This window comes from Scomber scombrus, chromosome 9 (assembly GCF_963691925.1).
Source record: "Scomber scombrus chromosome 9, fScoSco1.1, whole genome shotgun sequence".
Classification (NCBI taxonomy): domain Eukaryota; kingdom Metazoa; phylum Chordata; class Actinopteri; order Scombriformes; family Scombridae; genus Scomber; species Scomber scombrus.
This window is the reverse complement of record NC_084978.1, coordinates 5,454,051-5,598,229: the sequence shown is the minus strand read 5'-3', so window position 1 is coordinate 5,598,229 and position 144,179 is coordinate 5,454,051. Positions and strand designations below refer to the sequence as shown.

General features: G+C 37.8%; 9 protein-coding genes across 11 annotated transcripts in view; 4 read left to right on the top strand and 5 right to left on the bottom strand.

Annotated features, from left to right (window-relative positions):
• Positions 1 to 7,994: 7,994 nt before the first annotated feature.
• Positions 7,995 to 18,041, bottom strand: leprotl1 (leptin receptor overlapping transcript like 1). Of its 2 annotated transcripts, XM_062425543.1 has the most exons (5): positions 17,969 to 18,041; positions 16,968 to 17,043; positions 14,304 to 14,490; positions 11,199 to 11,311; positions 7,995 to 8,322 (listed from the first exon to the last, which is right to left on the bottom strand). In XM_062425543.1, the coding sequence occupies exons 1-5, from the start codon at positions 17,982 to 17,984 to the stop codon at positions 8,262 to 8,264; spliced, it is 453 nt and encodes a 150-aa protein (XP_062281527.1). In that variant the 5' UTR covers positions 17,985 to 18,041; the 3' UTR covers positions 7,995 to 8,261. The 2 variants fall into 2 exon arrangements, with proteins under 2 accessions (XP_062281527.1, XP_062281528.1); XM_062425544.1 differs by lacking the exon at positions 7,995 to 8,322 and having other exon boundaries at positions 10,539 to 11,311.
• A 1,357-nt stretch (positions 18,042 to 19,398) lies between these two features.
• On the top strand, positions 19,399 to 29,328 carry srp72 (signal recognition particle 72). Its single transcript, XM_062425931.1, has 19 exons — positions 19,399 to 19,518; positions 20,721 to 20,841; positions 21,242 to 21,362; positions 22,391 to 22,534; positions 22,652 to 22,763; positions 22,861 to 22,892; positions 23,293 to 23,417; positions 23,538 to 23,595; positions 23,761 to 23,892; positions 23,988 to 24,116; positions 24,570 to 24,642; positions 25,081 to 25,145; positions 25,305 to 25,400; positions 25,809 to 25,912; positions 26,270 to 26,347; positions 26,835 to 26,972; positions 27,095 to 27,135; positions 27,302 to 27,461; positions 28,295 to 29,328. Exons 1-19 carry the CDS (start codon positions 19,419 to 19,421, stop codon positions 28,473 to 28,475), a joined length of 2,010 nt encoding a protein of 669 aa, XP_062281915.1. The 5' UTR covers positions 19,399 to 19,418; the 3' UTR covers positions 28,476 to 29,328.
• A 1,046-nt stretch (positions 29,329 to 30,374) lies between these two features.
• LOC133986382 (snRNA-activating protein complex subunit 1-like) lies at positions 30,375 to 31,406 on the top strand. Its single transcript, XM_062426204.1, has one exon. The coding sequence runs from the start codon at positions 30,375 to 30,377 to the stop codon at positions 31,404 to 31,406; it is 1,032 nt and encodes a 343-aa protein (XP_062282188.1).
• Positions 31,407 to 32,723: 1,317 nt separating this feature from the next.
• On the top strand, positions 32,724 to 41,158 carry arl9 (ADP-ribosylation factor-like 9). Its single transcript, XM_062425502.1, has 4 exons — positions 32,724 to 33,106; positions 36,202 to 36,379; positions 37,240 to 37,415; positions 39,297 to 41,158. The coding sequence occupies exons 1-4, from the start codon at positions 32,855 to 32,857 to the stop codon at positions 39,471 to 39,473; spliced, it is 783 nt and encodes a 260-aa protein (XP_062281486.1). The 5' UTR covers positions 32,724 to 32,854; the 3' UTR covers positions 39,474 to 41,158.
• A 20,594-nt stretch (positions 41,159 to 61,752) lies between these two features.
• hopx (HOP homeobox) lies at positions 61,753 to 69,414 on the bottom strand. The gene is made up of 2 exons (XM_062426042.1): positions 69,070 to 69,414; positions 61,753 to 62,130 (listed from the first exon to the last, which is right to left on the bottom strand). The coding sequence occupies exons 1-2, from the start codon at positions 69,217 to 69,219 to the stop codon at positions 62,053 to 62,055; spliced, it is 228 nt and encodes a 75-aa protein (XP_062282026.1). The 5' UTR covers positions 69,220 to 69,414; the 3' UTR covers positions 61,753 to 62,052.
• A 21,106-nt stretch (positions 69,415 to 90,520) lies between these two features.
• On the bottom strand, positions 90,521 to 120,548 carry sec24b (SEC24 homolog B, COPII coat complex component). 2 transcript variants are annotated; one of them, XM_062425758.1, is made up of 24 exons: positions 120,327 to 120,548; positions 118,640 to 119,323; positions 117,377 to 117,538; positions 115,372 to 115,506; positions 109,374 to 109,457; positions 108,794 to 108,957; positions 107,815 to 107,999; positions 107,034 to 107,136; positions 105,143 to 105,269; positions 104,862 to 104,971; positions 104,424 to 104,536; positions 104,172 to 104,290; positions 103,306 to 103,361; positions 102,786 to 102,992; positions 100,729 to 100,852; positions 100,388 to 100,546; positions 99,958 to 100,131; positions 99,023 to 99,133; positions 97,496 to 97,668; positions 96,455 to 96,592; positions 96,242 to 96,346; positions 95,645 to 95,737; positions 94,777 to 94,880; positions 90,521 to 91,690 (listed from the first exon to the last, which is right to left on the bottom strand). In XM_062425758.1, the coding sequence occupies exons 1-24, from the start codon at positions 120,379 to 120,381 to the stop codon at positions 91,576 to 91,578; spliced, it is 3,600 nt and encodes a 1,199-aa protein (XP_062281742.1). In that variant the 5' UTR covers positions 120,382 to 120,548; the 3' UTR covers positions 90,521 to 91,575. The 2 variants fall into 2 exon arrangements, with proteins under 2 accessions (XP_062281742.1, XP_062281743.1); XM_062425759.1 differs by lacking the exon at positions 115,372 to 115,506.
• A 1,444-nt stretch (positions 120,549 to 121,992) lies between these two features.
• Positions 121,993 to 127,103, bottom strand: LOC133985908 (thiosulfate sulfurtransferase/rhodanese-like domain-containing protein 2). The gene is made up of 9 exons (XM_062425650.1): positions 126,827 to 127,103; positions 125,497 to 125,786; positions 125,284 to 125,392; positions 124,930 to 125,049; positions 124,495 to 124,600; positions 123,532 to 123,647; positions 123,084 to 123,242; positions 122,807 to 122,945; positions 121,993 to 122,701 (listed from the first exon to the last, which is right to left on the bottom strand). Exons 1-9 carry the CDS (start codon positions 126,956 to 126,958, stop codon positions 122,466 to 122,468), a joined length of 1,407 nt encoding a protein of 468 aa, XP_062281634.1. The 5' UTR covers positions 126,959 to 127,103; the 3' UTR covers positions 121,993 to 122,465.
• Positions 127,104 to 127,218: 115 nt separating this feature from the next.
• On the top strand, positions 127,219 to 139,205 carry LOC133985778 (nuclear cap-binding protein subunit 1). Its single transcript, XM_062425485.1, has 23 exons — positions 127,219 to 127,366; positions 128,817 to 128,905; positions 129,408 to 129,508; positions 129,597 to 129,753; positions 129,880 to 129,987; positions 130,091 to 130,212; positions 130,463 to 130,532; positions 131,368 to 131,583; positions 131,732 to 131,829; positions 131,949 to 132,012; positions 132,120 to 132,230; positions 133,223 to 133,287; positions 133,380 to 133,442; positions 133,561 to 133,635; positions 134,564 to 134,667; positions 135,438 to 135,560; positions 136,306 to 136,408; positions 137,006 to 137,099; positions 137,244 to 137,347; positions 137,436 to 137,553; positions 137,653 to 137,793; positions 137,909 to 138,022; positions 138,546 to 139,205. The coding sequence occupies exons 1-23, from the start codon at positions 127,333 to 127,335 to the stop codon at positions 138,657 to 138,659; spliced, it is 2,388 nt and encodes a 795-aa protein (XP_062281469.1). The 5' UTR covers positions 127,219 to 127,332; the 3' UTR covers positions 138,660 to 139,205.
• Positions 139,206 to 142,456: 3,251 nt separating this feature from the next.
• Positions 142,457 to 144,179, bottom strand: part of slc49a3 (solute carrier family 49 member 3) — a 249,080-nt gene continuing 247,357 nt past the window's right edge. The window contains exons 9-11 of the mRNA XM_062425767.1: positions 143,612 to 143,769; positions 142,848 to 142,951; positions 142,457 to 142,725 (exon numbers count right to left, since the gene is read on the bottom strand). Of these exons, the coding sequence (XP_062281751.1) occupies positions 142,559 to 142,725; positions 142,848 to 142,951; positions 143,612 to 143,769 (429 nt within the window). The 3' untranslated portion in view covers positions 142,457 to 142,558. The remainder of the gene's footprint in view (positions 142,726 to 142,847; positions 142,952 to 143,611; positions 143,770 to 144,179) is intronic.

Genomic DNA, 144,179 nt, shown 5'->3' with positions numbered 1-144,179 from the left:
TTTGAGATGAAGGTTTCATCTGTGGGTTTACAGAGCAGCTGGTGACAGCTTCACTTGGCTTCACATTGCTGGAGATGGTAATCACTTAAATGTTTCTTTTTCTATTCTGTGGCCCTTATCTGGCCCTAATGTCCATTTCTTCCTACATTTTTTTCAGTTTTAACAGCTGGGTCGAACATGAAGGAATTTGTTTAAAATGAACCATCAACAATTTCAACATGGCTAAGAACAACAAGCAGTATGACAAGTTACCAGAAACATTTTTTCAGGTATTTCCTCCACAGCTCTGAGCAGTGACAGGTCCTCATCTGCTAAAGCACACTAAGCAGTCATCACCACTAATCAACACTAAAACTGTGAAAAACCAACTACACTTTACTTCTTTAAAACTGTGTTGAAATATGATTAACTTTCTAGAAAAAAATCAGATTTACTTAAGTCAAATGTCTTAATACAATATAGATAATGTTAGATCTGCAATAATTAGATGATTTATCGATTAATGGATCGAGAGAAAATCATTTTAGTCATTTTTTTTAAGTGTTCAAGCTTCTCACATACAAGAATTTTCAGCGTCTTTTCACAATATATGAAATTAAATATCTAGTTTTGCAGTATTGGCCAGATAAAACATGCACTTTAATGACATTCCTTTGGGCTCCGAGAAGTTGGAGATGGTAAATATGTTTGATTGTTTTGGTCCTCAGCTGTTTCTGTCTGAATTAGTCTGTGCCCTGTTTGAAACTCCTTCCCGCAGAGGAGATTACTGCTACTCTTACCTGCTCAGCTCCACCTGGAGGCTCTCTGTAACCACAGCTCTGTAATGAGCCTCAGCATGCAGCTCTGCCTGGAGGTTTTTTGCCACTGCAGTTCTGTGTTGGGCCTCAGCGTGCAGCTCCTCCACCAGGCTCTCCATCTTCACCTCAGAGCTCTGCAGACACAGCAGCTCTGACCTGACCTGCCGCAGCAGCTCCACATCACGTAAGTTCTCCTCTGCCAGCATGACCACGCGCTGCTGCAACAAATCCACCAGGTCCTGCAGGGAGATACACATGGAGATACTAGCACATGCAGACACACTTCCTCACCTAGTAGAGGTACTAAGCATATATATACTGTACATTTAAGTAATCAATACTGTATATTTTGCTGCATTAATTATTTTGTGACTTAGATTGTTCAGCTTTCACTTATATTTCATGCTTGTACTGTATACATCAACTATTTCATGGCATGCATTCATTCTTTTCTAGCTTTTCTGCAGTAGCTTCATGTTGCACAGATGTAGGTACTCAAATATGGAAAAACATACATATGGTACGTATGAACTATGCATCTAAGAATGCAACTCAGCACTTTCTGCACTTTTAAGAAAAAATGTCACGCTGGAAATGACGTTATTGTAACATCTTGTACAGACTGCACAAGTGATATAAAGAGGTTTTGGCAAGCCCAAACCTGACACTGTATGTGAATGGAAAAGTGATGAGTCGTGCAAATCTCTGACAAATACAGCTTAGTTTCTAGGAGAGCTGCTAATTTGTTACTGTGCAGCTTGCAAGTAAAGAACATGTGAAACTGTTGAATAAAATGTTTCATTTCTAAATGACTGAAAATAATCTCAATTTGAAAATGGCCTTCACATATGATCCGCTATTAAAATCATTAGTAACATAACCAAGAGATCTTAGATTTTGTATTATAATAAATGAGATCCGAAAGAAAACAAAAAAGCTATTTCTGTCACACAAAACTGATTTTGTTCTGAGTTTTCTCTAGTGTTTTCTCTTTTTTTTAAATAAATTACTGGATCCAGACGGTGACCTCTAAAAAGTATTGAAACTAAACAGCCACAAAAAGAAATAAAATCCCCGCTCATAATAGACATACTGTACCTGCAACCTTTTGCAAAGAGCCAAAAACTCCAAAAGGTTGGTAAAAACTACTGCCAAAATCTCTGCACTTACACTGTTAACACTGGCGCTTACTTGTGGTTTAATTCCAGTGTAATTACAGTAATTGCAGCATAGGTGGCCCACTGGTACAGTCATGGTTTTGCATTCAAATTACGGGATTATAATGAGGTTAAACACTTCAGGGTTAAATCACAGAAATTTTAAAAATCACCCTGACCTGGCTTAGTTTCAGGTAAGCATTTTCTAACAAGAGTCTAACTGCCACACCAACATTTTGAGGTTGAAATAGAGCCGTGTGTTGTTTTCGAAATCATAATTAAGTGAACCCACAGAGGATTATTGACTATCTTAACTCTGCAGGTCTAGGGAGATTGTGCCTTTTAGTTCAAAGCTTTGGTTTTATGCCGCATTTAATTTATGGCTAGATTTCAGAGCTCTCACCAGCCTTGTTTTTTTTTTTTTTTTTTTACAGCAGCATGCAGATGTTTAAGCAAAACAAACCCAGAAATCCCCACTATACACTACATGCAGCATTTAACATAACAGCACTTAGAAACGAGCATTTGCTGGTGAAGAAAGTGAAACATCTGATGTTAGTAATCTAATGTATTTAACGCTAAAGAGACAGATATTTTTCGAATTGGTGGAGACAAAACGGTGAAAATTGAACTTAAATGGTGGTTATTCCCCCAGATGGCTAAAAAAGTAGCTTTAAGTTACAGTAATATTGTAGCCCAAATCAGCCACATTAGCCTGTAGGGGAGGGAGGCCTTAACCTTCACGCACTGTTCGTATTCTGACCCGTCACAGTACTTCTGCATAATTAGTCTCTTATAACAAACTTATGAACCACAAATCAATCATAAAGACCTCATCAGTCACAGATAAACATAATTAATCCTTAATGAAGCTTTCAGAGAACAGAAAGAGTTTATTTTATGAGAAAAAACGGTATAAAAAAATATTTAAAACGGTCCAATGTTACATCAAAGAGGAAAACAAAACTATAATAATTATATTAAATGTGGAGAATGAACATTTTTGAATGATCATTTTTGAAATTTTGGATAGATATGGGTCGAACACGCTACAAAAATGTTGTTAACATTTTTTTTTTACAGCTCTGATTGACTCACTGATCTGAACAGTATGTAAGGGTTAAATAGACATGAGCTAAAATGGCCTGTTTTAGATAGAGGCTGAACTGAAGGGCTGCATAAAGGATTAGTATAAGATAAACAAGGAGTAAATCATTCAAAGTAGAGTCACAGATTAAAAATATAGACCTGGAAACGTATCTGATTTTTCACTTTTAATATAATTACCTAAAATATAACAATAACTCAATGGCTCCACTAACTTTATCACAGCCAGCTTTATATTTTTATATTTTTGGGTTCACCTGTTGCTGGTGGATTCTGTTGAGGAGTTGGTCCTGCTTCATCTTGAGCTCTATGTTGGTCTGCTCCTGGTGGAAGAGTCGAGCCGTCATGGCCTCCAGTTCATTGTGCAGCTTCTTCTCCCTCTCATTGGACAACAGAAACTCCCTTTCGAGCATCGCTGCAGCCACAGAAAGAGCACAGTACTCAGACTACTGAAGTAGAGCTGTAGATGCTCTTTATTAAAGTGGAAGATCTGCTATGTGTGCTCAAGATAAGGTATAAGATATTTTTTTAATGTAGGGTTACAAGTTGCTGAGTTTTCTGGCATTCAGGAATTATCCCTCCTTCACCTCCTTCACCTCCTTCACTGTACTGGTTATGGGTCTCTTCTTCTACACTTTGTCTTTTTTTCTCCTTATCGCCTGTTAATTACATTTTATAAGTAAGATGTCGTAAACCAGTGATTTCTAGTTAAAATTTTGAATCCTGTGTGGCACATGTGCACAACTTTGATTTGAGTTAACCTTTCTGGCATTTATGTTTATTACTTTAACTTAAATGTTGACATTCATTTGATATACTTTAACTCTGCTGTTGTGAGTTTCGTGTTTTAGTGACATATTGGCATAAAATTCATTTTACTTCAGCTTATTTTTATCACTGTCAGGTCATTACTTGAAATTGCTATAGGCTCCACTATAGGCTCACCTGCAAAGTAATTGATACTGGAACATTTGAAGTCATTCTTAAGTTATGCACATCCACGTCTTTACATACAGAGATACTTTAATGTGTTCAAACATGTTTTAGAGGTATAGGAGACTATATAACTACTGGTTTTGCATAGAAGAATTGGTTGTAAATACCTAAAGCAGTAAAATACAAGAGTTGCAAAATGGCACAGGGCTTCATTTTTCTGTTACCTGTTTGATTTGTGAGAGGCTTAGACTTGATTCAAACTACAAACCAAAACAAGCGTTCCTCAAAGCCAAAGATGAAACTGTTAAGAAGCAGAATTCCTCTCAGGCCGTATCACAGTCAGATCAACCTTCAGGAGATCTCACTGACGATTTATGTCATGCCAACGGGAAACTGCTAGAATCATTTCGACAATGTAAAATGCTAACGGATTTTTGAAGAGTCAATAAAGGAGAGAATTGTAGTTGGTCTTTTGCTCTAGACACTGTAATATACAAAAATAATGAGTAAATATTTTATATATGGTAAAATAACCAGCATGCCTGTCTTTACTACTGCATCTCTTCACAGGACAAAGTATGCAGAAGTCCATTAGAATAGAAAGAAGTGCAATGACAAAATCATCATGGTCCACTTCGTATTGCACTTTTCTTATAATTTCATACTATAAATGTGCAGTCTGAATCAAATCAGACTCACTTAGTGCACTTTTGATAATATCGCATTGTAATTTTGTTCGTTATTTCCTCATTAATCATTAATACAGACAAGAACACACACTTTTACAGTTTATAAGGCACAGTTTCACTCTCAAGTCATGACCTTTGAAACTTGAAGTTTTACAATCTACTGCATGCAAATATCTGATAAAGGATTGTCAACACGTTTTTCTCTATTTTGAGGAAGCATGAACTGTCAGTTATTGTTTTCCCTGCAAGTGATTCATTTTATGACATAAAACTAAACATTAACTTCATACATAAAAACAAACCCAGGGAATAGCGAGAAGCATTGAGTTTTAGTTACGTCGATACTATGTGTGGGTTAAATGACACATCATATTATATTTCATTACACTGACACTACGTAATATCTTGTCTCTAACTTGTCACTTTGGATTATCATTAGTTATTAAAACAGTGTAACTGAGTCGTGGGTGTTTCCTAATTCAACTTTACAAATGACTTACTCAAATGCATTTAATAAATATATAAAGATGTTAAGATGCTTTTGCACATCAGCATGAAAAAATACAGAGAGAATAATATCAGTTAACACGAGACTGAAACAGTAGTGCAGCTCTACAATGTAAATGTGTAACTTCAGTCATAAAGATTAAAGTCTTGACCTCCATGGTTTACCTTTGTCATGTGCCAGACGGTTGCATTTGGCGGTCAGATACTGGATCTGACTGTAGTCTTCTTCCCGGTGCACTTGGAAAAACCTCCTCATGCTCATCTGTGTTTGAAGTGTTGCTGCTGCTGCTGCTGCTGCTCTCTTTCTCTCAGTCTAAAACTTCCTCCACTTTCCCATGATCCTTAGAGCAGGACAGGTGTGTCTCCCGTATGGTCAGATAGGACATACAGCGTGCACGGCTGCTGCTGCAATGTTTAACCCCCACCCTCCCCATCCCCCCTTTTCTGTCTGTGTTGAGGAAGACTTGTATCTTGAGCGCACCTTTACAGAGGGCAAGTTTAAGCATTAATCTGAGCTGCTGTTTTCATAACACTGAGGCGAGGCATGCTGCGGGTGTGTGTGTGTGAGTGTGTGTTCAGGCTTGATGTGTTTTGTTGCCATTTGGCCCAATATAAAAAGGATAATAGCTACTTGTTTCGTGCACAAATTAAAGGTTGCATCTGATGTTATATGCAAATAAAGTTAGAAAATGTTCCCCTCGAAGCAATAAGAGCTGCAAGACAGAGCTCTAATATGCAGGTCGGGCATGTTGTGTCTAGCACGCTGGTATCTTAATAGCAGCACCCTCGGGTTAATACTTTTATACTATGTGATTGCATGTGACATTTAATAGAGGAAAATACCAATGGCAGGTAATAAGATATTGTAATTTGTGTAAGTATTGTGTATCAGCTTTTTATATGCACAATATGTAGTTTGAGACTGGTTGAAGAAAACAGGGCAGTTTCTGGACATCTACTGTTACACCTGAGGGGATTTTTTTTATTATATTGTGACAATGTTCTGTGTGCAGGACTCCTCGGCTTCTCCCTGCAGGATCCTGGTTGGGTGGGGGGGTCGGGTCATCAAGGAGATTCAGCTCACCTGGACTGATTAACTGCCCTCTCTCCCCTGACTTTTGTTGTTTAGTCTTTAGTTTAATTCTCCTTTAATTATGTACAATAATCTTTTTTTTAGCTACAACTTCTGTGTAGTCTGACCTGATTTGCCCAACCTTGACCCAGGATTTTCTTTTGTGTGAAGCACTTTGGATCAACTGTGTTGGGTTTAAAGTGCTGTATAAATAAAGTTGAAGGTTGAAAGTTGAAGGGTTTAGATAGACATCTAAACCTCAATTTAATCCACAGTAGCCCTGTAGAGGTGTGGCTCACCTATCAATCACCAAAATGGGTGCAAACCAACCGCTCTGCACGTATCATCATCATTTGCTGGCGGTCATATAATTAATGATGTGACAGCGAGTGTCAGCCTGCTTTCTCTTCTTAGGTTCTTAGTGCATTGTGAGTAGCAGATCTTTTAATGCACAGATTGTGCAGATGTCAATGTGTCAAACTTTTAAATGTGGAGATGGCATCTTAAGTTAATGACTAAAGATATCTATCTTCCTCTCTGGTGCCCTTCCAGCTGATGGCAACTTCAAAACTTAATCCTACTTTTGCTCATTTCTCATGATACAGTGCTTACATTTACTGAAAGAAGTCTCATTCATGTAACCCATGACTCTGTTATTTTTCTGTTATTAATAGTTATAAATCGAGAAGATTGTGCAGCCTTGGTGGATGTATGGGAGTGTTTTGCAGTCCTACATGTTTATTTACTCACTTAATAACTCTTGACTTTGTGAATAAATTTGTCACAGAGCTTCCTCTGACAATAGGTCAGATTTGAAAAGCTCCTGACCCGAGTTACCTTTAAAATATTCCCACTCTTGCAGGCGTTACTGCAGGTTTCTATAAAGGTGAAGCTGATCACTCACTTTTCACTCTTTCAAACTTTATTTACTGAGCTCAAAAGTGTTAAGCTGATGAAAAGTGTCAAACACAGCCATGAACAGTTCATGGCACTTTGCACGCTGCTGTGATGTGTTTGCGATCATATTTCCTGCCAGCAGAGGGAGACAAACCAAAAGTATTCGCCTTTTGGGAAAACCTTCATTCATTACTTTCAACTACTTAAGTTATTAGTTTAATTGTGCTATTATATATTAGTTTTTAATGTAAAGGTGATTTCCAGTCCAGTTATTTTCATCTTTTTAACCCCTAATAAGCAATCCTCCAATAAAATAAAACCTTTTCTTTAAAAACCTGTGAATTAGGTTTTCTAAATTATTTGGTTTAAAATAATGAGGTGTTGATTGTCCTTTTTATTCCTCCTGTGTTATATTTAGTGATCGTTTTGAGTTCTGTTTCATGTTTGGTCGCTTGCAGTAGAAATATTCAGACCTGTTTACCTTTAGCACACTTAATAGTGCTAAACATAAAATTCAAAATGGATTAAATGCACATTTAATGTACTTTAAATTAATTCTAAAACCTAATCAAGAGTGTAAAAGGTGAAGGGGTCTGACTATGCAAAATAATATGTATCTAAAATGAAAATATCCACTAAATTGGTGATGTCACTACATGTGTATCAAGTTCACCAACCTTCAATAAGTTTATGTATAAAACTCGTCACACTCGACATGATGAGATGTTGATGAAGACCAACTGACAGGAAAACATCAGATAAACTAACTTCCTGTGATAGTTTCGTAAACCAGAGGCATCGGTAGTCATTCAAAGGAGAGGATGTTCAAAAATGGCGTTTATTTAAAAAAAACAAAAACAAACAAAAAAAGAAAAAGAAAAAAACCCACCATGCTGACTTCTGCCTCTTGAACACATAAAAGTTGTAGATAGAAAATGGCATTGGACATTTGACATGAAGCATTCTATAAAATAAATAAATACAACATCCTCTCAGATCTGTGAGAAAGAAAAAAAAAAGACAAAAAAAAAAAAGTAACATCTCTCTTAAAACAGAAACGCAGAGGAGAACCCATCTCACAGCTACACACCAGATACTGTCACATTGGGGAGGAAGGTGGTGGTGAGGAGTAGGAGGGTGGTGAAGGTGATAAGATCGGACTATGAAACAGAAAGTCAGAAAACATTTCACAAGTTTAGCTTCAAATCCATACAGACGTTCACACAATATGGAGTTACCCTGCTTGTCATACAATAGACAGGCTTACAGATCACCACCAGTGGCTATATCTACTGTTACTAGCATGTTCAGATAGATTCAAAGTGGTGTTACACAATAAGAATAATAATAAGTATAATAATAATAATATGCAAAACATTATGTCAGTAGTTTTGAACAGTAGCTTGCTTATTAAATATGTTTTGTTTCTCTTTTTTTTTAACTGAGACTTAAAAAGCTGCCATCATCATGGTGCTTTTAATACAATCAATGCTTTCACTGAGGCTGTGATCTCTGGAAGAGTCAGTTCACAGATAAATGAGACGATGTGTAGAGCAACAACCCAGATGTTAGTAAAAAAAGATTTTAGCCGTGGGTTCCCTCATCAGATTTGAGGCTAAAGGAAAAGTTCAAATCAATCATAATACATGTAATCAAGAGCTGCAACGATTCGTTTTTAGCTATTAAATTAATCGCTAACTATTTTTCATTTGGGGCCTTTTTTTAATCAAATTTCAAAATGTCCTAATTCTCTGATTCCAGCTTCTCAAATGTGAATATTTTCTGGTTTCTTTTGTCCTTTGTGGCAGTAAACTGAATATCTTTGGATTGTGGATTGTTAGTCGGGGACAAAACAATGTTTAAGGAAGTAATTTTGTGCTTTTGGCGACATTTTACAGACCAAACAACTGTGCAAAGCTTAATCGATGGTATAAGATTAATGGTAAGAGGTTTTGACCATAATGTGGTTGAGTGTTTGAAAGAGTGATGTTTCCTTCTCAGATTTTTCTTATTTGTGGAGTTTTTAAGAGGTCTGAGGGTGTAAAAGTATTCATTATTTCATTTTCTGTGACAAATATCAGATTAAAATCACCTGCTGACCCTTCAAATGTCTTTAAGGACTCCTTGGACATCACTGCTTTAAAGTATTGGAAATTTACTGTGTGGAAACCCATTGTTGGAAGTGAATTCTGGGTTGGCCTATGATCATTATTCATGAAATGATTGGGGCAAAAAAACAAATTACAATAGAAAAATCACAATGTTCATCTTCCAGAGAGCACATGTTCAAACTGAACCTTCCACAGAAAAAAAATAAAATAATCAACATCGCAACAAAGGAAAACGCTCACATCCTCCACTCAACACACCAGTGCAGCGACCAGGCAGCAGATGCTTAATTCCTTGTTTAGCTACAGCTAATGCAGTTTAACACGACAGCAGCAGGACTGGGGAGAGCTGCACCTGACTCTACTGCAGGCCCATCTCATCCCAGAGCTGCTACAACAAAACCAACCTATGATTTCCTTCACGTAGTCCGGATATAAACTGTAATATTTTTTAAATCCTGGAAATGCTGGTGTGAAGAAATGCGACGGCGTGTGGGCCAAAACGTTGGACCGACTGTGCTTCTAGAGAGAGAGAGAAAATGTAACACTAATACTGAGAGTAATCGCTGGATTCTTTTACTTGGAAGGGGTCACATTTAAAAGCTTAAGTGCTGTTAGTGTCTGAGCAGGCCTTGGTTATATATAAGTAGCCCAGGTCTTAGCTTGGCCGCATTTCCAACAAGGCTGCTTGTCCTCAAAGGCTAATCCTACGCTAGCTGGCGTCTACTGCAGGCTTTTCATGCTTTCTTGACCCTGACCAGGCGAGGCTAACCCCACGCTTACAGTGAGGTAAGAGCTATCGTATGCACACACAGACAGAAAGAAGAAGAAGAGGAGAACACGGTGAATAAGCAGCCTGCATCCGGCTGTCACCTGAGAAATCACAGAGTCAGTTTAATTTGATCTCTTGCGGTGACGGTCAGGATGTTTAGAGTGAAACCTCTCCTGCAGGATTCAGCGCTCGCATGCCGATCCTGAAAAACGTCTACTTGTTTTGTGGTGATGAGAAACGGAAAAGACGAAAAAATATGATTTAAATCCTATGTAACAGAGTTTTAAATATGTGTGTGTATGTGTGTGTGTGTGTGTGTGTGGGGGGGGGGGGGGGGGGGGGGTGGCAGTAACAGCCCGACTCTTTCATATATACACACACACTGATAATTTAGACTGGTTCACAGCTTACGCATTGTAACACTAAACAAGCAGAAAGCGGATAAAAATCTGCATTCATCAGCTGAATTTTCACCTTTTTCTGTGACATAAAAAATCACACCATTTCTGTCTTTGTGACAAATCCAGAACAGCTGTTTCTCATCGTGAGCGGTGAAATCTGAGCTCATATTGTGCAGATTTTTCAATCAGTTTCCTGCTTATTTACACTTGACACAGCAGCACTTAGGCCGGAAATGGGACACCCATCTGTGATCTTACATAGAAGGGAAAAAAAGATAATTTTCTCTCTTTTCAGAGTAAATGGAGAAAGAAGGACGTCAGACAAACCCTGACATCGTCCTTTTTGGTTCAGATTAAATCTTGTTAGACATTCAATTGGATTTTTTTTTACAGATAACACACGAGCAGATTTCATCCTGACAGTGGGCACACAGATGGGAGAAAACTCACAACATAAAAGTCGAGAGAGTAACAGTTAAAATGAGGAAGAATCCAACTGAAAGTCAGCATGTTCCTTCCATCGTGTGTCAGTTCAGTATAATGCAGGCGGTAAAAAAAAAAAAAAGACAAAAAGAAACAAAAAGTATTGCACTGGTTTGGTGTGAGTCTATGGATGGGAGGTCATCATATAAATAACAACAACAAGAACCAAACAGTAATACCAATAATAATAATAATTATAATTATAATAATAATAATCGTAACCCTAATAAAAACAGTTCAGACTAAGGTCCCACTCCCTCTGCTGCTTTTACCACTGCTGCCAACTGAAGTCGTCGTTGGATCCGAAGACGAGGAAGAAGCCCAGGATAGTCCCGAAGATGACTACGTTACCCGTTAGCACGAGCGCGCACGCCCCCCAGGCGATCTGTGAACCAAGCGCATCAATAATTCAGGTTAACAAATGCTGCACAGTGGAATATTGAGGCCAAGATCTAGCGGGTGTCAACAGTTTCCACAGTTTGTGTATTGAGGACACGCGGCAGGAAGAGACTCAAACAGCAGCTGTCAGACAAATGAGGAACAAATGCTGCAGTTAGTGCATCTGTCTGCTCCTCTCAAGGGTAGAAAAACACTTATTTATACAAGTTTAGAATTATTTTGCTGATTATTTCTTTATTTCTGTATCATTTGTCAGATTATCTTCTGCTGGACTTTTAAGTGCATCTGTTGGAGAGGCAGCACTTTTAAAGTGGGACATTTCAAGCTTTTTGTATTTTTCTGTCATTTTGATGCTGTTATAATGTCAGAGGTCCATTTTAAAAGTTACAAAACCTGAGGTGAATGATTTATTATTTTTTCTCCCTTATTATTCATTTATTTTACTCTATTTTATCTTATTTATTAGTTTTATGTTGTTATGTAACTAATGAGTTGTTTGCTGTGGCCACAACTGACATGAGATGAGGGGAGGGATAGTGGGATTCACGCTGGTGTTTTCTTTCCCTCTAATGCAGATGCTGTGATGTAATGTAAAGTTGATATACTTTTCTGTACTGTCTGCAAAAACTGAATAAAAAAACTTGAGGTGAATGTAAATAAAAATACCAAATAAGAAGTGCTGCAGTTTGTACATCTCTCTGCTCCTCTTAAGGATAGAAAAACACATATTTAAAATAAGTTTATGATTATTTTGCTGATTATTTCTTATAATGGCTTTGAATGTTAGATTAGCTGAATTCCATTTTCAAGATTTCCTTCATTTTCATTTTTTCATGATGCACTTCCATACATAAGAAAACAAAATATTGATTCCCTTCAAAGACAAAAAAGAAAAAAAATGTCTAAATCTTCCTAAATGAATGGACCTGAATAAAAGTTTTCAGGTTTTAATGATTTAAAATAGTCATAATTGAACAAACATTCACCTCAGATTATCTGCTGCTGGACTTTTGACTGTTTCTACAGCAAGAGTTACACCTGTTGGAGAGGCAATGTGAAGCCTCTGGAACCAAAATCCTCAATTAAGCTCCTTTAAAGGGGGACATATGAAGCTTTTTGTGTTTTCTGTCATTCATATACTGTTATAATGTCAGATGTCTATGATAAACATTGTGAAAGTTACAAAACTTGAGGTGAATGTATATAAAAATGCTTCCTGTAAGAAGAAAGCACTACAAATGCTACATTTACAGTGTTTGTTTTTTTTACTTTCTCTACAAGATGATGTCAGCTGGTCAATGCGTGTCTATAAAGAGCCGTCTGTAATTTGTTGGAGGGTTTTCATATTGTCCATTCTCATATTTTGGATCAGATTTTGGCTCAATCCTGTACGGATGTATCGGAGACATTTCTGTTTCATGTAAGAAAAAGCTTTCTGAAGCCAACCAATCAGAGCAGAACGGGCTCATCAGGAGGGGAGGAGACAGGAGCTCAACTGATGCTTCATAAAGGCTCATTATAAGATAAATAAAGTGTTTTCTGGGCTGTAAATAATGCAAATATATTCCACTAGAGGCCCACATTAAAATTACAGACCTGGAAATGTGCATCATACACCCCCTTTAAACTATTTTGGCAATATTGACACATTATCACCTTGTAATGTTATTATGGTAAGTATATTAGCAAATAGTAACTTAATTACACATCCAGCAGATACAGAGCAACATCTGACAACTCTTCAGGTAAATATCTGAGTATAAAGTTAATAAATGCTCCACTATGATCACCAGCCAGTCTCTATCTTTCTCTGCCCGTTTGATGCTGAAGGTAGTGAGAGTAGCAGATTTATCAGAGGAGGACATGAGGTTGATAAGAGACCTTTTATAGTTAAGTTGTTAAAGAACAAATCAATGAACCGAAGATCCTAAAAACTCTCCATAGAGCTGGAGGAGAGGAGCAGAGGAGGAGAGGAGGAGACGTGGGTGAAAATCATCAGTGGGTTTATCATTGTACTGAAAACCTTTCACATCACACAGAGTGCAGCTTAAATTACACCTGACTATTTGTCAAATGCTCTTATATTTTTGCAACACTAGCTTCAGATACTGTCCTATAATTAATTTAGATTCATTGTATTACTAACAAAATGAAAAAAAAAAATTCTACCTTGAATTAATAGAAAGATTTAAACTAAATATGAATTATGTCTGTGTTTAGATAGAAACTAAATTTCATTCACATTTATCTTGGAAAGATATGGAAAACTTAGTAAATGGGAAAAATGGGTACCAATTTTTTTAAATGTTTTTTATGATAATTTAAGGTAGATTTTACATACACAAATCGAAATAGTCTGACTCAAAAACCCTGTTTTAATTTGATTTGTTGTTGAAATGAAGCATATAGCAGCTTAATTCAACATGTAAAAAAACAACAACAAAAAACCTTTTAACAAATATATATATTTATTTATTAACAAAAAAAGTATAACCATTTTATTTGAACTTTGAAAGGATTTTAAAATGAATGGACTTTCTTTTTTCTTTTGTATGACAGTTGTGTACCTCTGTTATAAATTATTATTATTTTACATGAAAGTTGTGTCCCTCCTTGTTGTAAATAAAGAAAGCTTATTTAAAAAAAAGATGATAATCTAGATTCTGGTGAATGCAGGATGTTTGGGTGGGACACGAGAAGAAGAGAGACAGTTAGAAATGGGTGTGATCGACCAGAACAAACAGAAAGTGAAACACTTATTTTTAGATGTGTTGAGATGAAACATGACAGTTTAAAAAAGGTGTGTGTGTGCTGGTTTTAATGTATGTAAGCTTTCTAACAGCAATGGAGGTGGATGAAGTGAGATTTGCAGTAAATGTATGATACAGCTTGTAAAAAAAAACACCTGTCTTGTTTCATTATGTTTTCACACTTGAAGCATCACTTTCTCCCTGCAGTAAGAAGCTACTGTGACTTACTACGTCGGCTCTTGCGAAGACGATGGGCAGGCCGAAGGCTGAAATGACGATGCCCGTCGTCAGGAAGATGGCCAGCTCTTTGCAGGCATTACTGGCCGAGTCTGTGTCGTCGACCACCCTCCGCGAGATGCAGTACGGGATGGGAGAGAGGATGTAGAAGAAGAGGAGGAACAAAGGCCAGTATTTGCTGCAGAGAGAGAGAGAGACAGAGACATAGAGAGAGAGAGACAGAGAGAGAGAGAGACAGAGAGACAGAGACATAGAGAGAGAGAGACAGATGTAAGGGATATGTTCCCTCATGCTGGGAGGATGAAAGGATGCAGTCGAGGGAATTCAAGGACGAAGGAATCATTAATGCTCTATCTTCCAGGTGTGTTTTTATTTTTGGGTCAGTGACAAATAAGGGTTGGCAAGATGAGCAATTCAAAAATATCTTAAAACATTGTCGTAAAAGCAGCATCAGGTTTGTTCAAATGTACATTCTGTATTTTTGTTGGTTTTATATAATTTAAAATGACATTTGCATCATTTTTTAACCAAAAGTAAAACTGAATGCTCCTGAAAATGTCAAATGGTGTAACCACAAAATAATGATAAATATTAAACATTTTTAATTTTAGACTATACATTCTACTGGACATTAAATTGGTCTTAATAACAACTTTAACCAATAATAAAAAATGTAAGATGTAACAACTTAAGAAGACTTAGATATGTTTTAAAAATATTCAAGATAAACTAACTATAATAAATATTAAATGAACTACTTTCTAAATCACCTCAAATATATGTTTTGACGATTTCTTGACACTTACTGGCAACATTTATACATTTGTGATGAGCTTAAAATCAACCAATAATATCAGTCAGGCTCTGCTATTATCTAGCACTCATTGATTTTCTCTTCCGCTACTTTCTGCTCATCTTTTTAGTGCCATGATAACATCTGAAGGTAAAATAAGATTAGAGTACAAGAACCGGATCTTATGTTCAATCAACTTTAAAGTGCAGAGATGACCAGGCTGTCTTTTAAAGCAGTCTCGTGGACACATTTGAATACCTCCTCTATATTAGATCCCAATTCTCCTTCATTAGAACATTACAGATACAAGACTGAAGGTGTGTCCTGCTTCACTCCCTGATCTGGTATTCCTGTATTGAAGAGGGTGCACGTGTCCCAAATCTGGTTTTGAGTTCAGCTGACATCGTGTTTAAATGGTGAATATTGCAAATCGGTGTGTGGCGCTGTCTTTTGATTCAGTCTCTCTAAATTAGATCCCAATATATCACATATGCTTTTATACCACAAAAAAAATTACCCTGAGAGATAGAAAATGGGTCCTGCTTCACTATCTGATCTAGTAGTCCTGTATTTACGATGGTGTATGTGCACAAATCTAGTTTTGATCTTCATTATCTCAGTTGATATTGTGTTTAAATGGTGCATATTGTACCGTAAGTAACGATGTGTATTTCAAATTAGCACACTACAAATTACCATAAAATAAACGTGGGGCAATGCAAGATGAGGAACAACTGGAGGACATAAGGACAAAAGAGAAGAGTACTGAAATGTAATATCCAGTAAGATGCAAAAACAGTCTTTGGCTCTTTTATGGTGGCACCTAGACATTCCTCTGTGTTAATATGTGCTTAAATAAAGAAAAATTGCATTCATTTTCATGTTTTTATTCAAAATCAAACTCAAATGCGATTGGGACAGTCAGCATATGAGCTTTTTCCTGGTTTGGTTAAACATTGTGAAAAACAGGAAGATGAATATCATGATTGCTCTGTATGTTCATATAAAACAGCATTTTCGAAACAACTTTAACCACATTTTGTTGCATATTTTGCTATTATTTACTTATCTTTGACACTAAGAACCACAAAGAAGCCATGTCACATCAACCACCCAATTGTATCTTCCTGTTTCATGTTGTATTTCTGTAATTGATCCTATTATGTACACACAAGATCTAATGCATGTCTGCACATTCTGGCAGAGGGATCCCTCCTCTGTTGCTCTTCTTGAGGTTTGCTCCATTTTTTCCCCCATTAAAAAGAAAAAAATCCTGTATTTAAGTGGGTGCATGTGTCCAAATCTAGTTTTGATCTTCACTATTTCAACTGATATTGTGTTTCCATGGTGCATATTGCAAATTAGCTCAGCACAAATTGCCACAAAATAAGCGTGGGGCCATGCAATATTATGAATCCATTATAATTGTATCATCCTGTTCCATATTGTATTTCTGTAATTTATCCTTCTTGGTCTATTATGTGCACACAAGCTCTAGTGCATGTCTGCCCATCCTCCTCTGTGGCTCTTCTTGAGGTTTCTTCCATTTTTTTCCCTGTTAAAAGGTTTTTTAAGGGAGTTTTTCCCTTATTCACCACCTGAGGATAATTTGTGATTTGTGATATTGAGCTGTACAAATAAAATAGACTTGACTTTGATTGCAGGTCAGTATTAAAGAGACCCAGCAGCTCATTTTTTACCCAAGAAGCCCCAAAATAAATGAATCCAGTCATGCATTCACGCCCGAATTTAGAGCTGTAAACCTGTGATGGGATCACCTCAGGTACACCAGAGTGCCAAGTGTGATCACTTCACTCACACACACACAGAGGATGGTGTGGTGATGATGGTGGTTTACTTACTCATACACAGGGAGGGCACATCCTAGCATGAGGAACATGAGGCCGATTGCCCCTCCGAAAGACAAGCTGATGAGAGCTGCAAGAGAGACAGAAGAGAGGGGAGGATCAGCATGGACCACTGTGTGTGTGTGTGTGTGTGTGTGTGTGTGTGTGTGTGTGTGTGTGTGTGTGTGTGTGTGTGTGTGTAAGTATGTTTATGTGTGTGTGTGTGTGTGTGTGTGTGTGTGTGTGTGTGTGTGTGTGTGAGTGTGTCTGTCTGTGTTTGTGTGAGTGTATGTGTGTGTGTGTATCCAGAGCCCCTAAACAATGTGATCATAGCAGCAGCAGCAGCGTGTGTGTGCGTGTGTGTATGTATGTATGTATGTATGTGTGTGTGCGTGTGTGTATGTGTGTGTGTGTGTGTGTGTGCGTGTGTGTGTGTGTGTGTGTGTGTGTGTGTGCGTGTGTGTGGGCCCCTGACTATTGTGGCTACCATGTGATGAATCAGCTGATTTCACGTGTTAACATTAACAGTTTACATTAGCAAACTAAGCCTCGCTGTACTATTACTTTAAAGGGCTTATTTTAAGTGCAGTCATCAAAGTGGGCAGCTCAGTTTCAACCATCACAACATCTCAATTAGCTGCTGTGTAATAAGTCAAGTTAAGCTGCAGCTAGCATTATTATATAAATATATATTACCGCTTACTATGGCGTTATAAAGCTACAGAAAAGGGAGTGTCATTAAATACAGCATCATAACACACATATTCATGCCTACAGTGAACTACCAGATTAACACCAGTGTGTATTTAATTGGGGGTTTAGCTTTTTGGAGCTAATGCTAACAGTGTTGGCCCTGTGCGGCTCCACTTCTTCATCCTTAGCTAGCTGATGATGATGATGATAATGATGATGATAAACGCATCCATCACATATTACCCCGATTATATTTTAATAGTGTCGCGATTTTTTTATTTTGGTTGCTTAAAAGAAGGATATTAAAAGTTCAATTCGCTTACCTTTAATCCCGGCCATTTCTGCTGGACAGCAGCTCGAAACACAGCTATGGTGAATGACAACAGCCCCCCTCCTAACCTGCCTGCTCTGCTGCCTTCACGGGGCCAGAAGAAAAATAGGAAATATACAATATATACTCAGCCACCACTTCTTTAGGTACCAGTACACATTTCCCCCATTGTGGCACTAAAAGGCAAGGCAAGGCAGCTTTTTTTATATAGCGCATTTCATACCCAGGGGAAACTAAATGTGCTTTCCATAAAACAAACATTTAACAGTAAGAATTGGAAACAAAAAACATAAAAACATGCAATTTGAAAAATAAAAATAAAACCCAATAATAGTAAAAACATGGAAACATTAAAACATACAATTAAAAACAAAATCCCCCCACTAATAATAATAATAAAAAAATAAAACAAATAAAGGAATATCTTATCTTATCTTATCTTATCTTATCTTATCTTATCTTATCTTATCTTATAAATATAGAATTAATTCTTCCATCGGTTGATTTGGGGTTTAATCTTTAAATATTTACATCTATAAATAGTTTTAAGCTACTTCTGCATGAATGAGTGTGTCCAGGCCCAGTGGCGATTTTAGACCCTTTTTGAGGGTGGCACCCCTAAATTTGATCTCAGCACCCCTAAAAATAAATAAAAAATTGATTGTATTTTTCTTTTTCTAAAAATTATTTTATACAACTACAGATGGGACAAACACTTTTATGCTACAGGTTCAAATGGTTTTATTTTAACGGGTTTAATGTACTTTCGATAGTTCTGTCATTAATATATACTCTTTCCCTCAGGGTTCATTAACTAACTTGTCTGTGATTGTTTATTCTGAACCAATTTTATTAAACACTATAGCAGACTACTCAACTATGTATTAATATTTCTTGTTGTAATTTACGTTATCCAGTGAAATGAGTAATTTAGCAGCGGTTTGAATACTTGCAGGGTATTGTATGTCATATCCTCATTAGGAGCTGAGCCCCCTTAAAGGTCTGATCCTAGAATCGCCCGTGTTCGCCCCTCTCATGTATGTTAATGGAGTGGACAAAATATTAGGAATTCCCTTTCAATATAATGCACCCTAGTACACCATGACTATCTCTAATAAGCATTTTGGACAAACTCTCTGGTAAACTCATATTTATTGTAAAATATATCGAATGGCTGCGATTGTACAACTTAACAGGTGAGCCGTGAATGCATCATTCATTTGGCTGCGTCATCTCCGTCAACCGTCCAGAGAAAACTAAATATCTCCAAAATATTAACTTTTTATTAAATTTAAAAACGATATTTCAGTTTATAAGTAGTCTTCAGTTAATCTATAACAATTTATAACCTCACATTTAATTAATATTATTTTATTTTTTATGTTTGAACCGGGTGTTACGTATAGTCTACTTCCGCCGAGCTCAGCGACCATCCAGCGAAGATGGCGAGCGGTGGAGGCTCCGTGGCTTCGCTGTGGACCGAAGTGAACCGCTGTGGGCAGAATGGAGACTACACAAGAGCCCTGAAAGCTCTGACTAAAAGTAGGTGGTCATACATGTAGTCGAGGTTTCTCCTAAATGAAGCCAGAGTCTGTGTTGTTTCTCGTGGCTCACTGGGCCAGCTGTTAGCATGTGGCTAGGCTAACAGCAGCTGGTCAGCTTCTTGTCACATCTCTAAAAACACCATGTTTGCTTTGTTTTCTCAACTAATGAACATGACGGTGTCCTTTAGGGATTAGGCTATACATCCATCAGATTTCTGGATTTTTTATTTGATGAAATTAGCGTAATTTTGTCCTAAAAACATGCTGTCGTTTCTTGATTAGTGACGTGTCCCTAGCCTGTCAGCTGTGGTGGAAGTAATCAGATTACTGCAGTAAAAGTACCAATACAGCAATTACAAGTAAAAGATATGCACTATAGTAAAAGTAATATATAAGTATTATGAGTGATGTAGTTAAAGTATTAGAGCAGCATGTTACTGTTGTAGCTGCTGGAGGTGGGGCTAGTTTACACTACTTTATATACAGTTAGCTAGTTTAGTCCAGTAGGTCCCAACCTAGGGGTCGGGGCCCCTCCAAAGGGTCAGCAGATAAATGTGAGGGGTGGTGAGATGATTAATGGGAGAGGAAAGAAGAAAAAACTCATCATTTGAACATTTGTTGAAATGAAACCATAAACCAATTAAACCACCAGGAGTTTAAAGAGGATGGATGGATGGAGTTTAAAGAGAAAAATCACTATTTGGTGGAGCTGTTAACAACTCTTAAACATCTCAAATGTGAGCCCGACTACACACTGCTTTTTGTAAGATGTCAAAAGACAAAAAGGTTGGAAACCACTGGCTTCATGTTTAACAATGTGTAGTATTTTAAAAGCTTGTTATATTATCCATTGTGTCAAATTTTCATCTGAAAAGTAACTAAAGCTGACATCTGACATATAAATGAAAGTACAGTATTTCTCTCTGAAATGTAATGGAGTGAAAGTATGAAGTAGCATAACATGGAAATACTCAATCAAAGTACAAGTACCTCAAAATTGTACTTAAGTTCAGCACTTTAATAAATATACTTAGTTACTTTCCACGCTGGCTTTCAGACTGCTGCTACAAAGTCTATGAAAGTGTTTAATTGCTTTTTATCCGTCTTTTGAATGTCCCCATTTTCAGTCCACAGTATTTCAGCAGCTGGTTGAAGCCTTATGTTGCATCACTAATGAGTTTTTCTCCTCTTCTGTTGCAGTTCTTCATGAAAACAGGGACGATGTGACGGCCCTTAACTGTAAAATAGTTTGCCTTGTTCAGAATGGCAGCTTCAAAGAGGCGCTGAATGTCATGAACACCCACTCGAAATTACTCAGCGGGTAAGCTGTGTTTCACCTGTGCTCGCTTTCTTGTTATTAAAGGATAAGTTCGCAATTTTGAACACTGAAATAGGTTTTTAATCCTTATTTAGATATTAAAATGTATTTAAAAGTGTGTCTGTAGATAAGTTGACGCTTCAGCTATCTACACTACTCAAATAAAGTAGATATCCAGTAGCTCGAATTTGTAAAATGTCCCCAACGATAACTTGATCATCAAAATAGTTGCACTGTTGATCAATTAATTAACTCATTATTTTGCACTTTACTGAACTCTTTTAGTCAAACTAGATCAAAACTGTGTACATCTCCTCCAGTTCTCACGCTCTACACACTGAATGAACTAATTATTTTTCTACATGCCTCGTTGACGTTGTTTTCTTCTCCTCTTCTTCCTCAGTGAGGTTGTGTTCGAGAAGGCGTACTGCGAGTACCGACTGAACAGAGTGGAAAGTTCCCTGAAGACCATAGAAGCTGCTCCTGAGCAGACGGACAAGCTGAAGGAGCTCTACGGTCAAGTGGTGAGGCTGATTGACGAGTAACCATCCATACAGTCTGGTCACGGATTATAGTGGTGTTACGCGTCATTTTACTTGTTTAGTTAAGTTTAATTTAGTTTATTTTGGTCACATGAACTCAAAACACACAGGTACAAACAAACAAACAAAGCAAACAATCACATTTCCCTTTTCCGCGTCCTTCATCTCCACCATATCTGTTGACAAGCCAGAAGGGGGAAAAAATTAATAAATAAATAATGCAAACATTCTCCGGCTGAATACAGAAACATTTGGCTAAAACTGAGAAGCTTGCTATCTTTGCATTTTTAATGACTAATAAAAAAATAAAGAGGAGAGATGAAAAGTTCAGTGAGACTCGATAACATCAGACTTTAACAAATCTAAGGAACCAGCTTTCAGAACCCCAATCTACATATTTATACTATAATTACCATCAGTTAAGAGGCTCTTGTAGACATTAAGTGAATACAGAAACCAGCTGCACTTTTCATCTTAGACAGCTCATTAAAACTGAGAAGCTTATTGAATGACTAATGTAAAAAAGGGTTGGTGTTAAAAGCAAATGCTTTAGCCTACACCTTTTCTGTCAGAAACTTATTTATAATGGAGATGAAAGACAAGGAACAAAGATATATCATTATTTACTTCATTTATAAATGTGTATTTGACTTAAATGAACGAAATAAACTAAACTAAATTACCTTTTCATTTTTAATTGCTAATAAAAAAGAAAGAGGACAGATTATCATCAGACTAAAACAAATCTAAGTGTTTTTCTGACCAGGAGCCAGCTTTCAGAACCCCAATCTACATATTTATACTATAATTACCATCAGTTAAGAGGTTCTTGTAGACAGTACTGTAGTATTGGCCATTTATCCAATAGTTGGATTACACTACTTAGACCAAATAGCATCAGCCAAACACTACTTCCTTTGACTCTCAACAAGAAACTTTCTAATAATTGAAGCTAATGGAGTTTATTTCCTGTTCTTTAACTGACTGGGTTTATCTCTTTTTCTGTGCAGTTGTACAGACTGGAGCGGTATGATGAGTGCAGGTCTGTCTACACGGATCTGATCAGGAACTCCCAGGATGAGTATGAGGAGGAGAGGAAAACCAACCTGGCTGCTGTGGTGGCTGCGATGAGTCAGTGGGAGGAGGGGCCGCTGGTAAACATCCCTCTATGAAAATAACAGTTTGAGCTTTTGTGTTTTAGTCATTAAACTATGGCTCCTAGAGAGAAACTTGTCACTGTGTTTGATGTGTTTTTATTTTCCTCTCTGCAGGAGGATTTGGGTCTTCCTGAGTCGACATACGAGCTGTGCTACAACTCTGCCTGCGCTCTGATTGGTCAGGGACAGCTTACAGAGGCTTTGAATAAACTACGACAAGCAGAAGGTCAGTCTCTGTCTACTTTTCCTGTGAGGTGTCTTATTTATTTGTCCATTTTTGCTTTGATATTAACTGATTGTTTGTTTTTTGTTTGTTTTTTTAGAGCTTTGCAGGATTTCACTGTCAGACGATTCTGTGAGTTTTTCTACTTTTTAAAACATGTTCATGTGTGTATTTGTTTGACCAGAGGGCCAAAATTAAAATATTCAGCAAAATAAGCAGTAAGTCATCATATTCGAGAACCTGGAACTATCAAATCCCTGGCATTTCTATTCAAATATGTACATTTTCTTACAGTCAACTAAATCAATTAATCAGCTCGTCATTAGGACAAAGATGAGAATGGATGAGGAAGTAACAGTGATTTTACAAGAACAATACATTAATCGTGTAGTTCAATTATTGATGATGATGATGATGATGATAGAATAGACGAAGCAATACTCCTGCATGTCTTAATTGTCCCATATTAAGATCTCCTGGCTTTTTAACTTTTCCAGGATAATCACTGTCATTGCTGGTTTGTTTCTTGCAGGATGTATCCGAGGAGGACATCGAGTCAGAGTTAGCAGTCATCCATTCTCAGATGGCGTACGTCATGCAGCTTCAGGGTCGCACAGACGAGGCCCTGCAGCTCTACAACCAGGTCATCAAGCTCAAGTGAGTTTAACAGGAATTCTACAGTATAAACAAGTTGTATTTAGGAATATTTCAAGTATGTCAACCATTCATGTGTCAAATAGATCTTCCATAATGAGCTCTAATCTGATTTGATTTTAGGCCTTCAGATGTGGGGCTGCTCGCTGTGACCGCCAACAATATCATTACAATAAACAAGGTGAGTAGATGAGAAGCTTACATACTACAATAAATAAAAGTGATAACTCAATAAACCTCAGATTAGCTCACTTCCAACAAAACGCTGTCATTCCTAAAATCCTTTATAGTTATAATTGGAAAGTGTATCTTATGTTTTCTAAAATGTCTCTGTTTGTTCTCGCAGGACCAAAATGTGTTCGACTCGAAGAAAAAGGTGAAGCTGACGAACGCCGAAGGTGTCGAATACAAGCTGGCGAGGAAGCAGCTGCAGGCCATCGACTTCAACAAAGCTCTGCTGGCCATGTACACTAACCAGGTCTGTGACAGAGACAGCTGGAGGGAGAGTTTTCAGTATTTTAAGTGTCATTATGGGTCGTGACTTATCCATGGATCTCTTTCTGCCGTCTACAGGCTGACCAGTGCAGGAAACTGTCATCCAGTCTTCAGTCCCAGAACCCGGGTCACCCGCGACCGGTCCTGATCCAGGTCGCCCAGCTGTCCAGAGAGAAGCAGCACAGCAAGGCCATCGAGCTGCTGCAGGTAGAAACACTGACTGACTCTCATCCTGTTAAACATGAGTCAACGTTTGATGTCCTTTTAATCATTCCTGTGGACTGTCAGGCATTAAGCAAAAGTGCAACAGATTCTACAGCCATGCTAGCAGCTCTGTGAGGCTCAGAGGTGCTTTGAGCTAAATGCTTACAGTGACAATGTTAATATAGTGAAGTTAAGAAGGTATAACACAGCTAAAGAACAAAGTGCAGCTAACAAATGCGCCAAGATTCAGATTCAGATTCAGATGATCGTTTCATCCTGGTGGACTAGATTATCTGTATCATATTTAATGGCAATCCATCCAATAATTTTTGAGAAATTTCAGTCTGGACCTTAAGTGGTTGGTTCCTAAGAGCCATTGCTAAAAAAAAAAAACCCGTAAAACTCAGTTCTGTATTTTCAAAAACATGCTAATTGCTTTTATCTTTGTTTTTTCAGCAATTCTCAGATCAGCATCCAGAGAGCGCGTCAGGCATCAAACTTACAATGGCACAACTCTATTTAGTACAAGGTACAGTCATGTTTTCACATAAATATTATGGTTTGTTATGGTTTCATGTATCCACAAAAACACCTGCAAATTCATCTTTTTTTCTTTTTTTTTTTTTTACCTGTTTCTTGGCTCAGGAAATCTGACATGTTTGATTTTAAAGCTTCATAGACCAAAAAATCTCAACTACTGTTTTTCCCTTTCTAAAAACCTTTTTCACATCATCATCAGATTGTTTAAGAATCAAGAGATGTTACTTCTAATTGTACAGTCTGACATTTTTGTACAAAACTATCGCTTAGACTGATTTGTTCCTCAGCAACAAGCTTTGATTTTGGATGGTTTTGTTGTAATAAGTTAAGTTGTATTATGGGCACAACGTCTTCTTTTGTTTTATGATAATCTGAGTTTTTTTTTGTGCAAACTTTTAATCACAATGAACTTGATTTTGGTCGTCAGGTCACGTAACAAAAGCTTGTGACGTCCTGAAGTCCATCGAAGAGTTCAAGTACAAATCGGGGATGGTAAGTCTGAAATGATCATAATAATATAACCCTTACTGTCTCTTTTAGTGATGAATGGTTGGTTATTTCTTTAGTGCTAATTTACTTCTCTGTTATCTGTGTAAAATCAACTGTCACCTTTTACACCATCACACCTAAACTGTGTTACTTTCTCTGCAGATTTCTGCTCTGGTAACGATGTACTCCCACGAAGAAGACATCGACAGCGCCATCGACATTTTCAAACAAGCTATTGAACACTACCAGTCTGAACAGGTTTGTGTCTCGTGTTTTTCACCTCAGAGCAGATGTGTGAAGCTGGATATCAGCGATAATGAAGTGGCATTATCTCTTTATTTAGAGCAACTGAAACAATACACCAGATTACACACATATAAATATATCTTCTATTAATGCCTCTAATTTAATTTAATTTAATTATTTTTATCAATTTGGGACCCATAGACATGCTATTATGGGGAAATAACACAGCAGTGGATTCTTAACAGAGAGATTATAAAACAAAGATGGAGAATATTTAGAAATGAATCCTGTAGAGCGTAGTTAAATATGTGCATACATCAATCATCTAACACGAGCCAACATATGCACACATTTCTGCTACCTGATCATGTTTCATTGATTAACGGCTTTTTTTTCTTCTTCCTCCTCTTCCTCCTCCAGCCTGGATCTGCTGCACACTTGGCTCTTGTACGAGAAGCTGCCAATTTCAAATTGAAGTATGGACGGAAAAAAGAAGCCATTACTGACTTGGAGCAGCTTTGGAAGTGAGTTACAGCCGTCTGCTTCAACATGTGTGAATTATTTCAGGGGGGGGGAGAAAAAACACGTGTTCTCCATAGAGGTTGAATTTCACAGATGTTGCTGCTGCTTTTTGTTCAGTCAGGTAGCCAGCATGATGTCAGCTAGCTTAAATATTTATCAAGACTTATAGCAGCTTGATGAACAACATTACAAAGTGTTAACAGAACAGAAAATTACAAGAGGAGAAAAAGAAACTTGAGGCAAAGCATTTATTCATTTACATATTTAAACTGTATTTTTGTTAGTGTGTATGTGTGCAAATGGTCAGTTTCTACTTTTACATCAATGACAGTGATTTTATTTATTTTTTCTTACAACAGGCAAAACACCAACGACATCCACACACTGGCACAACTCATCTCAGCGTATTCTCTGGTGGACACGGACAAAGCCAAATCGTATCCTTACACCTAATGTGAAATGTTTGAATTGGAAAACACTAGAAAGGAGTATTTTATGAATAGATCAATCAGTGCAGTGTTTCAGTCATTTTTAAAGCTCTGATTATAGCTTCTCGGATGTGAGGATTTGTTACTTTGTTACTTAGTTACTTACTACTCTCTTTGATATATAATTATCTTAAAGCTTTAAAGTGATAAAACAAGGGATATGAAGATGACACCAATCCATTTTCCCCTTTTCTTAAATAATATTATTATTAATTAATATATTAACCTTATTTCTTACATGCAATAAACTCTTATAATAACAACATGGCATTCCTTACAATAATAATGCATAATGCTCATAAAAGATGAGCAGGGTTAGGTCACTTTGATATCTTAAGACGTGTGATTGTGCAAAACAAGTACATTTTAAATGCCAATGTAGAAATTGTAATGCACATGTATTAAACAGTATAAATTCCTGAGCGTTCCTCTCCAGCCTCAGCAAGCACCTACCATCCCCAGACAAGATGGCTTTCAACGTAGACGTGGACGAGCTTGAGAACTCCCACGGAGCCACATACGTCAGGAAAAAGGCTGCAAAGGTCCCAGGAGAAAACCTTCCCAAAGAACAAGGGTAAACCTCAGAGAACGTGTTAATTCAAATCCAGTTTGTTGTTTTTTCACTGAAGAGAAACCAGGTTAAACTTTCACCTCATTCATGCCTGTGTCTGTTTTTTTGTTTTTGTTTGTTTACAGCCAAGGTGATCTCAAAATGAAGAAGAAGAAGAAAAAGAAAGGTATGCTATTATTTTACCTGTGAATCAAATACTGAGATATCGTCCACTTGTTGGGAAGAAAATGGCATTCACCGTCACGAAATGTTATCAGGAATGAAGTAAAAACAAGTTCTGAGTGTCTTGAAGTCTTTATTCATAGTGATTCCCCCTGATTGTCTTTTCTTAGGCAAATTACCCAAGAACTGCGACCTCGGGGCGACCCCTGACCTCGAGAGGTGGATGCCTATGAGAGAGCGTACCTACTACAGAGGCAAGAAGAAGGGAAAGAAGAAGGAGCAAATAGGAAAAGGAACACAGGGAGCTACGGCGGGAGCTTCAGCCGAGCTGTGAGTAAACTCCCATGTGTTTGTCACCTGCGAGGAAAAACTGTCTGGGTGTAATTTCCTCTGTTGTTGAAACGGAGTAATTAACTGGCAGAAAACAAACCTGCCAGACTGTCCTTCTGTTTCTCTGCCAGTGAATCCTCAGTGGAGATCTGCAGCTGCTGTGCTGCAGAAACAACTCGTGTGTTGTTTTAGCCAAAATGAAAATCAGTCTCACCTAAAGGAGAGAATTACTGTCAGACTTCCTTCAACTCAACCTTCAGCTTATTAATTAAAGTAAAAAATAATCAGCAGTTGAAACTATAATGAAACTAATCAGTAGTTGCAGTCCTAAATGCCTTCAAATTGAGCTCCATTTAAAAAAATGTGGTGATGACATGATTGGTTAAATTACAAGAAAAAAGACAAAAAGCGTTTGTTAGTTCCAGTTTCTGCAGTTTTGGAGATAATTTGCTTTGTATATGTTTAAAAATGTAAATAAAATAAGTAAAAATAAACAATTAAGTAAAGAAGTAAAATAAAAGATGAAGTTTAATAGAAGCTGGACTCCCTTTAAGGTTTTAGATTATTAGTCAGACAAATCAAGCTACTTAAATTGAATTAAAAATGTAAGTTATTGTGAGGGACATTTGTTTGAAATTTTATGAACTTAATGATAATAAAAACATTCAAATACAAATTTAATTTCACAATTAAAAGTAAAAACCTCACTTTAGCACATTTCAACTTGTATTAGAGTTAAATTATTCATTTCAGGTGTGAAATTTTCCCAAAATTAACAAATGTCCCAGAGAACGAACCCATTCTGATTTATTTTGTCTTTGTCTCTGTTCCAGTGACGCCAGTAAGACAGCCAGTAGCCCCCCTACCTCCCCCAGACCAGGGTCTGCAGCCGGCACGTCCACAGCCGCCCCGAGCAACGTCGTCCCCCCACGACAGCAGAAACCTGCCGCCTCGGGGGCCACGCGCAAGAAGGCACCACAGAAGAAGAAGAAGGGAGGCAAAGGAGGCTGGTAGTCCAGAGAGGAAGAGAACGAGACATCACCGAGAAAATCATACGCTTCTCAGTTTCTGCTCTTCTACACTTTTTTTTCTTTTTAAGAGTACAGAAGAGAAAATGAAATGGTCCAAAATCTCAGCAGGATGGTCTTTTTTTTTTTTTCTTTCTTTCTTTTTTTAAAGGGTAGTTCAACTGAAATTAACTTTGTCGTTGCTTTGCAGAAAACAGATGTGTCCTGAAGTGTTTCTGTTTTACTTTTTTGTGGAGTCGTGGCCTTTTTTTTAAAGGTCATCTTGAAAAAAAAGAACAAAAAGAAAAGCTTTGCTAAATGTTTTCATTAAAAAGCTCCAATGAAAGGAAGAATGTTTGTTTTCTGTGCTGCCTCCCGGTGTTCTCGGGTTTATGTTATATTTGCCAAATGTGTATTTTTAAAAATGCATTTTGCAAATTTACATCCAGTGAAATGTTATAAAAGATTTTTTGGATGAGTCAAGTTTCCTGGCGCCAAACCATTTTAACGAAGCCGCTTCTTTTCATTGAATAATTAAGAAGTTGAACTTATCGTCATTTTTAAGGGTTGCCCTCATCTTGATACTGTTCATTTATTTCTGTGTAAATCATGTTTAAGGACCTTCAGGATATTTTAGGAACACATTTGTTACATTTTGCAAGGTAACGTGAAGTTCAGTTGTGTCAGAACTGTCCACAAATATTTCTTTTGGTTGAAAGTCCATGATGTCGTACTCTTGAGTGCATCATGTGTCTTTAATTGCAATGATGCAATGTTAAATTATATGTATTTTTGAACCCCTGTGTTGGTCTAAATTCAAGTAGAAGAACTTGAAGTGTTAATAAAATCTTGACACACGACTCTTATGTTTGTTACAGTGTTTGATTCTTAATTTAAACGTTTCTGTGGAGAAGAGAGAATAATTATGTTTAGATTACACTTTAGTATAAAAACCCTTCAAACACTTCACTGCAGCTGCTCCATTTTACCATTTCAGAGTCTGTGAAGAAAATGAAAAGACATGGATTATTTTGGCATGAATCTTGCCAAGTGCAGGCACTATTTAAGTTTTTTGTGTTTTCTTTTAAACAAAACTTTATGAAGAAGCTTATAGCAATTATAATTCTGTAAAAGCAACAAAAAAATGTAATTAGGAATTTGTCATACAAGCTAAATGAAAGCATGAACTAATAACTGATAATGGAAAAAACTGCTGTTGCACATATTATTTTTGACAAGGATGTTACTTTTTAATCAATAAGAGGGGAAAAAAACTTCTAAATGAGCCACATTTTGCTTAAAAGCCACATTTTCATCTAATGTCTCTGGCCAAATGTTTTTTTTAAAAAGCAACTAGAAATTTTAATATCCTATAAAATTCATGGTACACAACATACTACAAAGCAATTACTCATCACAATACACTAACATGACAATACACAATAAAACAGGTCTATAAAACAACACAAATAGACAAACTGCAACTAAATCTAACATGGCCAAGTATCATAATTATAATTTACAACAATTCATTCTAAGTAAGCATAATATTTTGTTATGCAAGAACTAATGTTAGTCAGACATTATGCTGTTCTTCATAATTTGTTATAGCGTGAATTATGAGCTATAGTATACATATAGTTTCTAGATTAGCAATAAACAGTGTTAAATTCATGTCATGTCCTGTTTTTAGTTCATTATGTGCAGCATATAGGATTTATGATGAGTCAGACAAAAAAAATATAGTTCAAAGTGTTGATTGGTTATTTGTCGTGATTGAGCCCGCCCATGTAATTTGCCAAAAGCATCCTCACCTGCTGCGATTCTGTCCAGAGCTCCCTCAGACTTCTAACAAGCAAGTTAAGAGTGATCATCTTGAAATTTGAAGGTCTGTTTTGTGGACAGGATGCCTTGTTTACCACCTATTTACTCAGATGTCTTCTTTCAGCCTCTGACAGAAGATGTGGAGGAACTCCTGGCTCGCTTCCAGCAATCTGACTCTGTGAGATATGAGGAGTTTACGGCTATCTGGAGGCAGATGGGCTTCTCGGACGTCTTCAGAGGCATCACCAACACGAGCGAAATGAGGAGATTTTGCAGAGTAGCGATGACCACGGCTGTGAAGTACTTCATGCCACCGTACAGCTACCAGATTCGAGTGGGAGGCTTGTATTTGATTTTTGGTTTTTACAACACTCAACTGGCTATACCACCTGTGACGATGATACTGGCTCTCAAGGACTGGGGTGAAGTGCAGAAGTTTTTCACAGACTCTGTGGACTTTGGGCACCAGGATGTGGTTTACATATATCAGAAACTTGTTTCAAGCAAGGCCATAAGCTACACCGCAATGCCATTTATCCTCACCTTCCAGAAGCAGAGGAAACCGAAGCAGGAGCCTGTGTGTGCAGAGTTTATCGAAAGGAGCACAGTGGTGCAGGACTTCCTCTCTGAGGAGATCCTGGAGGAGCTGGCCAACCTCCAGAGCCAATATGAGAAGATGAAGGAGACCACCGAGGGGGTCGGCTGCCAGATCACCATGACGCAACAAAACTTTGCAGGCCAAGTGAGAGACTGCATGTCAGAGTTCGTCACTTGGCAGCAGAAGACTTTCTCACAAGATAACAAGGATGATGATGATGAGGATGATGATGAGGAGAGGTCAGCTGAGGTTGAGTCCAGCAGCAGAGCCAGACTCCTGTCCTCCATCAAGAAGAAGAGCTATGGCAACTTCCAGGAGGCGTCCAAATCCAGGAGGCACAGGCAGGGCGTGACGGTGGACTCCTCCAGTTCAGGACCAGAGCAGGTTGGAGAGACGGCCACTCAGGTTGGGGGGCGCAAGAGACCACCTTCACTGAGGGCTCGGACCTGGGAGAGCCTCGGGAAGATTCAGGAGGAGAGTAAAGTCCGGCTTTGGCTCCTGACCGCACCCGAGTAGGATAGCGTGCCGACGAAGAGGAACAACCAGGGGGCTCCCACCAAGCCATGATGGGAGGGAGGAAGAGGCACTCCAAGAAACTGATGAGTGTTCACTTATGTGTCTGTTCAGTTGTTGTATTCATTTTTAATTTGTTAATAAATGTATTAAATGTCTCTTATCCATTTTTTCACTAAGGCTGCCTTTAAAAGACTGGACCTCCTTGTCTTTCATCAGGCTACTACTAATATTACTAATTATAATAATGATGATAATGAACTTTTCAAAATCCAGGTTACAAATTGGTTCACAAAACATCAAAATACACAAATCATAAAATAATTGCATTACAATAGAGAACAAAAACAATTTAATCAGTAAAAAAACATTTCAGTGTAGGAAAAAAGCAAGAATAGACAAACCTTGTTTAAAGGAGATTTTAAAAAAGCAGTCCAGGGAAGATTAAAACTCAAATGAAATCAGTAAAGGCTCTCTAATAAATGAATAAATGAACTAGCTTTACCAAAGATTTAAATAGATCAATCTGCACAGAAACGAACAACCTAAACCTGTGTGAATCAAATAATATCCCATCAATTCAGTCCAAATCTGTAAAGTAGGGGCCACTAGGGGTCACTTTCAACACTGTTCTGTTTTTTATTTTCATTCATTCATTATTTATATATATATTTCTTAGTGAATCAGTCTGGCATTATGTTCATTCATGTACTTAATAAGAAAAAATAAATAAGGACATAAATATATAACATATTTTCATTCATGATTTATATAATATATTTTTTATTATTTCTTTATTTTTATTTGATTTAATTTCATAATGTTAGTGAACCCCTCTGGCAACATCTTCATTCCTGTACTCAATAAAGACAAAATAAGTAAATAAATAAATAAATACATAAACATAAACCTGCTTTTTAAAAATAGATTAGTTTACTCAACTCAACTCAACTCAACTCAACTTTATTTATAAAGCACTTTTTTTTTTTAAACATCTGAAACAAGGTGCTGTACACAAATAAATAAAACAACACAGGAACATAAAACAATTAACAAGAAATAAATACTAAAATAATTGTTTATTGTTTTTAAAACTAATCAAAAACAATAAAACAATAACTAAAAACAAACCATAAAACACTAAAACAGGAGCAGCATTTAAATTTATTTAATAAAAAGATTATTTTAATGAGTAATTTAAGGGGTAATTTATTGAGTAATGGCGCCCTCTGGTGGTCAGACTGAACACCACATAAACACAAACCCGCCCGGAAACATCGCAGTGAGAAGTTCCTGCTGAGCTTCCTGTCTGCTTGTTAATCCACTTGTTGAAGAGGAGAGAAGGAGGACAAGCAGTAGGGTTTAATAACTAACTTAAACCTGTCACTAAAACTCGGATAATGGCAGAAACCTTTAGGTAAAAAAAAAAAGAAGCCTAATTTAGTTGCAGGATGACAGATGAGATGAGCAGCATGTCTGCGCTGAAGGAAGCTGGCGTCTTTGTTGCCTCCGTCGTTCTTGCGGGCGGAGTTGCGTATGTTATCTGGAAGTTGGCGTCCTCCTCCGGGAAGCAGAATAAGGAGAGGAAGGAGAAGAAGAAAGAGGTTAAAAGTTGCAAAAAGGAAAGAGGCGTAAAGGAGGAAGAGGGGGAGAAGGCTGTGGAGGAGCCTGTTGTTGCAGCTGCTGCACAGAAAGCAACAGAGGTAAAAACATGAACTACACATCAACACACTTGCATGGAAACTGTTGATATGTGTGGTATAATGTTGTATAATAAACCTCTATATAGGGTAGATTATTCTGACTTGTTTACCTTATTTACATATGAATCCAACACATTATATCAACACTTGGTTTGGCAACAATGGTTTCAGAATTTGTAGGTTTTGTAATGTGGGACACTATTTTTTAGGCTTAGAAATACTTTGATTTATGCAAAGCAGCCTCATCTGAAATGTGCATACCCATATTTGGTCATTTAATTTAGTAGGCCGACAGTTTTTAAGGTTAAAAAACTAGTAGGCTGTAGGTACACGTGTAATTTTTAAACAATACAATTCACACAGTACACTGGCTAGTTATATTTAAAATAATTGAATAGAAAAAGAGATTAATGTACTGAAGCTTAGTTGTCCCATATTACCCTAATCCACTTTATCTCAAATGCAATGAAATCAGACACCAATCTCTAACATTAAACTCACTAATCTTGTATGTAAAGGCTTGTACACTCCTTTATTTTCTTGCAGGCAGTGTGTATGTAAGGTGACATATCTACAAGCAGTCTGTTCTTTTACTTGCAATACCTTTTATTTAAGAGATATAGACACATGTTGCTCCTTAGATCGTCATCAGGTAAAGCCGAGGAATAAAAACCAGCTCAGGTGAGGCCAGTCAGGGATCAGGTTAGGTCATCAGTCGCACATCATGGTGATAAAATTAACCCTTACATACTATTCAGGGTTAAATTTGACCCATTTTTCTACATTCAAGAGCTTTAAAAACAACCTATACATATTTGTGCTAGGTGGACTTTGACTTATATGTTTATGTTTATAACAAAAAACGTCACAAATCAGCATTCAAACATGGTGCTGTGTACTTTATATTCTATCAGATGTTCTCCTGGAGCATAAAATATTGATTGTAAATGTCTTTTTTCCATAAATAAATAGAATAAACTCTTCATTAAGGATTAATCAAACATTTATTAATGACTGACGGGGAATTTTATGGATATAAATTAGTGCAGAGACTAATGATGAGTCAGCATATGAACAGTATGTAAGAGTTAGAGGATAAACAGGTACAGGTCTGAATGCTTGACTCCTACAATGAGGGGCTCTGTTATGCATTATGCTGCCATGGTTTGAGTCACTGCAAATATATAGAAATGAGTTTCTTTATCCTGTAACTACATATTTCTTTCCTGATGGTAGTGGTCTCTTCTAGGATGATAATGCCCCCATCCAAAAAGCACGAGTGGTCACTGAATGGTTTAAAAATGATGTGAATCACATGTTTTGGCCTCCACTGTCATCACATCTCACCCCAATTTAACACCTGTGGGAGATTTTGGAAGAATGGTGTTTGGTGTTCCAGTAGCGTTCGGAGATTTGTACGATTGATGCCAAGGTGCACTTAAAGCTGATCTGGGAACACGTGTTGGCTTACGAAGACATTACATGTGGGGGTTTTCCTTTAGTTTGTCACCTGTCTGTATTTAACCTGTTATGAGGCACAACACACATTTAAAGATGGACATTCAACAATCTGTAATGGACAGCAACCACATCAGTTTACACTTAATAATGGGCTATAATTAAAGTTAAAATCATCTCTTCCATAATAATAATAAACATAGCACAAAAAGTAAGGAAATTTGTGTTTGGTGGAGTATTTCTTTGTTGTAACAATGCTTCTTGGCAATAAATCTTATAGCGTTGGAAAGCCTGTTTATTTCCCTTTTAAATGGTTTCACATTTATAAGGAACGTGCATATGTGAGATGAGTAGCAGAGCAAATATGTGGATTGCGCCCATGAAAAATGTGTCAAATTTTCTCTGCCAATGCCAGCCTGTCACTTCCTCCTCATGCTGGTCACCTGACTGATCACACTCTGCTGTGCGATGGCATCCCATTCTTCAACCAGCATTTGTCGCAAGTCAGCCAACGTGGTTGTGTTATGTGTTAGTCACTCTGGCACAAACAGCATGCCCCAAACTGATCCCACAAGTGTTCAATGGGGTTGAGGTCAGGATTGCTGGCAGGCAGTTCCATCATCTCCACTCCCAAATTCTGGAGGTAGTCTCTGATAACCCCCCCCCCCCCCCCCCCCCCCCCCCCCCTGTTGTCATCTTGGAGGACAGAGTTCGGTCCCAGACTGTGGAGATATGGGATTGCCACTGGTTGCAGATTCTCATCTCCATATCTCTCTTTGCATTGAAATTGCCTCCAATGATGACAAGCCTTGTTTTTCCAGTGAGGGAGACGCCGCCCCAAACCATCACACTGCCTCCACCGAAGAAGGCAGACAAGATTTGACTAATATTTCATGGGCGCAACCCACATACTCAAGCTCTGCTGCTCATCCTACAAATGCACGTTCCTTACAAATGTGGCTCCTTTTAAAAGGAAAATAAACAGGCTTTCCATCAGTATAAGATTTATTGCCAAGAAGCATTGTTACAACAAAGAAATACTCCACCAAACACACATTTCCTTACTTTTTGTGCTATGTTTACAGGCTAATGGTAAATATAAGGAGAACTACATCATGATTTTTACTGTTTAGGCTGTAACCATTTAAATAGCCACATTAAGTCATATAATAAGAGATCTGTAGCAGCGTATGGACTGAAAACATCATGGTGGACTCTCTTTCCTCTGTTTGCAGCCTTAGTTGAATTAATATTGTTAATTTATGTTTGTTTTAAGTCTTTATTCATTGTTGTCAGATAAACAGTCCAAAAGCCAAAGATATTAAAGTTACAGTGATCTAATAAAGGGGGGAAAAACAGCACATGATGACATTTGAGAGGCTGGAAGAAGAAAAATGATTGTGCTGATAATTGGCATAAACAATTAATTGATTATTATGATTATTGCTGATAACATTTCTGTCAATCAACTAATCAATGAACCATTTGTTTCAGCTCTACAGAGTACAAAACTTTTCTATTCAATACTTTTAGATATTGCTTATATTAATAGTTATTTAGTCAAAGGTTTTGTGCTGTGCTTCATGTTGAGGCAGCCCTTATCTAATGTGTTCTGGTCCGTGTGTCTCGTGCTGCAGTCCAGACCTGCGGGGTCGGCTGGGACCCAGGTTCTGGTTCTGGGTCTGAATGGAGCCGGTAAAACCAGCCTGCTGCACTGTTTCTCCACCGGCTGTCTGGACGAGGACATGGAGCCGACGCAGGGCTTCAACGCCGTCTCCATCAACAGAGAGGACATGCACATCGAGTTCCTGGAGAGTGAGTTCAATGATTTCACTCTTTTATTTAACATGTGACAAAATATTTACAACCAGTTCAGTGACGTTGGAGTTAAATGATATATTCAGTTTATTAATCATTAGAGCCCGACCAATATATATCGGCCTGTCACAGACATATTGGTGTCAGTGTTTATTTCATCAGATATGTGCCGATTTTTTTAAAATAAAGTTTAATATATATATATATACACATAATAAATTCCCAGTGAAGTTTACTTTTTAAGAGCACTGATGTCGTTTTATAAAAAAATATGTTTATTCTTAAACTGTTAAATATCCATGGCCTTCATTAAATATCTTTTTTCACAAGTGTTTGATAACCACATTTAAAAAGAGATGTCTTTATGTACATATCCTGTATATATGAGATTATCAGCCGATTTATGGATATTATAATTTTCTGACTCCCTATTATCGGTTCTAGGTTCAGTCTGCCTCTATTAGTCATCCAAGACAAAGGAAAGCAGAAAATCTCTGTACAAGAAAGCTTGAACCAGATAAACGACTCAGAAACTATTAATACATTATTATAATAGTTGTTGATTAAGGTTTTTTGTCAATTAACAAAAAGATTAACTACATATCCCATAAACCTTTATTCATGTTGTTCAGTGGATCTCTTGCTGTAAAGTTATCCAGCAGATTTTCGGCAAACTTCATCAGATTTACTCATTGTTACTCACCATTTATTGACAGTAAACATACTTTGTTATTATGTCACAAACTACTGATTCATTGTAGAGTCAAATAATCAGGATTTTTAATGCAATTTTAAAAGCTTTATAATCTAGAAACAATTACAGCTGGAAATCCGTAAAAACTGTTTCTGTCTGTTAGTTGGAGGTAAAGAGGAGCTGCGGCCGTACTGGCAGAGATACATGTCCAAAGCTCTCCTGCTCGTGTTCGTGGTGGACTCCTCCAACCCGGAGCTCTTCCCTGTCGCTAAGCAGCATTTACATGAGCTGCTGGCGTCACATCCCAGCCTGCCTTTAATGGTTCTGGCCAACAAACAGGTGAGCATGACAGCAGAAACACTCCAGACTGTTCTCAACAAAAGCCTGAAGGAGCTTCTGGTCCTCCAGTTTATAATTAGAGACTTTACAATTAAAGCTCAGATGGGATTTTGTTGTTCAATTCAGAATTTTGTATCACTTCAAAACTGATTAACAAGTACTGTTCACCTCACAGTTATTACAAGGAGTTTCTCTTTTTACTACAAAACAAGAAAAGTACAGTACAGTTGCATACAAACTGAACACATAATGTCATTTATTTAGTATAATTTAATGTTATTTGTAGTAAAAGCAGCTCTAATATTTCAGTTATGATCATTAAAAAAGGATCCTGAGTTGTTAATGATGTGATTAATGATACTTGCACACAGTTGATTAAAACTCACCTTAAAGTCCTGCAGTAATATACATAATACAGAGCTGTGTAAAGGTTTTAACTTATATTGTATTTTTGCACAATTTGTCCTGCTACAAAGGGTTCTCAAAATCAATTATTTGTATTTTATGTAATCCAGTTTAGTCCTACAAATAAATACACATATTTGGTATGAAGGTGTGTGTACATCTCTTGTCTTCAAAACTTAAATGTGTCTTAAATGTCTTTTTTTTGCTCAGATCGTATTGTTACAAGTTTTAAAAACACAAATTACATTCAACGTTGGGTTTTTTTAATCCAATCTTTTAATCCAAGGATCCAAAAGCTGATAATCATGTAAGTCTCTCAGTGGAGCTCTGAGGTATCTGCAGGTCTTAAAGTATCAACAAGCGTTTAATTCAGTTTCCCCCCCAAATAAATACACTTTAAGAAGGTATTAAAAAGTATTTTAATGTACAAAGGTCTCTCAAAGGCTTTTCTTGTCTGCCATAAAGTAACATTAGTAATAACTTTTTTGTACCTTGTTGTTGGCTGTCAGGAGACATTGAGACATTATACATCTACATATAAAGCTATATCAACAATCTATAAATATGTAAACTACAAGTGACACTGGTACGACTGTGCTGCGATCTATAGGAACTCATCTTTGAAATGAAAAAAACAACAACAAACAAACCTGAAATTAACTTAAATGTCTATTTTGTAATCGGCTGTAAGTTTCCCCATGTGGGACTAATAAAGGAATATCTTATATTATCTTACCTTATCTTATCTTATCTTATCTTATCTTATCTTATCTTATCTTATATTATCTTATATTATCTTATCTTATCTTATCTTACCTTATCTTATCTTATCTTATCTTATCTTATCTCATCTTATCTTATATTATCTTATACAACCATCAATTTTCTGCCACATATCTTGGTCCAGCTCATGTGGACTGATTACAGCTGGAAAATACTGACAAAAATGTCACAAATTCACGTATTTTATTGTACTTATTGGTTTTACGTATGACTGTGAAAATGGTATTTAATAAGATAAGATAAGATATAATATAAGACATTCCTTTATTAGTCCCACATGGGGAAATTTACAATGTTGCAGCAGCAGGTGGACAGTAAACAATAGAAGAGCATCAATAAGAAAGAATAAAGAACAATAAATAATAAGTACACAAGCAATAAAAACAAACTTATATTCAATTTAATGATCACTGTAGAAAATCCTGGAATTTAGTTTGTTTTAAGGTTTCAAATTCAGACAACTGAGCAGCTTCTTTACAGTCTAAGTTTCATTTGAAGGATAAAAGAAAAATGAAGCTTTATTTACATTATGGGAAAATACAAAGAGGTTAGTTTCATTTAAGTTTTCAGAAGCAAAAGATAAACTCCTGTCAAAGTGTCCATGGCCTGATTTTTGGGTGAAATTATAAGATGATAAATTGTTTTAAGGTTCATTTCCACCCATGTGTCCTCGTGTTTGTCTCGTGTTTCCAGGATCTTCCAGGAGCTTGTGGCATCACGGACCTCCACGACTCCCTGTCCCTGTCCGAGGTCGGAGACCGCAGGTTGTTCCTCATCGGCACACACGTGAAGAAGGGAGAGGCGGAGCTGAGCTCAGGAGTTCAGGACGCTCGGGACATGATCCTCCAGACGGCTTCTGACGGCAAATAAAACCATCGGCCTCACGTTAAATATTCAGCCTGGTGGTGTTTCTCACTTAAATCCTGCATGTTAGATAACATTTAATAACATTTAATTCATTTGGCTCGTTGCACTATTCCCCCTTTTACTCTGTTTTCACTACAGCAGTCCGGCTGAACATTTAAAACTACTGTTTTTCTCTCTCTAATATTTAACAGACGGGATTATAAAACTACTTCTCTGAACTTTAAACTGTAAAATATCATCGACTCTAAGCTCCTGTTTCTCCATCATGTGACAGTACAGGCTTCTTTACGTTTGATCTTCTCTTAGAAACTCATTTTTATTTAAATCTGTGGCCTTCAGGACGTTCTAACCAAATTTTAATGCTCACTTTTAACTTCACCAAAGATTTTTTTTTGTGTCCCGGCTGCAGGGGACGAGTCAAAATGTACTTTACAGTAAAAGTAACTGATGTCTGTTGCTATGTTACTGCTCCTAATATCATGTAGCGCTGCAGATGATGATAAACAAGAAACTTTAGGAGCGGATAAGGTCGGAGCTGCCTACAAGCTGTCAGATGGTACAAAAATCACTGTAGATTTACTTCAGGCTGCAGAGTTAACATCATAGAAATTCATATTTTCTGAGTTTAACTGTCTTGTGACATTGGAAGCACAAATATTTACGTAAAAGCATCGTTTTATAGTACAGACACCTCAAGATAAACACTCAACAATCTGTACTTAGCAAGATTTTAATGAGAAAATGTAAATTCGAGTTTAAACTGATGCTCTCATACCAGCTTAATAAACATCTGTTAGATTTTAAACTGTTCTTATTTTATCTCTGCTCGCAGGAAGTTACCACTTAAAACGTCAAAAAGCAAAATCTTAAAGACATTTCTGTGCTGCGTTCAGGTTACAGATGGTACGTTACACAGTTCATGAGCATTTAAATGTGTCATTTTCTTTTCCAAACAGTGACCTCTTTCTGCCATTTGGGGCCGCCAACATGCAAACTTGGAGAGTGCAGCTTTAATAAAAAAGAAACTAGCAGGCACCTGTTGACAAGCAAGAAGCACAAATGAATTATAACAGTAAGCTGAAACTACTTAAGGTCTATTGAGATGAGTTTATTGAGATGGACACAGTGGTGAAGCTGAAAGTGGTTTACTAGAATAATCATTTGGGGGTTTTTTTGTACTTAAATCATTGATGAGACACTTAGTTACTAAACCTGAACACTACTTTCTTGCTTCAGGACCGTTACCGTTGGTTACAGCTTAAAAAACATTATAACGTTCATGAGTTCATTGTTACATGTTTTATCTTTATCTTATTAAAAGGTTACTGAGTTTATCTTTAAAGGGAATATAACCCACATGTGTATTAGTTTAATGAGTGACGTCACCATGCAGAGACTGTGCTGCTGTTACTTTTGTCTTAATACAGTTCGATTTGGTGAAATCTGTTTAATACTTCTTTCTGCACTGTGGTGATGAAGCTGAACTACACATTGTCAAGATGTACAAAGGTGAAATTGTACCGTTTTTTGGAGGAATGTAAAAGATTTCAGACTGCATATTTTTCTTTAAATTTTATCCCAAAAAATTCGTACAGTAGTTTTATTTCAACACCAAAACATATCCGACATACAGTGTTGTGTGAACAGATTGTGCACGGATTGTTATACAGGTTTTTTTTCACATTTAAATAAAGTGTTTTCAGTATATTTATTGTTTTGTTTTCATTTTAATAAGATTTTAACTCTCAAATACTGCTCATATCCTGCACCCTCGTAGTCTGTTCTGGGTGAATTTTTTTGACCTGGTCTAAGAATCACCTCTAATAAAAAGTGTCTATACCAAATTTTGAACCACAGATCTGTTTAGAAAGGATCAAAAGTCGATCTGACTGATCAATACATGTGATTAAACCTTGATTAATGTTTCAGAGAGCAGAGAGAGTGTATTACTTAGGTTTTACACCACTCATTTTGGGAGAAAAAACTGCTACTATCACACAATATCATGTCCTATTTTACCTAAGATATGAAATATAACAATAGCAATGATGACTTAAATGTATTTTATTGATAGTGAAAATGACAAGAACTTTATGGAACCGTGGGGTTTATTGTATAACCATTAGAGCCATCAGTCTTCATTGCTACATCATAAAAAGAAATCCTCATAACTACTATCTTATTAAAACTATGAACTATTCATTTAACAAAAAGCCATGTCAATAGATACGGGTCACCTTTACAAAAGTATAACATTTTACAATATTTTCATTTTTATATATTTTAGGGCACTTTAGGAAGAGTTGTCAAATTTCAGAGTAAAGGGACAACATGTGGGTTGTTTTTAAAGCTGTCAAATGTCAAAATGGGTTGACACAAACAGTATGTAATGGTTAAACTGGTGACCTTCCTCAAACAGGACAGTTTCTTTATCCATCAGGACTCCATGCAGCGCCACATTTACAGGAATATCACTAATAATAACATCTTATCTGAGAGTGCAGACTTGACCCCTCACGCGAGGAAAAAAAAAAGCCTCGTCCTAACCAAACTCCTGACATTTACTCTGTCGTCACCATCAGAGCACATTTATATTTGGAATCTGATCTCCATAAATACAGCAGCAGCAGCAGCAGCAGCAGCCGCCCTCAAGCCGCTGACCTCAACGTATCACTTTCCCTCTAAAACATCCTGCAATCGGAAGTCTTGAGACAGCAAGATGGATGGAGTGACCACACACTGACTCCAGTTTCAAGTCCGAGTCCTCAGGTGTTGGGAGTAGGTTGCTAAGGACTCCCTGGTCCATGGCAACAGCAGGAGATTAGTTTGACACCATCAACGGGGGCGGGCGAGCCGACACATCCAGCTCACTGCTGCAAGTTGAGATGTTGACTGGAAAACAAGGTAAATGTGAGAATTGTCATGTGCAACAGAGTCTTTTAATCATTTATAGTGTAATATTTTCAGTTTCATGTCTTTTTCTTGTTTATTCTTGCAGGGATTCAGCCCAGATTTGGTCCATCAAACAGGTAAAGTCATGTCATTTTTATATATATATATATATATATATTTGTTTTTCAGATGCAACCACTGTCAAGCATTTAAGTCATATTATATGTGTTTATTCATTTTTTACTAGTGTATTATTGCTGTAGTGTGCATGTACTTTAATATAGTACTGTATATTCTATTTATTATACATATATTAATAGATTAAAGTACATGTTTACATACACAGTGTTAGATATAGCTTAGTTATTGTTAGATGCTTCATAAAAGTATAAGATCATAGTTTAGTTAAAGTTTAAATCTGATATAACGTGTTGGAGACTTATATATCAAATATCATCAGCTGGCTTTCCATCTGTTTTTCTTTCTTCTGTAGGTTATGTAAGTGACTTGTAAGTAAGCCCATGTAGGCGGAGCACTTTTTGAGTGTATGACAGACAAATAGTGTTGTAATACTAGATTTCAGTATTTCCTCTTCTTTCTTTTGCACACACATATTTGCACAGTTCCCAACCAGGGATACTTGTGTTGTACCACAGTGAGTACTTAAACAGTTTTTATCAGGTATGTAGAAAGCTAAACCAACTAAACCAAAATGCCTGAATAGAAACTGTGATTTTATTAAATATATATCATCAAATTTGTGTTAAAGAGGAAAAATGAACTGTCTAACAGGATCACAGATTGGTGTGATCACTGCCATGTTACAACTGGGTGAAAACTAGTTAAGGGAGACGTTGAGATAGCTGAAAGTAATACATACATGGTTGAAAGAGATAGATAAAAGTTATGGATGAATGAATATATTCAGAAAATGACAGGTGGTGATAAAGCTCGTCTGATAGAGTTGAGACAGTATGCAACGTCAAACTGTATAAAATCAGCTCTGTATTTGCCCTTTACTGCGGTGCAAGTGTTGATATTCACTTACATTATTTTTGTAGACTTCCTTGAGGGTTTGCTGTGGAATAAAGACAAAATTGTTTTTTTTAAAAGCCTCAAAATCTAAGCTAAGAAAAAGTAAAAATGTATCTTGGCTGCATCGCTGCAAAATGAAAAACCACAGTAATGAAAATGGACGACATACAGATGAATTTTGACAGTGTGCAGTGTCTCTGATTAGTGGCCACGATGAGGTTTAAAGTTTGAAAACCAGATTTTTTCCCCCCCTGAAGAATAATATTAGATTTTTCAGAAAGTCAGAAACCCTGGACTGAGAGATCAGATGTTCTCTGGCCACAAAGTCCAATAAATAAACCTAAATAAACACACATATTTAATCCTGATTTGTGTTTTCTGTGAATGTTTGTGTCTTTTTGGCAGAATCTTGGAGCTATCGCAGCATAAATCCTCAAAAACAGTTTGGGCCACGACTCCTTGGTGAGTATCTTTTAACTAAAATGTAATTTTTCTTACATCACTATAAACAAACAACTTATTTTTTGTAATACCACAATAAATATAACGTACCAGAAGCTACAAACGGCCTGTGTTCATTTATAGTCAGTAAATATGTTTCAGCAACTTCTTATCCAGCTGTTATTATGAGATTGCATGTTTGCTCATTGATCGAGTGTGAAAAGGCTTCCCAAGAATCCAGGAGCCTTTGTGGTCAGTGTTTCCTTCCTTTAGGGTAATTTCTCTAAATTGGATAATTAAAGGCAGATGTTTGGCACGCTCTGAACGTTTGGCTAAACAGGAAAAACAATGGAAAAATGAAACAGAGGTCAATTTTGAATGAAACTATCAATCTTTCATTTTATTGTAATTGCCCACTTATAAGAAAATATTTATTCTGCTTCTATGCTAACTTTTTCGCCCCTCGTTAGCTCCTTTATTTGAAACTTTTTCATCCTGTTTTTTTGTATTATTGACCAGTGAGAAGCTGAGATGGGGCAACCGGGAGCCAATATGGCCCGTGTCCGCTTCAGCGCTCAGAGCCGTTCCAAGTGCAAGAATCCAATACCTGGCCACACACAAAAGAGACTTCTCAGCAAGGGAGGACCACTGGAGGTAACTGTAGCCCGTCTGCACCCAGAACATTATTGATGACTCTATCAAAAAGGCATGAGAGAGGAGAAAGAGAGAGAGAGAGAGAAAGAGAGAGAGATAAAGAGCTGTTTGTGTTGATGCTGCAGAGCGCCGTATACAAGCTTTTTATGTTGTTGCTGCATCAACATATCAATATATTAATGGAGAAGTTTGCAGAACTGAAGCGTAATGACTTTTGAAGCCTTTCCCATCTGATGCCCTTTTGGTACAGACTTGATTTAGGAAATGCAAACTTAAATAAAGTGATGTGTGGGATTGATGCCAGCTGCATCCTGAGCAGAGAGGTAGAGGATCCCCCGAGAGCTGTCAGGCTCAATTAGTTCTAGAAATGATAAGATGTGATGGTAGTTATCAGCTCTCCAAGGCTTTTATATGTATTGATATTGTCTGTTGTTGTCTCTCTCCTCCTCCTCAGCTGTCAGATTTAAAGCACAGGAACATGACAGTTTAATTCAATCAAGACGCCCCCACACAGGAAGTGCAGCTCCCAGAACTAATAATGCTTAAATGTAATTGAAGATGACGGCAATCATCAATTGAGTCATGAATTTAGATTTTTATTAATGTATTTGAAGGTCTATTATATCTGATAGTTAGACTGCTGCTCCACATCACTCTGCAGTCAAGACGTCTTGTCCTGTTTGTCCTTTTTTTATCTGATTATCTGGAATAAATATATTGTACAAAAACACTGTCTGGCCTTTAAACACAAAATCTAATCTTTAAACACAAAATCAGATATCACAATATCACACCTCAGGATCAGGATCGGGGCAGATGGTGCTTTAATTTAATGAGCCTGCAGCTGCTGGTCAGCTTCAATTAATCTACTGATTATTTTTCTGATTAATCTGCAGATTATTTTCTTGATTAATATGTCAATCTTTTGTTTTTTCAACATGTTAGTGGAGAAAAACAGCTGTCGAAATGTTACGTCTTCATTGTGTGTTTGTTTTAATCGTGCAAAACCTAAAGATGATCAATTTGTAGTGAAATAAAATACAGAGATGAGAAAATGCTCATATATGAAGAGTTAGAACCAAAGAATATATGATGATTTAGCTTGAAAAAGTATTGAGTATTTGTTGTGTAATTGATTGACTTATAGTTTTGGATCAAATTTCACATTTGCTTTTTTTTACCTTGGCATGGATAATATTAAAAAAGTTAGTTTCGTGGTTCTGATAGATCATAAAATTCAGTCATGAACTGTTTGTTTCATTTAGCTGAGACAGTCGGGTGAATTATGGGAACTGTAGGCCAAAAAAAGACTGATTAATGTTATGTGGTGAAATTCTTGTGTTGAAGCAATTAGACTTTTAATCAATAAGTATGTTGACAGAAAGTTAATGAAGGAAAAGGTTGTCCATATTTTATAATACTGTGAATTGATCGTCACCTTGTGGTTTGCATTTTCTGACATTTTATTAACTGAACACAAAATCACTTAACTGGAAAAAAAAAATAGATTGATTAATATAATATATGATATAAAAACATAATTGGTTGCAGTCTCATATTTAAGCGGGTATATTTATTCACTGTTCATGTCACTCAGCAAGTCAGATAATACCAGAAAATTGTAGAGCGAGACGAAACACGTATTAGGCACGGTGATATTGCAATAACCAAATCTCACATGATCTCATCTCATTTGTTTTAGTAATGATATTATATTGATATACACACTGTATCACCCAATTTTCAACTGATATCAGCACTTTATATCAAAGTCCTGGTTAAGTGTCATTATAGTTTAAGATGTTAGTCTATATTTATGTCATCAAATCCCTTAAAAAGACCAAAATCAACGATGTGTCAGATCATCTCTGAAATACTTTCCAGCTTTCCCAAAACTGTTTGGTTCCTACTGAAAATGTAAATCTTTAAAAATGGTTCCCAAATACATAGTTTCATTTCAAAAAAGCATCAATTCATAGTTGACAATATGAAAAATGTAGAATAACAAAAATCTAAATTAACATTTTAATATTTAAATCTCTTAGAAAACAACAAGTCAAAATAAAGCTGACATCAGGGAGCGTTTAACCTCAGTGTCAGTCTACAGTCTCAGCTAATTGTTTAACAAAGTTTGACTGTTTTCATGAATGCAGATGATTTTCCACTTTTACCTGCGTCATCAGCCGTGCACTGACACTTATCCATTGTTCTGCAGCCCCCTCCTCCCCTCATCCCTCCTCTTCTCCCCCTCTCCCCTCCCTCTGGTTCGAGACGTTCTTTTGTTCCAGACACACAGCGCGGCATTTAATGGATGTGGTAATAGCTTCCATTTTCCTGCAGGAAAGAGCAGGAGGAGGAGGAGGAGGGGAGCTTCTTCAGGAAGAACCAGCGTCCTTCCTCCAAGGCGTCCCAATACAAACACATTGTCCGCTTGTCAACACCCAAAACCAGCAACCACAGCTCCCAGGAAGCAGGGTAAAAGCCTCATTACACATCAAACCAGTAAAGTGAGGTCAAAAAAATATGGACTATTAGTGTTGAGATGCTCAATTCTCAAACAGCCCCAGTATAACCAGATGTACTCAGTTATGTTGGCGGCAGATGAGCCACACAAGCCTCCAATATGGCCTCCAGAAAACCCTCCCAGTAAACTTTTTATGTTTAAATTCCTGGGTTACATATAAAAAAAAAACACATTTTAGCAGCTATACTGTAAGCAAAACCTTAACTTTTTAACCAGATTTTCACAATTTTAAGCTTTAAAGTCAGGAATTTACCAAATCAATGCTTACTGGGAGAGTTTTTACATGAGTTAACAAACTGTCTGGTGGTCATATTGGAGGTTTTAGATCTTCTGCAAACAGCTGCTTGACTTTAAAACATGTGGCTTAAACACTCCCAACATAACTCAGTAGATATGGTTCATCTAATGACTTAGATGAAAGATTTATAATGAGATTTAGATCGTTAACTATCATTTGGGAGTATTGTTTTAGACACTTTTCACACCAGCTAACTAGACAAACTGGTGCTGAATTGATTAGTTTATCAGTCAATTGCCCAAAAAACCCACTTAAAGCAGCTTTAATCAATATTTCTGTAATAAAAATGGATCAAATGCCTGTATATAATGTCAAATTGGTTGCTCATAGTGATGAATCCACTCTGCTGTTCTCCCTCAGCTCTATGGAGCATTTTAGCATCTTTCAGGTCATTTAGCTCTTGGTTTTATTGACAGCGACTGGTTCACTGTTACTACTCATATTAGTTTTCTAAAAATCCTCTTTTACCTGCTCAGCACCAAACAGCCAAAGTTAGCAGTTAGCTGGTGAATATAGAGATGCATTATGCAGGTAAAGGGCCTGATATTTCCCTCAGGAGACCAAAGCAGACTGAATATTGGTCAAGTGGCCAGAAATATGACTTCAAATAAACATTAATGATGCTGTAAATCTGCTTTATGTGTAAATAAGCAACTGTTTGCTTGCAGGTTATATGGTTATATGAACTTAAAAGATGATAATATGACAGTGTTTACAGGTCGTTTCCACTGCCCCCAAGTGGTCAAATAATCAGTTACTGCAGGTTTAACTAGTTTTATACATCAGGGTTTTTTTTAAGGGGTCGTGGGATAAATGTGAAGCGGTCACAAGATGATTAAATTAACAGGAAAGAATAAAAAGTTGGGTTCCTGTTACACAAAATAAGTAATTAAATGTTAGTGATAGTACAGTATATAGACCAGAACCACAACAGACTCTTTTTAAGTATCTGTTTTAGAGATTATTTCCTCATCCAGCTCCTCTGCAGACCTCAGTGCCACCAGTTGTGGTATGTCGGCAGATTTATGACTCCAAGACTCAGCAGCCTTAATTCTCCCTCGAGGGGTCCGCATACAAACCGAAGTCTAGAGTTAAATTGCAGCAGAATATAACATATCATAATGATAAATATGAGAAGGCCAAGCTGAGGCTGAGGTCCAACACTAACGTCTCCACGCTGCACGAGGAAGCCAGCGTTTGGACATCTGTTATTTCAGTGTCAGACTGTGGGATAGCGAGAAGCGCAGACAATAGGGCTCATTGTCCAAAGTTCAGCACCCCTGGGACACTCACAGACAGCCACGGAAGTCTTTTTATACATCCTGACCACAGCAGCAGAACATGAAGTTGGGCATGCAGGAGAAACTGAGCCAGGATTGTTACATTCAGAATTTAATACACAAAATAGATGTTTGCTTTTGTAATTATAAAGACTGCTCTGGTTAATCGCTGCTCTAATTCTCTGTGTGAGAAATAATAGTCACAGACAGCCAAAATGTAATCCTCTCATCGTGTTGCGCCACCAGAACAAAAATACAAACCAGACAAAACACAAGGCAGCGTGACCCACATGGCAGAAAATAATCTGATATTTTTGTGGAAAAGTGCCTCTTGCAGCCGTAAACATATTTGAAATGTGACTTAATTTTTGTTGAAGAGGTAATAAAATGCATCTTCTTCAACTGACAAGAACAAGAGTACAAACTCTCTGATTAGATATATTGTGTTCATTGTATTGTCATCTCTTGGAAAGGCCACATGTCATTTTGTTGTTCATCTTGAATTCTTGTTTTTGTTATTTTTCTAATGTCAAATTCACTTCATTCATGCATTTTATAGAAATAAGTGACAATGCTTGGTAAAGCTGCAGCAATCAGTCGTTTAGTATATTATTCTATTGACAGAAAATCAATTGAATATGCCCAAAAATGAGCTGGTAAATGAGCTTCTCAAATGTGATGATTTGATGATTTTCTGTCATATATGACAACAAACTGAATATATTTGGGTGTCTGGCTGTTGGTCGTATAAAACAAGACATTTGAAGATGTTGCCTTGGGCTCTAACAAATAATTACAACGATTTTATAGACAGAATGATTAATGGAGAAAGTAATGAAAATAATCTTTAGTTGTAGCCTCAGTGCTGTGAAAAGTTTGTGCTTACTTCTATAACTTTGGTTTTTAAAGCAAAAAAGCCCAAAAATGAGCTAGTTGCTGCATCTCAAAATGTGATGATTTGACGATTTTCTGTCATAGATGATGATAAACCGAATATCTTTGGGTTTTGGGCCGTTGGTCGTACAAAACAAGACATTTGAAGATGTTGCCTTGGGCTCTAAGAAAATAATTACGGGCATATGATACATACAGAATGATTAATGGAGAAAGTAATGAAAATAATCTTTAATTGTAGTCTCAGTGCTGTGAAAGGTTCATGCTTGTTTCTATAATTTCTCTTTGGTTAAGAAATCTAAAAGTTTCCATGAGAATCAACTGACATTTCAGCTCTTTTGGTGAACTCTGTTCATTTAAGAAAATTCCTCGCAGTTTAAAACAAAGGGCTTTTTCAGATGTTTATTTGTTGCAGCATATTTACAGGGTTTCTCTCTGTCTGTCCCACAGGCCTCCTCACATGCCTCAGTGTGAGAATAACTGTCCTATTTGGCACGTTGATCCTAGAGTGAAAACTGCTGTGATCACGCCGCGACTGCTGCAGCTATCCAACCCCAAACTGAACCATCCAGACTTCCAGAGCAACAGAGAGGTAAAGATCCTCAAATATTTAAACTTTTAAAAGAACAAATCCACACAGTGCACGAAAGCGATCAATCACACAGAAAAAACTCACGCAATCCAATGTTGTCTGGCTAAAATGTTAATGAAGCACAGTTTGCTTTAATTAAAGGACCATTGTGTAAGATTTAGGGGGATCATAATGGCAGAAATGAAAGAAGTATGTTTTAACTAGTGTGTAATCACCTCAATATAAGAATCGTTGTGTTTTCGTTACCTTAGAATGAACCTTTATATTTACATAGAGAGCAGCTCCTCTTCCACGGAGCCCACCCTGCTGCACCACCATGTTTCAACATTAGCCCACAATGGAAAACCAAACACTGGCTCTAAAGAAGGTCTTTCACATTTTTGGTGAGTGTTGCGCCACCGTAGGTTCTCTTATGGCGCTTTTCCACTATACAGTTCCAGCACGACTCGACTCGGCTCGACGCAGCTTTTTTTGCGTTTCCACTAGGAATAGTACCTGGTACCTTGTGCTTTTTTAGTACCTGCTCTGCCGAGGTTCCAAGCGGGCCGAGCCGATACTAAATGTGACGTCAACAGTCTGCCGGCGACTGATTGGTCAGAAGAGTTGTCACTGGAAGAGTCATTAGCCGTCCCACATAAGAATCAAACCCAACATTTTTAATACGGCTCAATTTTCTTGCTTTGTGTGTGACAAAAAGCCACATACAGCAGCAAGTACACCATCGCCTCCATGTCCTCCATTGTTTATGTGTTTGTGTCGCGTATAAAACGAAGTCACGGCAGTTTCGTGCAGCCGTGCTATGACGACCCCGCCCACGTTGAGTAGGTACTTTTTTGTAATGGAAAAGGTCTGTCCTGGAACCGTACCGAGTCGAGTCGTGCTGGAACTGTATAGTGGAAAAGCGCCACTACAGACCTACACACTTGAAAGGGGAGAGGAGGAGCATTCAGTTGATTGCAATCTGCAGCCTCACCACTAGATGTCTCTAAATCCTACACACTGGTCCTTTAAATAGAGTTGAATATCAATGTTTGTTTTGTTATCTCACGCAGCTACTTTTCCCACAAATGATTTACACTATAACATTTTTTGACATAATATGCCTTTGGAGTGTTTGTTTCGGATCGGCCACTGCCATTGAATTTTCTAACTTTGTCACATTTGTATAGATTTTTTGTGTAAATTAATTGTCTATATGTATTTGTGTTTGAAAACTCACTTGACTCATATTGTCCAAATTAAGTGTAATTATAATTAAGTATACAGTTTTATACCATTTTGGGACTTAAACATCAAAAATAATGTACACTTTGAATCAGAGCTGCAACGATTAGACCGACAGAAAATATATCTGCAACAAATCATATAATCAAATGATCATTTATGCAATTACTTATCCAAAAATGACAAATATGTACTGGTTCCAGCTTCCCAAATGTGAAAATGTTCTAGTTTTTACACTCCTCTTTGATGATAGATGTGTTATCTTTGGGCTTATCTTTTGGACTGTTGGTCGGACAAATCAATTAAATTTCAAATACTCCATTCGGCACACAAGGTGCAATGTTAGGAGAGTGAGTTCGCAAACAAATATACGTATAAAGTTCATTCACACACACACAAAGACGATTTAAAAATACAAAAGTGACAATGTTAGAAAGACTTAACCTCTGAGAACCAACATTTTTTCACAATTTGGTCACATTTTACAGACCTATAGAGAAAATCATCAGTAGATTAATAGATAATGAAAATAACTGTTAGTTGCAACACTTCTTGTGATTGCTGACATATGTGATTGTTGTTTTTACACATCACACAAAAAAACAAATCAGATCTTCCAATGCTACTTTTGGGATGGTTCACTCCATTCTTCAAATAATAACTGAGAGTCTAGTTTAAGTCGTTCGTGACAGCAAGTGTGGATGAAATCTGAAATTCCTTCATCTCTTTGCACTACAGAGCGCTGCGTCGATCGTTCACTTCGCTACCAGAACAACTCAAATCTCTCAGCGACTGTCTCAGCTGTCACTGCCCCGACTAAAGGAGAGCAACGTCTGCTCCGAGCTCGGACGCCCAGAAGAATCCATCTGGAGCGTAAGAACACCTACTGGCATTTAAAACTCTGAAGATTTTTTAGTGATGCCACTTAAATAACATTATAAAACCAAAATGAAGTTATTACATTCTTTAAATATTGCAATTCAAAATCGGAGAGCAAAACACTGTATGCTCGCCATCACGCAATCAATTCAGATATTTTCCAGCTGTTGGAACGAGCTCGATCATGAACTGCAGAATTGTTTTCACATGATGAATAGTTCCTTCAATTAAATGTGAATTTTTTCCAATCATCTTCAGCCAAATGACTATTTGATGCGTCCTCTGCTTGCACGCAACATTTTTATTGGCCGTCTTTCTTTGTGATCTGTTGTTCTTCAGCACAGTTTGATTTTGGCTCTTTGTGTTGATTAATACCTCACATAAGACATGGCAGAAGACCCTTTGCCTTAACAGCAGCAGAGTGTGTAATATGATCTTAAAAGCTGCTGTTTTCTTTGACATTTTGTCTTCACTATTCACTATTAAATCTATAGTGGGCACTCCAGATCTGAACTAAACCTCTTTAAAAACCTTCTTTTTGTCAACAGGTTTCGAGGGCAGCGAGGAGAACCACAGCGAGCGATCGCATTGAGGTTTTGGCGACACCGAAGCAGCTTCCCAAAGACTACATTCCTCCACGAGAACCAGAGTGGAACCGAAGAAATGTCGCTTTGATCTGAACATCCCCTCATCAACACCACAGCCAAGTCAGTGCTCATCCAGTTTCTGCCTTTTATCATGAAAATTCAGCCAAAACCAGCATAATATGAAGCAGATGATGTAATGGTAAAAATACAAATTCAACCCCAAAACTTCAGATCTGAAATCATCTACAATCTATTTCGATGTGGGCAGTAAAATACATGCAAATTAGGTGGTGCAGTGGTTAGCACTGTCGCCTCACAGCAAAAAGGTTTTGGCTTCGCACCTGCCAACTGGGGCCAAAAACATCTATGTTAGTTTTAAGCTTAAGTGGTGACTTTAAATTGAATGTAGGTGAGAATGTGAGTGTGAATGGTCTCTATACTCTATGTTAACCGTGTGGTAACCTGTCCAGGTGTACTCCGCCTCTCGCTTAATGTCAGCTGAGATTGGCTTCAACCCCCCAAACGGCCATGTAGAGCAGGGTGTCAAACATACAATCGAGGGCTCCATTGTGGTCCATTGGATAACTTTGCAATGTATGGAAAGTAGCTCAAATACTTAATTAAAACACTCTGCTATTCACAGTCAAGGTTTCTGATCTTCCCGTGGATGTCCAGCTTGAGATGACCGACTTGCATTGTGATTCAGATCCGAAGGACAGATTTGTTTCATTGGGCTGGGTCTCTCACCAGGGTAACTCTAAACTGACAGACCTGTCTGCAAACATTTTGTGCATGTTTGGGACGACTTATCTTTGTGAATAAGCTTTTTCTGTGATGATTGCATGCATATTAAACTGTGTGCCAGATTCACACTGAGACACTGTTGAAATTGAGCTCATTTGTCTTAAGACATCTCAGGCTGTTCATCTGTTTTGTAAATGGATGTTTTATTATAGTAAAGTTATATGTTATTATACAATGGTTTTACTGGTCTGGCCCACTTGAGATCAAATTGAGCTGAATGTGGCCCTTGAACTAAAATGAGTTTGAACCCCTGATCTAGAGGATAAGTGGTAAAGCAGATGATCATTTGTGTGCTTTAATAAGACAAGCTTTCAACATGTCTAAAGTCTTTCATACATAATGATTTTCAAGTTATTTTGAGCTAATAATTGTAATAAAGCTTTTCACTGCTCTAAAAAAAAATCCCATCATTTTCAATACTGCAATTAAGCGACCTAAAGGGAAGAACTGTACATACAAAAACACCAGAATTTAGTAACACCATCTAAACACCACGAAAAGAATAAAATAAGTTATTGTAAGCCATGAAAATGATGAAATCCCTACATTGTTAGAAAGCCAAGATAAAGGATTATTCAAGGGTTCAATGCCTTTATATTCTGACTCAGTTTGAATAATCTGGAAGGAAAATATGAGCGAAAACAAACCTGAATGTCTGTTTCCTCACAGTTCTGCTGGCTCGTCCGTTGATATCTTTACCACGTGTACGAAACCTTGAAGAGTTTTGGATTTTGATGTCACGACCGATGAAAGATGACTCGTTTAAATCTCTGATATTTTGGCATAATCAGAGTAGCGCGAGTGAGTAATGTTAGAAACAAAAACATGCTTTGTGTCTGCTATCTCCGCTGCTTTCGTCTGAGCCTCAGTGTGATATAGTGTTGATCCACATGGGCTTTCCTGTGCAGTTGCATTGATTCTGCAGTTATATCATAACCATGTGTGTGTGAATCTTTGCACACTGGTAAGGTCAAATGCATTCAGTGTGTATTTTAGACTTTAAATAGTTAATACTGCCTTTTTTTGTCAAATTCAGCACATGCACTCTCCATCTCTCTTTGAAGTTGTCGTCTCAGTTTCTGGGTTGCGACAGATGTGTTTACCATGAACATTTAGTCTCTCTTAAAATGAAAAAAAGGTGTCACTTCAGGTCACTGTATGCATTCATGTGCAGTCTGAGCGTGAGAAAACGATCAAAGGCTCTCAAAAGCTGCTTTTTCTACTCTTAAGAGGTCACGACATCAAACCACAGTTTAGTTACAAAAGGGCGCTGGTGCTTTAATTTGGAGTGTAATCCCATTTACACCATCAATACATAAGAAGTGTTCGGAGGTGGAGGCCCTCTGCTGTAATCTGATCGGAGTCTTGCAGGCGGTGGCGTCCAGTTTGGAGTTTAGATCAGTGCAGCGTTTGTGGCCCGGCCAGACATCAAAGGAGATTGGACACGCGACCCGCTGAGAGGATAATCTGGGATTAGCTTGTTTCGATCGTGACCTGGGACCGTGAGGTAGAGAGGATGAGGAAGAGGAGGAGGAGGAGATGGGGAGAACATGGACACGAAAAAAATGTAAATAGACAAAAACACAAGCAAAGCAGAAAATTTGGAGTCAAAAGTTAAAAAGTTGTTGGAACTTGTTTGAAAAGCATGTTTGTGTGTGTGTGTGTGTGTGTGTGTGTGTGTGTGTGTGTGTGTGTGTGTGTGTGTGTGTGTGTGTGTGTGTGTGTGTGTGTGTGTGTGTGTGTGTGTGTGTGTGTGTGTGTGTGTAACAGAAATGGTGAATGCATTTATCCTTTCTTGGAAGTTTTCAGAGATTTAATGAATATTTCAAACTTCACACTGCTCACATTGACTTTCCTGTCTTTTGCTGCCACATTCCTACATTTCTTCTTTCGCGGGTGTTCCAGGAAAGAGTCACTCATCGTATTCCCATTGTTTTGTCCACCTGCACAGAAAGTAAGAGACAATCCTCCTAAATGCACTTTTTTCAGGGCTGTTAAATGTGAGGATGTGCAACTTTTTTTTTTTAAATAATTGTACATTGAATGTAATTTTCTGCTATTTTCTGTCTTTTTATAGACTTTAAATAAATGATTTATGGATAAATTAAGGTTCAAGGCTCAGTTTTGTTTGTTTTGTTCTTACAGTCAATACAGGATTGCACAATGAAATGCAATTGAATCCCTCTCCATGCTGCACACACAGAAAATGCATTAATATTTTCAGTTAGAAGAGAATAAAACATCAACAAACAACTCAAATAAGTAATAAAAAACCGGGGAAAAAACATGAATATACAATTATAATTCCACTTTTTTAATAAATTGAATGTCAAATTGAGCTCTGGGAAACTGTGATGAACATTTTCTGCTATTTTCTGCTATTTAATATACTTAAAATAAACTATTTTTGGACAGATTAAGGTTCATGGTTCGGTTTTGTCATTATACAATACAGGACTGCACAATGAAATGCAACTGAATACATTGAAAATGCATTCATATTTTCAATTAGAAGAGAATAAAACAATAAAATAGATCAAAGTATATTAAAGTAGCACTAAAAGAAGGAATAAAAAAGGGGGGAAAACTTATATTTACAAGGAATATACAGTTACATGTAGGTATATACTAAAAACACCCACATATAGACTATATGCACCAAACTTGTTGTAATAATACATGCAAAATACATATAATATGCAAATTATAGTGTAAAAAAATGGCTTGTATGTTGCTGCTACAGTGTGGATTTTCTTTAAAGTTTCGATATCATCTAGTCATCCATCAAGTACTTTATTTATTTTAAGAAGAGTACACTTTGCACTCTGTGGTTAAGTTTACCGTCTCGTTGCTCTCCCTGTGTTTTTGCATCACTCGTCATTTGTCACATGTGTCTTGTGCCAACACCCTCACACAGGATGTTGTGTGCAGTCGGCCCACACGCTCTGCTGAACGGAGGAAGCAGTCAAATAAAGACATGCTGATGGCATCATCCTGCACTGCTGGATAAAGTTACAATCACTCATCTATCATTGATTATATTTAGCAGAATGTGGATATATAAACCAGGGTTGTTGTCGCTCGCCCTGATTTACACTGAGTGATGTCCGAACTGAGACCTGCTGTCACGAATATGATTGCACGTTAGGAGCTGAATCCACACACTAATGATCCGGTTTTATCTGTAGCTTAATTGTTCGTGTGCACGGTGCAACACACTGCACACAGCCGCGTCAGGGTGGAGTTACAGGAACTCTCCTCCAAACAAAAAATCCCTTGGTAAATATTCCCTCAGCAGAGAAGAAACTGGCACCAGGACAGCTCAGTCTGATGCTCCTGTGGTTTTTGGACTAAAACCAGTTGGACCAATAAATCTGCTGGACTTCACTCCGAAAAAGCTCACCATTTTACTTAATTAACCACCATTTATGCTGTGTAAGATGAGGTAAAAGCAGAACATCCATATGGCTTCACTTTCGCTCATGTAAATGGTCTAAGGGGCAGGGAGAACAGTTGGGTGAGAAATGTGGAAATACAAAGTGTCGACTTTTCAAGAGGAAGAAAAAGCAGTTTAAAATTTGTTTGATTCATAGAGGGACGTGGTTGTAGCACATTTGGAGTTGGTGAAAGGGGAGAATTGCCCCAAAAGTTGTACAAAAATGACAAAAACAGTCACAGGTACACAAACTAAAAGATAACAAACCACAGAGGAAGACTTTGTGAGAGTTCAGGAAACTAAAATAGATCTTTTTTTGTCTCGGTGTTTGAAAAAGTGATAATCAGATGGTCCGATCAGCGTCACACTGAGTGGAACACAAAGTCAGGTTGCAGAAAGAGATGCAAACTGAGCCTGGCAGCCTCTAAACGACAGATTCCTCACAGCTCCGCAGAGTCCTCTTAGCAACAAACAAAACCGGACTCCATTCAAATTCTGCACACACGCTGATGTCGAACCATCACACGCTCACATCGTCCTTTCAGCAGGATTGACTCATCGCCAGGGGGAACTCCTCTCTGTCAAACATGATCCGAGCCCAGAGAGCGGAAACATTTGTCAGGACTGTTTGACCTCTGACCTTTTACCTCCTCATTGTCGATTGACTGTAATATTAGTAATAAAATCTCCACTGTTGGTTTACTTTACTTTTGTATAGGTGCGACAAATGTTTGTCCATTGAAGCTGTTCTGGTGGAGACTGATGGCTCTAATGGTTATACAATAAACCCCACAGTTTCAGAAAGTTCATCTCATTTTCACTTTCAATAAAATAAATTTAAATCATTATTGCTATGTTATATTTTCATGTCTTAGGTGGAACATACTGTGAGGGTGTCAAATATGAACAGTATGTAAGGGTTAAATATACATTTTCTATTTTTTCCACAGCATAAACTAATCAAATGAATGTTAAAAAGTCATTTAATTCACTCACTACAGAGACCTAAAGAAAAGGTCAGAGCTCTGAGAGATACAAAAATCAACAGAACTTGTCTCATGAGGAGAAAACATGCAAACATCTCACTTTTTTATTTATAGTCCAATATTACAAAATTGCCGCCTCAGGGGAGGTTTACAATCTGTTCACCATATGAAATCTTCTATCCTTAAACCCTCAATTTGAATGAGGAAACCACCACCTAAAAAAAAGAAAGAAATCTGATGTCCTCTCACAAGACAGACAGGAATGCAAATTCAGATATGTGTGCAGAATAGACAAAGATAGAAAAATTACAGTGTGGAATATGAAGAACATGATCGGGAGGTTCCTGTTTGGTGGAATGAGATACCAAACTCGACTTGGTCAGCAGAAAACCCTTCTGTCTGCAAAAACTTATACTCAAAGTAAAACCTTTCTTTCTTTAAAAGAAAAAAGCCTTGTGTGACTCGTTTAAAGTGGAGAGCTTCTCCTTGATCTGCTGTGGCCTGGATTGTACCTCCTTCATATGTTGCTTGGGACAAAATAATCTGCCAAATATAAAAACGCGTAGTGTAAAAGTGTTAAATTCCTCAGTGTAAAAATGATAGCACTCCTCCTTCATAGTTTAAACTGTAACAGGGAATGTCATCAAAACCTACAATGACTTAAGGATGTTTTTTTAATATGAGGCAGGATGTAACCCTCATGCTGCAGCAGATAGATAAACAGGTTTATGATCATTTTAATGCTTAAAAAAAAAAAGCAGAAATAGGCGGGCCTGGGATATAATATGTTTTTTCAGCAGGGGCTTGAGCAACTGTGTGTGTGTGTGTGTGTGTGTGTGTGTGTGTGTGTGTGTGTGTGTGTGTGTGTGTGTGTGTGTGTGTGTGTGCGTGCGTGCGTGTGTGTGTGTGTGTGTGTGTGTGTGTGTGTGTGTGTGTGTGTGTGTGTGGCGTGTACACTATAAACAAATATGCTTGTTTTTTTTAATGGGTGTGACTTTTTTTCACACTCATCTGAGTAGAGAAAAACAGACTATATATGTGTGTGTGTGTGTGTGTGTGTGTGTGTGTGTGTGTGTGTGTGTGTGTGTGTGTGTGTGTGTATGTGTGTGTGTGTGTGTGTGTGTGTATGTGTGTGTGTGTGTGTGTGTGTGTGCTGTATTTAGGATCAGATGTCCTTTGAAGCATTTACAGGCGACTAAATTCCTCTAAAGTGAGGATTTTGTAGAGTTGAAGTTAAGATTAGGATTAAGATTAAAGTTAAAGTAAAGTTAAGTAAGTGGATGATCTCACATTGAATCAGCAGCATTGTGTTCATACTTTGTGTGTGTGTGTATTCAGCTGATGCCAACATAAACAGTGTCACAACAGCCTGTAAAAAGCAGCAGTGTGTTTTATGAGCGGTGGAGCTACCTGTTGGGTCAGTGTTGGTTTCAGTCGAGCTCGTTGTGCAGATAGTTTCCCACGATCAGAGCGGTTTTTTTCACTCTCGGCTTTTTGGCAGGAAACCCCATCCTCTCTGTGTTTCTCCCACCTTCTTCAGTCTCCTCACACACACACACACACACACACACACACACACACACACACACACACACACACACACACACACAGTCTTACCTCTGTCACTTCTGGGGTATTTATATAGACTTTCATTCATTTACTGGAGACTTACTCTAACCCTAACAATGACCACTGCGTCAAAATTCAGCGTTTTACTCATTCAGGGCGGCTTTTGACCCCAATTGCACAAAATGTCCCCAATCAACTGGTGTTATGCCTAGTTTGGGTCCCCAAAAGTGGCTTAAGTCATACACACACACACACACACATACACACACATACACACACGCATTTCTTCTCCGTCCTGTAAAAATAACCAAGTGTATCTTTTCACTCTCTTTTCGCTGCACTTTTTCATCCCGGTTATGTGATTTCAATCTTATCTGCAGACGACATTCAAACGTCTTTAATCATCCTGTAAATGTCTTTTTCAGAGTAGCAGAATCTGGTCAAACACAGCAGCTTTCTCCTCAGTCTCTCACCTTATTAGAAATATTAATGTTATTTAAATATATATGCAAAAAGTTCAAAATATGCTGTGATTAAAAAACAATTTTCCCTCAACACCTTTCTCCTGTTTGTTTGTGGCACTTTATTTCAAGCCTTTTTCTTCATCCAGACAATATTAATCTTTAAAAATATAGTCAGTAGTTTCAGTTTTTAAAAAAGAGGCTCCTAAAACAGCTGGGCACTGTAGTTTAAACTTTACTCAAAACAGGAGGAAATGATCTATTTTCAGTGGCGGATTTATACACATTTGTTGCTTTACTGAGTATTTCCGGCAACAGGACAGTGTGCGTAGTAATTAACTGTGTGTGTGTGTGTGTGTGTGTGTGTGTGTGTGTGTGTGTGTGTGTGTGTGTGTGTGTGTGTGTGTGTGTGTGTGTGTGTGTGTGTGTGTGTGTGTGTGTTGAGTTTGGCTCATTGATGTGTTTATAATAGTTTTGGAGATATCAGGCTTTGGCTAATAGAAAAACAACAACTTGTTAATAGGATTAATTAAATTGTGTTTTGGGTATTTTAATGGGATTTGTCGACAATAAGCATTATGTAGAATAACAACAGCTTTATCCTTTAAAGTGGGCCTCACGCACTCTTTTTGATGGTGGGATCACATCCTTTATTACAGAGCTCAGTCACGGGAGTATGAGGGACAATGGAATGACATCACCTGTTATTTGTTTCGCCCATGATGCCATTCAAGCTCAGTCGGCTCACATGTCCAAACCCCCCCGTCCCCCTCCTCCCCTGCCCGTCCTCCTCCCTGTTCACTGGAAATGTTCCAGATTCGTGACTATCGGTCCCTGGATAGCAGCAGCTGATTCCAGCAGCATCTATTGTAATCCAAGCGCTTCCTTACATCTTTTATAGTCCCGTGAACGAGCTCGGTGTTCAGCTCCGCTCCCTGCTGACATGCGTACATGTAAACAAAGAGCCTGAAAACAAAAGAACACTGTCCTCAATAGCCCTCCTGCTCTATCTGACCTTCATCCCACCATGGTATGGTTCAGTGACAAATAAGGGTCGGCAAGATGAGTTATTCAAAAATATATTTTTAAAAATAGTTTTAAAAGCAGCATCAGGTTTGTTAAAATGTACATTTTGTATTTTTTGTTGGTTTTATATAATTTGAAATGATATTTGCACCATTTTTTTACCAAAAGTAAGACTGAATGCTCCTGAAAATGTCAAATGGTATTTTATCCACCTACAGTGTACTTATACAAATAATGACTTTATTTAAAAAAAAAAAAAAAAATGTGAATGGTTCCTGATTGACATGATTCCAGATTAAATGTAATATGTAGAACAATTGTATTCCATTACCTTTATTTAATATAAAAAGTTATAATGTAAGATCATGCCAAACTAGTTGATATGGTGTTTTATTGAGAATTTACTGTTTTTAAGCAAGTTGAATTTTTTTGGTACAAAGTTTTTATGGTTACACCACTTACACAACACATTTTTGCCATAATCCTCTAATATATTCTCTCAAAATGGATTAAAAACTGAAATTTTATGCTGGGTCCACAAAAAAACAATTTGTGAAAGTTATTCATACGTTTATTTTCACATTTTAACCCTTTAAATTTTACTAAACCACATGGACACAAATAAACCTCATATAACCCGGCATCCTCAATGAATTTGGACCTCCCCAACACGCAGCCTTCAAAAGCACACTTGAGTCAGTTTAACTTATAATAACAATATGTTTATTTTGTATGTAAACATGGTGGTTATATTGGCAACAGCACACAAACACCTTCACATTCCCGTAAGTTAAAATAGCTTCATAGATACAAAAAAAAAAAAAAAATGAGAGAGAGAGAGATGACAGATGGAGAGAGGGAAGTGTACGAGGAAGAGGTGGGGGGAGTCAGTTCATCCAGGAGAAACAGGGTCAGCACAGAGCTCCATCCAGGCATCGAGGAAGAGGAGGAGGAGGGGGGGGGGGAGGGGAGGGGGGGGACGCTGTGGTCTCCGAAAGTCTCAATCCAACACAGAGCCCAGTTGAGCTGGAAGGCCCTCCTTCTCTCTCCACTGTGCGTTACGTAGCTTGAACCATTTCTGGAGGAGACAAACACACACAAAAAGAAAGAGACAAACACATAGGAGGAAGGCGTTAATAGCAGATAACAGGACGTTTTGTTCAGGCACACGTGTCATTTTGGCACAAACTGCTTGCAGAACCAGAAATGTGAGAGCGATGCGATGAGGTAACTGGTCCTGCTGACGGAAAACAGTCGTGACATTAATATTCCTGTGAAACTACACAGGTGGAGTTCTTGTATTGTAAGTAAAGGTTCTGTAAACAAAGTACTGTGTTCTCCAAATGCATTGTTACCACTGGTATTATCCTCGGGCCACTGGGTACATTTACAACCACACAAACTCAACTGTCTATAGGACTGGAAACAGGTCAACCTAATGGTGTCTTTTCAGAGGTGGAAGAAATATTGAGATCTTTTAAAAGTAGAAATACAGAAAAGAAAAAAATACTCAATAACAAGTAAAAGTCCTGCATTCAAAATCTGAAGTAAAACAACATACTTTTAACTGGTACTATATATTATATTAGAGTACTGATTAATTTATGTGCATATAAGCAGCATTTTAAAGCTGTCGAGGTAGAGCTGTATGTATAATACTGTTTATATTGTTATCTTATATATATATAACAATGCTATTCATTTTATAAAGTGATGATATGCTTCATGTGTAAAATATTGATATGAAAAGTAGCTGATAACTGCAGCTGTAAAATAAATGTTGCAGAGTAAAACATGCAATATTTTGTTCTAAAATGTAGTGGAGCATTTAGCATAAAATGGAAATAGTAAAGTACAACTACCTAAAATTTGTATTTGTAGTACAGTTGTATATTATGAGCAATATCAAGACCTGCAAAATGTTTTTACTGGTGTCTTTTAGCGTCACTCTTGAGGTCATTTGAGCCTCTTTATGCTTCTGAACTTGTTAATATTTCTACAAATTTGTATTTTCACTTGATTACAAAGCCTGACGCCTTTCTGGTTAAAGGAATAGTTTGGGTAGTTTGGCTTTTTTAGCTTACTTGCCGAGACTGACGTGACAAGATATTGATATAAAGGAGCTTGACCCTTTCTGTCTGTAAACCTCACACACCAACACATCTCATTTGTTTAATATACGGAAATGTAAACATCATTTTAGATTTTCAGGGAGATACAAGTTCCAGCTAAATATAGAACAGATTTCCTGGTTTTAATTGTTCCCTAAATCCCACAATTTCCTCCCAATTTCAAAACAGAAACAGCAAAACTCAGGAGTCTATTAACCGTGTCCATGGCAACATATTATACTAAGCTAACAAGCCACATGTTACACAAGGCCGTAGCCAGGATTTTTCAAATACCGAGGTCAAAAATAAGACCACAATTTATATAACTGTTCAATTTAATCCATGATGTATTTACATTGCTTTCTTGCTGTGCATTTCTCAGTCATGGTCATTCATGTGGTCCAGTTCTTTCTTATCATTTCCAATTTTGCAACTTAAATCAACTCCTATTTCAGTATTCTACAACTTCCATGGTTGTATATTTAAAAATTATAACTGCAAAATATTAGTTTCTTTGTTTGTTCTTAAAATGTGGAATGAAGCACGGCCTGCTGGGAAATGGAGAAAAGGGGTTATCCAATGAATGAACAGTTTGCAAAATCGGGTCAAGTCCAATTCACAAATGTAGACAACATATTTCTGGCGATTTCAAGGTTTCACTCCACCGCTGGCTATAGCCGGATACTTTCGTTTTGACATGGCAGCGGAATCTTCAAGTACGTGTCACATGACGGTCCGTTGATGCAAGGATAATTGTCTCGTTGGCTATTTTCACTTCCACAATTAAACGAAACTTCAAGAAAAAAATACCGAGGACATGACCTCGGTGTCCTCAATGGTAGCTACGGCCATGATGTTACACACTAAACATATCGCTGAGCTGTTTAACATGACTAAAAATAGCCTGTGAACAGCTCCTGACTGTACATGCTACCAACACATTTACTATTTTGAATATCACTGAATATGATCATTTGTATAAAATGTATCTTGTTAGCTTTCTGACAAGCTATCATTAGCCTTTATTGCACATACAGTTGCATTTTTAAAGGCTACCATTAGCATTACTGTTATTAGCTGCTATTTTGAGTGTGTATCGTGTGCTTTACGTCATAGAAATGATTGTGAGGCAGGTAGATTAACTTTATCTAAAACTTTAAGATTGGACAGTTTAATGTTAAATTATGAAATGGTTATTGATGTTGGACTTTTCTACAATCTTCAAAAATTTACAATTTTATGCAACCTTGATTGTTGGACTTAAATGTGAATCAATTTCATTAGAGATTCAGATATATAACGTCTCTTTAGAGTTGTGTTATTGTATCTGCAACGAGATCATCAATGCACAAAATCCCCAAAACATAAAAACTTTGATTAAATGAGAGTCATAAACTGGACTCTTAACTTCCATCTTTATAATCACACTACAGTCACATTGTGTGGTGCATGTAAATGTGGCCACTGACTCATAAAGGCACAGCAGTGACCCTGAGGCTAACTCATATCAGGGAAACCACAGAGGACTAATGTTTCCATCCAGCTAACAGAGAATGCTCTTACTGACTCTGCCTGTTTCTCCCGTCTGCTGAGCCAGTTTACTGTCACGGTGAAACTCGACTGCGGCACACACCCGTGAACTGCAGCATCACTGTTTTTTGCGGTTGTCAAGGGATTCACAACAACGCTGACATCATCTTGATAACACCGAGGGGAAGGGGGGGAAAGGGAGGGATTTTGGGACGGCGGCCTTCAGACATGAGACCGTCACTCGCTGGGCCATGCGCCCTGGCAGGAAGGACACACTTCCCACATCTTGTACTGAAAACACATGAGATTCCCATTTGGAGTCGTCTGGGTTTTTTGGTGAAAAATGCAGAGACTGTGCTCTGAACTTGGCTTCTCATGCAAACATGCTGTTTTTATTTGTGCACTGTGTTTTGGGATTTCAGATTTATTAAAGACACTTCTACAATGCAGGATATTAAAGCTGCTATATCGAAATTTCCTCCACTAATGAAATCTAATCTGGAAAAATGGAAATTTTTCTCTTCCAGCTATTGAATCGAATCACTTTCGTACTTTCTTCTGTTTCTTGTTCTTTGTTAAAATTCAAAAGATCTTTGACTTTTCTTTCACAGATGCCATTTCTGCACAATAATGGTGGGATTCATAATCCTGCTGAACCATACAATGGCGCTTGTGTAACTTTTCCTGGTTGACAAACGCTATTACATAACCGACTAACTTCATGGCGTTGACTGCAGCACTGAAAAAACAAATAAAAACGCTCTGTGAAAGGAGCTCAAACATGCCGCGCGGAGGCTCAAGCACGTTGTTAATGTTGTTAATGTGAAACGGGGAGTGGTAGCCGGGGGTGTGCACGTTTCTTTCTTTTTGAGTTAAACCTTTTCTCCAATGAGAGCTTTGTTAAGAAAATCCAAAACACTTGAAGACAGGAGGGGCGGCAGGAAGAGGAGGAATAAAAAAAAAAGAAAAAAAAGCTTAAAAGTGAAGTTGAGTCTTTTGATGAGAGGCCAGACCTTTACCTCACCCTGCCTGCCTGGACCAGGCTTCCCCTAACACGTCGCCCCGGTTTCTTCAACCTTTTGTATACTATGAAAAGAAACAGTTAGTCACCGACACCGGACGAATGTCAGGGAGCAGCAGAGTGGAGTTTTAGTCATACAAACACTTCTCATAGCTTCACTGGAGGAAGAAACACTACTCTGAAGTAGCATATTGCAGTTTTATAAGTCTTCATAATCTTTTAATAGGATTGTGTTGCTATCAAACAGTGAAATAAGCCCAATTTTATATGATACACAGCAGTGAGTGGCACTTTAAAGGGCAGGTTGAAGAAATAAATGTGTCCTTTTTGACAAGAGTTTACCCGATAACTAACATGCAATTACAACACTGTCTTTGATTGCACCTAATATCATAAATTAAGCAAATTATACCATTAAGGTTTCTTTATATAAGTAAAACTCCAGCTTTAAAGAGGCTGCAGCTGCACTTAGAGAAATTTGACATCTGACAGGAACATTTTCTCCTGATGAGATCGGTGAGACATTTTTTTTGTCATGCCTGTGTAACCGCAGCACTGGGAAATCTGGAGGAACCAGTTCATGGAGTCAAAAATGGAAAAACCAGTGCAGACGATTGCATCTGACGTACACCGGTTATTGATTAGTGGAATGTTTGGGCTGTAAAAGCTGTCTATTAAAAAGGACACGTGCTCGCTGTGTCTCTATCGACCTCAAGCTACCTTCTCTCTCCGCCACACAAACAAGAGCAGATATTTGCCTATGAAACGAGCCGCCTGTTGCGTCAACTCAAATGACAAAATTTACATATGGGGCTTTAACTCCTGCTTTAGTGCAGCTCAACAAATGCTCGTGTTGTTTCCCTGCCAAATCCTAAATATGAACGACAACCTTTTTCTCTTTTACAGCCCAAAAAGAAATGAACAGAAATACTTTTTACAGTGTTGTATCTATCAGAGGAATGCCTCTGGAGGTGCCTGCTGCATAACTTTAGTGCACTTTTAACATGTTGGCTGTTAACAACGCTCTGAAGCTTCACATCTGGCTCCTGATGTGACAGTTTCACAGATCTTACAGTAGGCTAAAGACATTCCTTAGATAGACAGATGGTGGGAGTGTTCACACGCAGGAATGGGAGGGAGTGATGATTGAATACCTTAATGATAATGTGATGTTTTCTCTTTAATTTTTTGTCAGTTTTTCTTACTTTAATCACTGACTTTATAACAGCAGGCTTTAATCATCTGGTAGCTTTTCTTTTTTTTTTCCTGCTGCAGAGGAAGTGATGTGTTTTCTTTTTTTAGATTGATGTCGATAATGAGGTTATTTATAAGCTATAACTCAGGATTCCCCTCTTCCTACAAGGAAATACTGAATAAAAGCAGATCAAGAGGTCTGGTGGTTTTCCCCTCAAACTTAATGAGTTTCTGGAAAGCAAGTAATTGGACTTTGAGTTAAAACTATGTTGCAAAAACTGCTGTTACCAGGATCAAAAGGAAACTAGTGTTACATTATTTTCTCAAGTCTTTGGGCTCTAAAATGTTAAAAAATGATTTTTTGTGTGTTGTTTTATCTGTAAAAAAGCACAAAAATATTCATGTAAGGCAACAAAATGTAGACATCTTTCACATATGAGAAGCTGGAAGCAGAATAAGTTTGAGAGTTTCGCTTGAATGAAATGGTTGTTTGTCCAGATCATTTAATTTGTGTCAGCTCTCAATTAAGCAGCACAAAAACGTGCAGCTATGACGACCCGCAGCACCAGCTCATCAACTCTGTCATCATTAACAAATAAATCCAAACAACAATGACATCATCGTCCCGGCCTCGCTGTTGGACTGACAGACGAAATCTCCTCATCGTCATCTCTGTAATTTCTTAAGTCAACCTCAACAAATGAATCACTGTATCCGTCCCCGGGGTCGAAAAGGCGGCAGGAAACTCGAGTCTGACATGACTTCATCAGGAAAAATAACCTGAAGCACGACTGACGATCAATGGAGCGCTGCAGCCAAAGTGACTCGTGTTTATTTGCACTCAGATGAGGATTATTTCATCAGACTGTGACGTTTTGAACAGAAACATTAGCACTGGCATCACCAATAACACACTGACGCCGTCCCCAAACCTGCTCGACTGAAACTCAGTGGAGCTGCACCTCATTTGTCTCCTGTTTGGCTTTTTAGATTAACTCGTTTCCGCTGACAAATCTTCATCGATTTGTCTCCCTGTTGGCCACAACATGGATATTCCCTCAGCAGTCACCTGACTGAGATACTGACAGAGATACTGACAGCACTCATGATTTGTACTGTAAACTTTCTTGACACTAAGTTGTGCTTGTGATACCATGAAGTCAAGTTTCCTAAATCTATAGGTATCTTGTTTTTATTGTGAGGGCTGATTTCAGTAAAACCTCTGAAAACTGGACAAATGCTGTAGTAATTAAGTCCAGTTTTATCATATTGCACACCCAAGTACTTCTGTGTGACATAATACTTGTGCTCAACTTTACTAAAGAATAAAAACTTGTACTTTTCTGCTTATTTGCTCATTACTTTGCAGATTAAGATAGGCAATTTTACCGTAATTTACTGTAATTTCCAAATGACTGTGTGCACAAGGAGTCAGTAAGCATCAGCAGACCAGTCACAAAATGAAAACCTCATGCTTACAAAATCGCACATTTATTATTACACAACAATTTAACACACTGAAAGGCTCTTTCTTCATAATGAAAGGACTAATTCAACTCTTTTGGAATCTAATACAGGGGAAAGCGAAAGTTTGAATGCAGGACTTTTACTCATACTGGAGGGTTTTTTTTGGGGGGTTTGTTTGTTTTACATTATGACATTAGTACATGCTACAACTGGTAACATCGTCTATTCCTGGTTGTATTTAAAACATAAAAACACAGTTTATTTGTGGAATTTGTCACTTTTTTAAATCATAAACTGAATGAAATGCACCTAAATGAAATAAATGATACTGCACAAACATGATTACAGGAGGATAAAAGGAGCATTACTGGGAATCTATAGATAAAAATACCATAATCTATGATAATTAGAGTGCTAAAATCATACAGAAATCACAGCTAATTGGAAAAATAATCTTACTATAAAGCATCAGACATGGATATAGTCTCAACAGGGATATGACAGTGATCTATAGCAGATAATCTTGTTTAAACAGCCTCATAATTTCTAGAAAAGCTTCATATAATTCGCTCAGATCAGCCTAAAACATCACTCATCCAGCTTATAACCACATCAAACTAGACGTGCAAACTTTATAGAAAATCTTCCACAAGTTTTTAGGTGAAAGGTTATTAAACAAAAAGTCATTACTCACTTGTGTCTCCTGCTCTGACAGCCCGCACTCCGCAGCGATCAGCATGAGCGTCGTTTCATCCGGATGCTTGCTGACTTTGTTGAAATTCTCCTCCAGCACTTTCATCTGATAGTCCGACAGTTTCATACACGCCATCGCTGTAGAAGTCATATTCCTTGCTGTCCACTCCACTGAAAGGAAAAGTTGGGATGGAGAAAAAAGGAAGAAAAAAAAAAGAAATAGGTAGTTGAACTTCAGTCCTTGAATTGGAGCTCCCGCGCGCTCTGCTGAGATGTTCACTGACAGCTCTCTGCTAGTGAGGGAGTGTATGTATGAGTGTGTGTGCCTGTATGTGTGTGTTTGAGTGAGCGTGTGTGTGTGTGGAGGCTTTACTACTGTCAACAGAAATACGTCACGAGGCCAGTCCCACCAGCAGAGCCCTCCCCCCAAAACACAGCTGAAGGAGGAGGAGGAGGAGGAACAGTGACATCCAGTGACTCAGTTTTTAAAGGAACATTATGACTTTTTTTTTAATAATAGGATGATGAGTTATAATTAGGTTGAAGGTAACTATGCTGATCAGTAGGGCTATGACAAGGCAATATCATAAAGATTAGTCATTATACTGGAAACCTACTGAGGTAGTTATAGTTAGATTTTTTTTTAAAGAAGTAGGTTAATCGATAAGAGACGATAAGGAAAGGAAGGAAAACAACAATATAAAAGCCTGTAAAGGTTTTATGAGATTTTACTGATTATATACTGAACTTCAGCCATGGTTGGACAGAAATTAGACAATCCTGTTTGAAAATTATTTCAGTACATGTTCATGTTCATGTCTGTGTCCTCAATTGAAGCAAGTTTAAAAACTGGACTGTTATTTACATGGAATTAGATTTACTATTAATTTAGGCTTTAATAGCTTTGAAAGGGCTACCAGGTGATTTTATATTGAAACCCACATTTTTGGGAAACACACCTATAATTAGGATATTGGCTTTCTTGTTAAGAGTTATGAGAAAAGATCATGACCACTGTTGGCTTCAGTTTTTGAAGGATATTGGTGGCGATATTCTACATTTTTCCCGCTCAGCCCCGTAGACTTTACATTGTGATGATGTAACGTATTTTTATTTTGCTTTTCTGGGCTCGAGGAAAGTTTTACAAATATAAAACCTCCATGGCTTGATCTTGTCTGCAGTTTGAGGTGTCCACAATTTTACAGCGACACTTTTAAAAATGCTAGTCTATAGGGAAAATGCTTTTTTCGCAATACCGCAAATGACCACTAGGAAAAACTAGCTGGAAGGCTGAGCCGCAGCGCCCAATCAGATCTTATAACTCTACTGTTGTTTTCCCGTTGACCACGCAAACTTTGTCCTTCTGGTTTGACCGTTTATGAAGCATAAAGTATAAATTATCACACATTTCTGTGTTTCTGTGCTGACTTTTTTAGCCAACTTCATTCCAACTTATTACCTAAGGTTTTACACATATTTTTTGGAAATTATGGTCAATAGGCCTAATTTACAGATAATATACCTCATTTTTGAGTTAACACCTATTATCCTCCTGGGTTAAAATTGACCTGAGGGACAACAGGAGGAATAATATACTCAGGGTACTACTATTCACTTTCTTTCTGGGAGGTAGAAGATCATATACTTTTAGCGTCATGTGTGTCGCCATCAACTTTTTAAGACTTCTCTTTTAAAACACTACATCTGGAAACATTAAAACATCAGCCACAGACAGTGTTTTCAACCAACTCATGCAGTTAGCCTGAAGCGTTCATGTCCCAGCAGGAATATAATTAAAATATTAAGGTTAAGATTTTTCAGGCGGGGTTTAATTCCCACATTTATATCCCAGTTTAATCTGTTTATGTTCATAAATCTTATCCACCCTCATTACTGAACATGTTGACTGACTTGCGCAGAACACAATGCTCTGGGTGGTATTTGTTCAAGCAGGACTCCAGAAGATAAGACACTCTTTCCAAATCATACAGCCCCTCCACTCTCTGACTTACACACACACACACACACACACACACACATACGCCCTTATGCAGTTTTCACTATGCTGTGCTGCTATGAGTGAAATATTTACAAGACTCACTCACTTTGATCTAGCAGATACTGACTTTTAGAAACATCCTGACCAAGCATGTTGAATTTAACATGGTAGAAAACAGTAAATATGGGCTCCAAACACACAAACACACAGCTCCTTTTGATGCTATCTTTGGATTTATGATTAGACCCGTAATTATGTGGTACAACTCTCACTGAAAAAAGCTTCAGGGACTGCAAAACTTGCTCTGCGACTTCCTCTCGCAGAGGATTTGGTGCCTAATAATATCTCACTTATACAAATCTATATAATCGTCTCACCTGTGGCACAAACAAGCTGCAACAAGACTAAACATATGTTAATGTTTAGAGTCTTTAAACATCTTTTAATGCAGTCATGTGTGCAGGATTTGTTCACTGTTTATTGTTGATTTGAGTGTGTACGTCATGCTTTAAACTGTCTTATTTCAAGTTGACCAGGTTTGAATTCGCGTGGCACAAAAACATAAGGCTCTGTTCTCTTCAGCAGGACCGCTGTGCACTTTGTTTATTGTGAAAACGTAATCTGAACCAAGTCGAGGAAATGACCCCAAAAATGCAAAGTTTTATGGGTAGAAGGAGACGGATGTTGATATGCGATAGCCAGCAGCTCCTCGGGCATTAGGAACACTTGAGAGGAATGAAATGAAGTAAATGAAGCCAACTCTTTGTCCGTCCCAGCTGGGTTTTTAAAAAAAAGAAAAGAAGACACAAAGATGAAGGCTGCAGGGCCTGGAAGTGGACCTCTAACCTCAGTCTGGTTTGATTGTGAATTAAACGTTTGCTTTTACACCTGAAGTTTTGATACAGACCAAAAATAAAAATGTTAACATTAGATTTTTGGTCATTTTTTTATTAGCTGTAAACATCAAAACATTCTTTTGATTCAATTTTGTGTTTATTTATATTCTCTGTGGTCAAAAGGCTCATGATGTAATGATTGATTATGGGCGATATTTGTCAAGACTGTAACCTGACCTTGTTTATCGTAACAATGAACGCTAATACAAAAGGCTGGATATCGGTACTTGATACCTTTTTAAGGTTGACTGAAATAAATCTATACCAAGTAGTATCGAAACGTCTCCCGTCAAACGATACCTGCAATCGATGCTTTTTGCACCCAGAGCTAGAAAATATGACTATTTGTACGGACTTGCTTACAGCCAATCAACACAAGCATTCTCGATTTAATGCGACATGTGATTGGTCGACTGCCACAGCAGCTACAACCCGTCTGTGGTGGTCAAGTCGTGGTGAGTTTGAGTTAGCGTGCTTAGCAGTTCAGCAGCCAACATGCCACCTAAACGCTCTAAAGTGTGTCTACACTACACGCCTGTTACACAGGATAAAAGACAGAGCACTAAATGTGTAATGGGTATTGAATAGTACTCAATTGGTATCGGTATCACTTTAAGGGTACTTGGATCGGTACTGGTATCGTAATTTTTTAAAACAATACTCAGCCCTACTAATACATATAGCTTATATGACAGTTTATGATGAGCTGATTAATTCAAGCTACAGCATAATGTCTTATTCTGCTTTCATGTCATTTTGGTGATATCATAATTAAGATTTTCCGACTTCTCGCTATCATTCACATCAACATCCAAGTTGTAGGATATTTGTCACTTGTCGCTTAATAATACAGAAGTACTTGAAACCAATCGAATATGGACACCTCAAATCAGGCAAAGACTGACATTCAATGTAGTTAAACCAAATATTTTGATGTATATGATGTTTTAATGTCAGCACACAGTGTTTAAACTGTATTTAAACAACTACAAACATACTGATGACGTTAACGTTTGCAAGTTATTAACATGGGAAACTCTCCCATCTCTAACATCTTTCCCACGTTTTGCTTTCAAACCACATCCGAGCTCGACTGACTGTTTCCAAAGTTCATGTTTTAACCACACCAAACAGATTATTAGTGGTTAACATTTGAGCATATTTTCCTAACAGACAGGTGGAAATGTAGAGCTCCTGTGGATTTTATCACTAGATCTAAAAATGTTGTTACTGTGCTGAAAAGTAGCGCCAATATTTCATCTCACACTACACAGAAATGTGGTCAGAGTCCTCTTTGAAAGCACAATGTAGCGTTGTTGATTATTACCTCATTTAATGACGCAGCATATGGAGACTGTGCTGATAACAAGCTGTCAGTTTATGATCAACAAACAAATAGAGTTCTGTGGAAAACCGTGAAACAGCTGCTGTCAGAGCTGATTGGCTGCGGCCCGCTCATATAGATCATATTCAATGATAAGAGACGTAAATCCTGTCAGGATTGTCCAAAGTTCACCTCAGCGTGTGACTATCAATGTGATAGTCACACATAACAGCTTTGATGTTTTTGTCAGTGATAAAAAGCAACAGTGTTTGTACAAGTATCGCACGTATAACTTTCTCGTATTGTTAACTAGATGTAACTGTTCCAGGCATTAAGCAAGACTACCTGAAGCTACACAAAAGGTTTTTAACCCTTTAATGCATTAATTAAATATAGTGAAAAAAGGTTTTAACCTCATTTTCCCCCCATCAAATTACATTATAATAACATAAATCAGCTGATTTACAACCAAAAGAGTTACTGTAGATGTGGTTGTGTACAGGATGACGCATTAGTGTCTACTGTGGTGGCTGAAGTGCAACTATGCCATCAAAATCCATGCATAATTATATATTAGAAGACAGATGTTGAATAGCAGTTTACTGTAGTGACCAGTATGTGTGAAAGGGTTAAAAGTAAAGAAAGTCGATATGTATGTTAATGGGCAAAGTCACAGTTTTAAAGTCTATCCTAAAACATTACTCAGGTACCCAAATGAACATTGACTCATTTTTCTTGCATTAATCATTCCTCCTGTTCATACTGACTCTTAGAAGATCCCTTCATAATATGCTTTCAATCTAAGTGACGTCCGTCTGTCTAAACATGTATTTAAAGGTTTCTTTGACAATAATGTAAAGCTTCCAGCATCCAAATTGGTCACTGTCTTTTTTTTCACTGTCTTTTTTGTGCCAAATTCCCCTTTTTTGTTATGATACTTCCACTTCAACCTAACAGGAAAACACTGCCTGTCAACACAAAGAGGGAAACAGTTACTAAGAAAAGACTCACTGTGAAGATATCCACTTTATTTATTTTAACTATGATGGCTAGAACTTCAAATAACCTTCAGATAAACTTTTAAATACATTTCTCCAAAATAGGGTCCTGTACATTTTGTCCCCCGTCACTTACACTAAAGAAAACAGGGAGTATGAACAGGAGGAATGATTACAGTGAGCGAAAACTGTTTCTATGTTCATACGGACGCCTGACTATTATTTAAAAACTTGACTTGAAAAATTATTTATGAAACATTTGGAGAGGACTAATATGAAAGTTGGGAATTTATGGAACAGTTTTTACCCATTTTTACATTGAAAGCTTTAAAAACAAACTACACACATTCCCTTTAGCTTCACGTTTCCTCACTTGACCCACAGTATACAAAATTGGAAATAAAATACATCTTTTTTAAAAATGTGTGTGCAGTTTACCAATTCTTATAGATGCAAATATACAAATTTGACCTGTGTTTATTAAAGAAAATTCAAAAATCAGCATTTAAACATGTTGTATTCTTCATATTCTGTAAAATGTTCTCCTGGACCATGATATACTGACTTTAAATGTCTTTGTTTTATAAGATTAATCAACTATTTATTAATGACTGATGGGGGATTTATGAATGTGAATTGGTTTACTCTTGACCGCTGCTTCTATTCATTCATATATTTATTCTATTTAATTCTATTGATCTTATTTAGTGCAATACCCTCCTACTATGTCATATTTTTTTAGCTGTGTGTGTGTGTCTTGTTTTTATCTGGTTTTCTTGTTTTTATTGTCTTTAAAGCACAAATAGAGTGGCACCTGTAATCTCATAACTAATTATGAGTCAGTATATGAACAGTATATAAGGGGTTAAACATTTTATGGACAAATTAAAGTTGATTTTATAGGACTTGGTTTTACAGCAATCATTCCTTGAGTGATTGCCAGGTAACAGTTCACTGGGGTCGCCACGTGGAAGGAAGGGCCTCCTCCAGAGGGCTCAGCCGTGACCCCCGGCCTCCGTAGGTGCATCCTCCTCTTCTTTTACCCCTCCTTCAGCATCTTATCACCCAGTTCTTGCCGTTTCTTTTCAACCAGAGTCTGTTGCTGCTTTGCTCTGCAGCCTCTACCAGTGACTATCGGAGGGCCTGTCCTTGGACTCCGACCCCTTTCAGCAGCCTGGTGGTTGACGTTGTTTGTTGTACTTCAGTGTCAGATCAGAGCACTTCACCTTTTCACATTCATACACTACACCAACTGGATCCTATGATGGCACCGTCATCAGAGTTCTGTAATGACAAGGTTTTTTTTGTTGGGAGAATCAGGGTCAGACTGGTTGTTATAATCTCCAGTGCAAAGGTGAGCTTCAGGTCTACATCGACCTACATCCTTCGAGTCTCAGGCTGTGTTCAGTAGGCTTGATTCATTTCCTGCTGTTGACCTCGTTGGCAACTTTCCTGCTGGTACAAAGGCGGCGGTGTTTGAGAAAGCCAGGCGCTGTTAAACATCCTGGATCATCACAGTAGCCGGGTTGTCACTTTCTGCTTTCTGACGTCCGCGTTGTGTAATTAGATTTATTGCCACAGCATAACAGCTATTTGCTGTCGTAAGATCGTGTATGTTGCATTAGTGTTGCGTTGTCTTCTTCTACCGCACTGTGGTTTTTTGCCTTTTTTATTGCTTAATTGTGTAATTACTCAAAAACCAATAAAACAATTGTATAAAACTTTCTAAATATTAATTTATTATCATTAGGACAAACTTAAAGGAGAATTTGAAAGCTTATAGCTACTTTATAATATAAATTAGACCTATGCTGTAAGTAAGAACCTCAGATGCTCGTTCTTTTCTTCTTGTGCAACGACTAAAAATAACAACGAATCCAGATTTTTTGGCGTTTATATATCACACAGTAGGAGCTTATTTTGGAAATACACAAACATCCTCCAAAGCGCCCGAATCCTCTGATAAATAAACACGGAGGTTTTGACGACAGACTGCTGAGTCAGCGGACAGGACTGCAGCTTTTATGCCTCCATGTGAGCTGGAGAGCTTGTAGGTGTGGGATAACAGGATTTATACGGAGCCTGAAATAGAGAAACGCCACGATAACAATGAGTGTCTGTGAGTCCACGATAGATATGAGACCGACCCGAGTATAAATATCACAAGTCATGACCCTTTGGCTCCAAGCAGGGCAGGATAGCTTCTGTGTCCTGATCTGTACGTCAGAGGTTTCTGCTCAGAAAGGAAAAGAAGCATCTAAATATGTTCGCCAATAAATAATCTTCAACCTACAACCTGACAACTAGACCTGGGTAATAAATCAATAATAAATCAATATTATCCTTTAATGACTTGCAGCAGTGTCATATTATGATGCTGTCCTTACTTACTGCGTTATAGTTTTACAATCATGTCTTAATTAATAATTAAACAAATTGTTACAAATGACAGAGATCACTGTAGATTTGCACTGATTAATTAATGAATTAATTAATCGATTGACAGGAAATTAATCACATCACTACTACTACTTCTCAAATATGAATCTTCTTGTTCTTTTAGTCCTCTGTGATAATAAACTGAATTTCTTTGGTTTAAAGACTGTTGGACGAGACAGAACAAGACATTTGGGGATGTAACTTTGGGCTTTGGGACACAAAGTGCCATTTTCTGACATTTTATAGACTTATTACTTTTTGAGAAAACTGCAGCCCAAGCTGACTGACAAGCTGATAAGACGCAACAAATGTTAACAGTAAAATAACTTGAAACTAATGCACATGAAAACTACAATTATGAAAATGTGATAAAACCAATAAAATGTTTCCCAGCCTATCTCACTCATCTCACTCATCTTAAGAAGATCCTTTTTGAAATTTAAGCTTACTTGAAAATACATCAGATACAAAGCAGAAAGATACATTTTAGATAAAGACTTAACAGCTCTTAAACTCCTCATTAACAAGTCTTAAAACTAGACATTGTAAATATGAAAAGAAAAGAAAGATTTTACAATTTCAGGACTTCTCTCTTGCAGGTTAGATGTTGATAAATTTGGGAAGTTATTAGTTTTAATAAGCTGTGATCCTGTTTCTCTTATCATTTATTTAACATGCTAAATGTGGCATTAAGAATAAATCTTTTTTTCAAGGGAAACTTGGCCTAGAAAAAGCTGTGTTTTGACAATAAATAGACAACTGTCACACACACACACTACACAACAGATGATAGAAATGGTCCATTTAAGGAGTAACGTGGAGGCATTTAAACTGTGTTGAGTTAGAAAGGAAACTTTAAATTCTGACAATTTCAGGTCTAGTGGAAAAGGGTGTATTTGTGTGTATTTGATAACCTTTTGGTCCTGATGCTGGTTTAGTGGTGAGAGCTTGTTGTATGTCCTGTGATAAAAAGCTCAGCTGCTCTATCTGCACGACCTCAGCTATCTGTCAAACGCACTCTGTTTCTCGGTTACAGTTTTCCCAGCATGCACTGTCCTTAACTGCCTGTGAAGATAAGTGTGTAACACGCTATACAGCATTTAGTACAGTCCAGTCCTCACTCATTAACATGGTGTAAGATAACAAATCTCATACTGTACGTGGAACACGCTTTGTTGTTTTTAGCTTTATCTTCTTCTTTGATGAAAACGCCTTTATGTCGACACCATCCCCACCGCTCCACACTCAACTGATTATTTCTAAATTTAAAAAACACAAACATGCATACTGTACAGAAATATTAACTATAACATTTATATATGATTTAGAAATTGTAATTTTTCATCTATGGCTCCTGTTGTAAATTCAGATGTCTTCAGATTTCCCACATTTTTATTTTGTGAGGAAGTTTTGGGGTTTTTTTCTTCTTGTCTTGAGCTGATTCACCACCAACATGGACATCAACACATTGTACATGATGTATGAGTTTAGTCATTGTGATCATATTATTATTCCTGATACTTTATCACTCTTGTTCTCTCGTTTTATTCTTTTACCTAATATCATTTCTCGTTATTGTTTGTATTGAGTAAAACTGACTAAAAAACTCAAGTATTGTTACGTTCCTACTGCTGAATGTATACCTGACTAATGAGCTTCTGCTATAAGCTTAGAGATGAGAGGGAAATCTTTCTTAAATCATTGCTGTGATACAGAACTAGAAGTTTTCTGTGATTTTTTTGGGCCATTTTTACATCGTGATACAGCTTAAATGTTGTGTTTCTTCTTGCTTGGGTGCACATGGACATGAAAAGAGTAAACTTTGCTCAGTGAAATGACTCTTTAAGCCAAATAATGTAACAAATAACCATTTATCTGACTTGATCTTGTTTACAATATATTCAAATCAGCCTCTTTTATACAAACAAACCACACTTAATTTTATTTGGGTCAAAGCAGCCTTCATATTCCCTCAGGATGTGATATGTGTTGGGAAGATAAAACAACCCTGAGGTAATCGTACTTGTGACTGTGACACAGTGTGAATCATGACGATCCCGTGAGGCATTCCTGCAGCGTTAGACATGGGATCATCTCCTCTCCGTCTGTAGGTGAGACGGCTCATTGCACCATTCAGGCAGGTAAAGTGTTGTTTTTTCCAGATAATTACAGACACAAACTGTCAATGTCCCGACATGAACACTCATCATAAGAGCTTCTGTGAATTGTCTTGGAAACAGATCCAGCTGGTTGGTGCTGAGTCAGAGTCATGATGTCATGATGTCAGTGAAGTAATTTATGTACATTAGCACAAAGTCGATACTAACTAGCTGTCAATGTTTCCACTAGAAAACAGATTTACTTGTTTCAACATGCAGCAGACAGGGGTCTTTATGTGTGGAGATGTTTATGTGCAGTGATGCAACTACAGCTCATGTCGGTGTTTCATCAAGAATCTTGTTATTTTTTTAAATAATTGTAAATCCTGGTGAAGAATCATTTCCTAAAGGTTGAATCAATTATAGATGATTCAATTTTAAGGATTATCTTTTTAGGATAATCAATCTGTTGATTATTTTTGGGTCCATTTTTTAAATAAAACTTGCCGGAATATAAAAAAAAATGTCAAGAGCCCAAACTGACATTATCAAATTGATTATTTGTCTAACAGTCCAGCGTCACCTTATACTTAATTTACAACGTAATGGTAAATAAAAAAGTAGCAAATCTTCACATTTGACAAATTGGAATAAGCAAATGTTGACTGACTAATTCATTATTCAACTAATTGCTACAGCACTATTATACATTTGGGGAAATACGTGTATCATTGTATAAATGAGTAAATATATCAGTAACTTAAAAGTAATGATCATTTGGGGACTGTATAAATGAATTGAGGGGGGGTTGGAAAAGTTTACTGTAAGATATTTTTCTTTTTGCTAAAGGGAGGTTAAAACATTTTTGGGAGAGCAGAGAAGGGTCTTTTAACTTCTATTCATCCCAGACTTATAGTACATTTTGTTTAATTCATCTCTTGTGGGATTTCTTAATCATATTAAGAGGTCAGTTATGGAATTAATTTTAATTAGTTAATTTTAACTTCACAAATGTTTAAGAGGTCGGTATATTCAGATGTCCATCGTACAGTCAAATAGCTTCGGAGCTATTCCCCTCCTCTTGTCCGAAGGCTGTTCTGGGTCGTTTCTGTAACTTTCCGATACTAACACGATGATTGGTGAGCTGTGTGTTGGTAAGAAAGGAGCCAGGTTTTGAATAACTGAGTGTTTCACTATTAATGTCTTCAAGGAGAGACCGTCTGAAAATATGACCCAAGATCCACTCATTCTTACACCATCTGAGTTTTTTGGTCACTTTCCACAGTATGACTGTCTGTTTATCGGACCAACAGAAAAGCCAAAGAGCTACACTACTCAAAATCCCTGCCTGAAAAATGTTTGTCCAATTACTGTAAAGACCAAGATTTGAAAAACTAAGAATCACAAACCAAAAATAAGAAATGCAAAACAAAATACAGACAATACAGTCAGTTTGAAGCCGTAATTTTGGATGCAAGTCACATTTATTTGCATTTTATGTTGTAGCTCTTTGTCATATTTTGATATGATAATAATTTTGGGGTGCAGTTATTGGATGGTTAATGATTCCACATTTATTTGCATTTTTATTCACAGACAAAAACTCTCCTATTGACAACTGTGTGTCTGTATTTGAGCTTTTCTTCATCAAATTCACCTTTTGGGACCAACATGTCACTTTTTAGAATAAGACAGCATTGATAATATTACTATTTGACAACCATGGATGACATTAGTTTCCATTTGATTATATCATAAATCATTAAACTATGGCTGTAAAATATCACAACTTCAAATATGAATTCCTCTCCCTGTCAAAACATTAAGCAACAACAAACCAGGAGGATGTTTAACCACCGACTAAAAACACTCTGTAGAAAAGGAAAGGGGAACTAAATCCAACACAAACACTGGATTTTGTGTTCGGTAAAGGAGCCCCATCCTCCTCTTGAGACAGTAAATCCAGGGAGAATCTGATAGGAACAGTAGGTTACTATTAATAAATCTGTGGGTCCTGTGGGAAACGGAGGAGGAAAATAGTCTGGTAGCCTCACCAGCCGTGTCCTCCATCCTCACCGTTTAACCCTCATAATTCACAGAGCCTTGTTTTCATTAAAGAGAGGGTGCGAGTTGGGAGCGCTGCCGGGGGAGAGGGAGTTCATTATTGGCTGAGGTTGGTGGTCGGCACATGGCCCTTACATAAGTCTTAGCTCCTCACTTGTCTCAAGTCCCAGCTACCCACCCACAAACCCACTCACTCGCCAAACAAAAACATCTGGGAGCGGGGAATCTAATTCACATTGACCTGGGAGGGGCACATAACAAAACTGGTGTCCTTATAATAAACAGAAAAAAGACATTTAGTCTGTGGGAGGTTTTTTTAACAGAGATTGTAGATTTCAAATAGCGGCACTTATTTGAAGTAAACATTTTCATTATACTGTATGAAATCATATGGATGGAAAAAACCACATCCCCCATTTTCCAAGTTCTGTTTTTTTTTATTCTTATCTTATGCAGAGCCAAACCAACAATTGATCTACTTACACGTGTGTGTATCCAAAACCTGATATATCATATTCTTCTGTGCCACAGACCTCCGTTGCTGCACAAAAACATGTTTAATGAGCCACAGCGTTGCACTGGGTGACATGTTCCTTCACCACGAAGATTAGGATGACAATAGTTTGTTTGGAAAAAGCTCCAAAGATGAATAACTGCGATGACATTTTCAGTCTTCAGTTCTGTGTGAATGTGTGGGAATGCATTGACTTCATTTTTAAGTTCCTGCTCACTTTACAACAACATTTAGGCCTGTTGAAGCTCTGAAGACTACCTAACTAGCCAAGAAGCTAATATAACAATCTCTACAGCCATGCTTTAAAGTTAAAATTGCGTCACTCACAACACCGAAACATGATTGTTTGAGAGTAATCAGAGAAAGTTTAGATTGACAAAACAAAAGTTAAACCTGCTAAAAACAAAAGGAATTTGCGGAGCTATGTGCAACAATTTTTGCATCTTTACACAACGATTAGTAAAATTTGAACTTCTCTCTCAAGCTCTCCTTCTCTCTTCACACAGGTACATCAGTTACTCTCTGTGTTTAACACTATAAATGTAATGAATTCATGCTTACTTGAACCCTCAAGACAAAGCTAAATATTCAGATTTGTTAGACAGTCAAAACAAATCCTTCAGCATTCCCAGGTGATGTTGGTTATGTAATCCAACCAGTGAGTCCGCCGTCGGATCTGCAGCCAGCTGGACATTTCTGCAACACCTCCACATTGATTCAAATACCTGAACCACTTTAACTCTTTCTTTACAACAAAAGAAGAGGAAAAGGTGTACTCCTTCTGATGTCCTAGACCAGTGGTGTTAAACTCATTTTACTTCAAAGGCCACATATAGCCCAGTTTGATCTCAAGTGGGGCTGGACCAGTAAAACCATCACATAATAACCTATGAATAATATATATATACAAAACACACCTTTTGCAGCCAGGTGTGTCAATCTGGGGTAACCCTGCTAAGAGATGCTGATAAAATGTGTCCAAGACCAGTGATGCAAATCTGTTCTTCACATATGAATCATGCAGCAAGTCAGTTATCTCAAGTTGGACGTAAACGAGAAGATCAGAAGCCTCGACTATGAATGGAGACTGAAAATCAGAGAGAATAGCGAAGTGTTATATTGAAAAGTTTGAATTACTTTTCTGCCATTTTCATACTTTGAAATGTTATCCTGTAGGCTGGTTTGGACCCCATCAGCAGGCCAGCAGACGATATGTTTGACACTGCTGTCGTAGACCGATTCAAATTGCTAGGAGGGTCCAGTCTAGTGTTTTGAACTTTGCAGGTGGGTTGACCCTTTTATGGACACTTGAATCATGGATTGTGCCTTTAATTCTTCCGTGAAGCATAACAAATGTAGCTCATAGGCTAAATTCTCCAGAGCTTTCAATGTTTGTGTAACAAATCTAGCGTGTCTTCACATCCAAACTGGCTCACAGCACCATATGTGGATATATATTTTTAGCATGATTAGCCCCACTGGGATGGGAACTCTTAACCAAGGTACTATACGTACCATGTTGAACCCATGTAGGAACATGGATGGCGACAGAGAGATCTTTATCAGCATATTTTCCATTTGTTCTCCTCTGACACTCAGGCAGCGCCTTTATAGAGGAAGTGCTAAAGATGTTTCAAACAGCCAAAAAGGGAAGCCAAGACTTGACAGAAGGAAACAACTTCCTGAGTCGGTCGGGGGATCCAACCAATACAAAGGAAGCATAAAGCTTTACAGGAGCGGTGCTTTGGGCCTCAGAAAGACAGGATCTCTTATATAACAGGGTGGATTTACACGTTCCACGTCAAACACTGGGGGCCTCACAGTAGGTAACTACTTTGGGGGGGAAGGGGGTTGAGTCTGAAACCCAACTGGTGCTACAGGCCAAGCACAACAGTCCAAAGCAAAAGATTGAATAACTGCCACCTTTTTATGGAGGAGTATTAAAGGAGCTGTGAGAAAGCTACTCTCAGCTCAAACCAGAAATAAAGCAGTTAAATCCAGTGTTTAGTCCATCTACACCGCTTTGTTAAGCTCTAAATCCTTTGAGAGTATTTGACACATCCGTATTAACCGAGCTCGGCTTTGGGTATTATACGAAAATGCTGAACAATAGAAAAATAGTAACGAATTGTTGCTGCTTTGTTCACACATTGGTTGGTGTAGTGAATTTTTAGAGGACTTAAGAGACCAACATTGGTGGAAGTTACAACATTTCCGAAAGAGCTAAACGGTTAATTAAACATTTGATATTTGAGAGTACATTCACTTTAAACCAGATGTCTTGTTCTCTCAATTTACACCATCTGTCCACACGTGCTGGTGTTTCTTCACCCAAAAACTGAGGTTGTTTCTGTTTCTTAAAGCAGACTTCATCTTTATGAAATTGGCCTGAAAATGCTTGCACGTCATTTTGGACAAATTGAATGACCTATATTAAGAACAAAGTGTCAAAAATGTGTAAGTAATGTTGAGTTTTATCAGTTTATCTGCGTGTGTTGCTGCTTTGTTCACAGTTGTAGTGAATTTTGAAAAGGACTGAAAAGGTGGAAGTTACAAAAATGTGTGATGGAGATAATTGGTTAATTAGACATTTGATATTTGAGAGTAACATTCACTTTAAACCAAATGAATGTAAAATCATTTTCTCTCAATTTACGCCCTTTGTCAATATGTGGGAGCTTTTTTTTCTGAAACAGTGCACAGACCTCTTAAAACGGTCGTCATCTTTTTGAAATTGACCTGAAAATGTTTGTACGTCATTTTGAACAAACTGGATAACTGGATAATTCTTTCAATTTACTGTACACCCTCTGTCTACACGTAGTGGTGTTTTCCCCCCAAATAACTGAGCTTTTTTTCTAGAAACAGTGTACAGACAATCTTAAAACAGCCTTCGTCTTCATGAAATTGACCTGAAAACTGGGTGGCTTATATTAGGAATAAAAGTTTCAAAACATTTGTGAGTAGTGGGGTTTTATCAGTGTATCTATGTATGTTTCATTTAGTTCATAAAATCTCAGAAAACTGTGAAGATTGTTTTTCACAACGCCCGTTTTGTCCAACCAACTGCCCCAAACCCCAAATACTGAAAACATAAAAACAGATATATGAATCAAAACCTCCACACATGACCAAAAGTTTCCAAGTGATCAACGATAAAAACTGTAGGTAGGTCGACTATCTGATTACTTGACCAACTGTTTCAGCACCAAATTGAAGAAATCAGATGTTCAGCCACAGAGTGAGTCACACTGGACCTTCAAACCCAGTCAGAAACTGGGCATGATTTCCAGTAAGATCATTAAGATGTAAACTGGAGGAAATGGAAGCAATTACAAGACATTTTAAGAGTTCATCTGATTGATTTAAAGTTTCTTTTTGAGGTTACGTGAGTCCACTGTTTTCACAGAAAAGGCGACTAGTCTTAAAAACACTGCCGGGGTCTTGAATTGTGTTTGAGGCGTCCACCGATGGCGCCACGGCAGCATCCCCCTCCCTCTCACCCTCTCTCTCTCTCTCTGAAGTCGTTCTGCATGTGGTTCAAGTTGAGGACTCGGGCTTGTCTGAGGAGGAATGCTCATCAAAATAAACTCAGCTGGGCTCTCCTTTTCTTCCTCCTGACAGCTGAAAAGCTCAAATAGGAGGCGGAGGGGGCGGTAAGCTGGGAGACGGGGTTGGCGTGTTGCTGTGCGAAGCTGCAGGAAAGCTGAACAAACAACCGTGTTTGTTTGTCACAAAGCAGAGTCGCAGCGATGAGAGCGGAAAAAACATGAATGATGCTTTCACAGACAGGTGTTATGAAACCAGGCTGATTATGTTTGTGCTCATGGAAATGTAGACTACTGTAGTTCAACCGCAAGAAATAATGATCTCTCTACTGAAAAAGGATATGGGTCTGCTTCATGAAGACAAAACATGAGTAAACCACAATCCTGCATCTTATACTGTTAGTACTCAGCAGGGGAAGCAAGGTTTGAACCGCAGGGATAAAAACAAAAAGGCCCATGAGGCCCTTATCTGGCCAAAGACTCAAATATTTCCCCTCACAGACTACAAAAAGAACCTTTTTCTCTATTTTGACTGCCGCCTGTGACTATCTGAAGTATATCCGCAGCAACAATACCCCATTGTTTGCTCGCAGGACAAACACAGAAACTGCTTTCGAGTTAGGCCAAGACTACACAGAGAGAGAAACAGAGAGAGAAACTCCAACACACAGCAGAGCAGTGTATCACTGGTAGATAACCTCAGAATGCACAAGACCAGAGCTGCGTATGTGTCCAACAATCTCGCTTTGATTTCAGAGAGGGGCGGAAAAAGGAAGATATGGACGTCAGAGCTAGCTGAGGGGCTTATCTTTTAACGGTTGGCTCAAGTCTAAACTGAGCATATGCAGGAGTCCAACTCCGCTGTTGGATTTCAACATGAATGTTTTAACTGCTGGTAGATAAACCCCCTTTTTCTGGTTGTTTTTTTAATATATAAATGTAGAAATAGATTTGTTGTGTCAGGCAACTAGGTGTTACTCAAGATAATTAATATGTGACTTTAAAGGACAGATTCACATTTTTTCTTGCCTCTAATCATTCCTCCTGTTCGTACTGACCATTAGAAGATCTGTTCATAATGCACTTACAATGAAAGTGGTGGAGGACTAAATCCACAGTCCTCCATCTGTACAAAAAAATGTATTTAAAAGTTGATCTGAAGCTAATAAGAAGCTTCAGCCGTCTTTTTAGTGCTGAAATCCCTCTTTTTGTTACTATACTTCCACCACAGCTCAACAGGGAAACATAAAGAGGGAATTTGATGCTAAAAAGACTGTAAATGTGTCAGATATCCACTTCATATGACTAACTCAGACTCATATAAGCTTCTTTCTTTGGTTGTATCCTTAATGATTTAACTTGTTTTTACCATTTAAGTTTTTACAGAGTTTAAAACTGTGAATTTGTTTTTTTTCCTTTCCAGTTTGATTTTATGTCATGACACCACAGATATGATAATTGGCGTGATGTCATCTTGCAACATCTAGCAAATTTTCCACTGAAAATGGTCGGCAACACAAGTTTTAAACTTTGCTCCTACTTGATGTGAGAAAGGCACGAGCACAAAAAGTGTCACAACATTTTTTAAGAAAGAACATTGTGGTTTGATGTACTACTGCTCTCATTGTGGTATTGTGACACTCCTCTTTTTAATTATTACCGAGGGGAATTAAAGCACAGAAGCAGCCTGTGAGGTAAAATACACAGCGACATGGGGGAAACTGTGACTTCATATTCATGGGTAAATCAAAGAGGGTCTGTAGTAAGATGGAAAGTTGGACTGTAGGGGCGGCAAGCAGGCAGGCAAGCAGGCAGACAGGCGGGAGAAGAGAGGAGTTGGGGGTGGGTGAGTGGTGTGAGGTGGGTGTTGGACCGTTAGAAGTGGGCGTGTGAAAGGTTGGACCAGTCAAAACTGGAGTTTAAATATAGCTGGCAGGACACACACACTCTCCCTTGTTGTTTGTTGGGCTGAGTGTCAGAGACTCTAAACGAGCGCCGGTTCAACGGTGGAGGATTTGAAACGCAGAGCTGCAGAGCTGGATTTGTCACGGCCTTGTGCACGTGTAAGACAGTGTGTAAGGAGACCAGACACACACATAGACAAACATCTGGCATCCCTCTGCAACCCAACATGTCAAATTACTTACTAGATTTGTGAAAAGTATGTAAAATGCTACTCAGCTTTCAAGTGCATTTTTCAAACGCCCCTTTCCAGCTGGATGTGGCCATATTTTCCCCCTCAAATATGTTTAATGTTTCAAATGAAAAATAAGAATGTGTGACTTCTTCATGCAACTTTTATTTTCTGTTTTTGCCTTCTTCCTGGCACTGCAACCATGTTTGAGGTCCAGGGTGCAATTTTCCATGAGAAAAATGTCAGTCGGACCATATGGGAGCCCGAAATGTTTGCAAATGAAGCAGAGACGAAGCCAGCATGGCAGGACACAGTCTTCTGAGCTGTTTGTGTGTGTTTAATACAGACCATTAGCCTCAGAGTATTTTACAGCTCTGACTTCTTCTTAAGCAGCTTGACTCAATTAAAGACAACAAACTTAATTCTCACACACAAGGGTCCTCTGCAGGTCGTGGGGATTCGTTTGATCATTTCCTGCTGTTAAGAAGTGTGGAAAAGCATGGGAAAGACCATGAAAGTATATAAAACTCAACAAAATACAGTGTTTGCTGTAGTGAAATAGAGTTCATTGCATACTTTCATCGTCTCGTGGGCTTTTACTGCTGTTTCAGATAAGTGCTCACCCTTCTTAACCCTTATAACTTGTCTGCATGCAAACAGTCACATTTAAAGATATGGAGTAACATCTATCAACAGATGCCATCATAACATTTCTATAACTAATCCATTACTGTGCTTGGATTGCATGCAGCCTGTAGCGTGAGTGTAAATGGTTTTATAAAAGTTCACATCATCCTGCAAAGCTACACCCTCACCATGTGACTCCCATCTGACTGCTGAAGTTTAACAGGTTGCAGCTTTAAAGGTTAAGAGTTTAGCAGTAGCGAACGTGGGGGTCAAAAGTTAAGAAGATTTTCTGAAGATTGGTTTAAAATTGAATCGGAGCAGTGGGGATAATTATAATCTGCATTTTGGGAATTGAGGAAAAATAGCCATTTTATCGAAAAGTTGACAGAAAAAAACATTTATCTAGAGATGTTTTACAGGTAAGAACTGAGACATAGTAGAAAAGATGCAGCAACTCTTCCCCAAAAACAAATATTTTGTAGTCTGGCTTTTATGTTATGTGATATTTGATGCACGCCTCAACTTTTATATTCATCTTTGTTTTATTAACTTAACCTTAATATAATTTTTGTATATTTTTGCTTCATTTTATAACTTTTAGGTATATTAGCATATATATACATTAGGTTATGTATGTGTTTATTTGTGTATATGTATGAGCTATTGGATACGTGCATTTCTCCTATGGGGATGAATAAAGTCTATCTATCTATCTATCTATCTATCTATCTATCTATCTATCTATCTATCTATCTATCTATCTATCTATCTATCCATCCATCTATCTATCTATTGACTTGTCCTGTAAAAACCACTTTGCATAGATTGTTTAAGAAAGATGCTCTATAAATTCAGCTTATTATAATAGTATTTATTATTAATATTATTATACATACCTGAATGAAGTTGAGCTGTCCACTGCACAAAGTGGGAAAGTTCATGTGACAGTCGACACAACGAGAATAATAAAGAGAATGTTAACTACTGTCCTTACAGTAGGTAACTATTACTACATTATTACAAACATTATCATTCAAAAATCACTACTGTGTTCTTGTAGAGTGACGAGTAAAGATGCAGCACAGACAGAGCTGCATTAAGACTTAATTAGAGCACAAATAACCTGTGAAGTTGTATCATTTTTTTATTACAAGATCATACAATTATATTTTAATCTGACAGCAGATGTTCAGCGGTCCATTGGTTAGTGTTCCACTGTAGCACGTTAATGAAATTAGTAATTGCTGCAATATAAAACACCTTTCCTTCAACAGTTAATTTGATTTAGGATCCTTTGTTTCGCTTTTATTTTTCCATAATTTTGTCTCTGTGTTACTGGAAGATGCACGTTTTGTAAAATAGCGGCATGATGTAATGCCATGTGAGGTCAGCCAATAAACTCAAACATTAAATCAAGAATTTTAAGACGTATTAAAGCAACTTTTCATATTAAAATCTTTCGTTTTATTGCTTTCTTTACTGTGTTGAGTGGACACAAACCAACAGTGACCAATAAACTTAAAGAGATGATCTGTTTTTAGTTATTTAAGCTGAGAAATACAGCTTACATTCTTATTTTCCATCCTAAAGTGAAACTCTTTGAACACATTTCTGATTAAACCTGCTTCTGATCAAATAAAAAAAGGTCAAAAATGACGTTTAGGAATCATAAGATCATTGAGATGTGAGACGGTGGGAGTGACGGATGATGTAATTGGTCAAAACATGAGAGCGCTTAGTCAAGGTCCTGCAGAGTCACATGATGAGGCCTGCAAGAGAGTAGCGAGGGAGTGACATTACATCAGCTCCCCGCTTCACAGAAAGTTTGTTTGTTCCTGGAAACCGTGGGAACGAGGAATGAGTTTCAAATCAGTAATGCACAAAATGTTGCAGTATAATCAGGATATCTGCACATTTTTTTAAAGTACAAATTTAATGACTTTTCAGACCTTTTAACAGCACAAAAGGAGACAAATACGACTATTCTGTGTAAAGCTTTTGTCCTCGGTCATGAGAACATTCTCCAATTAAAATTGTTCTGCAAACAGCGGTGAAGGAAGAATTTAGATCATTTACTTATACTTTACTTAGTAATAGTCTGCATTACCATGTTTAGAGACTGTTGTATTCATAATAATGCAAATTGTACGGACTGTTGTGGGTTGAAATGGAGCGAGTCATAATACCACTCAATACCAATATTACTCTTGTAAATAATGTCAGGATTATTTTATATTTATTTACTACTATTGTTCTTTATTCTTTCTCTTATTGCTGCTCTTCTATTTTAATGTCCACTTGCTGCTGTGATAATGAAAATGTCCCCATTGTGGGACTAATACAGGAATATCTTATTTTAGTAATTTATACAAAACTGCAACTAATGATAAGTTTCATTATAGTTCCAACTGCTGATTGTTTTTTACTTTAATAATAAGTTGATTGGTTGGTTTATGTAAAATAATCAGAAAAATTATGATAATAATGATTGATAAACTGATTAAATATAATTACGTTCAAATCAAATTTAATGTTTTAACTCCTACAATTTTTTAGACATTTTTAGACCTTAAATATAAAAAACTAAATTTAAGACATTTTAAGACGCTTTAAGGATCTGTGGTAATAATGAAAAATCCCCAAAAACTGGATCACAACTATGGGTGCAAAGGGGCGGAACATTAAACATAAATTTCCAGCTTATACCCATTAATTCCCATGAAAAGTTTCCAACCTCCCAGAGTTTTGCAACCCTAAATCACAGTTAATTAACTGCAGAATCACATGAAACAGACAAGAGTTCAGTTTTTGTTTTTTATTTAATAAGCTGGTTCATAAATTATCGCACATAAAAGATTCTTTTTCAATAGTTAAAAAGTGGATAGCAACTCGAGTTAGCGCCTGGAAAAAAACAACAACAAAACAAAAAAAAAAACAAATGAGAAGAAGATTGCTGACAGAGGAGGCGTTTTCAATATTGATCTCGACAAATCGGGAGTTCACACAGTAGAGGAGAGAAGAGAGGGGCCGGTGATTGGGTGTGTGTGTGTGTGCGGGTGTGGGCGGGGTTTCAACGTCCAACCCACGGGGAAGTTCACTTCCTGTTACACACAGACGGTCGTCTTCTATCCTCAGACTAGCAGCAAACAAAACGGTGACATGCGTTTCGTACTTCGCACATGCCAAAGAAGAAAGAAGAAAAAAAACGACAGAAGGAATGCTTGTTTCTGTTCTCCAGTGTATTAAAAAAAAGTCGAGGGAAGTTGTGAGGAAGGGAATAAATTATAAAAATTAAAATAAAAACACAGCTACTAGCTACATGTGAGGCTCACAAAAAACAAACTAAAAAACACGTGGGAGGGAGGAAGAAGTGGCGTCCTCTTGGCTCGACTTTTCTCCCCCCTTCTTTTCTTTTTCTCATGAGTGATTCGACGAGAAGCTACGACGGGGGAGGGGGGGGTTCGACAGTAGGTTGAGAGGCGGCGAGGAGACACCGAGCAAATCCCCGTTCCTTCATTTTAATAATTTCTATAATTCATTTCTACATCTATCCCCTCTTCCTTTTCTATCACCCCCTCCTTCTTCTTTCTGATGGCAGACCGATGAGTTTCGAGAGCGGGGGGGGCGAGGGGGGGGGGGGTTTGTTTAGTAAGACTTGTTGGGATTAGGAAGAGGAGGCAAACCCACCTTCTCGCTAGAGCTGGTCTGAGGGAGCAATGGGTGTCCGTCATTGGCTAACGCTAACGTTTTCATTCTTTCTACACGAGGCGGGAAAAAAATTCCTCCGCTCCGGTTTTTGAGGATCGATCGTAGCGCCCAAAAAGTTGTTGTTGTTTTTTTTTTAACTCTGCGTGTGATGGGAGCTCTACTTGGACACTTGCTGCTGAATGTGCTGCAGGAATTCGTAGTAGGAAGAAGCCGACTCGGACCGATCCTCCACCAGGTGCTGGAAGAAGGTCGCTTTAGCCGAGGCTTCGTCCCTGCGAGACGAGAAAACACAAAAACAAGGACAGAGAATGTTAGAGGAAAAGCAGTTATTAGATACTAGCAATAAAACAACGACCAGTTTTGATCTACATACTGAAAGAATATGTAAAAATAATGTATTTTTATTTAACAAAGCATGCTCCAACTTTTAATGTATTTCTTAATTGCAGTAAAAACCGGTGTATAAGACGCACTCCACTTTTCAATGAAAAAGTATTGCTTATACACCAGTGTGTCCTATACAGCAGTAAAATACAGAGAGAGGTTGGATCTGGATATGAATATAGGTCTGTAAAGGGTCGTCCACACTAAGAACATGAACTATAACATTCTGTAAACAGCAATGTCAAACACACGCTGCACGCTCCAGCTGTTTAGGCAGCTAATGAAAATTGACAGATTATTGATGACCCGTTAACGCTGTTAAGTATTTCGGGACACTAGTTGCTGTGATGTTTCAGTATTTACAGACCAAACTGATGATAGTAGTCTATTTGTGCACAGTGACGCTCTGATGAAGAGGTTTTGGGGCTCTAGTAAGCACACAGCTACACACTGTATTAAATATGTAAAGTTACCGTGTTCTTTTAAAAGGTTTAATTGAAACTCATAGCTCCCTAACCCGAACCCTAACCTCTGTCTGTAATGACACTAAACTGACAGCAATCTTGAGCTTTGGGAAACAGTGACGTTGACATTTTTCACAATTTTATGATATATTATTCACCAAATGACAGAACACTTAAAAAAATCATCAACTATATTGCTAATCAATTAATCGTTTTGAATCATTTTTAAGGATACACGCCCAAATTCTTTGATTCCAAATTCCGATTTTAAATTTTTTAAATGAATATTTTCTAGTTTCTGAATATCTTTGGACTGTTTTCAGTTGCATGTGGATTTGGGAAACACTGACTGTCAACATTTTCCAACTAAATGACAAATCGATTCACTGAGAAATTAAATTAACGGATAGTCGGAGTCTTTCATGAACTTGAACCCCATTCTTTCTACAGTCATTGTCTCTGAGTGCGACATTCCTGCGCTGGATTCCTGGATGCCTTTCCTCAAGAAGTCCACCTCGTAACAAACACTTCATTATCCTTTCAGCTACCACTCTGCCCCATTTGTACTGACATCATCCGTCCTCCACAACAACACAATAAACATGTGGTTTTGTAACAATGCTGCACCGCAGGAAGGAGAGAGAGAGGAAGCAGAAACAATGCGCTCCCTGTAGAAGCCTTTACCACCGCTGTCAGTCAGTGACCTCACCGTTCACCGAGTGTTTACGATAGAAATAACTTCGTCAGCCTCAGATCGGTCTTTAATGGGAGAAGGATCTTGATTTAATGTGAAACTGGACACACCCGGTTTTTCTGCAAAGTAGCTCTGGGACGCACTCGATCACATACTCACATGGTCGCAGGTGCCACCCGTGTGATCAGCTACTTCTAACTGATATGAACTGGACATTTAAGTATGGCTTCAAATTAATAAAAGGCAAAAATGAGCACAGCAAAACCTGCAAATCTGCACATATGATAAGCTGGGATACATTTTTTCTTGATAAGTGACTTAAATGACAGGTTCATCATTTTCAAGTGTGTCTTAAAACAACAGTCAGGTATCTATATGAACACTGAAAGAAGTTTTCCTTGCTCTAATCATTCCTCCTGTTCATAATGACTATTACAAGTTCCCCTTCAAATGTGCTTTCAATGTAAGTGATGCGAGTCATTTAAAAGTTGATGTGAAGCTTATATGACACATTTACAGTCTTTTTAGCATCAAATTCCCTCTTTGTGTTCCCTGTTGAGCTGTGGTGGAAGTATAGTAACAAAAAGAGGGACTTTTGCACTAAAAAGGCTGTAACGTTGAAACATATCTACTTTATTTGACTCATTTGGACGGCTGAAGCTTCATATTAGCCTCAGGTCAACTTTTAGATACTTTTTTTTTTGTACAGATGGAGGACTGTGGATTTTGTGCTCCATCATTTACATTGTAAGTGCATTATGAAAGGATCTTCTAATGCTCAGTATGAACAGGAGGAATGATTACAGCAAGACTATTTCAGCATCTGAAGTCACCACTTCAAGGAAATCACTACAGGCTGACCATGATCTTTGACCTTTGACTGCCATTTCTTTCTCTTCTGGCTTTACATTTATTTTGGGAGGGTGAAAAATTAACTGGTATTATGTAGAAATTCCACTCAACTATCTACCCATCCAAGGACTTGCAACACTATGATATTTTTCTTTATTAAATTTAGAAAGAGTGCATTTCAATCCCTCCCTGAGTCTTCATAAGATACAAACAAAAACTAACAATATTACTCTCAAAGAACTAATTTAATCTAGTTTATCTAAGTCTATCTTTCACTTTGAAGAATCAACTCGGCATTGTGGAGAAATTTCACTCAACTATCTACACACCCGAGGACTCGCAGCACTGTGATAATATGTGTCTTTATTAAATTTAGAAACACGTACGATTTGATCCCTCACTGAGTCTTTATCAGATACAACATTATTCTTAAAGTATCTAATTTTCTAAGTGTATCTTTCACTTTGGAATAAACTATTGATTCCACGCTGGGATGACAGCAGCAAGAAGTACATTTCTTCTTTCTGATAAACTTTGATCTTAAAACTATTTTCACAGTATTATGTTGGTCTGAAGTGTCGACCCACCTTGTTACTGGCACCACCAGTAAGTGGAGAAAGTGAAACTTACGTTGCTTATATTACAAAAAGGTGCAAACAAAAGAGACGACACACCCTCTCTATGACCCGCCCGAACTTTCTAAACAATTTCATTCATGCATGAACAGATCAATGTGTTGAAAGGTTAAAATAAACGGATTAATTGGGAGTTGTGTAAACCCTTCTCTGACTGGAAGAGGTGTGCATTTTCCTCCAGTTTCACTTTGACAGCTGGGGGCTGGTTGTTAGAAGATGCGTACCGTCACACCCAGACCACAAGTGTTAGTCAAAGTCAGATGCTACTCCCTCTGCAACCCCCCCCCACCCACCCTCCGCCCCCTCCGTAGATGTGTGGCAGTGCTTACTTGATGACGTGCACAGTGAAGCTGAACGCCCTGTTATCCTGCAGCCAGTCGAGGAACGCTCGTACCCGCTCCGACAGCAGAGTCTCCAGCTCAGGAATGTGACTCTGGGATTCATGGAGAAAGGGAGGAGAGGAGAGAGAAGAAGGGAGGAGAGGAGAGAGAAGAAGGGAGGAGAGGAGCAAACATCAACAACATTGTTTTCACCACAGTGTGTTTCAGATTAGGAAACAGATTCATCTCAGCCACACAATGCGGTCCAGAGAGAGAGAGAGAGAAATATGCAATGAGGTTTGGATTGTCGGAGGGTTTGTAAGTGGCTTCGGGATGTGTCGGCCTCCCTTTTTCAGAAAAAATGAGATAAACAGCATAAACAAACAAGTGCTGACAGCTGCTGTTTGCCCACAGTGTGCGGTAATGACAGAGCTTTCTAGGTAGCTGGAACGCAACACCAGCAAAATCTGCTCTGCTGTGAGAGGTGGCTTTTATTTTTCTTGCCACAATGAACAACAGAAATGCAGAACTCCTTTTTTTCTTGTGAAATAAAACTGACTTATTCTCAGGGGAAACATGCACAATACTGCATTGCATCATTGACACTGTAACAGGGCGGTGGTGTGTGTGTGTGTGTGTGTGTGTGTGTGTGTGTGTGTGTGTGTGTGTGTGTGTGTGTCGGTTCAAGATGTAAAACAATAGCGCCATTTCCCCTTAATCACAGCTATTCTCTGTAGTTTCAGCTGTTCTCTGTAACTTCCTCATAGTTTGGATGTGGAAGAAATCTCAGTCATGCAAAAAAAAGGAGGGACATCTTATTTTGAAATGGCAGCTGCTTGTCTACAGCCTCGTACTGAGTCGAGTGTGTCTTACTGACCATGTTGGGGGGTACTGCAGCGTAGTTTGGGTAGCCGAGAACATCTCGGATGAAGATCTCGTTGCAGCTTTTACCGATCCACAGATAAAACACCTGGAGGAAAAGAAGCAAAGAGATTAAGAGACTGAATCAATGTTTTTAGCACCTTGTTTCTTGTGTTTTTAAATATTTGGTCACAGCTTAGAGCTTCATAACAGGACGTTTAAAATACCTACATCTTCCCACCGGGTGTAAAACACTGATTTTACACTAATATTCAACCTATCAGATTCAATTCTTTCTCCTCAGAAAATGTTGTCACAGTTTCCTCTGTATTTTTGGCGGAGTGGAAACCCCCATAAATGAAATTATAGGACACTAAAACTGGAATGTAATGCCGCTTATGACACAAGGGTTCAATTTATTCTTGTTTGAACCATTGCTAAACCTCCGCATGGACCAAAACAACATTACATTTGCCTTCAGTTTATTAAATAACTGAAATGCCTACATATGCTTACAATAATTTGCACTTTTTAAGGCAAATTCTAAAGATTTTAAAGCTTCTGACACTCTTAAAACACCACATATGAATAAATAATAATAGTGAGTGCTTACGTTGCCACAGTCCATGAGGAAAGCTCCATCTCTGCTCAGCCTCTCTACAGACAGGTGGAGCAGATGAGGTTGGGGGACCAGTGTGTCGTTCAGATGGAGCGCCCCCTGCAGGTGACACACAACAAGTGCAATTAAATTTAACTTCACTGACTTATGTGACTCATTCCTCAAATATGATCCTCTCCTGCTCAGTCTCAGCTTGTTGTTACCTACCTGGTCAGACATGTTGTCTAGACGGTACAGGTCAGGATGAACCATCCGCATCAGCTGCTGTAGCGGCTGCGTCTTGAAATCGCACATGGCGAAGACTCGCTCGTCCAGCCGGGTGCTTGTGCCTGTCCGCAGTGCTTTCTAGAAGGAGATGCACGACTTTATAACAGTGTTTTATTTTATGTCTTTTATGTATTTGTGCAAGCATTTTGGTGATTTATAGTGGTGGTATATATTTATACTATTTATACATTTCTGTGAACATTTTTAAACAATAACTGAAAAGTTATTTTATTCAATCTGGCTTTTATTTTGTGTCATTTTAACTTTTGCATATATAAAAATTAGAATCAGCTGCATAAAAAAAAAAGAAGATGCATTTCATTTCCATTTATGTAAACTGTGGGTCACATTTACAGCTTTCAAATGTAAAAAAATTGACATTGAACAGTATGTAATGGTTAAAGTAATTTTGAAGCATTTTAATACATCTTCTTAAGCTGGTGAACATTTTTCTGTTTGTCTGACATTTAAAAGACTAGATGATTAATTGATAATGAAAGTAATTGTTAGTTGCAGCCCTGGTGTACACCCATACCGCCGGACTTATAGAGGCATTAGTGTGAGATGACGTAAAGGGTGTGAGAGGGAGTCTGAATGCGGACACACCCTTGGGTGTATGAATGCACATCCTGGGTGTGTGAATACAGTCATTGAAGGTGTAGGGAGTCTTTAACGACTCTAAACTAAGCATTTATAAACCTACGTGAAAGAGTGCATGTGTGTGTGTAGAGGACATGTTGTAGCTCAGGTAAGGGTGTTTTTCAGGGTGTGTGTGTGTGTGTGTGTGTGTGTGTGTGTGTGTGTGTGTGTGTGTGTGTGTGTGTGTGTGTGTATTTCCATGTAGAAAAGTCTATGTGTTTGTCTGAACCACAGCATTAAACCTGTTAAACCATGTGTCGATTTAAAGCCTCTGATTAATCTATATGTCATGTGTTTGTGTGTCTTTATGCACTGAAGCGTGTTAGTGCCAAGCAGCCAAACCTGTTTGAGTAGAGCGAGGATGTAGAGGGGGAAAAGACTCATGACGCTTGGGACGACGAGGCCTGATTGCAGGTTCGACACGTTGCTTTTGTAGGCGCTCGCTAGGTCCACCACGGCGTTCACCAGGGCGTCCCGAGCATCCGACAGGCTGGACGTTATCGACCGATCGATTGCTGGAATATGAACACAGAAAAGAAGGGATGAAGATGATGAGTTTCACACCAAATAGTTCATGTTAGCACACCTTAGACAAGCTTCAATGCAGTAATATACAAGTTACTACACAGTTGGGAGATTGGTTCCTGAATAATTGGATCAATCAGTTTTCTATTCCCATGTTTATAGATCAGGGACCAATCACAAGTATACAGTTAAATCTGATTTAAACCTGGTCACATACAATATGAGGCTTCACAAACCACTGTTTCTTACCATCACTCATTCATGATTAAGAACATGAATTTAAAGTCATCATTAAGTCGATTTGGTGTCATAATGTTGAGTTTGTATAACCAAAACATTTCTCCCTGGGCACTTTCTACTTTTTGCTGTTTAGTCATGAACTTTTCTTTTTTTTTTTACCTCTTTCATCTTTTCTGCCGTGACACCATGAGTTTCCTCTTCGGGGCATCGATACAGTGTTATCTGATCTTATCTTATCATGACTTTCTTAATCCCACAGACTTTTAATAAAGAGGAAGAACCCGTGAGTTGCTTTAGCGTAATGTTTTGCAGTTGCATAATCCATAATGTCTGCATCTACTGTAGTTTGTACTCTGATTTTCATTATTTAAGGGGTTGTTTGGTTGGTCAAACTTATGCTAAACCACAGGGATATAATAACAATGTGTTCATCACAAGTCAACTTATAATTCATAAATTCCCAAACAGGAATTTTCCTCCCAGTGTTGGGATGATTGAATGATTTCATATTTGTTGTAATGTTGCAGAAGTCACAGTTATCACATCTATACATGCCAGTTGTCTTGAGTCATGTTTTTATGCATGACAGTGTTTTTAATTGTGGTTCTACAGAACAAGAAGAGAGGTGAGGATTTGCAGAAGTCCTTAAACAACTGTTCTTCTTGAAGCACATCCCAGTTTCTCTTGAATGTCTCTTTTATTTATGAGGCACAATGATTATATTCAGTAGAGAAACAACCCTGGTTTGACTTTTTTTGCATATTAGATAAGAGAACAGAGTGAGAGGTGGTGTTGGCACGTTGTGCGGCTTTCTGAACAGAGTTGGAGGCAAAACTGCTTTCCTTGAACTCGAGTTGCCAGGATGTTTTTTTTTTTTTTTATGAAAATCATCAAGATCTGAGCAAGTTGAGTTTGTGCCTATAACATTTAAATATAAATATAAATGCAGGATTTAAAATCTTTCTGTAGTGTTTTTTATATAAAGCATTTTGTTGACAGTCAAGCTTACATTTTCACATGTGGGCAAAAAAGTTAAAATCTTCCAAGTCAAGGCTATACATTTGAAAAGTGTGTGAAGTTTAAAAGTGAATGATGGAGACTGACCCATATTCGCTAGAAGACAAGTGATTGCCTGGACGTCAGCGCCAGCGTACACGTCACTCAGCTGATTGACCACCGGCAGACATAGTGTGTGGACTCGGATACGCCTCTTTCCTACGAGGACAGATAAGAAGACAATTAAGAGACGGTAATGCAGCTGTTTGTTGAAGATGTGATAGAAGATCAGAAGACACACAAACACATTAAAAAAACACATTTCTGAAACGTTTCTGCATCTCTCTAAATTTCTACCACAGCTTACCTAAGCAGATTAAAATGAGCCATAAAAGGTATTTGCAAACAGTGGCATTAGATTTCATCCAGCTGTGATGTTAGAGAGGATATAAAACACAACTCCACATCTGGCTGGTGAAAAGGACCTTGCTTAAAAAGACTGTGTGTGTATTTAGTATGGAAGAATACCTGATGGCTGCTCACATTTCCTTAAAAAAATACTCCACATTATCAAGAAGCAGTTCTGGTAAATTACCATTCAATGCCATATTACTCTTGTAAATAATGTAAATAAGGTCATGATTATTTTCATTTTTATTATATATTTTTTACTATTATTGTTCTTATTGTTTTTCGTACTTATTATTTATTGTTCTTTATTCTTTTTCTTATTGCTGCTCTAGTATTTCACTGTCTACTTGCTGCTGTAATAATGCACATTTCCCCACTGTGGGATTAATATAGGAATATCTTATCTTATCTTAAAACAAAAGAGAAAGAAAGATTAAAATTGATGCAGCAAGAAATTATATATCATATATTTTATTCTAAGCGTTCACATAGCTCCTCAAAACCTCATCATAAATCTTTCTTCACATATGCAGCAGTACTCCCCAAAACCTATAAACAGACTGATACGTAAAATAAAATCAGTAGGGATCCTCTTTTATTTTAAGTGTGTGTGTGAGTGAGAGTCTGAGCACCTTTACTGGAGGTGTACAGCAGAGCAGCCTGGAAGCAGGCCAGAGACGAGTCTGCCAGAGAGTCTTCGATTGACATCTGGACAGCGAAGGCAGAATCTGGATTCACATTGGCCAGGGACAGCAGGTCAGTGGAGCGCACGAAGAAGTTACCGTGGAACGTGTGGATGGATAAACCTGAAGGGGGGGGGGCAGAGGACGAGAATAATGCTTGAAATGTGTTTATTAGACAAGTGAAGATAGTAAATGTATAAAGGCAAACAGCAGGTGGAAGACTGAGTATTAAAGTAACAGATATTAAACAGAGTCCAAAAATAAACCAAGTAAGTAAGTTCAAAACTATTTTCAAAGGAGATGACACTTTATTTTGGTTGTAAAGTGTCTGTGCGAATGTGTGTGCAAGTGTGTGTGCAAGTGTGTGTGACCCATTTACCTTTAGTGCATCGTATTCTCATGACCGCTTCGAATCCGATCTTCCTGCTGAGGTAGCGCTCAAGATCCTTCTGGAACTTCTCCAGCTGGGCCGGATTGTGGATATAGTGAAAGGAGGGGTAGTAAAAGATGCTGCCCGCCGAATATTTGGAGATACATGCTGGAGAAAAGAAAAAGGAGGAGAAGAAGAAAAGTCATTTACATTTCAGTTAATTATTCATAGAGGAGTTTAAACATAACATCTGCTTGGATCAGGTGATGTATAGCTTTAACTTAGTGGTATCCAGTAGTGGTGTACAGTATATAATGTGGCTAAAGATGGAGTGAAAGTGGTGTTTTTACCTAGTGAGGCGAGGTCAGAGTATTGGGAGCTGAGCAGGAAAAGATCGACTCCAATCTGTTGTCCTGAGCAGTCCAGTGCGAATTTCTTATAGAAGTCTGTTGCAGGGCCGAGATGCTGCACTCCCTGCAAATACACACACACACATTTAAAAAAAAAAGAACAATTCCCCTTTTGGTTATGTGTTCAGAGTGTCACAACATTTGGGACATTTGGGCTTTTCTGCTTTCTTGTCAGGAGTTAAAGGAGAGTTTTATTTTTTATGTAGTTTGACTGTTTGCCTCTCTTTCTACTTCTTCTCCTTCTCTTCTCATTCTCTCCCTTTCTCTCTGTCTCTCTCTCTCTCCTTCAACCCTAACCGGCCGAGGCAGATGGCCGCCCACCTAGAGTCCGGTTCTGCCTGACGTTTCTTCCTGTTAAAGCAGAGTTTTTCCTTGCTGCTGTCGCCAAGTGCTTGCTCATGTGTGAATGTTGGGTTTTTAACATTAAAAAGATAAAAATTAAAACCTGCTCTATGTGTAAAGTGCCTTGGGATGAGACTTTTGTTGGGATTTGGCGCTATATAAATAAGGATTGATTGATTGATTTGTAGATAAAAAAAAACACTCAAATCTGTAAATATGAAGCTGCTGCCAGGAGCAGTTTAGCTTAGCTTGGCATGAAGACAGAAAACAGGGAGAAACAGTTGATCTGGCTCTGTGTGAATGTCTCAATATGCATCTACAAGCATCTCTAAAGCACAGTGAGAAACACAAAGAATTTCAATCTGAATCCAAAACTGTAATAAACGACATGCTCTGGTTTTACAAATAAGACTTTTTCTTGGCCAGGAGAGTAAGATCTGTTCGTTATTGGATTTGTAAAAGAGTATATCTTTCTTAATTTTCTTTTTTCCAGCCTCAAACTCATCCTGAAAGCCCAGAAGCCAAAGAACAGAGAGTCTTTTTTTCCTCTCCTCACAGAGAAAAGACAAGCGCATCTGTTCTCGGTTCACACAGTTCACGACTTTTTGGAAACCATTACTGTAATTTCTTGGGTCAAAAATAGAAAGCAGATGATGAGCATCGATAAATCACATTTGCGCTCCGCAGAGGTTCGGTCCCTGAAGTGAAACGTGGAATCCAATTATGATGTTGTGGCTGGTAATAAAAGTGAGTTGTGGCAGGACTATAAATATAACTGTACTAAAAATGACAAGACAAAAAAGAAAAAGAAGAAATCCAACACAGCAGGGGGTGAGGAAGAGTCGCTCTTCTTCTGTGTTTCATCAGTCATATGGTTTGGTTTCAATATTAACTGATATATAGATGTATTTATACACTTTGGGGTGATGAAAATAATCCTATCATCAGCCTTTTACTGCCTTATTTAATGATATGAATTAAAAAAAAAAAAAAAAAATACTTAGTCTGGGTTTGTTCAATCAGCTGGTTCTAATTTGAGATATTACTTTGAGATTTGTAAACACAGTATCAGAGGGATTTTCAATACAATATCATGCAGATCACAATCACCTGTGTAATGAATGTACCTGTACCTGTTTATATGTTGCTTGTATTGCTTTGTGATGGTGATTTGACAACACCTGACGAAGATCTTTAAGATTGAAATGTTGCTTTTTATAAATTAAAGTTGTTGGGAGCTCTTAATACAGTGTGAGGATCCTCTTTCTGGTTTTTGGCTATCAGTCTAAACCTCAATTATAATCAGTTAAGAACATTCTGCTTTTATTTATTTATAGATTTAAATATTAGTTTTTGCCCTTAAAAAATGGCTTTAATGATTTATTAATTGTCCGTCGATTGACTACGATTAATCAAGCAATTGTTCTCGCTCTAAAAATATCATCTAGTTCATGAAAGCTTTCACATTTTTACTTCTTAACATTTGTCTGACAGTTTTCAGACAGGAAATGATGCAGTTTATGACGTTTGTTTGAAACACTTGAACGCTGCTGATGAGAGAAACCAGAACCTCAAACTTCTCCACCAGTAAATCAAAAGAGTGAGATTTCCAGCTATAATAAAAATCTACTGACGGACTGTCTTTTCATCCGTACCTTAGTGCTCGAGCGCTGGCTGGGGTCTTCCCTCGACTGCAGCAAACCGGCACCCAAGGTGGGCAGCTGGGTCTGGAACACCGTGATGCGTCCTCCGGTGGGAGACATGAGCTTGAAGGCGGCCTGCAGCGCTGGGCCGAGGGCGCTGTGGGTCTCCTTGCTCTCGTTGAACATGGCGGGAAGGGAGCTCAGCAGGTCATGTATCAACTGGACGAGAGAGAGGAAAATGAGAAAGAGGGGATCAGGAGAAAGATGATATGAAGGAGACAGGTACATGAAACACGAGGGAAGTGACAGTAGGAGAAGAGAGGACAAATAGATGAAAGATAGGACAGGGAGGAGAGAGGGTGGTTAAGAATAAGGGGAGATATAAAGTGAGGGAAGGATAAAAAAGGGAATAATAATAGAGAAGGAACAAAGAAAAGGACATGGAGAGAAAAGAGAGATTAAAAATGAAAACAAACTTTATACATGAATAGAAAGAAATGCAACACATGTATTTCATCTATCAACAGTCTACCTCTCTGCTCTCCTTCATGTTCACCATCAGACTGTCATGCGATGGTATGAAGACATCTGCAGAGAGAGAAAAAAACAACATAAAAATCAAAGCAGAAAGGTAGAAATAGAAAAAAAAATGAGTCCAAGTAATAAACTGCTACCTGCGGCTTGAGGAGCATTTAACTGGAAGTAATTTAATTCCTTTTAAACTTCAGGCAGTGATTTAAATTCCAGGAGAGCAAATTCAACCTTTATTTAGTCAGCAATGAAAAACATCTACAGCCATTTTTTTCCCTTTATAGTCAATTTAAGTAATTTTTATAGATTCTACCAAGATCTAATTAGTAGACCATGATTATTTTAATCGATTACCCATCAGTTATTACTCTCAGTGATGTCGGCAGTCATTTTTTTATTTTTCTCTCGACTGTTTACAGAAGAAAAACATTGCTGCTGTGTGCTACAACTTTAAAGCTGCACTTGGCAAGATGTAATTGTATTTTAACACTTATTTTTATGACTACATCTACACTAGATATGAAGTAACCATACCGTCAAATATGTAAATGTAAAGTTCCATGTCATCGAGTGACAATATAAAGGGACAGCATTTGTAAGATATCGTTAATGAGCTTAATTGCTTATTGAGTGTTTAAAAAAGCTTAATTTGGAACATACTTTCCTTTACAGCTAACTAAAGTTACAAATTTCTGTGACAAATCTATATATTCTTGAAGAATACCTGATAGTTTTAATCTCCACCAAAGCACACTATGGCAGATGTACTAAAAAGATAATTTTGGACTCTGCTGCTATCTACTATTGGTGGTTAAAAATGTTACATAATCTCTTTCATGGTATGAAATCTAAATCCTGTACTCGTACCGTCTATGTCTGACACCACCAGCATCTGCGGCTGGGACAGTCCCTCCTGCAGGTTGTAGAAGTGGATTGTGTTGTCAAAGGTGAGGAAACCCACTCTGGTTCGAGCATCCCCGGGTAACCTGTAGCACATAACAACAAGCCTTTATCAGAGCTCTGGATTTAGAGAAAAATCACACTGATATCTGTTTATTTTCATCTCCTTGTTGATCTGTTTTATGGAGAAGTCACACTAAGACACATGACAGCACTCACTTATCTAGGTTATCCAGAAGTGAATCGCAGAAGTATTTCAGGTATCCGGATTCAACAGCATTGTGAGAAACATCAAGCACAAACAAGTAGACTGCCGGCTGAGGAGGCCGCAACTGAACACACAAAAGGCAGAAAAAACACATCATTATTATTTGGGATGTAATGAACTTCATATGGTGTCAAAAACAACGGACTAAATATGAAAAGGGTTTGTTTTGGTTAATTTCCTACTTTTAAAATTGATTAAATGTCACTTCACATGTTCTCTCTTTTCTCTGTTATATTTGAATTAGTAGGCCACCTTTGCTTGCACATATTGCAGTGTAAAGACAAGACTGCCCTCTAGTGGACTGGCAATCACACTACATTATAAATTCACATCACATTTACCCCCAAGAGGAGCAAAAAAAGTGGACAAAGACAGTAGAAACATCTCACCATGTAGTCTGAGGAGGCGATGAACTCCACAGTGGAGTTTTGCACCTCCGGTCTCTTGTGGGGTTCACCATATGACCTGGTGACCGGGTTGTACATAAACTCATCTGGTACTGAATGAAGAGAAAAATAAAATAAAGGTGTAGGCATGACTTCTGCAAGATTTCAAGGAACAAAAAAGAATAAAAAACAACAACAATTATAGGACATATGACTGAATAAGTTGAAAAAAGAGTCAGAAATATTCCTTTCTGTGCATGAATAACATCTACTTGGACTCGTACCATCGTTGACCCGGTAACAGAGGTTACACTTCCACCTGCGCTGGTCCAGGAAGGTCACGAAAGGGTTGATGTAGGTGCGACAGGAGCGACAGCGCACTATTGTGTTCGACGTGATCACCGGTAATTGCTGCAGAGTGGGAGAGGAAAAGGGTTAGAGACAAATATCAGAGTATCTACTGATAAAAATAAAAAAAAGTACAAACTGTGCCTTGTGAGTTGCACTTTTTCCATCACATTGTTCTTTTTGAAGTTTTGCCTCCCACCTCTTTTACCGCCCCACGACCATGACCTTTTCAAAACAATCTTTATTCATGCCTCAGAAGACGACTGCAGAGAGCTTTGTTTCCATTTCTTAGGGACTGTGGTTCAACCAATCTTTGAAACTGTAGTTTTTCCTTTGACCTACTTACTCTGCTTTTGTGTTTGTTGTGTTTCTATAAATGTGTTCTCAAGGACTTCTTCTGTTAATGTACCATATCGGCTTTGCTCCACTTCTTCATTCAATTATAGCCAGTTTAATCTTGAGTGCATCTTAAAGCTACACTGTGAGTTTTAGAGAAATCTCTTTACCAAACACAGTAAGCATCGCTGTGGATGTTTTGATAGCAGGCTGATGACGCTCCTCACTCTGAAGCACCACATTCCTTGCCAGTGACGTTAAAGTCATCTTGATTCAGTGAGCAACTTCTCACAAATGTTTACTGGCACATTTTGATATCTAGCAACCAGTTGCTGCAGATCTGCCCAGCGTGAGGGAGAGAAAACATCAAAGCTGAGACGGCTGCAGCAGAAACTCATGAAAGTTTAACTATGAAGCAAGTAGGAGGTGTTGAAGCATTCATAACTACTTTATTTTTATTTTTTTAAAGATTACAAATGTTACCAGGATTTAGACGTGATTCTGTTGGTAACATAGAGGAGAGCAAATCTCTTTTTTACACTTTAAACACAAATTATTACAACCGCAGAGTTGCGTAGTGTAATACTGGCAGGAGGTGTAGTGTGACTCACATGATGACTGTGAAACCTCCCTCCGTGGAGTCATCATCTACTACAAGCTGTAGCACCTCGGCACAGACAACTGTTGCATAATCTGAATATGCGAGTGTGTCCCAGAAGTGCACTGAAGGCTGTCAGTGGCCAACAGTAGAAGTCTGTGGATGCACTTGGCAGGTCCGAGGCTGTTAATTTGTTTTACTGAATAAATATTGATCATAATGAGTTCTGGAGTCACTTACAAATGGCTTTAAAACACTGTAAAAATGTCTATCAACCTGCTGCTATTGCTGGAAGAGTGCTAGAAGTTCTGTGTCAGATCAGACCGTCTGACACCACAACAGCTACCACCTCTATAAATACACCCACCTATCTTCCTCCATCTCATCATCATCATTCTCCTCTTGTTTGTTCTGCTGTCACAAAGCAAACTGTCTACAACAGACTCATTAGCAGCTTAATCTGTAATGAGCACACAGACACTAATACGCTTCACATAATATTCTATTCCTCCTCCAGCTTCCAGAAATAAGCCACAACTTTTAATATAAGTAATTTTTTCTCCTGTGTTAGATAATGTAATGTCAACATGTATTCATTTCTTTAAGACCTTTGTGTTTTCTGTCCTCACCAAATGTAAAATATGTCCCACTTTGGAGAGTAAACACACAAGTGAGTGTCTTTTATTACAGTTTGTTGGGTTAGTGCCAACACCCAAGTAATGACGGTCTTGTGCAGGATTTTCCTCTTGATTTTTGGTGACATCCTAAGAATAACTACAAAAATTGAACAATGCAGCTGCTTTAGGTAACAGCAGCAACAGCAGAAGTATCCTAACTCCCACAAATCCTACAATGTGCTGAGTTTTTGGTGTGTTTTAGGGGTCAGATCGTACCTGTAGGTCTCTGAAAGGGTGGAGGAGGAGGCCCAGTGGGAGCCTGGCTTTGTTGAGCAGGGCCTGAGTTTGAGGGATGCTGGTCAGGGTACATCTGAAAGTACTGCTCAGCAAAGAAACACACACACAGGAGAGGAGAGTTAGATAATACAACCAGAGATACGACTGAGAGAGAGAGAGAGAGAGAGAGAGAGAGAGAGAGAGAGAGAGAGAGAGAGAGAGAGAGAGAGAGAGAGAGACAGAGACAGAGAGAGAGAGACAGAGAGAGAGAGAGAGAAGAGAGAGAGAGAGAGAGAGAGAGAGAGAGAGAGAGAGAGAGAGACAGAGACAGAGAGAGAGAGACAGAGAGAGAGAGAAAGAGAAAGAGAGAAAGAGAGAAAGAGAGAAAAGAGAGAGAGAGAGAGAGAGAGAGAGAGAGAGGGGGGGGGGTGTGCCAGTGTAAGAGAGAAAAATAAAACATTGAATAATTTTAAGAGCGAAATTGAGACAAAAGGTACAAGCAAAGCATTTTTTACTATTCAAAACTGAATTGGTTTTATTTTTCTGGTAATTGTTTTTTAATACTTTCTTAATTCATTTCTTGCTTAAAGTTGCCACATTTATTAGATTTGATTGTGTGTTACAGTTCATGATGTCTGTTTTTTATTACCATCTCATTATCTACTAGCTACTTTTGGTAATTAAACAGTTACATTATCCATTTTATTCAATATTAGTCATTGCAGCTCTTTGAGGCTAAACTAAAATAAATAAATACTAATATTTTAAAAAAAAGACTTACTGTGGACTGCAGTTGACTTTCTTCAGGTCGGGGGTGAGATTGGGTTCAGGAGCCTCCAGGGGCCTGGGAGGCAGCAGATTTCTCTCCTGCAGCAAGTTGATCGGCCTCAGGGCCTCCACCTCCAGCTCTGGTACCCCACTCAGCCCCCCCAGGGCTGCAGACAGCGAGGTCAGGGTCGGGAATGGCTGAAGAGAAAGAAAGAGACCAAGAAACGATGAGCTTTGTAGTCCTGAATGACTGGAGGGAATCTTTGCTGCACGTGAGGATGAGATATTGAAACATTTGAATGTAATAAAAAGGTGCAACCGTTTTTAAAGAACTTAATACACCACTTTTATCAACATGTGATCACAGTACATCTTCGGTTTGTCTGAGCTGAAACAATCAACATAAAACCACTAACTACAGTGAGACTGGACTGAATGTTTGGGAAAAAAGGCCTCATTTGCAGACTTAATAAGATAGATAGATAATAACAATCAAAATGTTCAGTGTGTATTTATTGGGAGAAATATCGATTAATCTGCTGACTACTTTCTCAAATCATGGATTGTAAAAAATGTCCGAAAATTGTAAAAAATTGACTTCACAATTTCCCAAAGATCAAAGTGTCGTCTCAAATTGCTGATTTTTTCCTAAAACGTAAACATATTCAATTTTACAATCATAGAAGTTTAACAAACCTGTTAGAATGAACTATTTCTGCTTTTTTTTTTAAAGTTAATAAATCATTTTCTTTACATCGATTGTTAAAAATGTAATAATTACAGCTGCAGAATCTATAAAGTTTAATACATCTCTCATCTTTAAGACTGTGGCACAACTTCTTAATGTGAAGTCAAACCCTCAAAGGCTCTAATTGGTGCCAACAGCCGTTCACAAGAGCAATTCAGAGGTGATGGATTCAGACTTGTAATAAATATGATGAAATATTTAACGTCACCTCTGAGCAACTGTTTTATTGAAGCTGCGGACTAACCTGGTTGTACTGCGGGTAGTCTGGCTGGCCGTACAGATCGTGGGAGGGTGAGGCGTCCGCGTGGGAGGTGAGTCCCTGCCGATAGCCTGGCTGCATGCTGGGGTAACCATAGTTACCGTAGGGCGGGGCCTGGCTTGTCATGTTATTGGAAGGTGGCATTGAATCTGGAGGAGAGAGAGTTCAGCGTTAAAAGTTATCTGATGTATGTTTGGAGGATGCAATTAACATGTTTTTACTTTTAAGTTTAAAAAAAATACATCAATACATTTTATTTATAGGCACCTTTCAAGGACACCTTACAAACACATGAAAAACAATACAAAAGATAAAAAGTGATGTGGTTTAGCTCCATCTTCAAGAGAAAAATTGTTTAGCTCATGTTTTAATGATCATTTTTTCATGTTTTGATGTTGAACTAGATTTTAACTTTACAGAGAAATAATCAAAGCCACGAAGCCCAAAGTACAGACACATATTTATACATAAGATATGAACACAGTTAGAGAAATGTTGCTTTAGCTTTTGCATCTGAGCATGTCTCTTATTTTTCGAGGACAGTATGTTTCTGATGAAGACGTACCTGGATAACTGCCCCCTTCGAGGGAATCGTAGCTGTTGGGCACCGGAGAGGCACTGCCAGTAGTGGACGAGGAAGTGTCACCACCTGAGAGAGAGAGAGATGGACAGAAAGAGAAAGAGTGAAACAAAACTTAATTAAATAAAGAGCAAAAGCTTGGTTAGGAGGAGTAGAAGTGTGATGTGTTAAATTAATATAGAGGCACAGATAACCATGGGAATAAAAAGTACAATGAAAACTATAAAGTCCTTAAAATACCATGGGACACATTGAGAGATAAAATGGAAGGATTAAAAAGGAGGACAGAAGGGCTTGGGTGAACGAAGGATGCCAGCTGAAAATGAAGTCCGCCGGGAGGAAAGAAGGACGGATGGTCAAGATAAAAATTAAAGTAGAGGGAGGGGGAGTGGGAGAGAAAGAACAACAGACAAAAGATTACAGGGAATGGGAAGAAGCTTTTTTTTTTTTTTGGTTTGGCCATGAAGTGTGCCGTGCTTGGACTCCCTCAGGCTTCAGAGAAAAGAGAGAGAGAGAGCGAGAGAGGAAGTGGAGTGAATACTGGAAATGCTGGAAAACATGATGAAAGGCTGCACTTAGACTTGAAGCTGACATATGCATGGTGAGGAGCACAGGCCTCCGAGGACAGAAAAATATGGAGGAAAATAATGGCAGCCATCATCATTCCCTCTCTCTCTCTTTCTCACTCTCTCTCTACAACACTCATTTTCAGTCTTTCTGATTCTCCCACAGTGCACCATCTGCATTCAGACTCTCCCTCTTTTTAATCTCACACACTTTGTCTATTTACCATATTTACTCTCTAATTTATGGGTCAATGATGTAACTAGTATTTTTTCATAAAAATCTGATTATATACAGGAAAATAAATGTGAACTAAAATTCATTTTTGCAACACAACACTATGTTTTGTAACATATTTTACATCATTTGTCATTATTTATTTAGGATATGTCCTGCTCAAGAACGACAAAATGCTTTAAAATTTAAAGAGAAATTCCCCCGAAAATGTTTCTTTTTATTTGATGTCATTATTAGTATAAGTCCACTTAAATACACTGTAGGTGGATAAAATATTTAATATTTAACATTCTTTTGTGGTTACATCATTTGACATTTTCAGGAGCATTCAGTCTTACATTTGATTAAAAAAAATGGTGCAAATGTCATTTCAAATGACATAAAACAACAAACCTGATGCTGCTTTTAAGACAATTTTTTAAGATATTTTTGAATTGCTCATCTTGCCAACCGTTATACCTTATAAGCTATGATTCATAGCAAGTAATACTGTCACCATATTAGTTAATTGTGTTAAACATTTGCTAATTAGCTTCAAACACAAATTGCAGCTGAATCTGACATGAATGTTATTAGTTTTCATGTATTTAGACATAAAGCAAAATACTGACCTAATTAAATTTTGAGCTGATGATGGCGCTAGATAAGAAGTTGAGGAATCACTACAGTCGGGGGGATTCAACGTGAATGTCTGTACCAAATTTCATGTCATCTGTTCATTGTTGCTGTGACATTTCAGCCTGGACCAAAGCCACACAAACAAGCATGGCTAAAATAATCTCTTCTCTGGGATTATTTAATGCAATCCAGGAATTAAAAAAGGTACCATGTGAGGTTTAGTGTTTATGACCATGTCCCCATTTGCTCTCTCACCATTGCTTTAACACACATCGTTAACTTGTTATATTGCTAAAAGGACAGGTTCGCTGTTGTTAAGTCTGTCGTAAAACAATAGTGAGGTGTCTGTATGAACACAGAGAGGTTTTTTTTCCTGGCTGTAATCATTCCTCGTGTTCATACTGGATATTAAAATGTGAACCTGAAGCTTATATGAGGCTTCAGCAGTCTGAGTTAGTCATATCAACTGGATATCTGACACATTTAAAGTCTTTTTAGCATCAAATTCCCTCTTTGTGTTTCCCTGTTGAGCTGTGGTGGAAGTATAGTAACAAAAAGACTTTGGCACTAAAAACACTGTAACATTGAGACATAAAAGACTTGATTTGACTCATTTGGACGTCTGAAGCTTCATATTAGCTTCAGATAAACTTTGAAATAAAGTTTGGGGATTTTTGTCCTCCATTGCTTACATTATAAGTGCATTATGAAGATAATCTTCTAATGGTCAGTATGAACAGGAGGAATGATTACAGCAAGAAGAAATGTCAATGTTATTTTTGCACACCTGCCTTTTCTTAAGACAAACTTTAAAAAAAATTGTGAACCCCTTCTATAATCTTTTTAACATTAGATATTTCAAACATGTCCCTAAATTATATACAACAACCCAAAAAGACAGTGGCAAATATTTGATGTGGTAAATAAAACTGGTGCACCAGCAGCTCTTATTTTAAACTCATTAAATCTTGTAGATGAAGCATCATGGTGGCCAATTTGTCTAAGACGCATCTAACCATCTATCCAGATAACCAGAAAATCCACGGCTGACATGCTATCCCACTTTCAGATTTCCTGTCTGATTCTTTACTGTATTTAAACGCACAGCAGCCAAAAAATGAAGTCTCCTAGCTGCACTAAATTATGCTTTATTGGAGCCACCACCTTTCCTTTCACGTCAAACAATCAATACGTTTTCGTGTCAGAATATGTGAATAAATTCCATTAATCCACGCGAGCCAAAAGGAGGGATCAACAACAGCAAACCAAGACACGAAAGGCGTCCAGCAGAGAGCTCATTGGACAGGACAGGATCCAATTATCTCCGACTAAATCGGACCAGCAGAGTACTGGATTATCTGCTCTGGAAGAAGGACGACAACAAGACAGCTAAGCCTTCTTTTTCCTCCTTCTCCATGATTCTTCTGACACCTCCTCCTCCTCCTCCTCTACTTCGCTCTGTCAGCTCATGGATTAATAGCAGAGATACTATGCTTTCCTTTTTCTTGTAGCCCTCAAAAGTTGGTCTCAAGATTTCTAGCTCACTCCACTAATCTCCCGACTGCTGATGATTACTGATATAAGTGAAGCTCCATTCATGCTACATTTACTAATCTGTTTCTCATAAGTGACACCGATCTGATCATCAACTGGGATCAAATGTGGAAAAACTGCATGAAGTCTTTAAAGGTTCACCGAGACCACACAGATACAGACTGATCGAAACATGAGACCAAACGTGCAACATGTGTAAATCTAAATTTGTTGGCAGCATCATAACAAGTACGTTATGTAATTCGCTTGAGACATAATCATCATTTTTTGCACCAGCTGTGGTGTGACTCAGCAGAATTTGGCGATGAAGACACAAGAGAAAGCAAAAAAAAATACTGGTTATGACTGTATGTATTTTGGCAAATACTGATTATACTCCTATCAGGATTAGAGCATGACAAATGATACTACAGCCGAAAAAAAATAAAATAATTGATTAATAATTTCTTTTTTTAGGGGCATTTTCACCTTTATTGTATAGTTAATAGTGAAGAAACCAACAAACAAGGTTTTTATGAATAAAAATGTCAAATATTTGATGTTTCCACTGTGTTTTATAATCACTGTAAGCTTAATATCTTTTGATTTTGATGCTGGTCGGACAAATGAAGCAATTTGAATTCATCACCTTGGGCTTTAGGAAATTGTGACACTGTTTTCTGACATTTTATAGAACGGTTACTCAGTTGAGAAAATTAGTCGACAGATTATTCAGTAATGAAAATGATCACAAACTGAAGCTCTAAGTAATGCATACTGTATATGTAACAAATATGAAGTGTCAATTGATCTAACCTATGTTTAAACTTTAAACTTTTCTAATTTCATGTTAGTAAATTGAGCCTTGTGAGAAAAATCTAACATAAAAACAGCCTCAACTGTAAAAAGTATTATTTAAAGACTACTTTACTAGCTTTATGCTGACCTGTGAAACATTTGGCTTGGCAATAATGCATTCTTGCATCATTTATAACATCCTGATGTATAAAAAACACTAACATGACATCCAGAAGTAAACAATCTAGTATTTGTTTCAACTTGCAAGACAGAGAAACACTGTGGAGAATTGGGGGGGGGGGGGGGGGGGGGAGGAAATCACGGGGGGGGGAAATCACGGGGGGGAAACGCTTAATGCTTTAACAAGCTTCTCTTTTTATTAAGACACGTGTTAATGAGTTGTGACTGTGCTGACTGAATCTTCCATGCACTCTCTCGTGGGGAGCAGGCGAGTCAGCAAACACACATACAGAGAGAGCGAGAGGGAAAGCAGGGACCTACTAGCAGGGGAGTGGCTATATTTAAAAACCTGTTAACCTCTGGCTGATGACATCGCTCCTGAGAGACGAGTCATCAGCAGAACACCTGAGTACATAACACGTTTATCACACTGTTTAAGCACAGTGCGGTGCACTCAAATAGACTGACTAAGTTTTAGTGTCATTTTAAACTTCTGTCTGTTGACTATGAGCCTTTTAATGTATCTTACAATGTACTGCTGCGCTGTAGGTTTGGCTTGTTTCATGGAGTTTGCTGACAGTAAAACTAATATAGAATAACTCTGGTGATTTTTAAAAAACAGATTTCTTAAATAAAAAGGATTTGTGTCTTTCAATGATGTCTTGAGACAATATGAGATGTCTTTGAATTGCTCGATTTTTCCCCCGATAACAATCCAAAACCAAAAAATATTCCCTTTACAGTAATATCCAACCCAAGAAAGAAGTTTACATTTGAGAAGCTAGAACCAGAGGAAGTTTAATTACTTAAATGTATAACTGTGCTCTTTCCCCCTCATGTTTCTTATCTGCATCTCCACTGTAAGCTAAAAAAAAAAAGGTCAAAGTGTCAAAAGAAATCTTTACAAAAATGTTAATTATTTGTCTGTTTCGGCACTCAACACCTTACAATAATTAAGTTAACCCTTACATACTGTTCAGGGTCCAATTTGACCCATTTTTACATTTGAGAGCTGCAAAAACCTCCAAAATACACATTTCTTTTTGCCAGGGTTTTGCTAATGTGACCCAAAGTTTTAAAAAATTGAAATAAAATGCATCATTTTTATTAAATTTTGTGCAGCTGAGACACATTTTTATGTATACAAATGCACATAATTCATATTCTATATTTTCTCCTGGACCATAAAACAGTGACTGTGAATGTCTTTTTTCCCCATAAGATTAATCAAACTTTCATGAATGACTTATTATACGAGTCAGAATATGAACAGTATGTAAGGGTTAAAGAAATACTAGAATGTGAGCTTAGAATCAGATAATTAGATGAAAATATGGCCATGCAATCCAATACTACCACCTTACCTCTACTGCTGTAAGCCAACTGGAAATAAATATTGATTTTTTTTAATTTTTTCCCCCCGTCAGCAACACAGCACAGTTGGAAGACTGGAGGTGAACTACAGACAGATAATCATATCCCAAAGATTACTGAGTGTGAGAGAGAGAGAGCTGGACAGCATGCGAGGAAGACTGCATGATAATTAGACAAGCAGAACCTGGCAGAAAGAGCCGCTAACTCACTTACCTTTCACCTGTCTGAGAGGCAAAGTTTCATGCCAATATTACAGTGGAACAACAAAACAGGGTGCACACACAAACATTTAAATAGGTGAAATGATCATTAAGCTCCAGTGATGACTGTGAGGGGGAAGGCTGTTGAGGTAGTGGGAAGAAGGAGAGGGGAGGAAAACAATCTGGTTATCCTATTAGAAAGTGGAAGAGGAACGGAGGATGAGCGGCAAACTGATTGAGAGAGTGATTGTAGGTGGTGGAGAAGAAGTTAAAGACGGCCGTCAGACACATAACAGAGGAGCGGCAGTGGTCAAAAAGTGACTTGGCACTGGCTGGGGATGGAAAACGAACAAATGGTGTAAAACATTTCAAGGGAAATTAGGTTTAGAGGAGAGAGAGCTGAACCTGAAGGGAGTTCATGGGATGGATAAAGTGGTAAAAAAAGAGGGGTTGTGTGGGAGGTAAAAGCTACAGCAGACCTGCTTCCTCATCCTCATCCTCCTCCTCATCATCATCATCCTCAGAGCTGGATGACGAGGGAGCCGCAGCTGGGCCTGAGGTGGTGGCAGAGGCAGAGCTAGCTCCACTATTAGCAACATATCCATACTGCATGCCTGTTGGGAGGAGGGGAGTGGGAAAGGTACATAAAAACACTGTCAGGACTGTGTGATCGACAGCCCAAGTGATCAGTAGTGAAGTTTGATCCAAGTGTGTGTGTGTGTGTGTGTGTGTGTGTGTGTGTGTGTGTGTGTGTGTGTGTGTGTGTGTGTGTGTGTGTGTGTGTGTGTTTAAACAAATAAAGTATATAAAAGCATAGTGCTGTGCTATGATAATACATAAAACATATACAATTGTATAATAATTGTGAAAAAGTAAAGATAGTTCATTTTCTTTGTCATTTTTTCCTTTTTTTTTTTAAATTAAAGAAACTTAACCTTGATTTGACATGACTGAAAATTACACTATAACACTATAATATATAATGTATTTGAGGTAAGACCCTGATAAATCCATGTTGGTATAAACTAGCGTGAATGTAAAAAGATAAATAAGGCAACTAATGATTTTAATTAATCAATCTGCCAATTATTTTCTTGATTGCTGTTTCCTAAAGTCCAAGCTGCTACCTCATGTCTTGTTTTGTCTCCATTAACAATCAACAACCAAAAGATATTCAAGTTTACTGTCATAAAAGACAAAAGAAACCAGAAAATATTCATATTTCAGAAGCTGGAATCAGAGAATTTGTGTACATAACGATTCATTGATTATCAAAATAGTTTGACATGACTGAAAATAACACACAAACTACTTTAGAGACTAAGTGAATGATAGCACAGATGATTTTTGCTTTATTTGCTTATCATGCCTTCTTTGTGGTAAGAGTTAAACACCCTTCAGCTAAATTAGAAGAGGCTGGTGATGAAATGGTGAGAGTCATGACTTGTTGTGTAACAGGGCGTTTTACTTTGGCAAATGTGTAACATTAACTTTAAATTCCAAGTCTACACATAAAAACCAGCAATGCTGACTGTTGGGAAACTGGGCAACTTCCTTCATATATTTACACTTTTTTTGATGTATTGGATGCATAACATTATTTTTATGTGTGGAAAAACTGGATAAACTAATTTCTCCTAATTGTTTTCACAGGGCCAACAAGCTCGAAAAAAAACCCCCAAAAACGTTCAACAAACATTCACTTTATCCAGCTACAAGTAATTAGACTGATTGACAATAATTAATACATTTGAAACATATAAACACATAAAACACACCAATAAATGCATTAGAGAGGTATGCTCTTTCTTTCCCTTGCTGTTATATAATGTTTTTACTGTTAACTGAAGCTAATATTACTTGGACCATAGAAACTGATTTATGCACTTCACCATGAAAATCTGCAGAAATGTTGTGATTATTGTCCGTTTACATCTCACATATTAGGATATAATTAAATTCATTGTGACAGTGAAGCTTCTAAGGCAACTGTATTTTCCCCAACTCAAATTATAATAACATGTAACTGCAGATTGTGCAACAGAAAACATGAACAAGGCGGAGCTAAACTAAACAAGCAGCTGGCTGGCATGTGGTAAACCCTAAAATTTGTATAAACGCTCACACCTGCACATCTGAAAGCCTGTGTGCGTGTGTGTCTGTTAGTAACGGATGCATATCGAACATTTCCAAGGTGCCACTGTGTCTATGCGCTTAACCATTCAGACACGTTGGCACAAAACTTCAGAGCTTGAACTTCAACAGTCAGACAAACAGAGTCACTGAAGTTCATTTTTAAAATCAGACAAGACCAAAACAAATGAAGAACCAGAGCAGAGGAAACCCACAACAAGGAGGTGTCACATTTCTTATATTATGCTCAAGCACCAAAATAGAAACAAAAACAGGTCTGAAAATCGTTTCCACTCAAAAAAAAAAGAAAGAAAAAGAAAACAAACATGACCTGCTTGCTGATTTATTTACCTTGGTGGTGGCCCGGCGAGGAATGGACTGAAGTTGAAGGGGTTCCTGAGGGCGGTCGGTCTGAGTCCGCACCACCACTGCTGAGAGGGACCCTGCCGTAGGAGTCGTAGTTCAGAGAAGCCTGGTGGCTTTGGTCATAGTGTTGGTGGACTGTGTTTTGGGCTGTGGGGAAAAAAGTACAATAAAATAGTGTATAGTTTAAGCAGGGGAATAGAAAATGTAACTCGTCCAGAATCCTAAAATAACAGCTGTTTATTATAGTCCGACCAAAATTTGGCTTGTTGCTGGCAGTCACTTCAACAAATATCTTTCTAGGGTTACTGAAGGTCAGATTTTAGCGTCCCTAAAGAAGCTCTGCCAATTTAGTGAGGAACACATGTCACTTTCTTTACAATAAAAGTTTCCCATCATTGAATCATTTAAAGTGTTTTAATATGAAGAAGCACAGTAGACTATGTAAGGTTTGCATCTTAACATAACTCATCATAACATAATGGTGCTATATAAATTAAGTTATTAGTATTATTATTATTATTGTTGTAGTTATTATTATTATATGAGACAGGAGCTCAAAATCTTCCTGTTAAGAGTCAGAGGCTGAAGAGAGAAAGGCTGCATAAAGAGCCGGTGTGAGATACATAAATAAATGATTTGTTTTTTTTAACTGTGGAGTCCCAGAATAAAAATACAGGGCTGGAAATGAGCACCATAGGTCCCTTTAATAATGAGTTTTAAATACTTATGTCATTTTTTCAAGCTTCAAAAATGTAAATATTTTCTAGTTTCTTTAGTCTTTTGGTTGTAGATTGTTAATGGAGGCAGAAAAATACACCTTGGACTTTGGGAAACCAGAAAAATCAAGAAAATAATTAGCAGATTAATTGATAATTAAGATAATCATTAGTTGCCCTATTTATCTGCTATGTTTACTCTAGTTCATACTACACTATTACTACTCTACAATACACTAGTTGAACCATAAGGGTCTTAGCACAAATACATGTTGAAAACAGGTTATACTATAATTTCAAGACATGTCATATTAAGGTTAAGTTACTTTAAGTGTAAAACAAATAAAAAATGACAAAGAAAATAGACAGCATGCATTCAATACAATTAATACACACAGACGCATACCTCTGCGACACCAAATGCATGCTCCTATAGTTTAAAGTAAAGTAATGTTAAGACATATGTTGATGATTCCTAATTTTACAGTCAATAACTGATCAGCCTCTGCAAACATGAAACTGTCAGACACACCTGTGCTTCCTTGACCGTTGACTGTCGGCCCCACACTGTACCCGGGCTGCACTGCTGTCGCAGAGGCTGGCCGGGTGGTACTGTACTGATGAAGGGGTGCACTCATCTGGGTGGGCATGACTCCCGGTGTGGAGGTGGTCTGCGAGGAACTTAAAGTGCCGTACTGGCTACTCCCAGGTGCAGACGGGTATGAAACGATGGGGTAGAGGGGAGCTCCGGGACCACTCGCTGGCGCAGGCACCAAACTGGGCTGCTGCTGCTGCTGCTGCTGTTGTTGTTGTTGCGCTGCAGGAGCATGGTACGACTGCTGTCCATAGTAAGATCCTGGAGTGGCATATGGTGGAGGATGCGACTGCTGGAATGGCTGTTGGTTGTACTGGGCATTTGATGGTGGAGGTGCTGAGGAGGGGTGGGTGGTGTATGGCTGAGAAGGAGGGGCAGAGCTAGGGGCAGCGCTGTATTGGGAAGGTGCTACATGGTGCTGCTGCTGCTGTGGCTGTGGTTGTTGTTGTTGCTGATGGTTGTTCTGGTAGTAGTTTGCACTATGGGCACTGTTCGTGATGGGGGCTTTGTTGGGACCGGGTGTGTTCTGGGCAGGGGTGGTGGGGTAGTTGTGATGCTGAGGTGGGGCTCCTCCATAGTAGCCTGCAGTTGGATACGTGGATGTGTAGGTCTGTGCTGGACCTTTGAGGAGGAGGCAAGGGTGGGGGAAGAGCATTATTAATTAGCCAAGTGTCACAATTTTACTCTACATGTCCTATAAATAATATATAAGCTCACAATGAAGGCAGTAATGCTTTCATCTACACACACTTAGCTCCTCATCTTAACATGCATCCCTGACAGTCAACACAAACTATTTCTATATAAATATAATTAAGTGGGTGTCTAAGAGAGGCGCAAGATGACAGGGACAGTGTGAAATGATTGTGCGCAACCTGTCACACAGCTATAACCCAGCTAGCAATTCAAGCTAATGTTAGCAGCTAGGTTATCTCCTTTGGTTTTCAATGCGTTGCTTAGCTCAGTGTTAGCAGCTAAGTGTTAGCAGCTAGGTGTTAGCACTATACGCTCTCACAGCTGATGCCAACATATTACACGTCCTTCTTTTTGTATCATGGTATCATTTACAACATATGATATATATGTATGTACCAAATTAAATATAAAAAAGCCAACAGGTGACAGCTTAGCTAAAGAGTTTAGCGTGTTAAAGCTAGCTGGCTAATCGCATCCCTCTCCCCCGGTGTTACGGTTTAAATGGTGACTGTGTTAATAGGTGACTTTCTCCTAAAAAGTCTTTAAATTATAGTTTAATCCTTTTAAAACAGACACTCGTCTGTCTAATATGTACTCATTTATGCAAGTTAAATTGTATTCATGAGACTTATTCACCTCTAGTAACGTAAATCAATGTGAGAAAGTCATCAATTAACACGGTCACCAGTTAAGCCGTAACAGGTGTTCGATATAAATGGTGACCGTGTTAACTGGTGATTTTCTCCTAAAAGCCTTTCCATTATAGATAATCCTTTTACAATACACAATCATGCATTTAGTATGTAATCATTTATGCAAGTTAAATTGTGTTCATAAGACTCATCACCTATCGTAATGTAATTCAATATGAGAAAGTCACCAGTTAACACGGTCACCATTTAGAGCGTAACACCGGCCGGCCTCTCACCGTTCTGGCTGTAGCTGACGGAGCTGTTCAGGTTAGTGAAGCCCGGCGAAGACATCGCTCGGTCCTCCCGCGTCCTTGTTATGCCAACACAGATACACGACTGGGTTGAATACACATGAGAGTCCCTGGATCTCTTCTTCCACTTCGACCTCCTCTTCTTCCTCCTCCTCCTCCCTGCTGCTGGTCGGTGGAGACCCGGGCAGCCAGGTCGCTTGGCGGACAGCTGAAGCTTCTAGTCGGGATGCTGAGGAGCTTAACTGAGGCTTCACTCTGGTGGTATCACGCCCCCGTGTGGTTCCTACCTGCAACTGCAAGTATGTAGATATATATTTTATGAATCACATTTTATTGATATTATTTTATCATTCATCAGTTGTTTTTACACTTAGTAGTACGTGCAACACTACTTCAACAATTCACTGCCTCACATTCACGTTTTTTTTATTTATTATCTTTATTCATGACGGTCGTGCCTCAGTTGTGTTTTTATTTATGACATCTGTTGTGCCTGTTTTGTCCTAATGTTTTGTTTATTCTTGTCTTTGTCTGTGTTTTTATACGAATGCACCTCCAGTTGTGGCACTCCCAATTTCGTTGTATAGGTGACTGTACAATGACAATAAAGGCTATCTGATCTTATCTACCGTAATGGCAATTATTATTATTCATCTTCTCTGATACAAATGAGTAACTATGTCATATGATTGGGTGTATGTGTGTGTCATAGTTTGCTTATTGAGTGAACATCATTGAACATTTAGTGAACATCATGTATGTTAAAATCTACTGACTAACCATTGCCCTGATTGTACAACACATTATGACGTGACAATTGTGCTTACATTGTTCTGATAGTAGAACAAGGTCATCCTTTCACAAGATAATGTATTTTATATAATCTGACAACTTCTCCTGCTCTAGGCTCACTCATGCCATCTCACACTTGAGACAGCAAAGAGTCCGTCTGCAGACCACCGAATAATCTCTCAGAAAGACAACAAACGACTTTGTGCTTCTTGATATAAAATTGCCAGAACACTACGTTGAGACGCCCTAACTAAAAGGGTTCCCAAACAGCTGCAGATTTATTATGATGTTTAGATATTTTAAAAAAGACTGATGCTGTCCTCACTATGTAAATCCCAGAAACATTGCACACATGTATAATCTCAGGAACTTTTTCCATATTGCACATTTACACATTGCAGGTTTATTTACACAGATATTGTTAACTGTGTATAGTATTTTATTTTATTTATTTCATCACTTTCACCCTTATGCTACTACTCTTTCCCCTCTTTCCCTTATCTTATTATTATTCATCTACATCATATTTTCTTTCACGCTTCACATTTAAGTAAACATTTGAATGCAGGATTTTTATATTGCAGTATGTTTTTACTGTGTAGTTTTACTTATGAAAGAACATTTTGAGTACATCTTCTGCCACTCCCAATACTAACATTTTCAGTTAGAGAAAAGGATAAAAATAAAGCATGTATTCTTCAGGAAGATTTGCATGGTTTCAAGTGTTTATATTCACATGCTGAGTTGTAATACACAAATGAGTATCATTTCAAGCAAGGTGCACAGATGAACGTTTGGGTTTCAAAGTGTTTAAGAGACAGTTTCAGTCTCACTAACCAACAAACAGAGACATCTGCATGTTATTTCCTGCATATCGTTATATGCTGCTTATCTGTAAAACTATTCAATGAATTGAAAATGTAATTGACATAAATAATTGCTCAAATAGTCAATGTAGCTCAGAGCTGTTATTAAAAAAATCTCACATTCACACACTCACACACATGAAAAGACAGAAAACATCCTCTCTCTTGGATCTGAGATTTTATTCCTGATGAGTTGACCCACTTTCACAAAATTCATGTCATACTGTAAAATTAATGGATCCAGCAGATGTGTCTTTACATTACACATGGATGATTTTTCAGAGTTAAAACCGTCATAATGTATCCAATTTGATTCAACATTTACATATATAAAAAACAAATCATAACCTTAAAAATATACTGGATACCCTCCACCAATCCTAGTTGTATATTCATGGATATAATAACCCAGGACAGGCAGCATTTTTCATGTGGCTGCAAGCACAGATATCCAGTGGTGACCTCTTTATTGCTGCGCATCCTGAGGGATTCTGGGACGTCCATCAGTGCACTCACACTCCTCTTTATGCTGCGTGCCGACGGAGGATGCCTTTCTCTTAGTCTGTCCTTTGGTTTGGCAGGTGGGGCAGCAGGCGGTGTGTCCATCCTGTCTGCAGCTGCTACAGGACAGAACCAGCTGGCAGCAGTACTGGGTGGAGCAGAGTTCGTACCGGTCCCAGGGACATCCACAGTACCTGCAGTCTGGGCACAGATGTTTTTAACACAAAAACATCACTAAATGCAATTTTCCCCAACAATTATTTGCATTATTTAGGTGCTTTATGTTACCCTGATGTGCACACTAACCTGAGATGATGTCATTGTTGGAGGAAATGGTGTAGCGCTCATCGAAGACAAAAAGTTTCCCTCGATAGAAGCCCTCTGGGTAATGTTCCAGGTACTTGTGAATTCCACCTTTCAGCTGGTAAACCTCTTTACATACATCCTGTATGCAGGAGATGCAGGGTCCAAAAATTAACAAAAACTTGCAATAAAATAAAAATTGAATGAAAAGTCTAATCCATGAGGAGCTTCACATCTGAAAACAACTCCTGTACTTTCAAACTGCAACAAATTAACTTACTTTGGAGCGGAGGTAGGCCGAGCCGCGCTCACAGCGGATCCCTCCTGTGCAGTACATGAGGACCTTCTTGTCTCTGAAGAGTTCGAGGTTCTGGTCAACGTAGTCGGGGAAGTAGCTGAATTTACGGATGTTTGGGGCCAGACACTGAGTAAACTGCCCCTGGTGGGAAATTCAAATCACATTTTGCATTAATATTTTTTTTGTCTTGTTGAATAATGATAGATTTGAATGTGAATGTGTGGATGTTCTGCTTTCTCCTGCCATTCTTCAATGAAATGTTAATACTGTAAAACCTGTTCTGACTGCAATAAGTTATGCATGTTTGTATAAGGCAGATGGGGACATAGACGTATCACATGTAGGCTAAAATAAATATAAGGATCAGATTTTGACATTTGATTTAACCAACAGAACCTGTCAAAGTTATTTAGTCAAAAGCATGACTTACAATTTTACTCTCATAAAAGTTTCGGCAGTCCAGGAGGACGGTGTCACCGCACAAATCCCCTTTAGTTATAAGAGCCTCCACTTCTTTGTGAAACTCTTCAGGCTCCAAATGAATTCCTGAGAAGCAACGCAGGAATGTAACATGAAAACAAACTTCACAAAGTTCAAGTTCAACACTTCACTTCTCCCAGAAGGTGACATCAATATTTCACAACAAGGAAAAACTTTTATTTGATATTGAAAAGAACGAGCAGTGCAAGCAGCAGTTCAAACACAACAATAGATATAAAGAAACAACCATGTTTGCAGAGGAGTGACTGCAGCAGACTATTTTGTTGAGGTCAACGTCAAGATAAACTTCATTATCTCACAAGAGGAAATTCATGTGGTATAATACAGTAGTAGCCATTAGTATCACCGGTAGTAGTGGTAGCATTTTTGTATTATTACAATAGTAAGTGAGTAAGTAAGTAAAGTGCACTCATACAGCATCTTTCTCAGACAACAGTCACAAAATGTTTCACATTCAAAGTCAATTAAATCAGATACAATCATATAAAATTGAGATAAATTAAAATAAAGGCGCTAGATAAAATACACAAAGGGAACAGACGTAGGTGTCAAGTTAAAACATAAAATCCCATAAACTACCTGAATGTCTGTCTGAACAGATGAGTTTTTTAAGCGCTATCCAAGGACCTCAAGCTTATTGGGAGATTACTCCACAGCTTTGGGGCTGCTGACTAAAAGGCACAGTCTCCAAGAGCCTTAAAATATGTCAGAGGTACACTTAGAAGACCCTGAGTAGAGGACGTAAGGGCTCGGCTTGTGGTGTGTGAGTCCAAAAGGTCTGCGATATACTGCAGAGACTGGCCATGTAAGGCTCTATAAGTGAGCACCAGCATTTTGAAGTGAACTCTAAAAGGAACAGTAACAGTGGTATTGTTGTTAATGCAAACAATACCTGCCAGTTGGTAGGAGATGACCTCAGGATCGACTCCCATGGGGACAATTTCCTTATAGACCCCGACCCTCAGTTCTGTAAAACACTCTGCACCACCATCGCTTGTCTGAACACACACACACACACACACACACACACACACACACACACACACACACACACACACACACACACACACACACACACACACACACACACACACACACACACACACACACACACACAGTTACATTTGTATGAAGTCATAATCATAGACTACTTTTTTCATGTGTATATGATTTAATAGAAATCTTACACATTAAATTTAAAGCTGTGGAAACCAAGTGAAACACAAAAAAAGAAGTTCATATTTATGGAGGTTGCCAAGTGTTGTGACATTATGTGTAAATGTGACAATACAAAGTACTGTAGTATCATCATCAAACTCATACTGACCTTAAAATCCTCTTTCTCCATCTTGAAGACAGGATGCGAACACATTGCGTCGATGTACATGTCAGTGGCCACTTTGGTGCCGCCGACCGTTCCATTGATCCCTTCAGTCGCCACCCTCACCTGAAGGAGAAAGCATGATGTATGTTAATAGGACCGTTCAGCTGGCTTATATAAATATAATATTTACTTTTCTGCAGCAACAGAAACATGTTTTCTTTTTTAAATTAGTTTTTATGTAAAGCACATCGAATTGCTCCTGTGTATGAAATGTGCTATATAAATAAAGCTGCCTTCCTTTGCCTTTTAACTATTCCTGATGTAAATATTCTCCCACTTAGAGTATAATTTATTCACCTTGCCAGTTAAGTGGAGCCTCTCACACAAAGCTTTCTGCCAGGCACAGATGACATGTGGTTTGTCCACTTCACAGTAGTGGTAATACAGGAGAACCTTGCCTGGACCCCTGATTTTAAAAAAAAAGAGGAGAATTAAAAAAAGACACATGGATATATATTAAAAGGAAATTCACAAAGGCACAACTGACTCAAAACGTGACTAGTGACTAACTTTTCAAGTTGCTCCTCAGAGATGTGACTGGTGTTGGGGATCCACACAGAAATGTCCACTGGCTGGGTCTCACGGTCGTTCTCCTGCTGTGATTCAGGCTCTTCTTCCAGCTGTCTTAACAAATGCTCGAAGGCCGACTGTGTGAGCTGCTGAATCTCAGCCGCGTGAGTCCTGGCGACGTGCTTGTGAACGGCCGAGTGTTCCTTGAAGGTTTGGCCGCAGCAGCACCAAGACGTCCTTCCTTCCTCCTGACTGCCTTCCTTTTTGGACGCTACAAAGGCAGCAAATGACTGTGAAGAAGAAAAAGTGCTTTAATGTGAGAAAGTCAATCCCTGTTTTTAAATTAAAAACTTTGCGCCACTTCTCAGATTGTCTAGATTGGATAGTATCAATATCCTTCAAGAGTTAAAACGGCAGTATCTGACAGGAAACAACAGAAGAATAAACATAATTTTAAGCAAAATAATTGATATATCTATTATTTCTTGTTCCAGTAATCATGTCAAGACCCCTTAGATTAATCCTGTGAACCTTTGGTTGATCCAGACCCCCAGATTGGATACCAATGAGCTAAACTATGGACGCAGCTCGCAGCTTAACAAAAACAAAAACATCAGCCAGTAGTTGGGTTACAGTACCTTTGATTTGAGCTACTATTTACTCATGTATACCACAATTGCTAAAAACACTGATTTATCTCTCCGTATTTCTGCTCACACACTGAAACATGACCATTTCCACAGCTGTGGTCAATAATGTGATAATTTGGGATATGCAGTAAAAAATAGCCTTTAGTGAGGAGTGTAAACACTTCAGTGCTTCCTGATACCGCTCATCTTCCTCTAGTATTGATAATGATCCTTTTAATTTGGTTATTAAACTAATGTGACAAGTTATATTTATTATGTATATGTGTTTATTTGGTGATGAATAAAGTATATCTATCTATCTATCTATCTATGGATCATTTTACATTTGAAAAATAAACTTGTTTTGGCTCTCAGATAGATAGATAGATAGATAGATAGATAGATAGATAGATAGATAGATAGATAGATAGATAGATAGATAGATAGATAGATTAAACAAATGAAATCCAAAGATAACCAAAGCTCTTCTTTACATATTCTCCATCGACTTTCTTTAAGTTTTACATGTTGAGTCTCAAACACACATTGATCATTTTCAGTGCGTTTGATTTGAGCTATTATTTCTTCTGCACACACACAACATGACAATTTCCCCAGCTGTGAACACTAATGTGATAATTTGTCATATGCAGTAAAAACGAATAAATCTAAACACTTCAGTGCTTCCTGATGCCTCTCACCTTCCTCCTGCAGAAGCTGTAGCACTTTCTTTGTGATACAGAGAGTTGTTTCTCCTGTTTTAATCCATTGGAGGATGAGCCATCTAGTTCCCAGTCCATGAACTCTGAGCAGAGAGACTCCTCCGATGCCATGTTGTTTATAAACAGCTGGAAAATATTAGTTTAACAAGCTGATCAAGAGTGTTTAATTAAACTACAAAAACTCTGCCTTATGGTTAGTCATTTTAAATGTTACCCTAATCTTTATAAACATGAAATATTAAGTTTAAAACGTGGCTTTAAAAACATGTCATCTGTCACTAAACGTGCAGCGGACCAAACAGAGAGGTTACACTTTCCGGTCTGAACCGGATGTGCTTCACTTGAAATCAGACCGCTGTTAGTTTTCTGAAGCTGCGGCCAGGCTGAATGATCTAGAAAAGCCTTGTTAATTAAAAAAAAACTTTCTTTATTTCATTTTTCATATCGTTGAGTATCGTAAAGGGTATCGTAAAGCGGCGTGAAACATGTCCCGGCGACGCCATAGCGACGAGAGTGACGGTAAGAAGCGACCATTAAACACGAGTCTGTTAAAGGCTAATAACGAGCGGTAGTGTTACGGTTACAATGGTGACTGTGTTAACTTGTGACTTTCTCCCAAAAAGCCTTTGTAGTGTAATCCTTTTTTAAATAAATACTCATATGTGGTTAATATCTGAGTATCTAATCATTTATGTAAGTTAAATTGTGCTAAAAAGACGCATTTACCTCTTGTAAAGTGAGGAAGGCACCAAGTAACACGGTCACCAATTAAAGCGTAACAGGGCGGCTAACTTTAGCTAGCGTGTTTTAAGATAATCTCTTTTGATTGATTCATTATTTTTAACAAGGTTTCAGTCTTCAAATGCAAACCATAAAACATGCAAAACACTTAATATGTTGTACAATATGTATAATATCTTCACCATTTGGGTTTGAAAGTGATAATATTGCGCAAGTTGTTGTAGTAGCAGCTGAATTAAATGTTACTGATACCGTTAGCTGCCATGTTTTAGCTGCTTTTAACGTGATGGGGATTCATGGTAACACTATGATGGGAGTCATAGTACCACAGTGATGGAGAGTCATGGTAACACAGTGATGGGGGTCATGGTAAATCAGTGATGGGGAGTCATGGTGATTGGGGGTCATGGTAACACAGTGATGGGGGTCATGGTAACACGGTGCTGGGAGTCATGGTAACACCTCTGTAAGATAATTACTACGTTCAATAAAAGTTTTGTGTAATTTTCAGCCGTAAACGTTCAGAATTTAGAGGGAAAATCCACCTTAAACATGATTAACATTGAGTTATTGCTAGCATGCTTAAATACACAATGTGATAATAATAATGGTGTTAAATAAAATGGCATCCAGTGATTTAAAGGGCAGTGACAGCAGCTAAATTAAAGCATAACGGAAAATAATTCATTCAGCCAGTTCACTAAATATAAGTTGCTGCAGCTATTGTAATTGTTTTTATTATCGAATAATCTGCCAATTATTTCCCACAATTAATTGATTAATCATTAAACATCAGAAAAACATCCATCACATCATCCTGGAGTCTAAGGTGATGTAAGCAAATGTCTTATTTTTCCCTCCAAAACCCTAAAATATTAAATTACGGTAACATAGGACCAAGAAAAGCAACACATTTAACGTCAAATATGCATATTTGAAAGGCTGCAAGTGGTACATTTTTGGCTTTTTTGTTTGACAATGATAGAAAATAGTTGCAACTTATTATGTTTTTTATGTTTGTGTCATTTCTTGCTCTAATTTTGACCTGCTGACTTTCTCTCGTCAGCTTCAGAGGTCACTTGTTATTTTTATAGTAATATTGTTGGTTTTTAATGTGTGATTATGAACATGGGTGAATTATTTTGGGTGGTTTATCTCATCAAGGCTGCCGATGAGTTTTCTATTCAATATGTTTCTCATATTGTGTTACTGTTTTTTTTAAATCCAGGAGGTCAGGCCCACAAACGGAGGAGAACTTCGGAGCCCATTGAGATTGAAGATCGCCTGGAGTCTCTGATATGTCGTGTGGGAGAAAAGGTAAACAGGCTGAACAGGAAGGAGTATTTGATATCTTTGTATAAATGTACATTTTGTTTTCAGCATGTTTTGTCTTCAGGGAGGATTTAAAACTTGACTCTGGCAAGACAGCTCTTGCTCTGTCTATTGATCCTAGCACACTGCTTTAGTTTTAAAGACAAACACCACACAAGCACTTTCTGATGTTTGTTAGTCTATGACGATGTAAAGACAAAAAGAAAATATTAGACCCTAACAACAGAATGAAATTTATGTGCAGTTTAATAGAAGAAATAACTTTAGTTGGGTCATTTAATATAAGAAAGAAAGGTAGTACATACAAATATTAATTCAGATTATTTTTATTGTTGTTGAGCCAAAAAAAAATGGGGCTCCACTGACTTAAGTGTTTATTGAATTTCTTGCTCATTTTCTAATGTCTCCCAGCCCCCCGGAGCAGACTGCTTTTAGTTGAATTGGTTGGTTTTATGTTACAGATTTTGTTTGTTTCATTTTTCCTCAGAGCACATCGTCCCTGGAGAGCAACCTGGAGGGTCTCGCTGGCGTTTTGGAGGCAGATCTTCCAAACTACAAAAACAAAATCCTTCGCATTTTATGTGCTGTGTACGTTTATCCCAGCTCTCACCTTTTCACTGTTGAAACTATCATTGTTTTAAACGCTGGTTCTCACCGAGTTCTTCTTCCCTGACAGTGCTCGCCTCCTCCCTGAGAAGCTGACGGTGTACACAACTTTAGTCGGCCTCCTCAACGCAAGGAATTACAACTTTGGGGGCGAGTTTGTGGAGGCGATGATCAGACAGCTCAAGGAGACTTTGAAAAACAACTTGTACAACGAAGCTGTTCACTTGGTAACCCGATGCTGCAAAAACACCTCACATACTGCTATTGAAAGCATAAATATATCAGTATTGTTTTTGACTTTTTAAACAAAATGTCTTTTCTTTTGTTTTGTTTTCTTTTCTTTTTTTTTCTAGGTACGTTTTCTGTCTGATCTGGTCAACTGCCATGTGATTGCTGCTCCCTCCATGGTGGCCATGTTTGAAAACTTTGTCAGTGTTACTCAAGAGGAAGATGTGCCACAGGTATGGAGAAGTTTCAGTCCTGGTTTATGTTAAAGTGGCTGTATTACATATTGTATTATATTTTAAGAGGAAGTATTATAAGAAGTCTTGTTTGTGTCTGTAGGTACGGTCGGACTGGTTTGTGTACGTGGTGCTGTCCTGCCTGCCGTGGGTCGGTAAAGAGCTTTATGAGAAAAAGGACGTTGAGATGGACCGACTCCTCAGCCAGGTCGAAGGATACCTCAAGTAAGATGTCTGCCGCCTTTTCTGTGCTTGATTTTTATATTTTTTAACATTGGTTGATGCTTTTTCCTCTTCATTGTTTTTGCTGTACATCTTTCATTCTTCTGTTTTTTTTTTTAATTTACTTGCTCAGTGTCTCAGCAGTTTTGATTTTTATAGTTTTATTGGATCAGTGCTTTAATCTCTTATCAGCTGGATGTTAAACAATGTTTTTCTCCTCTTCTGTATTGTCACACTTCTCCATATTTTCCAGGAGGAGAGTAAAGACTCATGTTCCCATGCTGCAGGTGTGGACAGCAGAGAAGCCTCACCCACAAGAGGAGGTGAGACACAGATATCAGGGTGACATTTTTTTTCATTTTTTTTACTTCCTTGACATGGTGTGACTTTGCTCAAGTGAAGTCAGTTTAATTTCAGACAGTATTATTTTTGATTTGTGTAATTATGGAAAAAGATTATGAACCTTACAAGATGGTGCATTTAAAAGACAAGTAATGTGCAAGAACCCACAAACTACACTCTTATAGGAACAATTCATGAACATTTTTGCAGTGTCTGATCTGACTATTATTAAATGACAGATTTAACTATCAGAGGTATTAAAGCAACGGTGGAGACATACAGCTGTCTGGATTTACAGTACTGTGCAAAAGTCTTAGGCCACCACTAGCTTTGTTGTTTTAGCAAAGTTTTAAAGACCATCCATATTTATATTTCAGCCTCTTTATTAAGATATGAACAGAAAATACAGGAAATTATACATAAAAATAAATAAATAAAAAGTCAGTATTTAGTGTGACCTCCCTTGGCACTAAGCACATCTTTAACTTTTTTATAGGAACTGATTCCTGTGAGATAAATGTTGCTAAAAAATAAACAAGAGAAAAGGCCACACACTGCAGCTCCCAATGCAGATCATTTATTTGGATATCACCAGTGTGTCATTTCGAGCACAATGCTCTTCTTCAATGCTCGAAATGTCACGCTGGTGATATCCAAATGAATCACATGCATTGGGAGCTGCAGTGTGTGGACTTTTCTCTTGTTCTTCACCTGCTGTATTCGTCTTCTGGATGTGCGTATCCACCATTTATTTTTAGATAAATGTTGCTAAACGTGGTAAAAACTTCACCTCCTCTTCCTCTGTCCCTCTCCCAGTACCTGGACTGCCTCTGGGCCCAGATTCAGAAGCTAAAGAAAGACCGCTGGCAGGAGCGTCACATCCTTCGTCCGTACATCGCTTTCGACAGTGTGCTGTGTGAAGCCCTGCAGCACAACCTGCCCCCCTTCACCCCCCCTGGGCACATGCCAGACGCCCAGTACCCCATGCCCCGGGTCGTCTTCCGCATGTTCGACTACACTGATGCCCCAGAGGTTTGTTTAACGATGAAAAAACGTGTATTTAAATTAATTTACGCCAGTTATAATTAAATCAAATGTTGAGTATGTGTTAATATGGAAATACCAAAGTTAACAAGGAGTTTTTTTTCAGTCCTCAAACTTTTGTCGTCTTTATCCTCAGGGTCCCGTTATGCCCGGCAGCCATTCTGTGGAGAGATATGTCATTGAAGAAAACCTGCACTATATCATCAGGACTCACTGGAAAGAGAGGAAAACCTGGTGAGCAGCGAGTCAAACACATTTTTACTTTCGTCAAGCTTGAATGTGAACACAAGCTCCCACTCTGATGTTCAAAATCTTTTAAAATTTTGCCATTTTTCTCTTGTTTAACTCTTCAGTGCTGCCCAGTTACTCAGCTATCCAGGAAAAAACAAGATTCCACTCAACTATCACATTGTGGAGGTAGGACTTTTTCTTTTCTTTACGCAATAGATAAAAGGAAAAACTTTTTTTTTTTTAAACTGGTTTAAAATTTAGAATTTCATGTTTTTTCCTTTTTGTCTTTTTAGGTGATCTTTGGAGAACTTTTCCAGTTGCCCGTTCCTCCTCACCTTGACGTCATGTACACCACTCTGCTTATTGAACTCTGCAAACTGCAGCCAGGATCATTGCCCCAAGTTGTATCCTTGATTTGTGTCACTGCAGTTCATTACAAAGATGCTCTTTAACGCTGATTCATTTTCCATCATATCCAGAAAGGTCTGAACTCTTTTCACAGTCTGATTGTTGAGGAGTTAAATGTCCTAAAGCTGTAGCAAAAAAAACACACAAGGACACATCACTAAACAAATCTTAACGTATTAGTGATGAAAATGAAATATGGAAAAAATTTTGTACATATGTAGAACTTTTATCTTCGTCCAACCACTACAAACTATAAGTCATATTCACCCATTATAGCTAACATTCATACACTGATGACAGGTGCTTCCACGCAGGGTGCCAAACAGCTCATCAGGGGGGCGCTAATCATTCACACACACATATTCATACACCGTTGGCACAGACACTGGGAGAAATTTAGGTTAATTATCTTGTCCAAGGACACTTTAACATTCAGACTTGAGGAGCCAGGAACTGAACCACTGATCTTCTGATAAGTAGACAACCTGCTCTACCTCCTGAGTCACAGCTGCCCCAAGTTATATATATATGATATTCTTCAGTTGTTAAGATTTGCTGTGACAGATTTTTGGCAAATTGGCACCAAATCATAGTAGAAAATGTTAATTATTTCAATAATTTGCAGCCAGAATCTAATCAAGTAGAAATGGATGAATATCGAGTGGTTCCAGCTTTTTAAATGTAAATTGAATATCTTGTCAGTTGGAGAAAACAAGCATAACTTTTAAGGCATTATCTTTGTTTCTTGGAAATATTTTTAATGTTTTTAATTGATATTTCTTGTACTAATTTCTTCTATTATGCATACATAAAACCCCGAACGATGATATCCCAGTATAAGAATTTACTCATTGTAAAATTACATTAAGAGGTAAATCATTTCTAATATCCAACTCAGCTTAATTGATGATGTTATAATGATGTTGGCTTGAAAAAACTTCTAATGTGCATTTTAAAAAGAGATTTCACCTTAACGCCTGTCTGTTAGTTGGCTCAAGCCACAGAGATGCTCTACATGAGACTGGACACCATGAACACCATCTGCATAGACAGGTAACGTTACCACACGGGTGAACAGCTTCACTGACGTACTTCCTGTCTGCCTGATGTAACACTGTTGTCTCCTCTGATGATTTTTTTTTTAGGCTTATCAACTGGTTTTCTCATCATTTGAGCAACTTCCAGTTTCGATGGAGCTGGGACGACTGGTGAGTGATTCTGTGATGGAAACGGAGAGCTTTTATAGCAGTGAGTCTTTGTTTTAAATCAGCAGAAAAGTATCAGTATTCATGTGGTGATGAAATGTTTGTGTGTGTTTCTGTGAAGGTCTGACTGTTTGACCGTGGATCTAGACAGGCCCAAGCCCAAGTTCGTGAAAGAGGTTCTGGAGAAGAGTATGAGGTATTATATCATGTTTTCTTTGAATATAAAAGGATGGCTGATCATGTGTTGGCAGTGGATGTTTATCAATTCAGCTACCGAACTCCTTTACTATATAGCTTTCTAAAAACTGTTAGTGTCTAGTGATTATGGTGCAAACTTGTGCTGTCAGTCTTCCTCTGTAATCCAATTCAAATTTCATTCCTTACTGCTTTTAATATTCAAATTATATTCAAATGTAGCCTATTATCAATATTTACTTTGCATGTATACACTGTAAACACAGGATTATACACTGTCAATGTCTCTATCAACACGTGGTTGTAACACGCTCTGTCCACTAGAGGGCGATCCAATATAACCAATAAACATGATAACTTTATTAGTAAGTAATAATTGATTATAGACACAGAATCATTTGCTAAAATATAAGTGTTAAATAAGCTTTCACTGTACTGGATTATAGTATTTAAACTACGCACTTAACTGAGATATAAATAAATCCTCGTCGGTTTGTTTACATCAGTATGTTGATGTGTTATCTGGGTCACGATGAACTGTAAGCTCCACTGATACAAGCTCTGTGTTTAAACTTCACTCAGGCTCACGTCTGTTACTGCAGCCCAGCTTTTTTGTTGTCTTACCTCACTGTGGGTCTGAGAAACATAATTTACAGGACATGTAGAGGATTGAAAATAAAGAACTTTGAACTTATATTCAACTTCCAAAATTCATCCAACAGCCCTGCTACAAACCATGGATTTAAAACTTACTTAACTTCTTACTAAATCCAGTAACGCTCAGTTAAATTGATGTTTTATCATTTCTCCTCAGTTTATTCTCTTCTTATTGGAGCTTTAATTCATTCCCTCTGGACGAAGTTTAACATCACTGCTGTTTTTCTCCTTTAAATCACATTAAACTCGTCTGTTTTCTCTTCTTCCTGCAGACTTTCGTACCATCAGAGGATAGTGGACATCGTCCCTCCAACCTTCTCGGCCCTCATTCCATCTGAGCCCATCTTCGTTTACAAATACGCAGATGAAACCGCTTGTAAGCACATTTTATATTTCTCTTTTTCACCCAGCAGCAGCATCCGATAGGCCTGGTGTGGAGAGCGTTTTATGTCTATACGTGTTTTATACATCACTCATCTGCACTGCTGACTGTAGATTAGAGTCTGATACTGTCTGTAAATAAGCTTCCCAGAAATGACAGTGGGTGTTTCTTTCCTCTTTCCTGAGAAGTGTTAACATGATTAGTGTCAGCTGCATTGCATTCAGTAGAAGTGGCCATCTGATCATAAATCTGAATCAGGCTAGCAGCAGTTATAAGGATGATGACAATAACTTCTTATGTAGTACAGTAAAGTCACACAGAACGGTAAAAACAAATTCTGAAGGTATATTAAAGTACATCTACGTTCATGTGGAAAAAAAGATTAATCTGGTGTTGACAGAAGTCTTATCTGAGTGTTAATAAAAAGGTTTCTACGCTCATAAACACCAAAAGAAATCCCTCAAACAAAGAATGTAGTTAAATTATTGGTTAAAAATTATCTGAGACATCTATTATTCTTTATGCTTTAATCCTGGCTTGGTGACCCTTTTTAAAACATTAATCAACATAATTATCAACACACTGAGAGTCAGTGAACAAGTGTTTTATAGTCGGTTCTGTCCTAAATTAATCAAAACTTCTGGTCATGGTGCGTAATCGAACCTCAGCCACTTTGATCACCATCAGACAGTTTTATGGACATTTTTGTGAGTAAAGTTTGGTGTGATTTCAGTCATTAATGATGTTCTCCTGCCGCCCTGCAGCTTTGTTACCTGGTTATCCCGTATCCATCACCGTTGGCAACGCCATCAAGAACCGAGCATCCAACGAAGAGATCCTGGCCATCCTCAAAGAAGTGCCCAACCCCAACCAGGAGGATGACGATGGTTTGTTTCTGCTTCACCACTTAAACCTTAAACCAAAACAAGACATTTAAATCAAATCAAATGTATAAAAGTAAGAAAAAAAATCAGGGCCAAATAAGCGATGACATTACAGTGTTTCCTTTATTTGTCTTTAATCTTCTTTAATCAATCAATCAATCTTTATTTATAAAGCACCTTTCATACAGACTAGTGTTGTTCAAAGTGCTTTACAGTTAGTTGATTGACAAGCTGATAATAAGACAGAACAAGTGACATAATAAAAACAATTTAAAGACCAATGCACGCATGTGAAAAAAAGATTTTTTTATATAAAATAACTAAAAATAAATAATGAAATAGATACAAATAATAACATTTTTAAACTTTTATTAAAAGTTAGAGTAAAAAAAACTAAGTTAAAATAGATTAAAAAGACAAAAGAAAAGTAAAATAAAAGATGGAAGTTTAATAAAAAGTTGGACTAAAGCGAGGTTAAGAAAGAGATTAAAAGAGAAAAGAAATAGACAAATAACATTGATAAGAAGATAAAACTATAGAATGATAAAAAAGAAGACAAAAAAAAAGAAAAGACAAAAACCAGGCTGAACAATTTTAAGACATTAATGTGTCAAAAGGATTTCTACAGATTTTTCTCAGTGTTACAAGTTTAATTCAACATATCTTTTTATCTGATTTTAACCTAAGTATTGTTCCAACCTGTTTCCCTCCTGAGTCATTGTTTGTTTTTCTCGTTCTCTCCTTTCAGATGAAGGAGAGGCTTTCAACCCCATGAAGATCGACGTGTTCTTACAGACTCTTCTTCATCTAGCAGCCAAATCCTTCAGTCACTCCTTCAGCGCCCTCGGCAAGTAAGTTTGGAAACCGTAACTTTATTTTGTTAAGGTTCTGTTGTTGTTGAATTGCTGCTTTGATGTGATTACAACATAAAAAGTAAAAAGAGGCTTTTCCTCATTTAATTAACTTGTGTTGTAGTCTGAAACCTTTCTACTAACATTACCTAGAAGTTGGAAGAAAATAGGGATAAAAATGTGTTGAAATGAAATGCTGTATTTAAACATCTATCATTATTGTTCTCTCTACTCTGAAAATCATTGTCTACGTAGCATTAATTACTCAAGATAATACATAACCCTTAACAAAACATTTCATAATTTATTATTTTAATAATAATTCATTAATGTTGGACCTGTATCTTAAGAAATCTAAACAAAACTAATAATGTAAAAGCCCAGTTCTAATCTAAAAACAACCTGCAGTTTGATTAAATAATATAAAGTATAAAGTGCTGAATTTAAAAAAAAAAAGAAAGAAATAAAAGAAGTAGCAGCAATAAGTCTCTGTAGTTTAAAAAAAAAAATCAGATGATCTTAAATTTGAAAGTTCCCAGTCAAAATAAGTTTTTTTTAATGTACTGAATGAACCCAGCGCTGCGTCTTCTCCTCCAGGTTTCATGAGATCCTGAAGAACCTGACGTACAACGACGAGGGGAAGCTGCACATCCTCAAGGTGGTGTACGAAGCGTGGACGAACCACCCGCAGGTACCAAAAGAAACCCTTAAAACGGAGATATGAGGTCTTTGTCTCACCTCATTACATTATTAATGAGCAGTGTACATGTTGAGTTAGTTCAGTTTTGGTCTGAATGTCTGTTAACGTGATGTTTGTGTCTGGTTCGGGTTTCAGATGATCGCCGTATTGGTGGACAAATTGGTTCGGACGCAGATCGTGGACTGTGCTGCTGTGGCCAACTGGCTCTTCTCTCAGGACATGGCTCACGAGTTCACCAGGTGGGACCAACGTCTAGCAAATGTTTTAACAACCAGTTTTTAATTTGTAGCATCATAGATAAAACTAACTCTCCTAAACCTCATCTAGACTTTTCATCTGGGAGATTCTGCACTCGACCATCCGTAAGATGAACAAACACGTCCAGAAGATCCAGAGGGAGCTCGAGGAGGCGAAGGACAAGCTGGAGAAACAGCAGCACAAGAGGGTAATTTTTTATTGGATAATCAAACGGAATTAATAAATCAGGTTGGTGTGAGCAGAGGTAGTAATGGTTTGTGTGTTTTGTGTGTTTGTTCGTCATCAGAAGGACAGCGGAGACGAAGAGGACATGGACAAGAACAGCGAGGATGAGGAGGGTCAGCTGGAGGAGCAGATCGATAGGCTACAGGAGAAGGTGGAGTCGGCTCAGAGCGAACAGAAGAACCTCTTCCTCGTCATCTTCCAGGTATTCACCAGTTCATTTTTATTAAATACCTGATGAGATTGTAACCTTTTTCTATATTTTAGACAGGTGAGATGAGCAGCTTTTAACACACAAACCTTTTTTTTTGCTCTCTCAGCGTTTCATCATGTTGCTGACGGAGCATCTGGTCCGCTGTGAGACGGGCAGCGTGGACGTCACCACGCCTTGGTACAAAAACTGTATCGAGAGGCTGCAGCAGATCTTCCTCATGGTAAAATATTTAAACACACACACACACAGCAGGGTTATTATAGTGTTGACATTTTAATTAGTTTTTATTTTTATATTTTCATTTATTTAATTTAACAAGGGATTAAGTAGTTTTAGTTTAGTTTTTATTTAGTTTTATAGTCTTAGTTTTAGTTTTTCAGGTATTAAGGAGGAAAGCCTTGATTTGTAGAAGCTGAAAACATTGAAATAAGATAATAAGATATTCCTTTATTAGTCCCACTATGGGGGAAATTTACATTATTACAGCAGCAAATGGACAATAAAATAGAAGAGCAGCAATAAAAAGAAAGAATAAACAATAAATAATAAGTACGAAAAACAATAATAACAATAATAGTAAAAAAATATATATTTTTAAAGTTTCCCTCAGTCACCACACTTTTCACACTGCTAGTTTTAGTTTTATACACACACACACACACACACACACACACACACACACTAGAGTATCGACCTTGTGTGTGTATCCTTGATGACTGATGTTGTTCCTCTTGGTTCTGCAGCACCATGTGACCATCCAGCAGTACATGGGAACCCTGGAGAACCTGCTGTTCACCGCCGAGCTCGACCCCCACATCCTGGCTGTTTACCAGCAGTTCTGCGCCCTGCAGCTCTGAGACACACACACATTTACTTTCAAACACACACACACACGCATACATCCTTGCACACACAGATTGGATTAAATATGTTGCTAAACCTACATTAGAAACCTACCAGCTCTTGCATCAAGAATCTCCTCACTAGTATTTTTTTTTTTTACCTCTATTTTGTGTGTTTGGTGCCATTCGATGTGTTTAGATATGTGCGACCACACCTGAGGACATTTCTCTTAAAGTAGGAATCCAAAAGGACAAATCCTGTTGATTAATTTGCTCTAGTGTTCCTCTTTTTATTTCCCTTTTTTTTTGTTTTCATTTTTACATTATAATTGTATTCTTATGAATGGGTCTTTTAAAAACACAACTGTATGTACTGTTTAAGTCCAGACTGAGCTGGAGAGATGAACATAGGAGAAGAGGAGATATCAGGTCGGCTCTGAATTGATTCTGAATCTAGAGAGCGCTCTACTTTTTTATATTTGTTTTATGTGGAATTGGGAAAAGAATTAAAACTCTCCAGAGTCTTTATCCGCCCGCTTGTGTGTGTGTGTGTTCTTCATCTCGACCGCTGACCGCCACAACGAAGCCTCGATGACACTGAAACATTTGAAGTTCTGTTTTACGCTAATGCTGAGAGGCACCTGAACGCACCGCCACTGTAATCATGATTTTTTTTTTTAAAAGTGATAATTCTCAAACTTGTTTAAAATTGTTTTTGTTGGTGCCAGAGCTACAAATTACTTTATTTTATTTATTCATTAATTGATCCAGAAAAAAGTAATTGGAAATTGTTTGGATGATTGATTTAATCGTTCTGAGTCATTTTTCAAAGACAAAATGCTCAATTTATTCAGTTCCAGCTTCTTAAATGTGAATATTTTCTGGGTTTTTTTATTCCTCGATTAAAAAAACGGAATATTTTTTTGTTTTATTTCAGGTTGAATTTTGGGTTTTGTGAGACGGTGATCAACATTTTTCATAATTTCTAACATTTTAGATGCCAAACAACCAATTAAATAATCAAAAATAATTGTTAGTTGAAGCCAAACCACCAACAGATCAGCTCAGTGATGTTTCCTGTTAACATTTTGATTATAAATACTAATTTACATATTTGACGTCTATATAATGACTCTAGTAATCTCACACACTTCATCATCTGCTTAACAGCTCTTTTTTAAGGTCACTCCAAATCTTAGTTTTAAGTTTAAACTAGCAGATGTTTTGTTATCTATTTTGTCATTTCAGCTCATTTTAGCCTTTTATTAAACTTTTCACTTTCCAGCCTCTCAGTGCTGATATGAAGAAGGTTCCTGCCTAAAAGCCAACAACATGTACAGCTGATTAGAACATTTTTATGTTCAGTTTCTCTGCTGTTGTACAAACAGTTAGTCAGTCCACCTTAAAAAGCCACTTACACTTTTAATTCCATCAAAAACAAACTACAAACATGAAAGCACAAAACTTTTTAGAGAACATATAAATAAATAAATCCTTTATGTACTCAACACACCTTAACCCTTACATACTGTTCATTTCATTTGAGAACTATTAAAAACACTGTATACACATTTCCTTTAGACTGTAAATAAAATGTAAAGAAAATGCATCATTTTGACATTTTTAACTTTTGTTGAGATTTGTTGCTAAATAAAACTGAATTGAACAAAAGTGCAATGAGTAAACTTGAAGCCTCCAGTTCACAAATACTGACTTTACAGTAGAGAAAACATCTTTGTGTCCAATAGTTACGCTTACAAAACTAACTGTATTTGTATATTTATATATTATATATTTTTCAGTAAGGGACAAGATGTAATTTTATCCATTTTTAATGAGTCAAAGATCTTTATGTGGATGCTTCAGGTTACTATATCTGAGAAAACTGGAAGCAAAATGAGACGAGCCTCTTGAAGGAAAAAAAAATAACACATAATTGGATCAATATTAACACATCAGTCAGTTTTAATCACAATATATATATATTTTTTTTTTTTTACAGTATTATGAACACATTAACTCCTGAAGGTCAGATTTAGTCGCTATAATAAGTACAACACGTTTCAGCCTTTCAAAAAAATGTATACAAATTACAAAATTGCATGAAGACATGCACTTGATACATTACCAGCATATAAAATCTCTTTATTTGCATTGAAAACAACACATTTCATTTCTGTATTCTGTACAAAATCAGGACTGACGTGTTTTATTGCACAAACGTGACTTCTTTGTAATGCCCTGTTTTAGAGTGTCTGTAAAGTAAACATCTTCAGTTGTGTTCATATTTTCTTCTACAACACAAAGACAAACAAACAGGATCAGATTATAACATTTGTTCTGTTTGGTTTATCTGCTCTTTGACATATTTAGTTTGTCTTGTCAGGTCTGTAGAAGAAAATCTGTTAAGTGTTGAAATGTCAGAAAGCAGCATCAGTATGATCAAACATTCATCATTGTACATTTCTTATTTCTGTACATATGTGCCTATGATAAGTGGTAAGTGATGATGATCAGAAACATCAGGTTTGGTTTTGTCTCCACGGCTGAATAAAGTAACGCAGCTCATCCTGCCGTGTTTTGAGTCGTAGAACAGTTCATGTCTTTGTTTTGGTGACTGATGGAAGAAATCCTGAGAAATTCAACAAAATACTGAGCAAATATCTGTTAATGCTCCACTATGTTCAGAAGCTATCTGCAGGTAGTGTACAGTGGATTTTTAAGAGTGTTATGTGGCCCCAAAACGACACTAAGGGCCTGATTTACTAAGATCCCAAATAAAGGGCACAAGATTGCATGTGCAGTGCAATAGATTGTGCGTTTGGTTAGCGTTTGTTTTGCAGGTGATCTACGAAGAATAACTGAATAAATGAAAACAGGTGGAGACAGCAGTATGTCAATGTAAATGAGGGTTTTGTGTCTTTATGGAGAGTTTGGACGAGCAGAAAGCTGCAAGCGCAAAATGAAATGTGATCAGGTTCTAGTGGAAGAGGTTAACTAATATATTGAGTTATAACAAAAACAACAATTACCAGAAAAAACGACATATGGGAGAGTATTTGTGACAAAGTCAATGCTGTTAGTAAAACCAAAAATATTCCACTCCAAAAATATTAACACGGGTGGAAAAAACCCATTCTCTGTGTATTTTGTCATTGTGCCTCCGTCTCCTCCTCTACACAGTAACAGCCGGTTAATACCTGCCCTTCAAACATATTTATATACACACTGGGGTAAAAACGCCCCACATTGCATATTCATTATAGCAAACGTACTAAATGGACAGCGCGTATTATCTTGCACTCATTGCACCGCGTTAGTAGATCAGTTTGCACATTTTTTTGCAGGTGATGTGCACACGCAGACCTTTAGTAAATCAGGCCCTATCAAAGTGAGAGTGACTTAAAACAGTAAAGTTGCAGCCGGACAAGCTAAACAATGAGCTGAAACTCTATAAAGCTCTGTAAAAGCTGAGAGGAAGCTGCAGAGTCGCTGATAATTCTCTGACATTACACACAGTTATTTGATTCATTATTATTTATAAGAAAATATGAAATATAGCCACTTTAAGTACCCATAATTAAACCAGTTACCTGCCAGGGTGGCTGGAAATAGTACCTGTCTTAAGTGCATTTTTATAAAGTAATGATGAGAATAATCTGAGGAGTATTTCTGCAGATAAATAGTGGATGAGCCCTTTTAAAACATCCCAAATATTACTTTTAACTGTCAGCAGCAGTACAGTATTAAGTTAGTATCTGGTATTGGCCCCAATGTCATATAAAAGAATTAAAGCACACAGGAAGTACCGATGAATCAGAGCTTAAAAAAACTTAAATAAACCTCTTTTTATCCCTGTTTTGTACACGAGAAATAAACTATAGTCCGTCTCGTTTTGAGACTGTGAGAAAGGTTCACGTGTCCACACTCGGAGCGTGCTCAGTGTTGGTTGAGCCGTAGCTCCGTTTGGTCCTGTAGGCGGCTGCTTCTTCGGCCTCCAGTCGTCTGTAACGCGTGCGGAAGAAAATAACAAAGATGCAGGTGAAGACGGTGCACAGGCCGCCCATCACCATCATGGGCACTGATGGAGGGAAGAACCAGAGAGAAAGAAAGAAAGAGAAAAATAGTTACTGATCAGAAATTCAGGTTCATCACTCAGAGGTTTGATTCCTCCTGTTAGAGGCTCAGAGTTTGACCTCTCACCCTTCCAGCTCAGCACCGCAGCGCCGCACGTCGACAGCGGAGAGTCAGCGATCGGTGTGGTCAAAGCCTGAAGGAGGATTATGTAGAGGACAGACTGGATCTGTCTGGAAGAGATCAGGAGGAGACAAGAGACGCTCACTATTAGCAGGAGTAACAGAGGCCGAAAAAAGGAGTTTAAAAACAGTTTAGTAATATCTTTGTGTGATTTGTAATTAATAGAACAGGAGGGAACAAAAGCTACTGCTGCCAAAGAGCTGGAAATTAAATAATAATATAAACCATCACAGTTATGACTTATGTTTTATTTTTTTGAAGTCATGGGACTGATGAGAGTTTTGTTTTTTCTTTTTAAAACTAAAAGTATAATACAAAGCTCAATGGAAATATGATTTGTTTTTAAATATGTGCAGCAAAAAAAACACTTTATTGTCTTTTTAACTTAATTTTAGGGATTATTACGGTTGCACAATCAACTAGTGGCTCAAACAACTCATTAATTAATGTATTGGTCAATGGACAGAAAATTCACCTGCAACTATTTAAATAATCAATTAATCATTTAGGTCATTATTTATTGGAAAAAAGACAAATATTTATTGTTTCCAGCTTCTTTATGATGAAGAATTGCTGCTTTTCCTAACCATAAACCATAAAAGTCTAAAAGTTTAAACTGATCTGCATCTTTTTTTAAAATCCACTTAAAGCTACAATCTGCCACCCCTTCATCAGACTTATTAACGTATGTTATGTTCGGACAGCTTTACCCCGATACGAAGATGAGTCCGGCCGACGTCGCCTCTCCGACCGGGTACGAACACTCGACGGACAGCTCCATGGCAACCGGGTAAATGGAGAAACCGAAAAAGCCAAAGAAAGAGCAGACGACGGCCACGGCGGCTTTCTGCTCCCGCAACAGACACACCTGGAAAGATTCAAGAAAACAGAAACTTTATCAACACACACAGTCAGTCACAATAAAAACTGCAGTTAGTGATGTTTGCATTATACAGGACTTTGTTTTCAGTTGCTCAGTGGATACAGATTAGCATTTATACATCCTGGATTATTGTGCCTATTTCTGGGTCCATCTGACTGTGTATACCAATAACTATGGCAACCAGGGTTATTATAGTTATAGTAAGTAGTTATTATAGTAAGACTAAAACTAAAACTAGCAGTGAACAATGCAAAACAAACTAAAGATAAAATCAGATTATTTTGATTTATCTTCTTCTTACTGAGCTCTGCTGTGTTTTGAGCATTGTTAATGGTTAAATAATAAAATAATAAATTGGCTTTGCACAATATGTTTTCTACAAATCAAGACTTTCC

Coding starts and splice junctions, on each gene's coding strand:
- leprotl1 (XM_062425543.1), bottom strand. Junction 11,312..14,303: donor TCTTCGCAAGAGCCGACGTA/GTAAGTCACAGT, acceptor CTTGGTTCACAG/ATCGCCTGGGGGGCGTGCGC. Junction 8,323..11,198: donor GACTTCAGTTGGCAGCAGTG/GTAAAAGCAGCA, acceptor TCTGTTTCATAG/TCCGATCTTATCACCTTCAC.
- srp72 (XM_062425931.1), top strand. CDS start 19,419: ATGGCGAGCGGTGGAGGCTCCGTGGCTTCGCTGTGGACCGAAGTGAAC. Junction 22,535..22,651: donor AGTGGGAGGAGGGGCCGCTG/GTAAACATCCCT, acceptor TCCTCTCTGCAG/GAGGATTTGGGTCTTCCTGA. Junction 23,893..23,987: donor TGGCCATGTACACTAACCAG/GTCTGTGACAGA, acceptor TGCCGTCTACAG/GCTGACCAGTGCAGGAAACT.
- LOC133986382 (XM_062426204.1), top strand. CDS start 30,375: ATGCCTTGTTTACCACCTATTTACTCAGATGTCTTCTTTCAGCCTCTG.
- arl9 (XM_062425502.1), top strand. CDS start 32,855: ATGACAGATGAGATGAGCAGCATGTCTGCGCTGAAGGAAGCTGGCGTC. Junction 33,107..36,201: donor CTGCACAGAAAGCAACAGAG/GTAAAAACATGA, acceptor CTCGTGCTGCAG/TCCAGACCTGCGGGGTCGGC. Junction 37,416..39,296: donor TGGTTCTGGCCAACAAACAG/GTGAGCATGACA, acceptor TCGTGTTTCCAG/GATCTTCCAGGAGCTTGTGG.
- hopx (XM_062426042.1), bottom strand. CDS start 69,219: ATGACTTCTACAGCGATGGCGTGTATGAAACTGTCGGACTATCAGATG. Junction 62,131..69,069: donor TGTCAGAGCAGGAGACACAA/GTGAGTAATGAC, acceptor TGTCTCCTCCAG/AAATGGTTCAAGCTACGTAA.
- sec24b (XM_062425758.1), bottom strand. CDS start 120,381: ATGTCTTCGCCGGGCTTCACTAACCTGAACAGCTCCGTCAGCTACAGC. Junction 119,324..120,326: donor CGTCAGCTACAGCCAGAACG/GTGAGAGGCCGG, acceptor TCCTCCTCAAAG/GTCCAGCACAGACCTACACA. Junction 117,539..118,639: donor CAACGGTCAAGGAAGCACAG/GTGTGTCTGACA, acceptor TTTTCCCCACAG/CCCAAAACACAGTCCACCAA.
- LOC133985908 (XM_062425650.1), bottom strand. CDS start 126,958: ATGGCATCGGAGGAGTCTCTCTGCTCAGAGTTCATGGACTGGGAACTA. Junction 125,050..125,283: donor GGCTCCACTTAACTGGCAAG/GTGAATAAATTA, acceptor TTTCTCCTTCAG/GTGAGGGTGGCGACTGAAGG. Junction 122,702..122,806: donor CAACAATGACATCATCTCAG/GTTAGTGTGCAC, acceptor ATCTGTGCCCAG/ACTGCAGGTACTGTGGATGT.
- LOC133985778 (XM_062425485.1), top strand. CDS start 127,333: ATGTCCCGGCGACGCCATAGCGACGAGAGTGACG. Junction 129,754..129,879: donor ACAACGAAGCTGTTCACTTG/GTAACCCGATGC, acceptor TTTTTTTTCTAG/GTACGTTTTCTGTCTGATCT. Junction 133,288..133,379: donor AACACCATCTGCATAGACAG/GTAACGTTACCA, acceptor TTTTTTTTTTAG/GCTTATCAACTGGTTTTCTC.